The sequence below is a fragment of the Oncorhynchus tshawytscha genome, linkage group LG15, assembly GCF_018296145.1.
Source record: "Oncorhynchus tshawytscha isolate Ot180627B linkage group LG15, Otsh_v2.0, whole genome shotgun sequence".
NCBI lineage: Eukaryota > Metazoa > Chordata > Actinopteri > Salmoniformes > Salmonidae > Oncorhynchus > Oncorhynchus tshawytscha.
Genome location: NC_056443.1, coordinates 3983499 through 4125633, shown reverse-complemented (window position 1 = coordinate 4125633; position 142135 = coordinate 3983499). Strand labels below are relative to the sequence as shown.

The 142135-nt window shown below is 45.6% G+C and overlaps 7 protein-coding genes across 24 annotated transcripts in view; 3 read left to right on the top strand and 4 right to left on the bottom strand.

The window, feature by feature from the left end:
• The first annotated feature begins 20731 nt into the window (after window positions 1–20731).
• Window positions 20732–22249, top strand: LOC112247730 (protein LLP homolog). Its single transcript, XM_024416554.1, has 3 exons — window positions 20732–20833; window positions 21297–21527; window positions 21608–22249. The coding sequence occupies exons 2-3, from the start codon at window positions 21308–21310 to the stop codon at window positions 21775–21777; spliced, it is 390 nt and encodes a 129-aa protein (XP_024272322.1). The 5' UTR covers window positions 20732–20833; window positions 21297–21307; the 3' UTR covers window positions 21778–22249.
• Window positions 22234–28754, bottom strand: LOC112247729 (src substrate cortactin). 2 transcript variants are annotated; one of them, XM_024416551.2, is made up of 16 exons: window positions 28610–28753; window positions 27637–27717; window positions 27364–27437; window positions 26834–26963; window positions 25351–25461; window positions 25191–25245; window positions 24964–25074; window positions 24742–24852; window positions 24513–24623; window positions 24368–24423; window positions 24167–24236; window positions 23899–24047; window positions 23645–23830; window positions 23346–23520; window positions 23185–23253; window positions 22234–23005 (listed from the first exon to the last, which is right to left on the bottom strand). In XM_024416551.2, the coding sequence occupies exons 2-16, from the start codon at window positions 27715–27717 to the stop codon at window positions 22872–22874; spliced, it is 1623 nt and encodes a 540-aa protein (XP_024272319.1). In that variant the 5' UTR covers window positions 28610–28753; the 3' UTR covers window positions 22234–22871. The 2 variants fall into 2 exon arrangements, with proteins under 2 accessions (XP_024272319.1, XP_024272320.1); XM_024416552.2 differs by lacking the exon at window positions 24742–24852 and having other exon boundaries at window positions 28610–28754.
• Window positions 28755–29583: 829 nt separating this feature from the next.
• On the bottom strand, window positions 29584–57343 carry LOC112267823 (golgin subfamily B member 1). Of its 3 annotated transcripts, none has more exons than XM_042297957.1 (22): window positions 57240–57343; window positions 53661–53751; window positions 53024–53203; window positions 52534–52647; window positions 52192–52359; window positions 51949–52071; window positions 51731–51844; window positions 50442–51015; window positions 50248–50324; window positions 46843–46912; window positions 40942–46162; window positions 40398–40821; window positions 39919–40152; window positions 38840–39667; window positions 38510–38682; window positions 38231–38390; window positions 37678–37788; window positions 37172–37306; window positions 36865–36965; window positions 31274–31345; window positions 30874–30964; window positions 29584–30497 (listed from the first exon to the last, which is right to left on the bottom strand). In XM_042297957.1, the coding sequence occupies exons 2-22, from the start codon at window positions 53739–53741 to the stop codon at window positions 30357–30359; spliced, it is 9192 nt and encodes a 3063-aa protein (XP_042153891.1). In that variant the 5' UTR covers window positions 53742–53751; window positions 57240–57343; the 3' UTR covers window positions 29584–30356. The 3 variants fall into 3 exon arrangements, with proteins under 3 accessions (XP_042153891.1, XP_042153890.1, XP_042153889.1); XM_042297956.1 differs by having other exon boundaries at window positions 37672–37788; window positions 57240–57339; XM_042297955.1 differs by having other exon boundaries at window positions 37172–37342; window positions 57240–57339.
• Window positions 57344–61984: 4641 nt separating this feature from the next.
• LOC112267830 (guanylyl cyclase-activating protein 1-like) lies at window positions 61985–65332 on the top strand. Its single transcript, XM_024445980.2, has 4 exons — window positions 61985–62317; window positions 64082–64231; window positions 64325–64418; window positions 64520–65332. The coding sequence occupies exons 1-4, from the start codon at window positions 62120–62122 to the stop codon at window positions 64645–64647; spliced, it is 570 nt and encodes a 189-aa protein (XP_024301748.1). The 5' UTR covers window positions 61985–62119; the 3' UTR covers window positions 64648–65332.
• Window positions 65333–69661: 4329 nt separating this feature from the next.
• On the bottom strand, window positions 69662–79756 carry LOC112267825 (origin recognition complex subunit 5-like). Of its 2 annotated transcripts, XM_024445973.2 has the most exons (14): window positions 79655–79756; window positions 79234–79410; window positions 78269–78547; window positions 78004–78078; window positions 77430–77541; window positions 73699–73829; window positions 73101–73149; window positions 72825–72915; window positions 72569–72624; window positions 72077–72189; window positions 71695–71742; window positions 71494–71604; window positions 70484–70596; window positions 69662–70122 (listed from the first exon to the last, which is right to left on the bottom strand). In XM_024445973.2, the coding sequence occupies exons 2-14, from the start codon at window positions 79345–79347 to the stop codon at window positions 70077–70079; spliced, it is 1338 nt and encodes a 445-aa protein (XP_024301741.2). In that variant the 5' UTR covers window positions 79348–79410; window positions 79655–79756; the 3' UTR covers window positions 69662–70076. The 2 variants fall into 2 exon arrangements, with proteins under 2 accessions (XP_024301741.2, XP_042153888.1); XM_042297954.1 differs by lacking the exon at window positions 79234–79410 and having other exon boundaries at window positions 79655–79733.
• Window positions 79757–82069: 2313 nt separating this feature from the next.
• Window positions 82070–113473, top strand: LOC112267828 (LHFPL tetraspan subfamily member 3 protein-like). Its single transcript, XM_024445976.2, has 4 exons — window positions 82070–83595; window positions 109308–109535; window positions 111227–111267; window positions 111377–113473. Exons 1-3 carry the CDS (start codon window positions 83166–83168, stop codon window positions 111244–111246), a joined length of 678 nt encoding a protein of 225 aa, XP_024301744.1. The 5' UTR covers window positions 82070–83165; the 3' UTR covers window positions 111247–111267; window positions 111377–113473.
• A 7866-nt stretch (window positions 113474–121339) lies between these two features.
• LOC112267824 (lysine methyltransferase 2E (inactive)) overlaps window positions 121340–142135 on the bottom strand; it is a 29365-nt gene continuing 8569 nt past the window's right edge. The window contains exons 2-22 of one of the 14 annotated variants that reach the window (XM_042297940.1): window positions 139587–139771; window positions 135267–135381; window positions 134051–134280; window positions 133675–133829; window positions 132744–132952; window positions 132272–132511; window positions 131985–132115; window positions 131558–131675; window positions 131280–131389; window positions 130843–131110; window positions 129290–129394; window positions 127681–127752; window positions 126996–127169; window positions 126500–126835; window positions 126059–126379; window positions 125636–125804; window positions 125288–125523; window positions 124605–125201; window positions 124160–124499; window positions 124002–124078; window positions 121340–123592 (exon numbers count right to left, since the gene is read on the bottom strand). In XM_042297940.1, the coding sequence (XP_042153874.1) occupies window positions 123449–123592; window positions 124002–124078; window positions 124160–124499; window positions 124605–125201; window positions 125288–125523; window positions 125636–125804; window positions 126059–126379; window positions 126500–126835; window positions 126996–127169; window positions 127681–127752; window positions 129290–129394; window positions 130843–131110; window positions 131280–131389; window positions 131558–131675; window positions 131985–132115; window positions 132272–132511; window positions 132744–132952; window positions 133675–133829; window positions 134051–134280; window positions 135267–135381; window positions 139587–139657 (4218 nt within the window). In that variant the 5' untranslated portion in view covers window positions 139658–139771 and the 3' untranslated portion in view covers window positions 121340–123448. Of the gene's footprint in view, window positions 123611–124001; window positions 124079–124159; window positions 124500–124604; window positions 125202–125287; window positions 125524–125635; window positions 125805–126058; window positions 126380–126499; window positions 126836–126995; window positions 127170–127680; window positions 127753–129289; window positions 129395–130842; window positions 131111–131279; window positions 131390–131557; window positions 131676–131984; window positions 132116–132271; window positions 132512–132743; window positions 132953–133674; window positions 133830–134050; window positions 134281–135266; window positions 135382–136908; window positions 137042–139586; window positions 139772–142135 lie in introns of those variants that run through there. The other 13 variants (XM_042297943.1, XM_042297942.1, XM_042297945.1 and 10 more) reach the window with 13 other exon arrangements.

Sequence of the window (142135 nt, the reverse complement as noted above, 5' to 3'; positions counted from 1 at the left end):
AATTGTAAATGGAAAACGGCGCGTCGGGTCAGAAGTGAGGAAGTGAGGTTTACTCCGTTCAGGCCGAAGGGCAGCCGAAAAGGAGAGGAAGGAAAATACATAAAATTGGAATTAACAATGAACTCTCACTGGAGGGCTTCATTTGCTAAGATCAGATGTAATTTTACAGAATTTCAGAGGACCTCAACAATATTACAAATGTTTTAAACTCCAGTGCTGGGTAAGTATGAAAAAACCATTTTCACAGGTCTATTAAAACCAAGAGGCATTACAGCTGCACACTTCTGCTGTCATGGTAAAATAACCTGTATCTGATTGAAAATCCTATAATTGAATAGAGAATAGCGGAGAGGATGAAGGCTGACTCAAGAGGCACGCATGCACACACTTTTATCATTGAGACATCTATACTCCCACTCAGACTCCCACACAAGCATCCACTCTGCTTCAGATGGAAATTACATACATTTCTACATCCTTGACTACCTGATTGACCTTCAAGAGAGACTTCAACACAAGATGGCATCCACAAAATCCATCATTTCACACTAGTTAGTCAGGCTTAAACCTACAAGACAGATCTGAAAGTATCACCTTCAACGATTTGCAAACAGCAGATTTTTTTTACATTTCATAATGTCTCTGAAATGAAAAGGTATGGTCTTAAACAGTGTCACTGAAATGTGTCTGGCCATTGTGCATTGATGCGATTCCAACACACACACACACACACACACACGGTTGCCTCCCACAATGTATCCAATGCTGTTGCCTAGGGTCCGGTTTACAAGACTATACACACACTTCTCTCATCTTTCTCTCTCTGATACCACCCCCGTGACCAGCGTGAGTCGACGGAATTAAGATACGCGGGTTGGATCGGGGAGGCTGTGTATGAAGAATGATCCTGCCTCCTTACAGAATCTAGAACAGAACAAATGCATCTGGGCTTGTTACAACCTTGTATAAGTGATAGAGGAGCCATACAGTGGTTCCATACCATGTGTTTAACAGAGACATGACTACAGCTCGGTCCGTCATACAGTGAGGGTGTTTCTGCTGAATACATTGGTATAAGAGTAAGATACAGGGGTTGTCAATGCTCCCAATGATAGCGTGGATCCTGTGGTTTTAAGCTGAAATTCTTGCGAAGAATTAACTTCCCAGATGTACATTCATTTACATGGTGTCATCAAGAGAACTAAAAAACACTGTGTTGAGACGTGGGGCGGGAGGAAACAGATGTGAAGGTCACTATGATAGGTCTGAGTGATTCAGAGGACCCTTCCAGGAAGATCCCATATGCTGGGGACTAAGCACTCATTCTCCTCCCACAGTCCATCTGCAAGAAGAGTACTGTCTATAGTTATCAAAACTAACAGAACTATTCAGCACAATCCAATCTTATTCGTCAGCCCAGTAAAAAGGTACCATCTATGCACTGACCAATCCTAGTCAGGTATGGAGAAATACCTTTACTGACGGACTCACTTTTCTCTGGGAATGAGACGCGTAGCTTCCCTGCATCACTCTAGCATTTCAGATTAACAGGCACGTGCGCGCTCACACACTGTGTGTCGCAGAGGAACTGTTGGAGGAACAGGGCCCAACCTGACAGGGCAACTCACAGGGATGGAGTGGAAGGTGGGCGTGGGAGAGAGGACGGTGTGCACAACGTGGCAGAGAACATCAGGCAGCAACTTCAGAAATAATGGGCCAACACCCTCACTTCAGATTAGACAAGCAACCACACACCAACGCTGAATCAGAAGTGAAGGAGAATTCCTTGTTCCAGACACTTCTTCTGTAAGTGGAATAACTGTCAAATTGACACGATTTCTTTGACGTTGAGAAATGGTAAGCAACATTAGGAACATCTCTAGAGAAATGGCAGCTATAGTGCCGCTCCATTGAACAGCAGTATACTAACTAGTACTGCCATTGTACTTTCTTTCCCAGAGAATAACCCTCCCTGAGACTGAAATGTATATATAGGGCCACATGTCACTCAACAACTAAAGTGAAACACACACACCTCACCTCCTTCCCTATAGGCTCCCTAAAGATTGACTGGGCAGGGAGAAGGCGTTTCCTAGCAACTGCTCAGCCGTATCAGTCAGCTGTTTGACAGGGAAGAAGAGAACGCTGGCATAACACTGTGGTGGGTCTGATAAATGGACATGTATAAAGGGATGTGTAGAAGAAACCAGAGGTCAACAAGGACGCTGTGAAACTAGCTCTGTGTACTACAGAGACACAGGTTATGCAGAATAAAGATCGCAGATAGCACTATGATTGAAAGGCATATTGATCCATATCAATAAGTACTTGATGTACATGATGATTTTAAGTTCAGTCTTTTACAGTCTTTTACATACATCACATTGCGCTACATCACAATAAACACAAAGCACCACTGCAAAGCGCACTCTAAATCACCAAGACACAAATTCCTGGGCTTGACACATTTACACTGACATTGAGCACATTGAGATGGGCTAAATACGCCCCTTTAAGTAATAAAGTGCCATGATCAATCACGCATCAGGGCCTTGTCACACCCCTCCTCTCTTCCTCATTCATCACCCAGACTAACTGTACTGTACAAGGCAAGCCTGTATCTGGGATAGTGTTCTAGCCGCCCCGAGAGGGAGACAGCTGGGTCAACCTACTCTACCTGTGGCCCTCCACAAAGAGTTCAGCTGGGAAGCTGCCATGATATAGATATATAGATATATAGATAGATAGATAGACTCTCTCTCTCTCTCTCTCTCTCTCTCTCTCTCTCTCTCTCTCTCTCTCTCTCTCTCTCTCTCTCTCTCTCTCTCTCTCTCTCTCTCTCTCTCTCTCTCTCTCTCTCTCTCTCTCTCTCTCTCTCTCTCTCTCTCTCTCTCTCTCTCTCTCTCTCTCTCTCTCTCTCGAGCATGCATCCTTGCTGAACCCCAGTGTGTCAGGGACATAGTAAAATGGGTCAAGGTTTCCGGAATCTGTCTGCTCAACTCTCCTCAACTCATCTTCTATCTGTCCCTCTCAGGACCGTCACCATGTCCATCCAATGTGAGGGTTGATGCTATACAACTACAGCTCATGGGTATCAATGCTGCTCAAGAGGAGTCTGCATGGAGAAAAGACAAATGAGTAGAATTAGATAAGAAGGCGCTTATAAAATGCCAATTCACAGGATGGATTCTCTAGAGGCGGTTGGTTTCTTAGAGAAAGGTACTGTAGAGAGAGGATAGGATCGGGGACCGCCCCGGCGGGTCATTGTGGATTCTGGGCAGAGTCTAGTGTGGCATCAGCTGGAGTTTTTTGGGTGTGATCCAGGTCTGAAATAACAGGCCCTGTCCTCCACAGGCCCATTAAGGGCAGGAAAAATAGACTCTTCTTCTCAGCAGTGGTTTGGACTGTGAAGAGGCGCAACAGAGGCTGAAGAAATTTGGCTTGTCACCGAAAACACTCATAAACTTTTACAGATGACCAATCGAGAGCATCCTGTCGGGTTGTATCACCGCCTGGTACAGCAACTGCTCCGCCCACCAACCTCTCCAGAGGGTGGTGCGGTCTGCACAACGCATCACCGGGGACAAACTACCTGCTCTCCAGGATACCTACAGCATCCGATGTCACAGGAAGGCTAAAAAGATCATCAAGGACAACAAGCACCCAACAGCCACTGCCTGTTCTCACCCTGCTATCATCCAGAAGGCGAGGTCAGTACAGGTGCATAAAAGCGGGGACCGAGAGACTGAAAAACAGCTTCTATCACAAGACCATCAGACTGTTAAATCAAATCAAATCAAATGTATTTGTCACATGCAGATGTTAATGCAAGTGTAGCGAAATGCTTGTGCTTCTAGTTCCGACCATGCAGTAATATCTAACAAGTAATATAATCTAACAATTTCACAACAACTACCTTATACACACAAGTGTAAAAGAATGAATATGAATATGTACATAAAAATATTGTAAATGAGTGATGGCCGAAAGGCATAGGCAAGATGCAGTAGATGTTATAGAGTCCAGTATATACATATGAGATGAGTAATGTAGGGTATGTAAACATTATATGAACTTTCATTGTTTAAAGTGGCTAGTACTACATTACATCAAGAGGCAAGATGCAGTAGATGGTATAGCGTACAGTATATGCATATGAGATGAGTAATGTAGGGTATAAGAACATTATATAAAGTGGCATTCAATTGTTTAAACAGCCATCACTAACATTGAGTGGCTGCTGCCAACATACTGACTCATCTCTAGCCACTTTAATAATAAAAAAATGGATGTAATAAATGTATCACTAGTCACTTTAAACAATGCTACTTTATATAATGTTTACATACCCTACATTACTAATCTCAAATGAATATACTGTATTCTATACCATCTACTACATCTTGCCTATGCCGTTCGGCCATCGCTCATCCATATATTTATACGTACATATTCTTATTCATTCCTTTACACTTGTGTGTATAAGGTAGTTGTGGTGAAATTGTTAGATTATAATACTTGTTAGATATTACTCCACGGTCGAAACTAGAAGCACAAACATTTCACTACACTTGTATTAACATCTGCGAACCATGTGTATGTGACCAATACAATTTGATTTGATTGGATTGGATTTACCTGTGAAGATCCCGGGCCTCAGCAGGAGAGAGGCAGACAGCTTCAGCCACGGTCGGCGATTCACTTCTCCAGCGCTGGAAGACAGCCCAGTCGGCTGAGGGCTCTGAAGGGGGTGAAGAGAGGCGAGGGAGGGTGGAGACGAGCAGCGATTGCCATCCATCACGGGCATCCCGCTGGGTCAGCAGCAGTACAAATGGAGAGAATAAGAGCACGCATGTAACCGTCTGCTCAGGTACACTTCAATAAAGACGGTAGATTAAACATTCTACTGTGTTTCCAGTTGTGTGGAAGATCTGACTCTCAGAAAGTCCTCAAAACGATCCGTCCTCCATAGAAGACCTGCCCCAAAATATCAGGGAGACTGGACAACAAATGACCTGTCAAAAGGGCCACAAATGCCCCAAAGAGGGTATTGATGGGAAATACAGGGTAGAGAGTATTGAAGACACCCAAATTACAACTGACAATCACCTCTGTGCAAATATTATAAGGATGTTCTTCACAGAGAGAAATCTCAAGTAGGTGTCCTTCAGTTTTGAGGAGAAAGGCCTTCTGTCAGATTTGACTAAATTACTTTCAGTGCAAAGATATTGCCTCTTTATAATCTTGGCCATTCCAGTCTGGATGTGTTCTAAACAGCAGTGAAACCCCACAGACTCTCCAGTGACAAGGCATTTTATTATGGCATTAGAGAGATCTGAACCCCCAGCTTTATAGCATAGTGAAGGATCAATACCATGTAGTGAATTACAGTGAATAGCCACAGACAGAGTGGCGTGTATTCATGAATGCCAAGGGAATCCAAGCTTCCCCAATCAATAGACGAAAAATATATATATCTTTCGTCTCTCTGTTTCATAAATGTCCTTCATTTTGAAAGAGACTGAATGTATCTCCCCGGAGAACGCATCCAATGCCCCTCTGTCTGTATGTGTAGGTCATGTCTGATACTGTCTGGTCCAGAAGAGTGTTTTTTTGTGTGTGTTTTTCTCCCCCCAATTTCGTGGTATCCAATTGGTAGTCTTGTCTCATCGCTGCAACTCCTGTACGGACTCAGGAGAGGCGAAGGTCGAGAACCATGCGTCCTCCGAAACACAACCCAACCTAGCCGCACTGCTTCTTGTCACAATGCACATCCAACCATCGGAGGAAACACCGTACACCTGGCGACCTGGTCAGGATGCACTGAGCCCGGCCTGCCACAGGAGTCACTAGTGCACGATGAGACAAGGATATCCCTGCAGGCCAAACCCTCCCTAACCCGGACAGCGCTGGGCCAATTGTGTGTCGTCCCATGGACCTGCCAGTCGCGGCCGGCTGCGACAGAGCCTGGGCTCGAACCCAGAGTCTCTGGTGGCACAGCTAGCACTCCAATGTTAGACCACTGCGCCACCCGGGAGGCCTGAGTGTGATATTGTTGCCGCCAGTAGCATTGAATGCTATGGAAGCCAGTGAGCATTTGGCCTCCCTTGATGAAAAAATATTAAATAATAATAGCCAATCAGCATGGAGCTAAATTAACTGAATGAGCTCAACTGTGAATGGTCCTGGAGCACCCAAAAAAAAAAGTGTCAAGGGAAGCCAGTTTGGATTTGGCTCCTATCGAATCGCATTGAGAGCTTAGGTTATTGGCAGAAACAACTGTTGCATCTCATTGTGTTGTTGTCCTCTGGTGGCTAGCTAGCTAGCTAAAAGTGTCCATTTCCTAAAATAGCCATGGATGGAGATAGGGATTTGGACTTTTGGTTTTTACTTAATTCTCCATACTGGCCAATAATTATAACGGTGATTCTGATCCATCCATTAATTCATACATTGTTGCCCTAGCCTGAGATGATGGAAGTTCAATATATGTAGCTAGATATAGAAGGCTAATGGTAACTAGGTAATGTTTAATGGGAGTTAGGCTAACGAGCAAGCATTTTAGACAGGTAGCCTGGGACAACAAAAAATAAAAGCATGTACTTACTGTATGACAGAGAGGAGGATGGTAATGGCGTAGGGTTAATCAACATGTTTCTCTACTTGCACGCATGCACGCACACACACACACACACACACACACACATGCACACACACACCCACACAGAAATCAGAACCATGGACAGCCACATCATATTTAACTTACGTTGACTGGACTAAATTGTTTTTGGTGTCTTATAGTTGTCATTGTATTAGACTAAGCATAAGCCTGATTTGATGATGTTGAAATGTTGAAGTTGAAATGGTGCTGGAATACTGCAACTTGCTGTAACTCTCCATGGTTCTAAATCAATAGTTGTTTAGTGTTCCGGAAATGTCAGAAATATTAACTTGCTTGACCATGCCGTAGGTCATGTAACTGTTGGTTAAATTCAATATGCTTTGTGGACTTCACTGGACAGAGGATGATCTCTGGTTTTGTGGTGAAACAAAGGTCTGGTTGAATTTATTCTGTCTGCCACTGTGTCTTCTTATTCTCTCAGCTTTAGGCCTATATAACAATATCTCACCGTGTCAAAGCATATGAACTAATGGGTTATAGAGCAAACAATGCAATTATCACAACACATAGGTTGTAATATGTTTGTTTTTTTCAGGCTGCCCCAGTGACTTTACCCACACACTGCTACTGCAGTGACAAGGCATTTTATTATGGCATTAGAGAGATCTAAACTCCCAGCTTTATACCATAGTGAAGGATCTGAACACCCAGCTTCATACCATAGTGAAGGATCTGAACATCCAGCTTTATACCATAGTGAAGGATCTGAACATCCAGCTTTATAACCATAGTGAAGGATCTGAACACCCAGCTTTATACCATAGTGAAGGATCTGAACACCCAACTTTATAACCATAGTGAAGGATCTGAACACCCAGCTTTATACCATAGTGAAGGATCTGAACATCCAGCTTTATACCATAGTGAAGGATCTGAACTCCCAGCTTCATACCATAGTGAAGGATCTGAACTCCCAGCTTCATACCATAGTGAAGGATCTGAACACCCAGCTTTATAACCATAGTGAAGGATCTGAACACCCAGCTTTATACCATAGTGAAGGATCTGAACTCCCAGCTTCATACCATAGTGAAGGATCTGAACATCCAGCTTCACACCATAGTGAAGGATCTGAACACCCAGCTTTATACCATAGTGAAGGATCTGAACACCCAGCTTTATACCATAGTGAAGGATCTGAACACCCAGCTTTATACCATAGTGAAGGATCAATAACATTACCAGAGGGGGTTTATGTTGCCGCTCTAAGCTGAAGTAGCTTCAGTCATATAGGATATCTGACATCCACACTGCACCACTGATATACTAACAGTAGAACTGTATATCATATCATGTAGGCTTTGGGGTGCAGGGAAAACCCCTCCCTCAATAAGGGATTCCCACTATTGTAAGGATAGCTACAGAATAAATAAAATACGAACGATCTTCTAAAACAAATGAAATAAAAACTCATACAGCACATTGAAAATCCAAAACCATCTTTCATTGTGCCTGTGAAACATGCTGTGAGGAGATCTTCTCCCATGTTGGCTGCCATTGGCCCCAGCTGGGTGGGTGTGGGCAAGAAAAAGCTCCTGGCTTTCCCTCTCTGCCCCCTTTGCCTTCAGCCCCTCCCCTCGTCATGCCCCTCCCCCTGCACAGAGAATCCCACTCAGGATGGCTATCCAGCTGTTGACTTGGCAACTGCACCATGCCCCTCTCCACTGAGGGCATGGGATGATTGCTCACCATGCCTGGCAAAGACAGACCTGCGTGTGTGGTGGTGGTGGTGGTGTGTGTGCGTGCAGTCGCTCTGGGGGACAGGCTGATCACACCATGCACCCAGACCTCTCCGTCTTGCTCTTATATAAGTGTCTGTGTGTAACCAGAGTATCATTAGTAAGGTACAGAACAGGAGACACCTCAAGGGGACAGCAGGGCTCGTCATGTGCTGACAAAGATTATAATGGACAGAGTGGAAACAGCCAATGTTAAATTACTGGGCTATACTGAGCTGCACTGGGTTTGAAGTATCAAGCAGGAAGCCTACTGAGCAGTGGGCCCATTTCTCTCCTGGTAAATTGGCTCCTATTTTAGCATTCCCCCTCCGTCGTTGCCTCTCTCTGAGCACCTGAAATCAATTAGACGAACAAAAACAACACTTAACGCTGCACTGAACCCACCACACCACCAGCAGACTGAGACACTAACATACCAAAATGGAAAATGCCAATGGGATAGAGAGAGATCTTAGTACAGAACAAACATGGTCTAATTCAACATTAAGGCTGTAAAAAAAAAAAAATCCTAAAATACTAGGAGTTATGACTAAGTGGGTTTTGGTATATATTTCGGAGAATAGATGAAATCTTAGCAGCTGGGAACTAGGAATACACATTGTCAAGACATTATTTAAAAAATATATATATTTTGTAATTACAGTTTTACTTCCTCAATTAGCATTGAATGAAAATGTTTTGTTTTTTAATGAGCAACATAATGTGTTGAAATAAAGAGTGCTGCCAAGTGTTTAATGCACGCATACAATCCTAGAAAGAGCCCATTGAGGAACATGACACAGCATGAATAATAAAAGATAAGACTATCATTTTCCTGAAGCGGTTTCTGACCCTATTCCAGGCCTGGGATAAGAGTAATACATCCCTTAGACATATGGAGGTCTCCCAAAAGGGAATTAGGAATAAAGACTATCTCAAGGAGGATTCACAGGTCAAACTAATGGCAAGCAAACAGAACAACAGACCGTCTCGAGATCATTTCAATTTGTCAAGAGAAAAATTGTGAATAAAAAACTCCATTGTAAAGAGTTCAGTTGAGTGGTAGCCTATTATAGGGCTCAGGGACAGCTGTATACAGTTTGAGCTATTGATGTAGGATCTTCATTTGACCAATAGTGTCTTGGCAAAATAATCCTGCAGCAACAGGATTTGAACTTGTAGTCCATAATATTGCTTGATCGTTGCTTTGGCTATTAGCAGGACAAAAGTAGGCTAGATGAAAAGTACAATACTGTTAATATAACCAGATGTTGGTGCGCGTTTTCAGTGATGTTTTGTAAATCACAAAGCTCATCTGCGTTTCTTGCGGTGTAGGAAAATTCTCAGAAACATAAGAGTGATCAAATTAAGATCTACATCTGTACTTTGTTCCTTAAGTGGAAGCTTTTATTCTGTGACAGTGGCGTATATTCATGGATGCCAAGGGAAGCCAGGCTTCCCCCAAAAATGTACAAAACATTTAATTTTAAAACATAAAATAATTTATAACTCTGTGTCTCATAATTTTCCTTCAATTCACAAGAGGCTGAGAATGTATCTCACAGGAGAAATCCTTTGAGGGATGCCTCTCTGTGTCTTTTCTTGTAGACCATCTATCTGATACTGTGTCGTCCAAACAAGTATGACATTGTTGCTGCCCGTAACATTGAATGCAAGGGAAGCCAGTGGGCATTTGGCCTCCCTTGACAAAAAAAAGTACACAAAATTTGCCAATCAGCATTGAGCTAAACTGAGCGAGCTCAACTGTGAATGGTCCTGGCAAAAAAAATTAAAGTGTCAAGGGAAGCCAGCTTCGATTTGGCGTCTCTCCTATCAAATCGCTTTGAGAGCATTAACAGAAACTAGAATTATTCAATCTCATTGTGTTGTTCTCAGGTGTCTACCTAGCTAGCTAGCTAGGTAAAATTGGCCCTTTCCTAAATTAGCCATGGATGGAGATACAGATTTGGACTTTTACTTAATTCTCCATACTGGCCAAGGATTATACCGGCAATTCTGATCCAACCATTAATTCATACATTGTGGCCCTGGCCTGAGAGGATGGAAGTTCAATATAAACAGTAGCGAAATGTAGAAGGCTAATGGTAACTAGCTAACGTTGCCCATGAATGGAAGTTAGGCTAGCGAGCAAGCATTTTATTTAGGTAGCCTGGGACAACAAAAAATAAAAGTGTGTACTGTATGACAGAGTGATAGATTGTTTCGTCAACATGAAAGAGAAGAGGATGGCATTGGTGTTTCTCTACAAGTAAGGTGAGTCAACATGTTTTTCTACTTGCACGAAGGCACACACAAATCAGAACCATGGACCACCACATCACATTTAGCTTACGTTTATTCGACTAAAGACTTTGGGGTATCTTTGAGTTGTCACTGTATTAGACTAAGCATACAGTAGGTGATCTGATAATGTTGAAATGTTGAAGTTGAAATGGTGTTGGAATAGTGGAGGCAGCTCCTGTTTTCTTTGTGACTTGCAGTAACTGTGGTTCTAAATCAATAGTTGTTTAGTAGTACGAAAATGTAAGAAACATTAACTTGTAGGTCATGTTACCGTCTGTTACATGCAGTATGCACTGGGGGGGCTTGGCTTCCGCAGTGATTTTACCCAAGCACCGCTACTGTTCTGTGGAGACCAAATTGATGAGAGGAAACTCATGGACAGGCTGCAGATGAACAACCATTATGAGAAATGAAAACAAGCTAACAATTCAAATGAATGCTATTTGAATGAAATCAGTCTGTTGGACTCTTGGGAAATACTGTATGTAGATTATACATTAACATGTTGACATGTTTAGCATATCTGCAACTGCTGCAGTTGGGACACTGTTAGAATTTCTAATGGGACCGAAATACAGATGTAGGAACTTAATTTAACCTATATTGTCACAGCAAAATATTCCTGCAGCAAAAATATTTGAATGTTTAGTCCATAGTGTTGCTTGATCGTTGGTTAGGCTTTTAGCTGGCCAAAAGTAGGATACATGAAAAGTGCAATACTGTTTTCAGTGAATTATTGTAAATCACATCTGCAGGAAAATTCTCAGCAACAAAAGAGTGATCAAATTAAGATCCTACATCTGAAGGCAGATATATGATAGAAATCAGTGCAAGTGTACAAACTGTGACGTAAATGAGAAGACAGACAATTACACTGGACAAAAATATGAAAGATTTTAATGAGTTACAGTTCTTAAAGGAAATCAGTCAATTGAAATACATTAATTAGGCCCTAATCTACGGACTTCACGACTGGGTATACAGATTTGGATCTGTTGGTCACAGATACCTTAAAATAAAGATATGGGCGTGGATCAGAAAACCAGTCAGTATCTGGGGTGACCACCATTTGCCTCATGCAGTGTGACACATCTCCTTCACATATAGTTGATAAGGCTGTTGATTATGGCCTGTGTTATGTTGTCCCACTCCTCTTCAATGGCTGTGTGAAGTTGCTGGATATTGTCGGGAACTGCAGCACGCTGTTGTACACGACAATCCAGGGCATCCCAAACATGTTCAATGGGTGACATGTCTTGTGAGTCTGCAGGCAATGGAAGAACTAGGACATTTTTAGCTTCCAGTAATTGTTTACAGATCCTTGAGACATGGGGCCGTGCGTTATCATGCTGAAACATGAGGTGATGGGGGCGGATGAATGGCGTGACAATTGGCCTCAGGATCTCATCATGGTATCTCTGTATATCCAAATTGCCATCAATAAAATGCAATTGCGTTAGTTGTCCGTTGCCTGTGTCTGCCCATACCAAAACCCCACCGCCACTATAGAGCACTCTGTTCACAACGTTGATATCAACAAACCACACGCCCTCACAACACGACATACGTTTGCCATCTGCCTGGTACATTTGAAAACGGGATTCATCCGTAAAGAGCACATGTCTCTAGCGTGCCATTGGCCATTGAAAGTGAGCAGTTTCTCACTGAGGTCGGTTACAACGCTGAACTGCAGTCAAGTCAGGACCCTGGTGAGGACAACTACCACGCAGATGAGATTCTCTGAGATGGTTTCTGACAGTTTGTGCAGAAATTCTTTGGTTGTGCAAACCCACAGTTTATCAGCTGTCCGGGTCTCTGGTATCAGACTACCCCCAGGTGAAGAAGCCGGATGTAGAGGTCCTGGGCTGGCGTGGTTACACATGGTCTGTAGATGTGAGGCCGGTTGGACGTACTGCCAAATTCTCTAAAACGATGTTGGAGACAGCTTAGTTGTAACGGTTTTCTTCCGTTGAAGGAGAGGAGGACCAAAATGCAGCCTGTTTAGAGTTCAACATGTTTAATAAAAGACCATACACGTGAACACTACAAAATACCAAAACAACAAATGTGAAAACCAAAACAGTCCTATCTGGTGCAATGACAGAAGACAATCACACACAAAGTACCCACAGAATATGGCTGCCTAAATATGGTTCCCAATCAGAGACAACGATAGACAGCTGCCTCTAATTGAGAACCAATCCAGGCAACCATAGACATACAAACTACCTAGAAAGGAAACAGCCCCATAAACATACAAAACCCCTAGACCAGACAAAACACATAAATCCAACATGTCACACCCTGACCTAACCAAAATAATAAAGAAAACAAAGATAACTAAGGCCAGGGTGTGACATTAGTTTAGAGAAATTAACATTCAAACCTCTGGCAACAGCTTTGGAGAACATTCCTACAGTCAAGAATTCCAATTCCATACTCCCTCAAAACTTGAGACATCTGTGGCATTGTGTTGTGTAACAAGACTGCACATTTTAGAATGGCCTTTTAATGTTCCCAGAATAAGGAACACCTGTGTAATGATCATGCTGTTTAATCAGCTTCTTGATATGCCACACCTGTCAGGTGGATGGATTATCTTGAGGAGAAATGCTCACTAACAGGGATCTAAAACAAATGTGTGGACACAATTTGAGAGAAAAGCTTTTTGTGCGAATGCAACATTTATGGGATCTTTTATTTCAGCTCATGAAACATGGGACCAACACTTCACATGTTGCGTTTATATTTTTGTTCAGTATACATTCATAATGCATTATGAATCTAAATCTTCATGATTTCTTCCATGCCGATTATGACAGCAATGTATATTTAAAATAAATGATTGCGGGCAACGCAATCAGAAGCATAATGAAAATGATGAATTATTGATGTGCTCATTACTCATAATATGCAAATATGCAATAATATGCAATATGCATGCAAGGTGCTCCAATGAAGTCCATTTTCCTTGGGATGAGCATTTTTCTATTGTTTCTTGTCCAGAATTTGATTGATTTATTAATGAGTCTATTTATTGTTTGGCGAGATACAGTAAACCAATTGTATTGTTGCGGGCTTGAAATGTTCAGCTGTACCTGCCACGGTTGGCTTGGCCCATCTGTCTGTGAGCTGCACTGATTCAATTATAGTTTGGCTGTGTGGTCCGTTATCTACTCCTACTAATTTGAGGGAATAAATACACTACCGTTCAAAAGTTAGTGGTCACTTAGAAATGTCCTTGTTTTTGAAAGAAAAGCAAATTTTTTGTCCATTAAAATAACATCAAATTGATCAAAACAAAGTGTAGACATTGTTAATGTGGTAAATGACAATTGTAGCTGGAAACGACTGATTTTTAATGGAATATCTACATAGGCGTACAGAGGCCCATTATCAGCAACCATCACTCCTGTGTTCCAGTCGCCTCTTCACTGTTGAGACTGGTGTTTTGAGGGTACTATTTCATGAAGCTGCCAGTTGAGGACTTGTGAGGCGTCTGCTTCTCAAACTAGACACTCTAATGTACTTGTCTTCTTGCTCAGTTGTGCACCAGGGCCTCCCACTCATCCTTCTATTCTGGTTAGGGCCCGTTTGCGCTGTTCTGTGAAGGAAGTAGTACACAGCGCTGTACGAGATCTTCAGTTTCTTGGCAATTTCTCGCATTGGAATGGCCTTAATTTCTCAGAGCAAGAATAGACGGACTAGTTTCAGAAGAAAGTTCTTTGTTTCTGGCCATTTTGAGCCGGTAATTGAACCCACAAATGCTGTTGCTCCAGATACTCAACTAGTCTAAAGAAGGATCGTTTTATTTCTTCTTTAATCAGAACAACAGTTTTCCGCTGTGCTAACATAATTGCAAAAGGGTTTTCTAATGATCAATTAGCCTTTTAAAATAAAAAACTTGGATTAGCTAACACAACGTGCCATTGGAAAGCAGGAGTGATGGTTGCTGATAATGGGCCTCTGTACACCTATGTAAATATTCCTTTAAACATCTGCCGTTTCCAGCTACAATATTCATTTACAACACGAACAATGTCTAAACTGTATTTCTGATCAATTTGATGTTATTTTAATGGACAAAAATGTGATTTTCTTTCAAAAACAAATTTCTAAGTGACCCCAAACTTTTGAACAGTAGTGTACATTTGAGTGACTCTCAACTAACGTCCAATGAATTAGATATCTTTACGATAGAATCATATGTAACTAAGGCATACCCAATGACCAGAGTGAACCATTTATTATGCAAAAGGTTCAAGAATCATAGGATGAAAGGGGTGTGTGATTCCAGACCTTCAAGATTTGCTCCATTAGTCATTCATTATAATGCTGGTTTAAATGTACTAGATGTGGCACTGAACAACCCAAGCTCTCCCTAACAGTGTCAACGAAACAAGTAGAGTAACAGCCAGCCAGCCTGTTATATGTGAAGTGAGACCTACAAGAACAACAAGGCCACGTGCAAAAGATCCAGGGGAGCAGGAGGACAAGACAGCGAATCACAGCCAATCTCCTTCCAAGTGTGGCTGGTTAATATGTGCTCAGCTCCACAGCAAGGCTCTCTGGGAGCTGCAGCTCAGCTGGCTCTGTAGCAGCCGCAGGCATAGGAACACACAGTCAACACAGTCCAATGGATATACACTACCCCGGCAGGGGGAAAGGACAGGCCCCAAGACTGCTGCTCCGCTACGCTCCGTCTCCCCAGACACCCTGCCTGCAGACCTGACGGTGTGTTTGTGTGTGTCAGGAGTGTGGCTGTGTGTGTGTCAGGAGTGTGGCTGTGTGTGTGTGTGTGTGTGTGTGTGTGTGTGTGTGTGTGTGTGTGTGTGTGTGTGTGTGTGTGTGTGTGTGTGTGTGTGTGTGTGTGTGTGTGTGTGTGTGTGTGTGTGTGTGTCTGCCCCTTGCGGGTCTCTGATTCAAACAGTGGCTCTTATTTTAGTTTCTTCTTGTTTCTCAGTGGGAGTTGTTTCATTGAGCTGCATCTTATGGACTAAGGGAATCAATATCATTATGCTACAGTACAGAGCTACTGATGTAGATAGAGTTCAGATGCTGGAGGGGCCTCTTAGTCACACACAGGGTTTTAAATGTCATTATTTATTGCAAAGTATATAGGCTCCTTATCAAAAGGGACCCATAAAATCAGATTAGTAATGATGTCAACAGCAAATTGTTGGAATACAAAGCTCAAAAAACATTTTTTAAACGTTTAGAATGTGACTAATTTCATTTTGTAAATCATCAAAGACGATTTTCTTAATCCCTTATGGAAATATAAAGCAATTCCACATAAATGTTACATGAAAACTGAGAACTGACTGTGAAAAGAGCCTCAACAATGGAAGAATACAGTGGTGTAAAGTACTTCAGTAAAAATACTTTGGTTTAAAGTACTGCTTAAGTCGTTTTTTGAGGTGTCTGTACTTTACTATTTATATTTTTGACTACTTTTACTTCACTACGTTCCTTAAGAAAATATTGTACTTTTTACTCCATATATTTTCCTTAACACCCAAAGGTACTTGTTACATTTTGAATACTTAGCAGGACAGGAAATAGTCAAATTCACACACTTATCAACCAAACATCCCTGGTCATCCCTACTGCATCTGATCTGGCGGACTCACTAAACACAAATGCTTTATTTGTAAATTATGTCTGGTGCTGGAGTGTTCCCCTGGCTTTCCGTAAATAAAAAAAACTAGAAAATGGTGCCATCTGGTTTTCTTAATATAAGGTATTTGAAATTATTTGTACTTTTACTTTTGATACTTAAGTATATTTTAAACCAAATACTTTTCGACTTTTACTCAGTAGAATTTTACTGGGTGACTTTTGCTTTTAACTTGAGTCATTTTCTACTAAGGTATCTTTACTTTTACTCAAGTATGACAGTTGGGTACTTTTTCTACCACTGGAAGGATTTAACACATATAGCTAAACAGCAAATAAGGAGGTATTTCTTCCCTGCAGAGGTCAAATACCTGTCTGCTCAAGTGGGCTTGGTCCTTGTCTCTTTGTTGCTCTCATTCTGCACCATCCGTCGCCCTGGGAGACGAGGTAGTCTAGGTAAACGCTCACCTCCCTCCCTCCAATTCCACAGTGCCTGGTTCAACAGGTTCACGTTACACATCAAAAGCGGCAGGTATCCTAGCTGTTAAGAGCGTTGGGCAAGTAACCGAAATGTTGCTGGTTCCTATCCCTGAGCTGACTAGGTGAAAAATCTGTCTGTGCCTTTGAGCAAGGCACTTAACCCTAATTGCTCCTGTAAGTCCCTCTGGATGAGAGCCTCTGCTAAAACAAAACATCACAATAATTCATTCTACGGCTACACCAAATGCTCCCTTAGATCAGTCTGGTCATATTCAAATTAGATGCACTACAATCATTATTTTATTGAATACTTTATAATACAAATGTTTCTTACCACTGCAATATAACTTCATGTGAAAATCTGGAATACTTTGAAATCTCAAAGCCCTGTATAAACATTCTATTTCTAATATTGTTGAGTCATTTCACGTCGTATAACCTTGTCAGTGTAATACATCTGTCTTTACAAGTGATGATCCGTATAAACGGTTAGATAAGAAACCAAATGCAAAGTAGCCTATTCAACAACACCTGAATCCAGCAGAGTGAGGCTTTGAGGTGTGCTGCACAGCGAACGAACTGTTCTCAGAAAACAGAAACAGATGGCCTGTCAGTCCTGACCTGAAAGGCAGCTCCCAGTGCCTGGTCACTGATTGCCAATTCATATCTCTCACTATGGATTTGGGGATCGCTCCATCAACGCGTTTTAACTTATGGGAGCCTGTTTTTTGGATGGGTAACTACTGCGTATTGGGATCCACAAGCATATTTGGAAGAAGAGGCCAGTCTGTCAAATGTCCTGGGCTATCGCTCATGCTCACAAGAATTTGCCAAGTAAGATTTTATCTGCTTTTTAAAGAGGCAAATGGCTTTATAACAATGTTTAGGACTTTATAACTATGTTTAGGACTTTATAACTATGTTTATGACTTTATAACTATGTTTAGGACTTTATAACTATGTTTAGGACATTATAACTATGTTTAGGACTTTATAACTATGTTTATGACTTTATAACTATGTTTATGACTTTATAACTATGTTTAGGACTTTATAACTATGTTTAGGACTTTATAACTATGTTTAGGACATTATAACTATGTTTAGGACTTTATAACTATGTTTATGACTTTATAACTATGTTTATGACTTTATAACTATGTTTAGGACTTTATAACTATGTTTAGGACTTTATAACTATGTTTAGGACATTATAACTATGTTTAGGACTTTATAACTATGTTTAGGACTTTATAACTATGTTTAGGACTTTATGACTATGTTGTAGTAGCCAATAGGATAACTTTGATTCCTACTGTTCATCTGAACACAACTAGACCTGAGCACAAATACAACTACTGTTATATTAGTATGTACACCGTAGGCTATTTCATTTAAACTTGTAAGGAATACAACTCTGCTTTTGGGTATCAAATGCAGAATATTTCTATTAACTTGGCAGAAGAGAGTCTATTAGCCTTTTACATTCAGTCACAGACGAGGCTTTCCTTTTTGTCTTCCTTGAAAGGACAGCCCTCATTTACTCTGCCCTCTTAAGACGGTGCCACCTGCTCTCCTGTGTGTGTGTGTGTGTGTGTGTGTGTGTGTGTGTGTGTGTGTGTGTGTGTGTGTGTGTGTGTGTGTGTGTGCGTGTGTGTGCGTGTGTGCGTGTGTGCGTGCGTGCGTGCGTGTGTGTGTGTGTGTGTGTGTGCGCGTGTGTGTGTGTGTGTGTGTGTGTGTGTGTGTGTGTGTGTGTGTGTGTGTTGTTTAGACCCTGCCTCTTTCTGAACATGATGCCCTGGGACTTAATTACTCTTCACAGACACAGACCCATTCTCCACAGTAATAGGGTCCTAATTGGGGGAGTCAAAACACTAATACCACCATCGGTACGGGGACCTCAGCTGGTTGTCAAGGGCGATGTCACCTGGGCCCAGATTCACAAAACCTTCTTAAGAAGAAATGTCTTATTAACTGACCTTTTAACCTTAACTATAGACTAAAGAAGAAAGTTCAATATTAGTTGCTATTCCTCAAAAATGTTATTGGAAATGTTCTTGCGCTATTTCTTATGTTTTTCCTAAAGCAAAAAGTTAAGAAGAGATTCTTGAAAATAAAGCTTTTGGAAATGTTCTTAATTCCAAGATAGCTTGTCTTAAACTCAGGGCTGTGAGAGAATAAACTCATGAAAGCAATTGAACATGTTTAATTCACTCACAAACTTCATCTGAAAGTTTAAGTATTGATTATTTTAAACCCAAGAACATGTTTTAGAACAGTAATCTCTGTACGAAATATGCTAACATGATTGACATTGCTAGCTAGATAGCAAGCTAAATCAGTTGCCTGGAAGAAGATTTGTAAGAAGATATTTGGGAAGTTAGTATGAAAAGCATTGCAGTGTTGCTTTTCTACAAAAAAAAAGATCCAGGCTGTGTCACAACCGGCCGTGACCAGGAATCCCATAAGACAGCACACAATTGGCCCAGTGTCGTCCGGGTTAGGGGAGGGTTTGGCCAGGGGGGCTTTACTTGGCTCATCGCGCTATAGCGACTCTTTGTGGCGGGCCGGGCGCCTGCAGGTTGACTTCAGTCATCAGTTGAATGGTGTTTCCTCTGACACATTGGTGCAGCTGGCTTCTGGGTTAAGCGGTCGGGTGTTAAGAAGCGTGGTTGGCGGGCCATGTTTCGGAGGACGCATGACTCGACCTTTGCCTCTTTGGGGAGTTGCAGCAATGAGACAAGACCGCAATTGGAGCGCAGTTGGATATCACAGAATTGGGGAGAAAAGGGGGTAAAATTAAAACAACAAAAAAGTTGATGTTTTTGCGTAAGAAGTGTTTTGTGAATCTGGGCCCAGGTCAGTATGAGGGATTTCTGTTTTCCCATTTCTTTCCATCTCACAAAAAAATGGGTTTTGACAACCCCCACTGTGGGTGGGTGTAGGCTAGGGTCAGTGCCTGAGTTTGTTTTCTCCCCACCAACTGTTTACTTTGAAGGTGAACCAGGAACCCCAATTTGACCCAAAGCTCCAAATAGGTTTTTGTCCATCCTGGATCTTTTTTTATGGGGATGACAGGACCTTCTCGCCGGGCATGGCTCCTGCTGTGCCAAGCTGCTATTTTAGCTCACAGAAGCTGAGGGGCCAGGCTGAGGAGGGGCTGCACTGAATAGAATGTTCCTCTGGGATGTGAAGAGGAAAGAGGGAGCAGTTGGGGCTGGTTGGCCTCCACTTGAGTGAGCAGGGCGTCGAGGAGGTCAGCTGGAAAAGTGCGGGGCTCAACTCACATCTCCTGGGGAAGAGTGGAGGCCTACTGTATGTAGGGCCATGCCCCGAGTGGGGCTAAAATAGGACCTGCCCTTGGATTTTACACCCCAATCGGTCTCATGGGTTTAGCTTGATGACGTGCAGTCCCAGAAGAAACATTAGTCTTGCAAATTCTCCATTTGAAATAGTACAAAGACATTTCAACCATGCCATACCAACAATAATGTATTTATCCTGAATGGTTGTAGTTCATTCAATTGTTGTGATGGTATAGCATATAATTTCACCTTTACTGTACTCACATACTTTGCTTTTCGTTTGCCCTTTGTTTTTGCAGACAGAGGTTAAAGTGGTTCAACACATTTGTTCTGGAGCAGATGTGAATTTGTGGATAATTGGATGATCATTAATGAGACTTAGGTCGCTTTGGCTTGCAGTATAAAATGAGCTCGCCATCTCCTGGAAGAACTGCGAACTGCACCAGAAAAGCTGACAATACGTATCGATAAATTGAGAATAAAGTGCATCAGGAAGACAGTTCGTCAGTTATCCACCACTGATAATGTTTCAATCTAAATATGTAGGTTATAGGTTTTCGATTAAATAAATACTAGTTCACAGTATGATAGTAAATTAAGAGGACGTAAATTGTCGCAAATGTGTCCAACATAACGACTGTCTGACCTGCTTTACGGTTGTCGAAAATACTAACACGTGTGTGCTGCCTGCTTATCAACTGTACGGAAGATACATCTGCGTCTATGTATGTTGACAGTCTTTTATTAATTACAATACCATCAATAGGAGTAAATTGAGTATACCGAATACTAGTTATTGAAGTATAAAAACATTTAATGGAATAGGCCGATTGATTGTTCTAAAACAATCAATTTTCTTTAGCAGTGTAGCTAGCTATTAGCCAAAAGCTAGCAAACGTGCCTGTTTATGTTGAGTCTTGCACATTTAAAGACAGTAAAATCATGGACAGTTTAACGGCAGTTCATCGTGATTAACTATACAAGAACCTCGATGTATGATTGAGGGGGATTTGGACTATACGTATGTCTTTGCTGGCTTGATGGCATGAGTGTTGTTTATATGAGCCAAGAACTCAGTCATATGTATGGCTAGGCTCTGCAAAGACTGTCACAGAACTAGAGTTAAAGCCAGCCGGGATGTCTTATGCAAGTGGATCTGTGTTTCCATTATGTAACCCTGTCTTTCAGAAAACCTAAAAATGGCCAAAAGTCTGCGAAGCAAATGGAAGCGGAAGATGCGTGCTGTGAAGAGAGCGAAGAACGCCCCTAAGGAACTGGCTCGGCTGAAGCAAGCCTTAGCCCACGGTGGCACAGGAGAGATCTCCATGAATGACATTCAGGACATAGCTACAGTTGTGCCAGCTGGGAAGATAAAGGAGAAGAAAGTGGATGTAGACATGGAGGCAGAGGAAGTCGATGGTGAGATCACACACAGATCAAGCATTCTGTATCGTTTCCTATGTCTTGAGTTTTGACACCTTTTTGTTTTTGCATTGCAGATGGAAAGATGGACATGGACAGCAAGCGCAGTAAGACGACCCAATTGGACGAGCACGGACAGTACCCAACATGGATGAGCCAACGACAAGCTAAGAAACTGAAAGGCAAACGCATAACAAAAAAATCAGGAGGAAAGGCCAACAAAAAAAAGAAGGGCATTGCCTGGTAGCCTGGAGAAAACCAAAGGACTTCTGACTTAGAACCTGTGACACACACATGAGCATTGAATACATGATCTTTCTGGACTTGTGTTGCCTGCCTTGTGTTCAAGTTAAATGGTGATATGAGGCAAAGGATCTATATTGTGCAACCCATTGTCTGTAAGCTCATTTTAATGTATGAAAGGAAACAACAGAGTTGTGTGTTGGGCACAATGGTATAATACTGCATTGGCATACTTCACTTGAATGAAAGCCATGTTTTCTTATTGCTGTGGTATACAGAAGATGGTAGATTCTTTACATTTTACCTTAATAATGCTACTACTTACTACCTGTTGTTGGTAGCTCCATTCTTGTTTGATTTGTTCCTCTTTCTGTAGCCTAGCCCATAGTTACAAAGACATTCATTATACATGCAACAAACTGTCCATATCATATTCTGGCTGTCACAGAGTAAATAAATGTGTTTCTGTACATTAATACATTTTATTGATTACATGCAGTTGATTCTAGAAATGACCTTTTTAACCTGGTGTTTCAAATATTATGCTTTTCCAAAGTATGACAATGTAATTCAAGTTAAGGATTCCATCAATAGCCAAAATACAATTCTCTGTAGTTAATCATTATTGTTTTTAAACAAAACATTCCATAGCTAAATGACTTACATAATCCTTTGAAATGCAAGTGTATGAGAATATTCTGGAACATTTAGCAATCAGTGTTTATAAGGGGAAGGGCTGCATCCCACCCTGAGCAGTATGAAGCACAATGACTATCCATTATATATCATGACTACTGACCGGATATAAATCAATTGACTAGAAAACACATGGGGAGAATCTCAATTGTATACTCCTTGCGTCCTCTCTCCTCACCTCAAAACCCATTGGATGAGAAAGCCAGAGGTCCCTCCCCTCTGACCTCCAATGGGTATTAAGAAAGTGAGGATAGAGGAGTATGCAATTGAGATGCTCCCATGGTACAATCAAACTACACCTGTCCGATAGGATCAATATGCTGATGTCACCCCTGTGAAAAGACCCACAGGTCCTATGGGCTCAGGTATATGTCTGTGTTGAAGACTGTATAGGCACGCTCACTACATCATTTTCACGAATGTAGCAGGGAAAAGTCCAATGCGTCCGTGACAGTGTCCCTTCCACCAGCCTTCGTCCACCATCTCTATGTTGGTGATGACATCATCCGGGTTGAAGGAGATCTCATCATCTGCCTCTTCATGTGTGAGAATAACATTATTTTAGGATTTTGTCTCCGAAAGGGTTTATAGACTTCTGTGTTGAGCAATGTTTAGCATTGATTTCTGTATTCATCCACAATGGAAGAAACAACATCACAGTATGACCTAACGATATGATATCACAACGCAGTCATTGATACAGTAGACTACCTACCTCCCTGGTAGTCATAAATAGCCACTGCTGTCTGACCGCATGTCAGGTCCTCATAGTCATTATCCAAAGCTGTAGAGGGAACACATGGAAGGGTCAGTCTTTGATATGACACAGTAATGGGTTACCCATCCCGTCTACCCCACTGGGTGTGGCACACTGACCTGGAACAGGTTCTGGGAAGAAAGGTATTGGTGAGATATCCTCATACTCTCCCTCATCCTCCTGCTCTGGTTCTTCTGATGGGGTCTGCTCCTGAGGTGGCTCCGCCTCCAGCAGGTCACTTGACCGTGGGGGCAGGCATGGGGGCTGGTCATAGTCTGGCTCCTCCTCTTCCTCCTGAGACCACAGAAAAGGAGTAATTGTGTGAATTTCACCTATTCATTTTATAACGTTGCAGTGAAGAAGAAATGGCCGTTTTTATGTCATCAGTGAGTTGCATTGAATTAAATCAGCTATTTACCACGAGCTCAGGTTCATCTCTTGGTATCTGAGGCACTGCCCTGGCAGTGGGCAGCTGTGGTGGTTGGGGCTTCCTGTTGGTCTCTGGAACAGGTGGAGGTCTCTGCTCTTCAACAGGTGGAGGTCTCTGCTCTTCAACAGGTGGAGGCTGATGCTGCTCTGCTTCCTCCTCCCTGCTGTTCTGTTCCTACAAGAGATACATACCGCTGTGTCAGGGTGTGCAAGTTTATTGGAGTAACATGTTTATTGCAGTACCTGTTGTCTGCGTCGTGCCTCCTCCTGCTCTCTCTTCTCTCTAGCCTGTCTCCTGGCTCTCTCCTCCTCCGCTCGCTTTCTGTTCTCCTCGTCTGATGACCGAGCCAAGTTCTCAAAGCGAGCCTTCAGGTTGCCTGCCCCTGCACTTGCTGCACAGACAGACCGGAAAATCAAAAATGGTATTTTCCTCTTTGAACTTGAGAACTAAATGTTTAGCAAGCAGAACAACTTCAGCCCTTCTATGAGGAACTATAAAGCGCATACTTACATGCCTCCAATGGTATTGTCTTCTCATAGGCAGAGGTAGGGGATTCCATGTCTGTGAAGGCCACTGCACTCTATAGAGCCAATGGGGAACCAGAATTCCAATCAATGAGAAAACGTCATAGTCTGAGTGTGTTTGTACAGGTCAATGTAAAATGCATCAAGAATTACTGTCATCCTGAGTCGAGGGTCACGCAAGACTCACTTTATCCATGCGGTCTGTCTGGACGCCATGGCGTCCCCCAAAGCCCTTGGCATAGTCTGAATGTGGAGATCAAAGGTCAGTTTAATGTGGACATGGTCCTTGACTTTTACAAACACAACTGTGGTTACAACTGTGAGTAACTGACCTTTCTGTGACTCATGCTTCTCGGTCTCTCCCTTGTAGTCGTAACCTAAAGCAGCCTTGTCCACTTTCTCCTTCTCCACCCCGAACTTCCCCCCAAAACCCTTGGAATAGTCTGGTGAGGGAAAGTGAGGGATGAGGTTGTTTCAAATATGAATTAGAGATCTAATATTAATAACTGACCATGAAACGTTTCTACCTACAAACAGACCACAGTACAGTTCCCCTCTAACCTTTCTGAGACTGGTGCTTCTCTGTCTCTCCCTTGTAGTCGTATCCCAAGGCAGCCTTGTCCACTTTCTCCTTCTCCACCCCATACTTCCCTCCAAAACCCTTTGAATAGTCTGGCGAGGGAGATTGTGGGATATGTTTAAAATATGAACTAGAGATCCAATAACTGACCATGAAACGTTTCTACTTAGAAACAACAGCCCACGGTACAGTTCCCCTCTAACCTTTCTGAGACTGGTGTTTCTCGGTCTCTCCCTTGTAGTCGTATCCCAAGGCAGCCTTGTCCACTTTCTCCTTCTCCACCCCATACTTCCCTCCAAAACCCTTTGAATAGTCTGATAGATAAAAGCAGGGTGAGAGGTATGCCAGGAGTAGATGGGTAGGATAACAACATGCAGTCAACTTATTGGAAATCAGAACGTATGTGTATTAGACGTCCTGAAGGCTGTACCTTTCTGAGATGTATGCTGCTCCACCTCACCCTTGTATTCAAAACCCATGGCAGACTACAGGGAGAGAGAAGGAATGTTCATCACCAGGACGATCCCTCATCCTGTTCATCAAATCCTGTGATATCTTTGTATTTGTCAGTAAGAGTATAGTTTCCTCACCTTATCCACACGGTCTTTCTGCACTCCAAATTTCCCCCCGAATCCTCTCTTTGCATCGGTCTGGGATGAGTGCTGCTCCACCTGCGCCACGTAGCCATGCCCCACTGCCCCCTGGGTAATTACACACACATAATACATCAACACAGGAAACGATCTTTGATAAACTGTTGAAGTCCATAAAAATTGCAATAGGTCAGTACACAGAACTGTACTGTCTGACAGCATACGTTTTGGGGTGAGCAGCATTGCACTAGAGGAAGCTTTGTGCTTGGTGTGTTATTTCCATTAGACTGAAGACCTTATGAGCGAAATACACTATATATACAAAAGTATGTGGACACCCCTTCAAATTTGTGGATTTGGCTATTTCAGCCACACCCGTTGCTGCAAGGTGTATAAAATCAAGCACACAACCATGCAATCTCCATAGACAAACATTGGCAGTAGAATGGCCTTACTGAAGAGCTCAGTGACTTTCAACCTGGCCCCGTCATAGGATGCCACCTTTGCAACAAGTCAGTCCGTCAAATTTCTGCCCTGCCAGAGCTGCCCAAGTCAACTGTAAGTGCTGTTAAAGTGAGTGTGGAAACTTCTAGGCGCAACAAGTCTCTGCTGCAAAGTGGTAGGCCACAAAAGCTCACAGAACAGGACCGCAGAGTTCCAAACTACCTAAGGAAGCAACATCAGCACAATAACTTCATCCGGAGCTTCATGAAATGGGTTTCCATGGCCGAGCAGCCGCACACAAGCCTAAGATCCCCATGCGCAATGCCAAGCGTTGGCTGGAGGGGTGTGAAGCTCTCTGCCATTGGACTCTGGAGCAGTGGAAACGCGTTCTCTGGAGTGATGAATCACGCTTCACCATCTGGCAGTCTGATGGACTGGGTTTGGTAGATGCCAGGAGAACGCTACCTTCCCCAATGCATAGTGCCAACTGTAAAGTTTGGTGGAGATGGAATAATGGTCTGGGGCTGTTTTCCCTCCAGCGCCAGTAGAGGGAAACCTTAACACTACAGCATATGACATTCTAGACGATTTTGTGCTTCCAACTTTGTGGCAACAGTTTGGGGAAGGCCCTTTCCTGTTTCAGCATGACAATGCCCCCGTGCACAAAGCGAGGTCCATACAGAAATGGTTTGTTGAGATTGGTGTGGAAGAACTTGACTGGCCTGCATAGAGTCCTGACTTCAACCCCACATTTGGGATGAATTGAAACACCGACTGCGAGCTAAGCCTAATCACCCAACATCAGTGCCCGACCTCACTAATGCTCTTTTGCCTGAACAGAAGCAAGTCCCCACAGCAATGTTCCAACATCTAGTGGAGTCTTCCCAGAAGAGTGGAGGCTGTTATAACAGCAAAGGGGGGACCAACCACATATTAATGCCCATGATTCTGGAATGAGATGTTCGACGAGCAGGTGTCCACATACTTTTGGTCATGTAGTGTATGAACATCACATGATGACATGTTATAACCTAACCTTGTCCATGCGGTCTTTCTCCACTCCGAACTTCCCCCCGTAACCATAAGAGGCCTTGGGAGCCTCCGCTCGCTCCTTCTGCTTCCCCACCTCATGCTCCTGGGACACCTTCTGTCTCAGCTCTGATACACTGGGAAGAAGCAGGGATGACACACACACACACGCAGGGACATACACATATGCAAGCATACACACACACCAGAACTTTGTTGCATAAATGTATTTCCATTTTACATTATCCGCTGACACCGGGACTACATAGTTACACTCGTCTGTGGCTAACCCTTAGATTTACTCAGTCACCAACCCATATTTGGTAAGACTCACTGCTTGACAGCCTACACACTGTTTTCACTTCCTTTTCCTGTTACTACAGAGCTAGAGCAGTAATACACAGTTGAGCTAACCATCCCCCATAGCTCTCCAACAGCATAAAACACCAATCATAATGTGATCGGTCTTTGATGTGTAACTTCTGGTCTGGCCACCTCAGGCTGACCACCCACCCCCAGTTAATGTTCAATGGTTACCTGATGTGTTCTTTTCGACCAGACCCCTCAATGGTCTTGGCCCCCCATCTCTGTTCCTGTTCTGACACATCATTCTGAAACACAGAACCCAAGTCATTCTCATCACCTAACTGTAGTCTGAACACCAAGGTGTCGTTGAGAACAGGACTGAAGCGGTTACGCATCAAGCATAAACAAAACATTAATTCCACTGGGAGAATATATTGATTAGAATGCTTTAGTAAATACACTAGCTCCATAAGGACCCTCGCTCCCTCCACCCCAGTAGCTAACCTCAAAGTCAGGGTCGGTCTCCCAGTCGTCCCCCTCCGCAACCTTTAAGCTCACGTTGTGTCCCACCACTGACTTCCACATCTAGGAAGAGAAACAAAACAGAAGATTTGTACTGTCAGTCTAAGCGTAGTGTCTGTGTAAACACAAGAGGGACCACAGCTTGTTGGTCCCTGGTGTACAAACAAGTTGAGAAACACTGCTTTAGTAAACACTGTATGTACCTTGTGGACAATCACCTGTTCCTGCAAATACAAATAAGCTTCAAGGCATTCAACATTTCCTCTTTGTCAGTGGAAAAACTGACAGCTGACCACAAGTATATAGTCTCATTCTGCTGAGGTCACAAAATAGGAAGTTGAGTTATTTATACAGCACTGAGCTGCAGTGCTCTCATCATAAAATAACACACTATCATCATTAATGAATAGTTTAACAAAACACAAAGTAACCTGATGGAAGTGGGCACAGCTGTCCAGACTGATGTCAATTTAATGTAGGGCAGCTACCTGATTGTATCACACAAATTGCAGTCAGTTACACATTCAAAGTCTGGTAATTGCGGATATATCTAAAGGTTGTACATTTGAGGGACATGCTTTTGGCATTTTGATTAAGTTAAAAAGTAATACAAAATATTTAATTTAAAAAATAACGATGATAAAAGGAACCATCTGGTTTATATTAACTCACCTGTTTGATGCGTGCATTGTCTGAAAGTGCACTTACCCAATATACTAGTAAAACTAAACATAAATTGGCTATAATTTACACAGTAACTTATTTATATCTTCTAAGTAGGCTAGACCTTCCGTTGATTCAACTTTGAAACAATATAACGTAACGTTAGCCAATGATGAGATCAGTACAGAACTAATCTGCAACTTCCTGAAAGACACGTTTAGAATTTCTAATATCACGGTGATAAATACTTCATTCAAATAAAGAAACATTATTTCATGGTAATTACACGTACCTTTGCGATGCCAGACAACTTTCCTTGATGTAATAATGCCACAAATGTATATTTTCACAAGTCTCAACCAGAACGAGGAAAGAGTCGCGCAAACAGTTGATGTAGGAAATAATGCGCGTGGGCGATGACATGCAAGTAGCTACGGGTTTGCTACTGTATCAAAGCTGGACACAACTGTACACAAAACGATAATGTTTGTTAATTAGTAAAAACACACTCTCATTCCGTAATCAACTGCAATAAACATCCATTTGTTTTCCCAATATATTTTAATTAAAAAATAGCCCAAGAGTAACCAACACTGATCATACAGAGATTTGACACTTAAAGGACTAGATTTACTTTGCACCAGTTATTTTCATCAGGTCATAAATCACGTGTCATTTCCAATATTTGTCTGATCTTTTCACCAGTTATGTTCTAACTAGTCCCCTTTGAAATTGACTGGTACACATCTAGTCCTATACTTCTCAGTGGGCTGTGCTGAAAAACACATCGTTATCATCCTCAATCATCATCATGACAATTCACTCTATACAGCACAGTACAAGGTCATTAACAATAGAAGTTAACAGAGGACAAGTGAGTCACAAGATGTGTAGTGGGACAACAGACACCAAGAATACGTTTTTGAGTAGTCATTTTTCCCAGCAGTATTGTGTTCACCCACCATACATTGTAGTAGATTATGCGGTTTGAATGTGTAAGCAATAAATAATGCTAAATTATAGGAATCATAGATTGGATGGACATTATTTGTAGTGCCACAAAAAAAAACACGATTTCATCTGGAATGGACAACATTACACCAGAATGAATGGCAAATGAATCTGACATAAAATCAATAGAATAAAACCCTCATCTGTGCACCAATGGCAGAAATTGGGGAATTGATTGGATAACCCACATCCAGTACATACACACTGCACATACACACTGTACATACGACATACAAATACTACAGGAGTCAAATATGCCAATGACGGTGCTCTCTCTTTAATTACAGAAAAAACGAAGAGGAAAAAGAAAACAAATAGATGTTTGTGGGAATGTAGTCATAGCAGGTTGTACACGTTTCAGTTGGTGTCCACTGTACGTGAGAACATAGGAGAGAGAGAGAGATCTGAACAGATCCACAGATCCTAACCCTCACTCCATCCAGACATGAAGTGATCCTTTATTCTCCTCATTTAAAGGCACCTAAACCACCACTAATATAAAACTGGCTGAAAAACTAAACACCGTGTAAATCTACTGTATAGTGTCATTTCATGTTAGTTCCCCCAGGTACATTTAAAGATGCATAATATCCACGTCCCTTTATAGAAGTCTAACAAACAACAGTTCTGAGGTAGTGCAATACTGCTTCTCATTTCCTCTACAATAACATTTGACTGATCATGTATGCTAACGGTAACATATTAAATATTGATTGCTAACGGTAACATATTAAATATTGAATCAAATCAATGATGGCCGAGGGTGTTTTTGAGTCCCAGTATATAAAAAAACTATTCACTTTGGTTAACAGTCTAAGACACATTATCGTTATTTTTTTGTTGTATCAAAAGTGCATGGTCTGTGTGTGTGTGTGTGTGTGTGTGTGACAAGTCTTCTCCTATTCTACAGTATTGAATGTAACAATAATATGATATCGGTCTTGGAGAGGGGGTGGGTGGGTCTGTGTCACATGTCTGTTATCTCTCCATCTCTCTCCTCTCCCAGTCTCTAAGGGGTGGAGGGGGCCCTAAACGTAACCCCCCAGGCAGAGCAGTAGCAGCACGTGCACGGTGAGCAGGTAGAGGGACACCAGCAGGGGTGTGCGCTGGCGAGAGCAGAAGGACACACGCAGCATTCTCATCAGGCCTGGTCCGTTGCTGCTCCGAATCTGATGGAGGGGGAGAGAGGGTGGGGGGAGAGGGAGAGAGGGTGGGGGGGGAGAGGGAGAGAGGGTGGGGGGGGGAGAGAGGGAGAGAGGGAGGGAGAGAGAGGGAGGGGGAGAGAGAGAGAGAGGGAGAGAGAGAGAGGGAGAGAGAGAGAGGGGGAGGGGGAGAGAGGGGAGGGGGAGAGAGGGAGGGGGAGAGAGGGAGGGGGAGAGAGAAGTATAGACAGTTACAGGAGGCAGTAGTAGTAGTAGTAGTAGTAGTAGTAGTAGTAGTAGTAGTAGGAGGAACAGACCATTCTTACATGACAATGGTGAATGGACATTTCATCTTCAGATATGTATCCTGTGTAAATAATCCAGGGTGTTGGTTGGTACTTACTCGGGTGACAGAGCCTCCTGGTGGCTCAATGAGGACAGATGTCTCAGAGAACTGCCCTTCATGGGCCGACTGCCATTCACCCTGGTTGATCCTATGGCAGGTGAGCGAGGAGAGAGATACTGAGTAAATACTGTCTGACACACACAGGAAAGCACACAGACAAGTTCCAACACAAATATTCCAAATGATGACTTGAGGCCAATAATCCCATTATCAACACTGTACCTCTACAAATCACAGAGCAGAGCATCTCTATAGAGCCTGACAGTCACAGCAGCGAGCTGACATGCTCATTCCTCATTAGAATCACACTGTGTCAGTGAGTGTAGAGCTGTAGGGGAAGGCAGAGGATGACCCCTGTCATGTGACGGGAGACACTAAGCTGTGATAACTCTCTTACAGTTTGAGGCGGTCCTGGGCGGCTATTAGCTGCTCCTCCACAGCCACCCTATACTGCTGCTCCTCATCCAGTCTGACAGGCACAAAGAAAGGACACATTAGCATGTCAGACATGCTTGCGTTATCATGGGCTGGGGCTGTGTGGTGTTGAATGGGTTTGTTGTGTCTGTTCTGTTTGTTATTGTTCATTTTTTTGGCGTGTGTGTTTTGGTCATTGGTAGAGAGAACGTGTGTGTGTACTGTATGCGTGTGTGTTTTGGTCATTGGTAGAGAGAACGTGTGTGTGTACTGTATGCGTGTGTGTTTTGGTCATTGGTAGAGAGAACGTGTGTGTGTGTACTGTATGTGTGTGTGTTTTGGTCATTGGTAGAGAGAACGTGTGTGTGTGTACTGTATGTGTGTGTGTTTTGGTCATTGGTAGAGAGAACGTGTGTGTGTGTGTACTGTATGTGTGTGTGTTTTGGTCATTGGTAGAGAGAACGTGTGTGTGTGTACTGTATGTGTGTGTGTTTTGGTCATTGGTAGAGAGAACGTGTGTGTGTGTACTGTATGCGTGTGTGTTTTGATCATTGGTAGAGAGAACGTGTGTGTGTACTGTATGCGTGTGTGTTTTGGTCATTGGTAGAGAGAACGTGTGTGTGTACTGTATGCGTGTGTGTTTTGGTCATTGGTAGAGAGAACGTGTGTGTGTGTGTACTGTATGCGTGTGTGTTTTGGTCATTGGTAGAGAGAATGTGTGTGTGTGTACTGTATGCGTGTGTGTTTTGGTCATTGGTAGAGAGAACGTGTGTGTGTGTACTGTATGCGTGTGTGTTTTGGTCATTGGTAGAGAGAACGTATGTGTGTGTACTGTATGCGTGTGTGTTTTGGTCATTGGTAGAGAGAACGTGTGTGTGTACTGTATGCGTGTGTGTTTTGGTCATTGGTAGAGAGAACGTGTGTGTGTACTGTATGCGTGTGTGTTTTGGTCATTGGTAGAGAGAACGTGTGTGTGTACTGTATGCGTGTGTGTTTTGGTCATTGGTAGAGAGAATGTGTGTGTGTGTGTACTGTATGCGTGTGTGTTTTGGTCATTGGTAGAGAGAACGTGTGTGTGTGTACTGTATGCGTGTGTGTTTTGGTCATTGGTAGAGAGAACGTGTGTGTGTGTACTGTATGCGTGTGTGTTTTGGTCATTGGTAGAGAGAACGTGTGTGTGTGTACTGTATGCGTGTGTGTTTTGGTCATTGGTAGAGAGAACGTGTGTGTGTACTGTATGCGTGTGTGTTTTGGTCATTGGTAGAGAGAACGTGTGTGTGTACTGTATGTGTGTGTGTTTTGGTCATTGGTAGAGAGAACGTGTGTGTGTACTGTATGTGTGTGTGTTTTGGTCATTGGTAGAGAGAACGTGTGTGTGTACTGTATGTGTGTGTGTTTTGGTCATTGGTAGAGAGAACGTGTGTGTGTACTGTATGTGTGTGTTTTGGTCATTGGTAGAGAGAACGTGTGTGTGTACTGTATGTGTGTGTGTTTTGGTCATTGGTAGAGAGAACGTGTGTGTGTACTGTATGCGTGTGTGTTTTGGTCATTGGTAGAGAGAACGTGTGTGTGTGTGTGTACTGTATGCGTGTGTGTTTTGGTCATTGGTAGAGAGAACGTGTGTGTGTGTACTGTATGCGTGTGTGTTTTGGTCATTGGTAGAGAGAACGTGTGTGTGTACTGTATGCGTGTGTGTTTTGGTCATTGGTAGAGAGAACGTGTGTGTGTACTGTATGCGTGTGTGTTTTGGTCATTGGTAGAGAGAACGTGTGTGTGTACTGTATGCGTGTGTGTTTTGGTCATTGGTAGAGAGAACGTGTGTGTGTACTGTATGTGTGTGTGTTTTGGTCATTGGTAGAGAGAACGTGTGTGTGTGTACTGTATGTGTGTGTGTTTTGGTCATTGGTAGAGAGAACGTGTGTGTGTGTACTGTATGTGTGTGTGTTTTGGTCATTGGTAGAGAGAACGTGTGTGTGTACTGTATGTGTGTGTGTTTTGGTCATTGGTAGAGAGAACGTGTGTGTGTACTGTATGTGTGTGTGTTTTGGTCATTGGTAGAGAGAACGTGTGTGTGTACTGTATGTGTGTGTGTTTTGGTCATTGGTAGAGAGAACGTGTGTGTGTACTGTATGTGTGTGTGTTTTGGTCATTGGTAGAGAGAACGTGTGTGTGTACTGTATGTGTGTGTGTTTTGGTCATTGGTAGAGAGAACGTGTGTGTGTACTGTATGTGTGTGTGTTTTGGTCATTGGTAGAGAGAACGTGTGTGTGTACTGTATGTGTGTGTGTTTTGGTCATTGGTAGAGAGAACGTGTGTGTGTACTGTATGTGTGTGTGTTTTGGTCATTGGTAGAGAGAACGTGTGTGTGTGTGTGTGTGTACTGTATGTGTGTGTGTTTTGGTCATTGGTAGAGAGAACGTGTGTGTGTGTACTGTATGTGTGTGTGTTTTGGTCATTGGTAGAGAGAACGTGTGTGTGTGTACTGTATGTGTGTGTGTTTTGGTCATTGGTAGAGAGAACGTGTGTGTGTACTGTATGTGTGTGTGTTTTGGTCATTGGTAGAGAGAACGTGTGTGTGTACTGTATGTGTGTGTGTTTTGGTCATTGGTAGAGAAAACGTGTGTGTGTGTACTGTATGTGTGTGTGTTTTGGTCATTGGTAGAGAGAACGTGTGTGTGTACTGTATGCGTGTGTGTTTTGGTCATTGGTAGAGAGAACGTGTGTGTGTACTGTATGTGTGTGTGTTTTGGTCATTGGTAGAGAGAATGTGTGTGTGTGTGTACTGTATGTGTGTGTGTTTTGGTCATTGGTAGAGAGAACGTGTGTGTGTGTACTGTATGTGTGTGTGTTTTGGTCATTGGTAGAGAGAACGTGTGTGTGTGTACTGTATGCGTGTGTGTTTTGGTCATTGGTAGAGAGAACGTGTGTGTGTACTGTATGTGTGTGTGTTTTGGTCATTGGTAGAGAACGTGTGTGTGTGTGTACTGTATGCGTGTGTGTTTTGGTCATTGGTAGAGAGAACGTGTGTGTGTACTGTATGTGTGTGTGTTTTGGTCATTGGTAGAGAGAACGTGTGTGTGTGTGTACTGTATGTGTGTGTGTTTTGGTCATTGGTAGAGAGAACGTGTGTGTGTGTACTGTATGTGTGTGTGTTTTGGTCATTGGTAGAGAGAACGTGTGTGTGTACTGTATGTGTGTGTGTTTTGGTCATTGGTAGAGAGAACGTGTGTGTGTGTACTGTATGTGTGTGTGTTTTGGTCATTGGTAGAGAGAATGTGTGTGTGTGTACTGTATGTGTGTGTGTTTTGGTCATTGGTAGAGAGAACGTGTGTGTACTGTATGCGTTGTGTTTTGGTCATTGGTAGAGAGAACGTGTGTGTGTACTGTATGTGTGTGTGTTTTGGTCATTGGTAGAGAGAACGTGTGTGTGTACTGTATGTGTGTGTGTTTTGGTCATTGGTAGAGAGAACGTGTGTGTGTACTGTATGTGTGTGTGTTTTGGTCATTGGTAGAGAGAACGTGTGTGTGTACTGTATGTGTGTGTGTTTTGGTCATTGGTAGAGAGAACGTGTGTGTGTACTGTATGTGTGTGTGTTTTGGTCATTGGTAGAGAGAACGTGTGTGTGTACTGTATGTGTGTGTGTTTTGGTCATTGGTAGAGAGAACGTGTGTGTGTACTGTATGTGTGTGTGTTTTGGTCATTGGTAGAGAGAACGTGTGTGTGTACTGTATGTGTGTGTGTTTTGGTCATTGGTAGAGAGAACGTGTGTGTGTGTGTACTGTATGTGTGTGTGTTTTGGTCATTGGTAGAGAGAACGTGTGTGTGTGTGTACTGTATGTGTGTGTGTTTTGGTCATTGGTAGAGAGAACGTGTGTGTGTGTGTACTGTATGTGTGTGTGTTTTGGTCATTGGTAGAGAGAACGTGTGTGTGTGTGTACTGTGTGTACTGTATGTGTGTGTTTTTGGTCATTGGTAGAGAGAACGTGTGTGTGTGTGTACTGTATGTGTGTGTGTTTTGGTCATTGGTAGAGAGAACGTGTGTGTGTGTGTACTGTATGTGTGTGTGTTTTGGTCATTGGTAGAGAGAACGTGTGTGTGTGTGTACTGTATGTGTGTGTGTTTTGGTCATTGGTAGAGAGAACGTGTGTGTGTACTGTATGCGTGTGTGTTTTGGTCATTGGTAGAGAAACGTGTGTGTGTACTGTATGTGTGTGTGTTTTGGTCATTGGTAGAGAGAACGTGTGTGTGTGTACTGTATGTGTGTGTGTTTTGGTCATTGGTAGAGAGAACGTGTGTGTGTACTGTATGCGTGTGTGTTTTGGTCATTGGTAGAGAGAACGTGTGTGTGTGTACTGTGTGTGTGTACTGTATGCGTGTGTGTTTTGGTCATTGGTAGAGAGAACGTGTGTGTGTACTGTATGTGTGTGTGTTTTGGTCATTGGTAGAGAGAACGTGTGTGTGTGTACTGTATGTGTGTGTGTTTTGGTCATTGGTAGAGAGAACGTGTGTGTGTACTGTATGTGTGTGTGTTTTGGTCATTGGTAGAGAGAACGTGTGTGTGTACTGTATGTGTGTGTGTTTTGGTCATTGGTAGAGAGAACGTGTGTGTGTACTGTATGTGTGTGTGTTTTGGTCATTGGTAGAGAGAACGTGTGTGTGTACTGTATGTGTGTGTGTTTTGGTCATTGGTAGAGAGAACGTGTGTGTGTGTACTGTATGTGTGTGTGTTTTGGTCATTGGTAGAGAGAACGTGTGTGTGTGTACTGTATGTGTGTGTGTTTTGGTCATTGGTAGAGAGAACGTGTGTGTGTACTGTATGTGTGTGTGTTTTGGTCATTGGTAGAGAGAACGTGTGTGTGTACTGTATGTGTGTGTGTTTTGGTCATTGGTAGAGAGAACGTGTGTGTGTGTGTACTGTATGTGTGTGTGTTTTGGTCATTGGTAGAGAGAACGTGTGTGTGTGTACTGTATGTGTGTGTGTTTTGGTCATTGGTAGAGAGAACGTGTGTGTGTACTGTATGTGTGTGTGTTTTGGTCATTGGTAGAGAGAACGTGTGTGTGTACTGTATGTGTGTGTGTTTTGGTCATTGGTAGAGAGAACGTGTGTGTGTGTGTACTGTATGTGTGTGTGTTTTGGTCATTGGTAGAGAGAACGTGTGTGTGTACTGTATGTGTGTGTGTTTTGGTCATTGGTAGAGAGAACGTGTGTGTGTACTGTATGTGTGTGTGTTTTGGTCATTGGTAGAGAGAACGTGTGTGTGTACTGTATGTGTGTGTGTTTTGGTCATTGGTAGAGAGAACGTGTGTGTGTGTACTGTATGTGTGTGTGTTTTGGTCATTGGTAGAGAGAACGTGTGTGTGTGTGTACTGTATGTGTGTGTGTTTTGGTCATTGGTAGAGAGAACGTGTGTGTGTGTGTACTGTATGTGTGTGTGTTTTGGTCATTGGTAGAGAGAACGTGTGTGTGTGTGTGTACTGTATGTGTGTGTGTCTTGGTCATTGGTAGAGAGAACATGTGTGTGTGTACTGTATGCGTTTTTAAAGGGGGGTGTCGTGGGGTTGAAAACTGGTACCTGCGCTGGAGCTCTTCAAAATCCACCCTGAGGCTCTCGCTCTCTGAAGGGCCACTGTGCTGCTGAGGAGCTCCGGGGGCACTGTCCACTTCCCCTGTCCTCTGGGGGCCACAAGAAATAGCCAAAATCACTAAACATTGTAGAAATCACTATAGTGCAGTCCTAAATTGTTCCAGAGATGTCAATGTGTAAATCTAGTTCCTCTGTGCCATAGTGGACACATTATCTTTAAAAACATATGTTCAGTATGTATCAACTAGGGACAGTGAATGAATCAGAGCAGAGTGATATCCAAGGGCATGCTGACCTTGCGCTTGTCTTCATGCAGTTCCTGGAGCTGCCTCTGGAGGGCAGTGCAGCGGCTCTCGGCCTCATCCAGCCTCTGGGAACTGCCTTGGAACTGGGAGGAGAGATGGCGGTTCTCCTCAAACACCTGCGAGAGCTGAGGGGAGGGAGGGACAGCAACGGGCTCAGCAGACTGTACACACACACACACAAAACCAAAAGACAGAAGAATGAAGAAGAAGCAGAGAAGAAAATACGAAAGAAAATGGAAAAGGAGCATGCAAGAGAAATGAAAAGGATAGAGCCAGAGGGGGAGACATTTATGAAATATGTGATCATCTAATCCATAATCATGAAATTAAGTACCTTTCATTCAACCATGTCATTAAGTACTGAAAGTCAGAGAGGGTGATCAGAGGTAGTTGTGAGATAGCGTAGTAGGAAAACAGAATGATTGCAGGTAGGGTTGCTAAGACACGGACAAGAGGCTATGGGTGACAGGAAGGAGGAACAGTCTGGTACCTCTACCTTGTTACTGAGCTGTGTAATCCGCTGCTCTCGCAGCTGAAGATCATTCAGCGGGCCACTCTCTGATTGAAGGACCCCTACTTTAGATGACAGGTCTGCCTCAAGAGGTGCCTGAGCACAAAAAACAACAAACAAGAATACATAAACAGCCATGGAGAAGAGACAACAGAGGTGAACCATAATCACACCATTTAACCGTCTCTTAACTGCACAAATGTATAACTTAAACCTAGATTTGTAGATAACATTGATAAGGATCCACTTTATATTTGTACCACAGTCGTACTTGACACAGCACATTCATCATTTATACTGTATATCCAATTGTGAAGATATCAGTTTTATTACTATGCATACGACCTTCCTTTAATTCGTTGTTATTTTGATTGGTCCAGAAAAAGGTGATTTCACTGCACTTTTTATACCTGCTGTAAACTGTGTACGTGACAAATACAATTTGATTTGGACATGAACAGCAGTCTGCCATCTCACTCATCCCTGGTCCAAGTACAGTCGTTATCAGTTTCAGATTTAGAGGTGTCCTCCTCCTCACCTGTCTCTGGTGGTGTTCCTCGAGTGGTTTGGGCCTGGTGGCGCGGGCCTCCTCCAACATGGCACCGAGCTGGCGCACCTGCTGGTCACGGTCTGAGAGGGTGGCCAGGGTCTGCTGCTTCAGGAGCTCTGCCTGGGCCTGCCAGTCAACCTGCTCCAGCCTAGAGAGAGACATATATACCTATGTAGCCGAGGCATAGATACTCATATTCTTAATCATGTTTAGAGGTATGTTTGGATTTTAAATAACATAAGCAGCTCTTAATGAAGTATGTCTCACCTGAGAATTTCTAGTTCCTGGTTCTCCCTCTGCCTCAGGTTGTCTAGCTCCCTCATCCTGTCCACCATCTCATCAGCCCTCCTCTTCTCCTCCTCTAGCTCCTGGCTGAGTCTAGACAGCTCTCCTCCTCCCAGTCGAGTGAGCTCTGAGTGCTGCCGCTGGAGCTGTTCCAACTACAGGACAGGGAGAAACAAAGCTTGTGTTACTGTGGATACTGGTATATGAAAACACTATATACAGGTAAGTTATGACATCACTACCATTGTGGTTGCGTTAGTAGTGCTTTAATGGAATACTTTGTGCAAAATGGAGATTACTCTGGTTGATTACCAGTCTCTCCCTGTCGTTCTGCAGGGCTGACAGGGCGTTCTTCAGTCCCCACACCTCCGCAGTGGATCCTCCATGGCCCGTGGTGGGTGTCTGCTGGCCCCCTGCCCTGCTCATCTCCTCCAGTCTGAGGCTGAGCTCCTGGGCCTGGCTGAGTGCCTGGTCCCTGCTGCCCTGCAGTGACGCCATGGCCTGGCCGAACGCCTGGTTCTGGGCCCGGAGCTGGCCGGCCACCTCCCTCTCCTCCAGCAGCCTCTGCTCCATGCTCAGCAGGTCTCGGGCCAGCTCAGCCACCCTCTCGGCCGCTGTCTCCGACTCTGTGCGCGTCACCCCTCCCTCCCAACGCAGTTCTTTCAGCTCCTTCTGCCGAGCCTCCTGCACCTCTCTTTCCTTGGCAAGGCTCTCCTCCAGGCTCTCCACCTGGGCCCTGGCAGCCTGCAGCTGCTCCCTCAGCTTCTCTACCTCCGCCCCGGGAGCGTCTCTCACCTGCCTGTTTCCACTATCACCAGCCTGGCTGAGTGTCTCCCTCTCCACCGCCTGAACAAAAGCCTCCCCTCCCTCCAGGCTCTTGATCTTAGCCTCTAGCTCAGCTCTCTCCTTCTCCAGGGTTGCGATGCGCTCCAGCTGGCCGGACAAGAGCTGCTTGTGCTGGGACTCCTTCATGGTGAGGACCTGGGTAAGGTCGTCCCTGTAGCCGTGAAGCTGGGCAGATAGCTTGGCCTTCTCTGCGTGGAGGTCGTCCCTCTGGACCAATAGGGAGCGCAGCTCCTCCTTCAGACTGTTATTCTCCGCAGCAGCCTCCTGGATCAGAGCGTCCTTTTCCATCATCACCTGGGACAACAGACCCATTACGTAGAGGGATGGGTTATACAACTGGGACACGAGGAAGACATTCTACAGTCCTATCACACTAATAATATCCCTCTTATCACTACATACAGTTTCAGCATGTCGATGACATGCGTGTACGTAAACAGACATGGACCATTTACCACCCATTTACATTAAGTGTAGGAGAATCCATTCAGAATCTCTTCTGCCATTTATGCTTCTGTACACATGAGTGTTATCAGTTTCTTTACCTGCAGATGTTTCTCCTCCAGCTGTTTGTACATGCCAAGTACTCTGTCTCTGTCGTCCTGTAAAGAGCCCATGGCCTTGGTGAAGGCGTCCAGCCTGGCTTTGCTGTGGCTGCTCTCCTCCTCTGCCTTCCGCAGCCGGTCCTCCAGACCCCGCACCTCCTCTCTCCTCTCCTCCAGCTCCTTCTCAGCCTCCTGGGCCCTGGCGTCAGCCTCCCTCCTGGCCTCCTCTGCAGCCTGGGGGGGAGAAAGCATGTAAGCAGTCAAGAAGATGCAGGGGTATGGGTTTAAACATTTCCAAGCTCGTACAACAACTTGATAGCTCAATCAAAACGGTAACATCACAATAAATTTGTAGGGAATTTTCACACCCTATTTTGAATAAATGTAGAATTTGACACCCTGTGCATTGAAATGAGCAACTATTCATTGCGATGACAAAACATGTCATAAAGCAGAGATGAAATAAAAGTGATGCGTACCTGTGTCACGGCCTGCTCCTTCTCTCCCAGCAGCTCTACCTCTCTCCTCTCCTTCTCACTCAGCTCTGTCTGCAGACTCTCTGTCAGGGTCTTGGATGAGCGCAGGTCTGTCTCCAGTTGTTCCACGCTCAGGCCCAGCCTCCTCCCCTCTGCTTCCCTCTCCTTCAGCTGGGACCCGACCTCATTGGTCTCTCCCTGCAGCTTCCCAACTGCCTCTTCCAGGGCCTGGGCTCTGTTGCGGAGCCCCTCCGCCTCGCTCTCCAGGGAAGCCAGCTGGGCGCGAGTGTCAGCCAGGGAGGTCTCAGTCTGGGCTAGGGACTTCTGAAGCTCTCCCCTCTCCTGCTCCAGGGCAGCCTGGTTCTCACGGAGCCTCTTCTCTTCCTGCTCCCATTTCAGCTGCCACTGCTCGTCTGCTTTCTGCAGTCTGGACAAAAAACAAGAAAAAAAAACACATTACATAACACAGCATAGTGTATCACAAACCTGGCGGGAAATTGGGGCAATTTAATTAATTAACTTTTTCAGGAACAGTAGCCATTTTTACCTGTCCACTGTAAGCTGTAGCTCTTCTCTCTGTGCGGTCTCTTTCTGCAGCTGTTCAGCCAGATCTCTGGATCGGGTCTCTCCCTCCCGCACCTCTGCCTCCTTCCCCTGGAGGGTGCTGTTGAAGCGACTCTCCCACTGCCGGGTCTCATCCAGCACGCGGTCCCTGTCGTCCTGCAGGGAGGACATACAGCGCGAGAAAGCAGCCAGTCGGGCCAGAGACTCATCAAGGCGGGCCTGCATCTGCTGGGCCTGTCTCTCAGCGGTGTCAGCCAGCTCTTTTGCCTCCCGGGTGGCATTCTCCTCTCTCTCCCTCTCCCGGTAAGACTCCTCCAACCTCAGCTCAATCTGCTTCAGCTCGGCTCCCAGCCTGAACCTCACAGAGTCCAGGCTCTGCTCTGCCTCTGCTTTCAACTCAGCCTCTCTCTGTAGAGCGGTCTGCTCATAGGCTCTCCTTTCAGCTTGGGCCTGGCTGGCCTCTGTCTGGGCCTCAACCAGCTGGGCTTTGCAGCTAGATAGCTCAGCCTCAGTCTTCTTCAAAGCGTCTGTGACTTTGGTCCTCTCCAGATAGGCTTGCCCAAGCTCTTTGTGGATCTCGTTGCTGCCCAGTTGCAAAGCCTTGCCCTCCCTGGCCATCTCGCTGATCCTTTCCTGGTACTGGATGCAATCCTTCTGCATCTGGCGCACCTCCAGCTGCTTCTCTCTCAGCAGCTCCTCCAGCTGCTTTGCCCGGCTCTGGCTGCCCTCTTTCACCCTCTGGGCGGACTTCAGCTGCTGCTCCAGCTCCCTCTGCTTCCCTGACTCGGCCTCTGCCTCTGCCCTCTCTCTCTGGGCCTGCCTCTTGTCCTCCTCCAGCCTGGCTGCCCGGTCCCTCTCACTCTCGGCCAGGGCTTCCAGTTCGGCCCGCTCCCTCTCCAGTCTCTCCACCTCCCGCTGCAGCTCCGCAAGGCGCTCCCGGCTGTCTGCCGCGTCCTGTTGGTAGCCGGCGATGCTGCCATTCAGCTGGGCCAGCTGGTTCATCAGACGCTCCTCTAGGTCGTCCTTCTCTACCTCCAGGCTGCTGTGGAGCCCCTGGAGTTGGGCTTCCCTTTTAGAGCTCTCCTCCATCAGGCTCTGTTCCTTATCTTTACTCTCCTGAAGGAGGTGCTCCAGAGAGGCTAGTCCAGCCTTGAGTTCAGCCTCACTCTCTTGCCACTGTTCCCTCTCTGAATGTAGGGCTGCTTCCATTTCCCTCCGCTTTCCCTCAATTGTGGCCAGTTCACTTTCAGACATGTCCGTCTTCACTGGCTCCTCCCCCTGGGTCTGTTCCTTTTCTTTACTCTCCCGAAGGCGCTGCTCCAGAGAGGCCAGCTCAGCAGTGAGTTCAGCCTCGCGCTCTTGCCTCAGTTCCCGCTCTGACTGTAGGGCTGCCTCCATTTTGCTCAATTTCACATCAATTAGGGCCTGTGTACTTTCAGTTATTTCGTTCTTCCCCGTCTCCTCAAAAGAGTGCATTTCAGGTGCAGCTACCTCAGATTCTATAGCCTGACTATGTGGCTCTATGTCCTGAGGCTGGCTCTTAACTGGCTCTTGGGTAGTTTCAGTCATGACTGTACTAGACTGCTGGGCAACAATAGTTTCCTCCACTACATCATCAGAGATGGGGGTTTTATCTGGAGCTAATCTGTCCCCTTTCTCTAGCTCTTGGGCTAGTTGTTCCCTCACCTCAACAACTTGCTGTTCTAAGGAGTCCCTCTGTGCCGTAGTGGCATTCAAATCAGCTTTCAGAGCCTCAAGCTCTTCTTTGAGTCTTTCAAGTTCTCCTTTGAGTGCCTTGTCCTCCCTTCTTATTCCTTTCTTTTCATCCATCTCTCGGAGTCTCTCATTCTCTTCCTCTAAATCCATGATTTTCTGCTGCTTGGTCTTGGCAAACTTCCTCATCTTGTCTTTGACAGTGTCCACCTCTTTCTGGGCCTCTTCTTTCTGCCGTTCAGCCTCCTGCTTGGCTGCCTCGTGGGTCCTGGCTCTAGCAACAAGCTCCTTCCTCTCCTGCCTAGCAGCTTCCAGCACCCGTCTCACACGCTCTGCCTCATCACTCACGTTCTCATAGGACTTTAGCAGAGTCTCATATTCATCCTTCATCCCATGCACCTTCTCCTCCCATTCTCTGCATGCCCGGGCAGCCTCCTCCTTGGCAGACTCGGCCTCTCTTTTACAGAAGTCTTTCTCTGTCAGCATACCCTCCATGGCCAGCTTGAGGCTCTCGCAGGATCCCCCAAGGCTCTGGTTCTCCACCAAGGTCCGATCGACCTCCTCTATAAGCCTCTCTCTTTCTGCTCTCAGCTTCTCCAGCTCGACTTCTTTAGCATCCATCCTCTGCTGCAGTTCAGTGATGACTTTCTCAGTGGAGGCCAACTCCTCTTTCTGGCTTTTGTTCTCTTTGAGGGCCTCTTTGCGGGAGATAAGGGCGGCCTTGAGCTTCTGCTGAAGCTGCAGGATCTTGGCCTCGCTGGCCTTCTCTTCCTCCTGCCTCTGGGGGACCTCGGCCTCCAGTCTCTGGCTCTTTTCCTTCTCTGCTCTCAGGCCTTCCTGCAGGGAGGCGATCGACTGGTCCTTCTCATACACTGTCTCTTGCATGGACTGGAGGAGAGAGCTTTGCTCACCCAGCTGCTGGCTAAGCTCCATGATCTCATCGTTCTTGTTGCTCAGGAACTGCTTGAAGTCCTCCACCTCTGTCTGCAGGACGGCAATGGTGGACTCAGTGGAGTCTGAGGCGGCTCCCTTGGCCGCAGCCTCCAACTCTGCTTTCACAGCTTCTGCATAGGTCTGAGCCTGGAGACACTTCTCCCTCAGAGCCTCCAACTCCTCATAGACATGTTCAATCTGGCTCTCCTTCTCTCTCAGGGTCTGCAGCTCTTTGCCCAGCGCTAGAAGCTCACTTTCCCTGAGTGACAGGCTAGCCTGGCTCTCCTGCAGTTGGCCCTCCAACTCTGTACAATATGCTTTCTCAGCCTGGACCTCTTCTTTCAGAGCTTGAAATGAGGCCTCAGTGTCAGCTGAAAGTACCTGAGAGGGTTCCTCAGCACTGGGAATGGGTTTATCACCTCGTTGTTGTGCTTCGTTCTCAGGAGCGGCAAAGTCCACCCAGTCTTCCTGGACCCAATCTCCTGCAGCTGGCTTCTCAATCTTCTCCACTGCAGCGTTGGTCTCCAGCTCGGCATGGACTTCCTTCTCTGTGCTCCCCTCTTTCTGTGCCTGCAGTTCCTCGAGCTCTCTCAGTCTAGTCAACAGCCCATCTCGTTCACCAACCTGCTCCTCCAAACGCTCCAACAGCCCATTGTGCTCTTCCTTTTGCTGTTTAAGCTGTTCGCGGTGGTGCCTGTCCTTTTCTTTGGCCATGCGGATGGTGTCTTTGCGAGAGTCCTGGGCCTCCTGGAGTTTCTTTTGCAGTGTTTCGCAATCTGACTCCAGTGAGGCCACCTGGGACTGCAACCCAGTGATTTCAGATGAGGTGTCAGCCTCTGGAGTCTGCTGAGCTCCCTCACTCAGCCTTCTGTTCATTTCAAGTGTCTCTTCCAGAACCTGATCCTGCTGGCTGATTTTCCGTTCCAAAACCTCCATGACCTCTTCTTTGGACCTCAAGGCTTGTCTGAACTCTTCAAGAGTAGTCTCAATTGCCATAACCTCTTGTTTTCTGTCTTTTTCTAAAGCTGGTACACTTGCAGAGGCTTCCTCTGTTGCTTTCCCTACCTGTCCTTTCCTTTGATCTGCCTCTTTCTCAAACTCTGCAACTTTTTTCATCAGCTCTTTGCGCTGCATCAGGGCTGCCTGCAACCTCTTTTTAATGGTGGCCACTTGGGTTGTCAGATCCTCTTTGTCCTTTTGCAAACTAGTGAGCTCATCACTATCCTCTACATGACTCTCCCCTGTCGCTTTCTCCTTTTCTCCAGCTTTCTCAAGCTCAATTATCTGCTCCTTTAGTTTCTTGACTTCAGCACTCATCAGGAACTTCTCCTCACCGGTCTGGAGCAGTTTGGCAGACATGCCATTGCTCAGCTCCATCATCTCCTGCTCTTTCTGGGTGATGCGCAGTTGCAGCTCGTTAATCTCTGTGTCCCTCTCAGACAGTACAGCTTTGGCCATGTCCCTAGCCTGGGAGATGTCCAGTAGGCTGGCCTCCATGTCTTGGAGCTTCTGCTCCAGCTCAGAGGAGGTGATTTCCCCTTCTTCCAGCTGGACACTCAGCATCCTGGCCTGGCACTCCTGCTGAGAGAGAGAGTGCTGAGCCTTGTCCAGGTCTGCCTGCAGGGCCTGGATCTGCTGCTCTTTGGCGCGGCCTTCTGTCTGCAGGCTGGCCAGCTGCTCCTCCAGGAGATGCATCTTCATGCTCTGCCTCTCCAAGTCAGAGGCACTGTGCTGGGCCACCGTGTCCATCTCTGACCTGGCTGACTGGAGCTCTTCCTCATATCTCTGGGCCTGGGACTCTGCCTCATCCTTGGCAACTGCCAGGGACCGAATCTCTTCCTCAAGGCCTTGGGCTCTCGCCTGTGACTCTGAGGCAGCCTCTCTCAGTCTCTGGAGCTCAACCATGAGCTCACTGTACCTGTTCTGCAGCTCATCTGCTAGGGCCTGGGCAAACACCTGTCCAGGGGCAGAGTCAGAGTCAAAGAGGGTCGCCCCCTGCTGGCTGAGGTGCACCTGCACAGTCTCACGGATGATGACTGATGAGGACTCCACCTGGACTGTGGATGTTTCCTGCTCAGAGCTGTTCTCTTCCCAGGATTGCATCTGGAGCTGGCCAAAGCCCTGCAGTATGGGAGGCGACTGCTGACCTTCATCTTGGTTCACAGCCTCTAGGAGGGTCCAGCTGCTGTGGGCCACCTCGGAGTCACTGCTCGTGACCATCTCATCAGAGGAGGCCCCCTTAGATTCTCCGGGAGAGTCAGACTGGGGTTCAATGAGCTCTGGACTGCTCTCGTTATCAGCGGAGACTGACAGGATTGACCTATCCTCTGCCACCAGGGTGGTGTCCTCCTCTCGCGTGTCTTCTAGGAGGTCTGGCAGCACTGTAGGACTGTCGCAGGGGGCCATGGCAGTGTCCTCACTCTGGTCTAGAATCTGATCAGCTCTTACCTTGAATGTATCATTTGAGCCCTGCTCTTCAGCCAGCACAAGACTCTCTCGCAGGGCAGCCAACTCATGGTCTTTCTCCAATAGCTGCCGCTCCAGAGCCAATATTTGGGCTGGGGAAATCAATAAAGATGAAAATTAATAGCCAGCCTAATTATCTCACAATACACAATTAATTGATCATACCTGAATTGCCAAAACAGCTATTTTTTTCATGACTCTGCCTATATATTATAGATTTCCTTTCAGATTTTCGCTTCTAACTGTTAACAATTGAGATTATTATTGACATACTGTCAACATACTGACAATACTGTTGGCATGTCTACTAAACCACCAGTCTTTCAGGTTTAGTTACAGACTGTGTGAAATGGGTAAGGCCTGTAACCGCATCTGCATCACTATGCCGAACTCTGTTGGCAGCGGGGCCTGTGACAGCACAATGTCCAATCCTATGCAAACACATCAATAGAGGGTGTGTGTGCTGCTGGCAGGATGTATGACTGGTCCTGGCGGTTGGCTTTCAGATGTATGACTGGTCCTGGCGGTTGGCTTTCAGATGTATGACTGGTCCTGGCGGTTGGCTTTCAGATGTATGACTGGTCCTGGCGGTTGGCTTCAGATGTATGACTGGTCCTGGCGGTTGGCTTTCAGATGTATGACTGGTCCTGGTGGTTGGCTTTCAGATGTATGACTGGTCCTGGCGGTTGGCTTTCAGATGTATGACTGGTCCTGGTGGTTGGCTTTCAGATTCAGAGAATAAAAACACACATTTTAAAATAGGTCTCCTTACCTTTTTCAGCATCAGTCACTTCTTCCACAGACGGGTCAGTCACACACTGGACCAATGACTCCCTAGCAGCCTAGGAGAGAAAGACAAAGGCCTGAGTTATTTCTGAACACACAGAGGGTGTAAACCTTATGACTTAATAATACATCAATCCCATTGAAGTGGGACTACATTCAAAATGAAGTCAGTTAATAGTTTCACACAGCTGTAATGTTGTTACACAATAGTTACACTGTAGTTATGATGAGCCTGGATGTGAAGGTCAGCCCAGAGCTGCAGTCATAACAGAGGATCAGTGGAGAGGCGATTAGCATTGCCTTGACCCAAACGGCAGGAGGACATTCTGCCTCAGCATTATTAAACCTAACCACAGTCTCTGTCCCTCAGGCTGTCCCCTCTGAGATAGATTGTGGCCGACTGACCTGCCCCAGTAGTCAGGGCAGAAACCAGAGAGACTTCCCCACATGAATAAGCATGTGCGACACTCAATGTGCTGACTGGGCAGTCCTCACAGCACAGTGAAATAACAGCACACCAATAGATCATATTGTATCAGACTGCACACACATACAGCACAAATGTCTACAGAGGGTTTGTCGCTTTCTATTGTGACTCCGCACAGTCAACAAATTCTGTCTGGAAAGGGGATTGTCTAACAATTGGATTGAACATACAGTGCCTTCAGAAAGTATTCACACCCCTTGACTTTTTCCACATTTTGTTGTGTTACAGCCTGAATTTAAAATGGATTAAATTAAGATGTTTTGTCACTGGCCTGAATACAATACCCCACAATGTGAAATTGGAATTATGTTTTTAGTCATTTTTCAAATTATTTAAAAATTAAGAGTTAAAATGTCTTGAGCCAATAAGTATTCAACCCGTTTGTTATGGCAAGCCTAAATAAGTTCAGGAGTAAAAATGTGCTTAACAAGTCACATAATAAGTTGCAGGGACTCTGTGTGCAATAATAGTGGTTAACATGAGCTTTGAATGATTACCTCATCTCTATACCCCACACATACAATTACCCCTCAGTCAAGCATTGAATTTCAAACACAGATTCAATTACAAAGACCAGGAAGCTTTCCAATGCCTTGCAAAGAAGGGAACCTATTGGTAGATGGGTAAACATTTTAAAAGCAGACATTGAATATGCCTTTGAGTATGGTGAAGTTATTCATTACACTTTAGATGGTGTATCAATGCACCCAGTCACTACAAAGATACAGGCATCCTTCCTAACTTAGTTGCCGCAAAGGAAGGAAACCGCTCAGGGATTTCACCATGAGGCCAATGGTGACTTTAAAACAGTTACAGAGTTTAATGGCTGTGATATGAGAAAACTGAGGATGGATCAACAACATTGTAGTTACTCCACAATAATTACCTAATTAACAGAGTGAAAAGAAGGAAGCCTGTACAGAATAAAATTATTCCAAAACATGTCTGTTTGCAACAAGGCACTAAAGTAAAACTGCAATTCACTGTTCATCCTGAATACAAAGTGTTATGTTGTGTTCGATTTGCCCCAAACATATCACTGAGTACCACACTTCATATTTTCAAGCATGGTGGTGGCTGCATCATCTTATGGGTATGCTTGTCATCAGTAAGGACTGGAGAGTTTTTCAGGATAAAAAGAAACATAATAGAGCTAAGCACAGGCAAAATCCTAGAGGAAAACCTGGTTCAGTCTGCTTTCCAAAAGAGACCGATTCCCATTTCAGCAGGACGATAACCTAAAACACAAGGCCAATTATAAACTGGGTGGGTCGAGCCCTGAATGCTGATTGGCTGACAGCCTGGTATATCAGACCGTATAACATGGGTATGACAAAACATTTATTTTTACTGCTCTAATTACGTTGGTAACCAGTTTATAATAGCATTACGGCACCTCGGGGGTTTGTGATATACAGCGTTGCGTCGTGCCTAAGAACAGCCCTTAGCTGTGGTATATTGGTCAAAAACCACACTTCTGGCCTTATTGCTTAAATATACACTGAGTGTACAAAATATTAAGAACACCTGTTCTTTCCATGACATAGACTGAACAGGTGAATCCTGGTGAAAGCTATGATCCCTTATTAATGTCCCTTGTTAAATCCACTTTAAATCAGTGTAGATGAAGGGGAGGAGACAGGTTAAAGAAGGATTTTTAAGCCTTGAGACCAGTGAGACATGGATTGGGTACATCTGCCATTCAGAGGGTAAATGGGTAAAACAATAGATTTAAGTGCCTTTGAATGGGGTATGGTAGTAGGTGCCAGGTGCACCGGTTTGCGTAAAGAACTGCAACACTGCTGGGTTTTTTCTCAACATTTTACCATGTACGCTAAGAATGGTCCACCACCCAAAGGACATCCAGCCAACTTGACACAACTGTGGGAAGCATTGGAATGAACATGGGCCAGCATCCCTGTGGAACGCTTTTGACACCTTGTAGAGTCCATGCCCTGAAGAATTGAGGCTGTTCTGAGAGCAAAAGGGGAGGGAGGGGCCAACTCAATATTAGTAAGGTGTTCTTAATGTTTTGTTCCTAAGTGGCCCAGTTACAGTTGACTTAAATTGTCTTGAAAATGTATGGCTAGACTTGAAAATGGCTGTCTAGCAATAATCAACAACCAACTTGACAGAGCTTGAAGAATAAAAATAAATAAAAGTGAAAATATTGCACAATCCAGATGTGCAAAGCTCTTGGAAACTTACCCACAAAGCCTCACAGCTGTAAACGCTGCCGAAGGTGGTTCTAGCTGTATTGACTCAGTGGTGTGAACACTTATGTAAATGAGATATTTCTGTATCTCATTTTCAATAAATGTAGTAGCACTTCTAAAAACATGTTTTCACTTTGTCATTATGGAGTATTGTGTGTAGATGGGTGAGAGATTTTTTATATTTTTTAAAATACATTTCGAATTCAGGCTCTAATACAACAAAATGTGGGTTATGGGTCAAGGGTTATGAATACTTTCTGTAAATTCACTGTGTGTGAAAACATCTGACATAAATAGATGCCATATATTAACATAATAATTAATAATTAACATAATAACAATCTTGGATCATTGGTCATAGTTTTTTTGGCATTGCATAACTTCTCAAATAACGAGCATTGTAAGACATCCACAGCTTTGCCATTTACACAGATGAAAATGAGCCCACCATTTGGACAAATTACAAAAATACATTAGAGAATCTAGCAATGGGTACAACAGACTGAAGAGTCTGGTAATTTGGGGTTCACAGATAATAAACCATATAAGCTATTTCTCCCAAAGTACATTTTGATGTTTATTTTCAGGTTATTACAGGATTCAAAACAAGCTTACAACATGTGCTACCTTAATTAATTTAGTAGTCGTAACAATACCCTACATTAATTTAGTGTGTCTGACTGCTCACCATTCCAATTTGCTGCTCCAGCTGTTGTATCCTAGCAACTGCCTCTTTGCCTTCTGCGGTGCGCTTATCCAGTTGTTCTGAAAGAAAAAAAAAAAAATTATTAAATACGCTGCAAGCAAGCCACTTGTTAGGGTATCATGAATGCTATACACTTATAAACGGAACTTGCATGATAGTGTATTTGGTTCCCTTACCTTGCAATGTCTCCATGGTGTGGGTGACCTGGGCGCAGCGTTCCTCGCTCTCCCTCTGCTCCACCCTCAGCCTCTCCAGCCGGGCCTCCAGGGCCTGCAGTGTACCCAGGCACTGGGCCGGGTCGGTGGGAACAGGGCTGTCCTCCTTGGCCCCCTCTCCAGCCAGAGAGCGCAGGCCTGTCAACAACTCAGCCAGGGCCTCTCCTGCCCTTTGCCCCTCTCCATACTCCTCTCTTAAGGCAGTAAGCTCCTTCTCCAACCTGGCTACTTCTCTGTTGGTCACTTCCTCCCGCTCTCTAGTGGCACACTCCAGTTTCACTGTCAGCTCCTCCATCTGGGTTGATCTGTCTCTCTCTGAACCCTCCAGGTTGGCTAGCTGGGCTGCTCTGTCCTGCTCGGAGGCCTCAAGGTTGGCTCGGAGGGCCACCAGCTCTGCCTCGGCCTGGCTGGACCACCCAGCCCACTGCTGCCTCTCCTCCTCCCTCTGCCTGCCAGCCTCAGCCAGCTCCTGCTCCCTCTGCCTGCCAGCCTCAGCCAGCTCCTGCTCCATCTGGCGGAACTGAGCTGTGAGGATCTGCAGAGAGAAGGGGGAGAGTTAGAGGTAGAGTGAGGCAGAGAGGGTGAAAGAGAGAGAGAGGCAGAGAGAGAGAGAGAGGCATAGAGGACAAGAGAGGCAGAGAGGACAAGAGGCAGAGAGAGAGAGGCAGAGAGAGAGGCAGAGAGGGCAAGAGAGGCAGAGCGGGAAAGAGAGTGCGAGAGAGAGTGCGAGAGAGAGAGAGAGGCAGAGAGAGAGAGAGGCAGAGAGAGAGAGGCAGAGAGAGAGAGAGGCAGAGAGAGAGAGAGGCAGAGAGACAGAGAGGCAGAGAGACAGAGAGAGAGGCAGAGAGGGCAAGAGAGGCAGAGAGGGAGAGAGAGGCAGAGCGAGAGAGGCAGACAGAGAGAGGCAGAGAGGGAGAATGAAGACAGATGAAGACGAGGACGGTAGGGTCTACAAGAAGGACTGCTCGGCTGTGCGAGTAAAGCAGTGATTTTGCATTTAGATGAGAAATGAGTCTGCCCCTCAGCCCTTATGTAACATGCAACTTGTCAATCACCAAATGTACTTACTCAATCAGTGTCACTCCGCTGTCACACTAGTAACTTGGTGAATAATGTAATACAGTACTCTGTGTCAGTCTCTTCAGATGGGCTCATTTTGCTCATTGTTATTCTATTGTGGGACCTTCATTGAGAAAACACCATTCCCACTATGGTTCTACACTGACCAGCACAGTAGAGCGTGTCTGTACCTGTTTCTGCTGGTCGGCATTGTTCAGCTCCCCCTGCAGCATCTCCAGCACCTGGCAGCGTGACCGCATGGCTTCCTCCTGCTCCTCACAACGCCGCTGGGCTGCACGTAGAGCCTAGCAACACACACACTAAAGGCTTGGGTACAGGCTAAAAAACAGTATATAGGACCTGGCCTGTGTGAGGGGGTGTAGAGTGAGTCAGAGAATGAAGTTTGTACCTGCTGCAGCTCAGCGTCGTTCTGGCTCTGCACTGTGACCCTCAGCAGCTCGTCCTCATGCTTCTGGATCTGCTCCTGGAAACGCACGTCCTTTTCACAGACAACTGCCTGAAGCACACGAACCTAAACGCATGACACATCTCTGCAGTCAGCTGAAGTGCCACCCTTTTTTTTTTTTTTTAAATACAATGCAATCCGGAACATTTTCATTGAAAATGGTTAGAGTAACAACAAAATTGGCACCTGCTCCGTGTGTATGGCTTCCTTTTCACACAGGGCCTCTTCGGACATCTGGAGACGCTCCTCGAGGTTCTTCGCCGAGGTCGAGACCTCACTGAGCTGCTTCCTCAGCTCCTGGAGTTCCTCCTCCACAGCAGGAGCTGAGCTGGTGAAGGAGCTGTCTGGAGAGCTCTTCAGGAAATAGACAAGGATTTCAAAATGTTATTGATGACAAAATAGTCTAGTGTAGACCAAACTGGCTGTAAAGAATCGACAACATTTTAACTGAATACATAACAGCTAAAATACACATCAGAACAATGCTTAATGAACGTAGAGTTATTTGAACTCAGCTAAAGGACTCACTGTTGCTCCCTCCTGCCCCTTGAGGTCAGCAATTTGTTTGTTCAGAGTAGCCATCTTGGCTTTGGCCTGCAGCTTCAGTTTAGTGAAGCGTGCCTCCGCTGTCTCCCTTTCACTCTGTAAACACACCAACAAACACAGCATTGAAACTTGTGTTCCAGCAACAACAGCATCATCTCAGTATACTTCTGACCACAATCATTATTTGACAAGAAGTGCATCAAATATGAATATTTCATGAACCCAACCCACACAGGAGAGTAAAAATCGAAGATATGCATTGAGGGCACATCCATATAAAACCACTGCATTCATGTGTCTCACACACGCATACAAAGTCAAAGCAATACACACAGGCATGTGCGCACGGACACACACGCACACACACGCACACACACACACACACACACACACACACACACACACAGTCAACAAAATACATGCAGGTCCACAAAACCAAAGGAAAACACACCCACCTGTACCCAGGCCTCACCTTGAGCTGCGTTTCGAATGTGGCCAGCTGGCTGTCCTTATCTCTGACCACCTCCTTGAGATGCACCGTCAGCTGCTCCAGATGAGCCAGCCTCTCCAGGGGCTCCTCCTCCACCCCAGGCCCAGACTCCTCAGGGGCCCCGGGGGCATCTCCAGGGGGGAGCTGGGGGACCAACATATCCTGCAACAGAGTCACAGAGAAGAAGAGTGGATACAAATATGGGGACTTGGGAGAACATTAAGGTCTTCAAAGGTGATTCGTTAGAGCAGGGTTTCCCAAACTGGGTCCTGGGGTCCCCCCTGGGTGCACGTTTTGGTTTCTCCCCTTGCACTACACAGCTGATTCAAATAATCAACGCTTGATGATGAGTTGGTTATTTGAATCAGCTGTGTAGTGCTAGAGCAAAAACCAAAACGTGCACCCAGGGGGGACTCCAGAACCGAGTTTGGGGGAACATGTGTTAGAGTGCTGATCAGTTTTGCCTTTTAGATCACAATGGATTTATTATTATGGACAGAGAGGAGCTGATCCTAGTTAAACACTACTGCTCTGAGACAGTTGATAAATATGGGTCCCAGGACAGAAAACATGTGCCATGTTATGTAAGCTTGTGAGGGGTTGAGGGAGTCTCTCTTACATGAGGGGCTCCATCGGGGGGCTCGTCCCCAGACAGCTCCTGCAGGACGTTGGTAAAGCCCTGGGACAGCCGGCTGAACATGTAGCCGAATCTGGTGGTACAAGACAGAGACATTAGGCCTTTATCTGGACAGGTGGGACCTGGGTCATAGTCAGTGGGTTGCAAAAGATCCTACCCAAAAAAGGTCCTTCAAGAGGTCCTACCTAAACTTTCCAAATATATTTTGGGGCTTTCTTATCTTCTGAGTCCATAGATGCCACAACAAAATAAATGATAAGCTTATCAAAAGTTTCTTAAAAAATGTGAATATTCCATGCAGTGTTTCTTCCCATGCAAGATCCCTGATCAAAGTAAACCCATGTCCTAACATGATACTTTCACCTTGGTTTGACATGTTAGATATGAGATTTCTGAGAGATGCCCAAGATTCTAGAGTTTGGAGATCGAGGGTTCTGTCTCAATCAATCACTATTTATAAAGCCCTTTTTACATCAGCAGTTGTCACAAAGTGCTATACAGAAACCGGATCAAAAAATCTCCATGGAGTTATGATGCATTTCCAATGTTAGCACCCCTGTTACGTTATGATTCACATTTCTGTGTATTGAAATTATTTAAGACAAAAACATAGATAAAAATAAAATAATAAATGGAAATAAGTGCAGTGGATGATAACAATTGAGACCAGTGAATCCTGGACAGTCAATCACTGGAGGCCCCTCGGAGGACCATCCTCCTCAGTGAATTTCATAAAAAATGATGACATTTTCAAAAAGTTATTTAAAAAAAAAATCAAACTAGAGGTCGACCGATTAATGGCCGATTAATTAGGGCCGATTTCAAGTTTTCATAACAATAGGAAATCTGTATTTTTTGGCGCCGATTTGCTGATTTTTTGTATATTTTTATACCTTTATTTAACTATGCAAGTCAATTAAGAACAAATTCTTATTTTCAATGATGGCCTAGGAACGGTAGGTTAACGACAGATTTTCACCTTCTCAGCTTGGGGGATCCAATCTTGCAACCTTACAGTTAACTAGTCCAACGCAATAACGACCTGCCTCTCTCTCTCGTTGCACTCCACAAGGAGACTGCCTGTTACGCGAATGCAGTAAGCCAAGGTAAGTTGCTAGCTAGCATTAAACTTATCTTATAAAAAACAATCAATCATAATCACTAGTTAACTACACATGGTTGATGATATTACTAGATATTATCTAGCGTGTCCTGCGTTGCATATAATCTGACTGAGAATACAAGCATACAAGTATCTAAATATCTGACTGAGCGGTGGTAGGCAGAAGCAGGCGCGTAAACATTCATTCAAACAGCACATTCTTTGCGTTTTGCCAGCAGCTCTTCGTTGTGCGTCAAGCATTGCGCTGTGTATGACTTCAAGCCTATCAACTCCCAAGATGAGGCTGGGTGTAACCAAAGTGAAATGGCTGGCTAGTTAGCGCACGCTAATAGCGTTTCAAACGGCACTCGCTCTGAGCCTTCTAGTAGTTGTTCCCCTTGCTCTGCATGGGTAATGCTGCTTCGATGGTGGCTGTTGTCGTTGTGTTGTTGGTTCGAGCCCAGGGAGGAGCGAGGAGAAGGACGGAAGCTATACCGTTACACTGGCAATACTAAAGTGTCTATAAGAACATCCAATAGTCAAAGGTTAATGAAATACAAATGGTATAGAGGGAAATAGTCCTATAATTCCTATAAAAATTACAACCTAAAACTTCTTACCTGGGAATATTGAAGACTCATGTTAAAAGGAACCACCAGCTTTCATATGTTCTCATGTTCTGAGCAAGGAACTAAAATGTTAGCTTTCTTACATAGCACATATTGCACTTTTACTTTCTTCTCCAACACTTTGTTTTTGCATTATTTAAACCAAATTGAACATGTTTCATTATTTACTTGAGGCTAAATTGATTTTATTGATGTATTATATTAAGTTAAATTAAGTGTTCATTCAGTATTGTTGTAATTGTCATTATTACAAATCAATGTTACAAATCGGCCGAATAATCAGTATCGTCTTTTTTTGGGCCTCCAATAATCGGTATCGGTGTTGAAAAATCATAATCGGTTGACCTCTAGATCAAACTATACTAAATATATTCACGTCACCAAATAATTGATGAAAACACACCATTTTGCAATGAAGGTCTACAGTAGCCTCAGCAGCCCTCAGCATGTTAGCACCATAGTGTGGCTGGAGGACAGCTAGCTTCTGTCCTTCTCTGGGTACATTGACTCAATACAAATCCTAAGAGGCTCATGGTTCTCACCCCCTTCCATAGACTTACACAGTAATTATGACAACTTCCGGAGGACGTCCTAGAAACCTATCACAGCATGAACTGACATGTTGTACACGCAATCAAAAGATCAGAGAATGAATCTAGTACTGAAAGCATAAGCTTCAGCTAGCTAGCACTGCAGTGCATAAAATGTGGTGAGTAACGTTAGTTGACTCAAAGAGAGAGAAAGACAGTAGTTGAACGGTTAACAAAATAATTTATTCAAAAAATGAAGGAAAAGTAAGAGAGAGAGTGTTGTATTTTATTTGTGTTACTTTCACTTACTTAGCTAGCAAATGCAGCTAGCTAGTTAAGTGTACTGAAACAGAGAGGGATGCCATGTTAACTAGCTGGCTATCCAACACTGGATTTCTTCCAAGGTAAGCTTTTTATTTTGACTTATTGCCGCCGGTTCATAAACGGAAAGAAACTGGGGGGAAAAGACCTGAATTTGTCCAATAGAAATTCACATTTGCAACTGTCAGCTAGATGCAGGCAAGAGTGTGGAAGGCGGTATTGACTGTGTCACTGTCTGTCACCTTGATTCTCCACCTCATTCATAGGCTAGGTTGTAGCAACATCACAATGGGTACAGGGGAAATTAGAGTATCATGTAGTAGCCTAAACCTATCGATGTTGGCTGGGTGAATGTGAATGAGTCATCCGATATGCTGTAATAGAAATAAGGCCATACTCATTAAAATGTATCATCCTCCCTCATCTTAAATGGCCCCGACCGCCACTGCAGTCAATCATCCTTTGTGCCAATAATATACCTGTGGCAACATACATTTACGGGCATTATTGTTATTGCGACCCAGATAGTTCGTGCAGAGGGCCTCGGGGCTCGAATGTCACCCGAAGAACCGAACACTGCCGAACAATAGGGCCATTCGACTGCGGCTGCGTCACTTCGTTTTGCCCACTACTCCTGAACAGCAGATTATGGGGAGAAATGGATGGCTTACTTTCTGAACATTGTGACAGTGCTGGCTCCAACCATAGTAAGAGTATTTGATGTTTATACATAAATCGGAATTATGATGTATTGGTTGCGCTTGTATAAAAACAGCACAGTAGACAATCTCAGATAGAAAGCGAACGACTTAGCTTTTCAGTGCACGTAGACAAGCAGCTAGCTAGCTTGCTGGCTAACAATGATAACAATATTGTCTAAATATATCGCCGTGCCTTGTTTTATTGGAGCGTGTGGCAGCTGTTCTAAATTGCAACTCTGTGAATGGTGTGCTGGTAGTTGAAAGAACGAGCGACTAACCTGTATGAAAGCTTCTCAGATGTCTGTTTATTCTTTTTATATGATAAATCTCCTCTGCTGTATTTCTGTGCATAGCCACATCACCAAACATCCCGGAAACAAAACTTGCAGAACATCGATTGGCCAGTGGAGGATTGCTCAACAGTAAGGGAGAGTCTGTAAATTCCGACCTTTACCATTTTTATAGAGACCGTCTTAGGGACATGGACATTTCAAAAAACGAAAAATGTGCAACATGCGCCAAAACACTTAAAAAAGAGAAGTTTTTTACAAGATAATGTTTTTGTCTTTTTATACCACGATTAACCTTCTTATCCATTTTCGTTTGGAACCACACTGCTGAATTTATTAGGATGGGGCCGGGTCATGACCCACGGGTCAATCTGATCATCAACAATGGAAGGCAACTTGGACGAAGCCTTCTCCTACTTGCACACTACACCACAGTGTTTCTGACCTTTGTGAGTCGCTCTGTGAACTGGTTCGTGCAGATGCTAAAGTGGACTACACTGTTTGCACGGTACACCGTGTCCGTCTTTGACTCTATCTACAGACACCTGCATTGGTGGCGTAGAAGGGGCGGTGGAGGCGTTGCCAAGCAGATCTGCCCCAGCACTGACACAAAATCAGGGTGACCAGAGTAAACATGCCAAGTCCCTTTAAACCTGAAGAAGTCTCAATTATTCTAAGAGTTTTAACAAACCCTATCACTAACCGGACAGCCTGCTCAAGACATCACATCAGAAGATCTCACTGATCTTTTGGGAAAATGAAGTGCAACAGAGGTGAGAGAGTTGAAGTAGAATGGAAAGAGCACCTAACTGAAGTCATTCAGCTTGAGCATTTCATTTTTAAATTTAATTTATTACTAACAGTCTAGTGTTTTACAGTATATGCATGTATCGGTTGCATGTGTATTCCTTGTACTGTAATGCCAATATGAAAGTTACATGTTTGAATATTCATATCATAAACTACTATAATAATGTTCAAGGAAAGCTTCTCCAAAACCACTAACAGGAGGGGAAGAATCAGGCATTAAACACACTATTGTAACACTTTTCTAAAGGGGATAACATCAATTCAACTACACTACCCACCTATGAACTGTCATTTGTAACATGTATAGGATGTACAGTATAGGGGTCTAACTAAGCAGCTATTTTGTCCCACAGCCAGCTTTTCATGTGACTGTACATAACTGAGAAGCATGTTTCCTGGGCCACCAGACAGGGAATGGGTCTTTCACATTCTAATCTCGGCACCCAGAACCAAATCTACTCAATTACATTCATGTTCAGTCTGTCACAAGACTATTCCCATTCCTGCATTATACTGTGTCAATCAGAAATTCGAACCACTATTGAATTGAACGAATACAGAATTGTCTTTATCTATGCTTATAATGTGTATTCTTTTATTATTGTATTTACTTATTTTATTTGTACAAACTGTGAAAATACTATATGAATGGCAGCATTGTGTTCAAAATCATGCCAACAATAATCCCTAAAGTTGCAAATGTGTTGACTGTTGTCTGGATGTGTGAAGTTGGCTGGATGTCCTTTGGGTGGACCATTTTTACACACATGAAACTGTTGTTAGAGTGAAAAACCCAGCAGCATTGCAGTTCTTGACACAAACCGGTGTGCCTGGCACCTACTACCATACCCCATTCAAAGGCACTTAAATCTTTTGTCTTGCCCATTCACCCTCTGAATGGCACACACACACTCGATGTCTCAAGGCTTAAAAATCCTTCTTGAACCGGTCTCCTCCCCTTCACCTACAGATTGAAGGGGATTTAACAAGTGACATCAATTAGGGATCATAGACTGTCCAGGTGAAAGCTATGTCATGGAAAGAGGTGTCCTTAATGTTTTGTATCCTCAGTGTATATCACAGGTGTCAAACTCATTCCACGGAGGGCTGAGTGTCTGCGGGTTTTCGCTCCTCCCTTGTACTCGAGAGGAATTAAATCAAATCAAATTGTCACACGCACCGAATACAACAGGTGTAAATCTTACAGTGAAATGCTTACTTACAAGCTCTTAACCAACAATGCAGGTAAGAAAAATACAAATAAATAAATAAAGTAACAAATAATTAAAGGGCAGCAGTAAAATAACAATGTGGAGGCTATATAAAGGGGGTACCGGTACAGAGTCAATGGGCAGGGGCACTGGTTAGTCGAGGTAATTGAGGTAATATACGTGGGTAGAGTTATTAAAGTCACTTATGCATACATAATAAGAGAGTAGCAGCAGTGTAAAATAGGGGGGCAATGCAAGTAGTCTGGGTAGCCATTTGATTACATATTCAGTAGTCTTATGGCTTGGGGGTTGAAGCTGTTTAGAAGCCTCTTGGACCTCCGGTACCGCTAGCCGTGCTGTAGCAGAGAGAACAGTCTATGACTAGGGTGGCTGGAGTCTTTGAATTTTTTTAGGGCCTTCCTCTGACACCGCCTGGTATAAAGGTCCTGGCAGGAAGCTTGGCCTCAGTGATGTACTGGGCCGTACGCATTACCCTCTGTAGAGCCTTGCGGTCGGAGGCCGAGCAGTTGCCATATCAGACATTGATGCAACCATGCTCTCGATGGTGCAGCTGTAGAACCTTTTGAGGACCCATGCAAAATCTTTTCAGTCTCCTGAAGGGATTATGTTTTTGTCGTGCCCTCTTCATGACTATCTTGGTGTGCTTAGACCATGTTTGTTTGTTGGTGATGTGGACACCAAGGAACTTGAAGCTCTCAACTTGCTCCACTGAGGTCACCCACTAGTAAGGAACTCCCCTCACCTGGTTGTTTTAGGGCTCTATTGAAAGGAAAAAAACAAACCTGCAGACATGCAGCCCCACATGGGAATGAGTTTGACACCCCTGGTCTAGATAAAGCCTTTAAAGATGGAATACACATTAGGGGAAACGGCACCACTGTCTCTCAAATTTGGCCGTACGTGTCCTCCTCTTCTTGATATGCCACACCTGTCTGGTGGATGGGTTACCTTGGCACGGGAGAAATGTTCACTAACAGGAATGTAAACACATTTCTGCATATCATTTTGGAGAAATAAGCTTTTTGTACGAATGGAAAAATTCTGGGATCTTATTTCAGCTCATGAAACATGGGCTCAACACTTTACATGTTGCGTTTATATTTTTGTTCAGTATAGTAATATCCCAAACGGATATGAAAGTTTCACCATTAAGGATTCCAGCTTTAAGAACCAGTAAAGCAAACTGTTTTGGGGATTTCTGTGAAAGCTACAGCATGTACTCTGTACTGTAGTCTAAGTAAGAAACCTCTAACTGACTGTAGGATGTGCCACAATGTTCTATCTGGGCCTAAGCGCCACAGTTGAAGTACTTTATTGTGCATTATGCTAAATCCACTGCTTGTCTGGCCTCAATGTTCCTGTTGGGCTGCATGAAGAATCAAAGTCTGGCACTGTAATACAGAAAGCATCGTCTTGTAGTCATGATGAAGTTATTCGTGAGTAATGACCTGGGCCTACTTGGTCTATGAATGTGAAGGAATCTAAATAAACCAAACTAAACACAGAACTGTGACATTCTTTACTATTTTCTTCCCTTTCCAGTGAAATGCCACACAGACACATGGTCCTGATTGACGTAGGCTTGCAAATAGGTGAGAACATGAAATGATTCCAGATTGTTAGAGAACTTCTTGTCACCCTAAGAGTTAGTCTGCTGTTGCTGTTTTAAAGAGCTCAGTCTTCAATGAAAACATAATTTCCAGAAACAGTAGCATTTCCTTTACAATTGCTGATCCAGAGAAGCTCATATGTATGACTAATGATGCTGTAGTGCATTCAGTGGTGGAAAAAGTACTCAAGTCATACTTGAGTAAAAGTGAAAGTAAATGCGTTACATCAAATTTCTTCGATTAAGAAAACCAGATGGCACACCAACACTCAGACATCATTTAGAAACAGTATTTGTTTAGTGAGTCTGCCTGATCAGAGGCAGCAGGGATGACAATGCTTTATGGTGATAGGTACGTGAATTGGACCATATTGCTGTCCTGCCTTAACATTTGAAATGTAAAAGTTGTCAAAAATATAAATAGTAAAGTACAGACACCCCACAAAAACTAGTTAAGGTCCAATGCAGCAATTTTTAAAATCTCAATATCAAATCATTTCTGGGTAACAATTAAGTACCTTACTGTGATGGTTTAATTAAAATTGTCAAAGAGCAATTTCTCAAGCAAGAATTTTGCTAGGACTGTCTGGGAGTTGTCTGAGTGGGGAGGGGAAAACTGAATATTAGCTGTTATTGGCCGAGAGGTTTTGAACTCTTTCTTATTGGTCTATTAAATCATTTACAGCTTGGTGATGTCACCAGGCAGGCCAAAACTCCATCCCACTAAAACAGGCTGAAATTTCAGGCAGTCTTTTCAAACAGCTCTTACACTAAAAGTAATATAATTTTCACAGTATTATTCTAAACTCAGTGTCTAAATATGTATAAAAACACAGGAATATCACGTTTTTGACTGCCTGGGCTATTAAATAGTACTTATCAGTTTGGGAAGAGAATACCAAGGTGTTAGTCAGCGTCCCTGTCCCATGGTTGGTGGACAGTGTACAGTCCTCCTTTCCTCCAATGGGACCTTAAGCCTTTTATCAGCTGCTTCACCTGGGTTACAGCCAATTAGAGACAAGGAGAACACAACAGGGTGTGGCCCGTCCGACCTGATACAAAAGCCCCGGCCGGTGCCCACCTCCTCCCCAGATCCCATCGTTGTGTGACTGTGAAGAGCGATACCCTCCGCTTCACAGTAGACCAACAGGGCTCTTAAGTCGACCGCCAACCCCGTCTTTCGACACTTCACAACACAGTCAGTCGCCTGTACAGACATGGGTAACTCTACAGGATCCACCGTGGAAGATCTCCAGGCTGTGGAGAAGCACCTCTGGTATAAGAAGTTCATGACAGAATGTCCTTCGGGTCAGCTCACCCTGCATGAGTTCAAGCAGTTCTTTGGGCTCCGGGGACTGGATGCTGAGGCCAACGCCTACATCGAGCAGATGTTCCGCACGTTCGATATGAACAAGGTAAGACGATGCGGAATTCATTGAACCGAGGCTGCTTGCAAAGGGGATGCTATAGGCTAAAATAGGCGTTACATTTATGTCAAAGTAGGAACGCCTCAGGCACACTCAAAATGGTGAAGGGGACACCTTACCAACAGACGTACGTATAAGGATATGATTGGCTGTATTGTAAATGTATGCACTAATTACAAGTGCACCTAAATATATAGTATTGTCATAATGCCAATACTCAAATAAGACCCCTAGTTCTCCATTTCCAAACACTAAAGTACATTTTAAGTGTACATCTTAAACCAGAAAGTATCTACAGTTAAACATAGGGAATCTCTTGAATCCAAGGGTTTTGTTTAGACTAGTCTTCCAGATGAGTTTGAAGAAGCTAATCATCTCACAAGTACTAAGGCTCAATTTACACAACTATATTTAGTAACCCTGTCACCTTTGATTATAATATTATAATAGGCTGGGATTGGATTCATATGCGATTTAGTATGAGGATTATTTTGAGAGACAAGTTGTCAATATCTCTGTGGTAGGAGTGCGGTCTGAGTTGATCTACTATTCTCTTTAGAAAGACAGCACCAGATTCTGGTATTCTCCAGTACATTCTGGCTGATTTCAGAATAAATTCAATAATTTCAGCATCAGAGACAGCTGATTTTAATTAGTAATAACTTATGTGAAAGTTTAATGATGGAACATGATGCATGTGAACAGTCGGTTACACTGATCAGAATATTGAATGTTCACTTCAAAGAAATTGCTTGAATCTCCCTTTTATCATATTGAAGCCTAAGGAATGTCCAGATCTCAAGAGCTGTGTGCCAGAATAGACCGTTGTCTTTTGAGTTTCCCAATTTCTGTCAGTAGCTAGTAGTTTTATGGGTGTAGCTGGGGATGTTGGTACTATGGTACTATTCCCTGGGGACAGAACTGAGTGACTAACTGCTATTTTCAGATCTTCAGGACAGTGCAGTAAACAGGGCTGGTAATTGTGTTATAAAACGGGATGTTTGAATCCTGTCATACTGCACTTCTTAATCAGAATCCAATCTTAGATTGTGCACGTCAGCTGCGTTTAACCAGGCAGCCCAATTCTGATATTTATTTATTTTCAACTAACTGGTATTTTTTTGACCAATCATAGATCTTTTTCAGAGCTGATCTGATTGGTCAGAGACCAATTAGTGAAAAAAAGATCAGAATTGGGCTGACAGTGTAAACGCAGCCATAGTTAAGTGAGGGAGGGTGTCAGTGTAAAACTAGGGGAGGGCGAATCATTTGGGTTGACCCAGAGGGCATTAATGCTGCCAAGTAATTTTGTGGGATCTTAAATGGGAGCCAGTTTTCTACAGCAGGAAAATAATCCTATATCATCAGGAAATGTGAATTATAATTAATGGACATTTTTTTGAAGGGGTTGATGCGTTTTTCATGAGAGAAAATCAAGTCTGAAATGTCAGTGGAAATTAAACTTCAGACGCCTTTTTAAACCTCAAATACACTACAGATTTAAAAAGTCTTACATTGCAGGAAAGTTAACCTGCAACAGGGTGATCAAATTAAGATCCTACATCTGTAGGTGTTCCCACGGCCTTGGCACAGATCAGTGTGGAGATAATCCCCCAGCGATTATACATAGTTATCATCTCTGATAATGGCTCTTCTAAGCAGAACATGATCACCTACATCTTGAGGAGATGACTGAGATAATCTGAGATGCTAAAAAGAGACGTTCCAACTAACACGCTTTCCTTTTTACAGGATGGCTACATAGACTTCTTGGAGTATGTGGCTGCTCTGAGCCTGGTGATGCGGGGTAAAATGGAACATAAGCTCCGCTGGTACTTTAAGCTGTATGATGTAGACGGCAACGGGTGCATTGATCGAAGTGAGCTGCTAAACATCATAAAGGTATAGAGACCAGTCCAGTAACGCAGTGCTGTACAATGGAATCTGTATCACACAAAGGCATGCAGGCTAACTATTGCCTTTTGTCTTATTCAGGCTATCCGTGCAATCAATGGGAATGAAAACCAGGAAGTTGATGCAGAGGAGTTCACCAACCGGGTGTTTGATAAGATAGATGTCAACGGAGATGGCAAGTGTCCACTTCTTTTTTTGTCAGACTTGTAGGGTTGTGAGTTCTGTCCCTTTCAATTTCAGGTTAAAAACCTCTTAACCTTGTCTTCTACCCATCAGGGGAGCTGTCTTTGGAGGAGTTTGTGGCCGGGGCTCACACTGACGAAGACTTCATGGAAGTGATGATGAAGACCTTGGATCTCACCCACATAGTCGCCATGATCCACAATCGGAGGCACAGTGTTTAGTCTGCAGAAGGGCCACATAGGAACTGAGCCATGAGCCCTCTCAAAAATTCTAGCCCAGATTTGTATAAAGACAATCTTTATCTTAGTAATGCTGAAGGGCCATGCTTTAAATGCATTCTTTGTTGTCGGAATTCACAAGAGGTTGAATGACGATGAAAAATGCCCTTTGCCTGCATACAAATGACTCAGTCACCCATCGCTGGCTGGTTAGTGCCCTTGTGCATGATCTAAATCTCTGAGAGGTCTACATAAGAGAGAAAGATCATCTCTCACACCGTCAGTTGAACCGGAGACCCAACTAGGTCATAACATAAGGAGGGTGAAGGATAAAGAGGGTGGAGGGAGTGGTGGGGTTCTATTGGTGGAAGTTATAATTCATCTACTTTCCTCACAGAACAGTCAGCTCAAATATGACTAGAACCCAAGTTTATTTTGTGCCATGATTAAACAGTCCAGTTCCTCAAGAAACAGGTACTTCCACAAGTTAAGGATCTTCAATTTGATACTTGTCACAAAATGCACTTCGTAAAAAAAAACAAGACCAGCATGTTTTAACATTGCACTGGCCCCAGTTGTTAGGAGATTAAAGTTAGCATTTTTAGGACTTCATAAATTTGAAGGAATATCTTAACAGAACTACATTCTAATGTTTTCCCTACAAGACAGTAAAATGTAAAAAACTAAATTGTGCAAATTTGTTTCTGTGAGTGTGAGACATTATGCATGAATGATCACTGCTCTCGCCTAGTGGGCATTAGAATTAACTTTATATACAGTAGCAGTCAAGTTTGAACACTTACTCTTTCAAGTCTTTTTCTTAATTTTTTACAAACACATATGGAATCATGGAGTAACCCCCAAAAAAGTGTGCAAATCAAAAATATTTGAGATTCTTCAAAGTAGCCACCCTTTGACTTGATGACAGCTATGCACACTCTTGGTATTATTTCAACCAGCTTCATGAGGTAGTCACCTGGAATGCATTTCAACTAACAGATGTGCCTTGATTACTTTATATATTTTTATTTATTTCTTTCCTTCTTAATGCGTTGGAGACAATCACTTGTGTTGTGACAAGGTAGGGGTGGTATATAGAAGATGGTCTTTTACCAAATAGGGCTAAGTCCATATTACGGCAAGAATAGCTCAAATAAGCAAAGAAAAATGACAGTCCATCATTACTATTAAGGTCAGTCAATACGGAAAACTTCAAGAACTTTGAAAGTGTCTTCAAGTGCAGTCGCAAAATCCATCAAGTGCTATGATGAAACTGGCTCTCATGAGGACCGTCACAGGAATGGAAGACCCAGAGTTACCTCTGCTGCAGAGGAACAGTTCATTCGAGTTACTAGCCTCAGAAATTGCAGCCCAAATAAATGCTTCAAAGTTCAAGTAACAGACACATCTCAACATCAACTGTTCAGTGGAGACTGCATGAATCAGCCCTTCATGGTCGAATCGCTGCAAAGAAACAACTACTAAAGGACACCAATAAGAGGAAACTGGCTTGGGCCAAGAAACATAAGCAATGAACATTAGACCAGCAAAAATCTATCACTTTGGTCTGATGAGTCCAAATTTGAGATGTTTGGTTCCAACCACTGTCTTTGTGAGACACAGAGTAGGTAAACCGATGATCTCCGCATGTGTGGTTCCCACCGTGAAGCATGGAAGAGGTGATGTGATGGTGTGGGGGGGGGTGCTTTGCTGGTGACACTGTTGGTAAATTTATTTAGAATTCAAGGCACACTTAACCAGCATAGCTACCACAGCGTTCTGCAGCGATACTCCATCCTATCTGGTTTGCGCTTAGTGGGACTATCATTTGTTATTCAACAGGACAATGACCCAACACACCTCCAGGCTGTGTCAAAAAGGAGAGTGATGCATCAGATGACCTGGCCTCCACAATCACATGACCTCAACTCAATTGAGATGGTTTGGGATGAGTTGGACCAGAGTGAAAGAAAAGCAGCCAACAAGTCCAACAATATTTTCATCACACTCCACAGCTTTAATTGCTCGCTATTGTTTTAGAAATCAAAATGCCTAACAGACATTAGTCTCTGTGGCGTAATGAGAGACAGGGAGGTGAGTCACAAGACAGACCGTGCCAATATGGTTTCCATGACAACCAGGACCCATTTCCATGGTAACACACATCCATAAAGCACTACAAAAAGGTTACACAGTACTTACATGGATCTGAATGAATCTGGAAGTAGGAACACAGACCATGGCAGTCAGCAGCATGTAAAATGTGAACAAATATGCCGGTTGATATATAGAAAACACCCAAACCAAATAAAAAGGAGTTGAGGTCACAGTCAGTCAGGGTGAGGACCAGAAACCACCAAAACTCCCCTTGTGGATCTGACTGTACTGGCTTTACCTCTGCAGACAGGCAGGACAGACTGCATTGTGCTGTGCTGGACAAAGGCCTTTAATCATCACTAAAATACAGCCGCAGCTTGCAGGCACATCCCAAAGCTGGTTCAAGAGGAGGCCATTGTCATCACCATTGTTATGGGATTCACTGGGGCAGGAATGACTAGTGACAAATAAACAAGTACCCAGGAATATGCCACCGGTCAACCCAGAAAGCATTAATAATCTACAACTGCAACAAACACACCACTAACCACATATACTAAATCAATGCACCACTGTTATCAGGAAGGATGTCAACCATCATGGAGAGCTGATCATTTTACATTTTAGTTATTTAGCAGACACTCTTTATCCAGAGCTTCTTACAGTAGCGAGTGCATACATTTTCATACTGGTTCCCCGTGGGAATTGAACCCACAACCCTGGTGTTGCAAGCACAATGCTCAACCAACTGAGCTACACAGGACCAATGAGACTGCTACTACCTAGTGCTTTAGCTCAGAACCCTCCCACATATAGTTTAAAGAGAATCTGAGAGACTAAGTAGTACATGAGCTTTGACCATTATAGAATTTTGGGAAATGATTGTCATGAAAACGGTCATGATATTGTCAGTCATTTTTGTTTAAAAATATTTTGCGCTTTTAATGTATTATACTGAATCTTTGAAAATAGCCATACCTAATGAATACAACACAGTTTTGGTGACAACCCCGTTTCAAAAATGAATGGGTTTGACCGCTTGGAACATTTGGAAAGAAAGTTTCTCCTCTCGACCATGCCGTTCTACTCGTAAAACGATGACCAACTTTACCCTCATGTAAAAATGAAAAATTGCTATTGAGTAAACTTGTCTATATCTACTAAATAAAGTGGAACCACCCCTCCCCCTCCTAAAATGAAGGTTTCAAGAATAATTAACATTTTTGTTCACAGTTATTGCCCATAATTGTCATTTACATGATTATTGTGCCAACCTTATTTCATACTATCAGCACAGCCATTTACGCCAACGGAGCAATTTGACTTCATGGGAACGCAAGATCTAGAATCAAAGAGAAGGAAACCTAGAAATAAACTCAGCAAAAAAAGAAACGTCCTCACTATCAACTGCGTTTATTTTCAGCAAACTTAACATGTGTATATATTTAGTATGAACATAAGATTCAACAACAGACATAAACTGAACAAGTTCCACAGACATGTGACTAACAGAAATGGAACAATGTGTCCCTGAACAAAAAGGGGGGTGGGTCAAAATCAAAAGTAACAGGCAGTATCTGGTGTGGCCACCAGCTGCATTAAGTACTGCAGTGTATCTCCTCCTCATGGACTGCACCAGATTTGCCCGTTCTTGCTGTGAGATGTTACCCCACTCTTCCACCAAGGCACCTGCAAGTTCCCGGACATTTCTGGGGGGGAACGGCCCTAGCCCTCACATCTAACAGATCCCAGACGTGGACAATGGGATTGAGATCCGGGCTCTTCGCTGGCCATGGCAGAACAACGACATTTCTGTCTTTCAGGAAATCACGCACAGAACGAGCAGTATGGCTGCTGGCATTGTCATGTTGGAGGGTCATGTCAGGATGAGCCTGCAGGAAGGGTACCACATGAGGGAGGAAGATGTCTTCCCTGTAACGCACAGCGTTGAGATTGCCTGCAATGACATGCTCAGTCCGATTATGCTGTGATACACCGCCTCAGACCATAACGGACCCTCCACCTCGATCCCGCTCCAGAGTACAGGCCTCAGTGTAACGCTCACTTGACGAGAAACGCGAATCCGACCACCACCCCTGGTGAGACAAAACCGCTACACGTCGAAGAGCACTTTTTGCCAGTCCTGTCTGGTCCAGCGACGGTGGGTGTGCCCATAGGCGACGTTGTTGCCGGTGATGTCTGGTGAGGACCTGCCTTACAAACAGGCCTACAAGCCCTCAGTCCAGCCTCTCTCAGCCTATTGCAGACAGTATGAGCACTGATGGAGTGATTGTGCGTTCCTGGTGTAACTCAAGCAGTTGTTGTTGCCATCCTGTACCTGTCCCGCAGGTGTGATGTTCGAATGTACTGATCCAGTGCAGGTGTTGTTACACATGGTATGCCACTCAGAAGACGATCAGCTGTCTGTCCTGTAGCGCTGTCTTAGGCGTCTCACAGTACGGACATTGCAATTTATTGCCCTGGCCACATCTGCAGTCCTCATGCCTCCTTGCAGCATGCCTAAGGCACGTTCACGCAGATGAGCAGGGGCCCTGGGCATCTTTCTTTTGGTGTTTTTCCAGAGTCAGTAGAAAGGCCTCTTTAGTGTCCTACGTTTTCATAACTGTGACCTTAATTGCCTACTGTCTGTAAGATGTTAGTGTCTTAAAACCGAGCAAGCATGGGAAACAGTGTTTAAACCCTTTACAATGAAGATCTGTGAAGTTATTTGGATTTTTACAAATTATCTTTGAAAGACAGGGTCCTGAAAAAGGGACTTTTTTTGTTGCTGAGTTTATTATATTCCCTCCATTTTGTACCTTAAGAAGTCTGATGAATCCTTCATTCTACCAGGTTCTTATTGTGCGTAGCTGTAGATGTCAGACTATGGAGAGAACAGAATCCTGTCACAATTATGAAACCTTTGTTAACAGGGACATTTTATTTTGAAGTACTGAAAAATAATATTAAAGTCCACCAAAACCCGAAGATATCCAAGGGCTCCTGTTTATCCAGAAAATTATGAATGTTCTCTATTGTTTGTTCACCACAATCAAACAGGTGTAGCTAGGGAATCAATAGGCGCATTCACAATACAGTACATTCACAATGCTGCAGATGCTGGTGTCTGACAGTGGTTCCAGTCAGTCACCAGGGGGCAATAAAGCATAGGCTTAATGATTCCATAGTCCTCTGGTCCTGCACAGTGCACACACAGTGAGGAGTCCAGACAAGAGAAGCATCTCCCACCTTTCTGCTCATGTTTGTCCAATGTCCACCAGTACATTCCATTCCATCAGAGTCTAGCTGAATTCCTCTCCCTTAAACCACCACGGCTAGAGGAAGTCATACAGGTACTTTACCATGTCAAAGCTCACAGTCCTGGAAATTAAGAGCAGCGGTCACAAAAGTCAGCATCTGATATTCTAAACATAGAAATGTCTAGCACTAAAACAGATCTGTGGCGAATACACTAAGGCAGGGCTCTCCAACCCTGTTCCTGGAGAGCTTACCCTCCTGTAGGTTCCCTCCAACTCTGTTCCTGGAGAGCTACCCTCCTGTAGGTTCCCTCCAACCCTGTTCCTGGAGAGCTACCCTCCTGTAGGTTCTCTCCAACCGGTTGGTTGATGAACCGAAAGAGGTCAGTTACAACTGGGGTTGGAGCGAACACCTAATGGAGGGTATGTCTCCAGGAACAGGGTTGGAGAGTCCTGCACTAAAGACAACAGTAACATATACACACCTGGAGATGGTGAGGATGAAGTCCAGAGAGACAGCACATTTGTATTTAGGCGCATCCAGCTGGTCATCGTGGCCCACCTGATTCAACAGCTGAAGGGTCACCAGGGAGGAGATCTGGGGGGGGCTTGTCATCAACCATGTTTCATTTGGCTTTAAACAAATAGGGAATTCAGACTGGAGATCAAATCATTTTAAAATCACTTCACATTAAGCATGTACCACACATCAATTCAAGAGCAGTTCAGGGGTTGAAATAATCTATCCAAGGAGACAGCTGGTGAATTAGAATAAGAATCATCCAAGACTAATACTACCATCACATACATGACTGTTCCAGGAGTTCCACTAAACAACATTGCTACATCATTTTCCATGATCCCAGTTCAGAGTCAGAGCTGATTGAGGACCTTTTCACTGAAGAATGAGTTTGTTTTATACTGAACAAAAATATAAAATGCAACATGTAAAGTGTTGGTCCCATGTTTCATGAGCTGAAATAAAATATCCTAGAAATGTTCAAGAAATCTTTCCAGCCCAGGACCTCCATATCCAGCTTCTTCACCTGCAGGAACGTGTGTGGGGGGGTACTGAGGAGTATTTCTATATGTAATAAAGCACTTTTGTGGGGAAAACTCATTCTGATTGGCCAGGCCTAGGTCACCAGTGGATGGGCCCAGCTCCCTATGCCCTCCCAGGACCACCCATAGCTGCTCCCCTTCCTAGTCATGCGAGATCCATAGATAAGGGCCTAATGAATATATTATATCAACTGTAACTCCGCAAAATATTTGAAAGTTGCATTTATATTTTTGTTCAGTATATATGATTGCGTTTTACTTTTCATGTATTGACTTGTATATTCATGTGTATAGTGATGTGTAGGTTTGATACAGGGCTCATCTGTAAGAGACCTTGATCTCAGCATAACTCCCTGTCAAAATAAAGGTTAAATAAAACAATTGAAATGATCCCTTGGATGGCACTGCAGAAAGCCTGAGTGTCTCAGCTGACCTGACAGAAAACACTGGCGGTGGGGGCCACTCTGCTGTCCACCACACTGTAGAAGATGGCCAGGAGACGGTCCAGAGGGAACGGCTTGGGCCCCAGCAGGTGATTACTGGTCTGAATGGGAGGGAGGTGAATTCACTAGGTAGAACATCTCATTGACTAAACCTAAAGAATAGTACCAGAGCTTTAGCTAAAGACAATCACCTTTTCATGTTTCTTCAAAAAGTTGGTCTTTTTTATTTTGCCATGGTGCTGTTGGGTAAAGGGAGAGAGAGAATCATGTAAATCACCAACTAAAACACACACAAGGGGGGGGATTATGCAAACAATTACATTGATAGAAACTACAATCCATCTGCAATGTTAAAGCTGATCTACCCCCCCCACACACACACACACAAAAAAAGAGAAAAGGAAAAAAAGAAATATGAGTAGGAATAGTAGCAGGCAAATAGAGTTGGTGAATAGCAGGTGGCATTGATGTTTAACAACTGACTCCTATTCCAATGATGACTTGACAGTCATGTGTCTAGCTTTTGAGATGGTGAGGTGAATGAGGTTCAGGTGCTGAGGAGAGAACAGGTACCTTGAGGAAGAAGCGTTTGTCAGTGCGAGCAGGGTTGTAGGAGGCCAGGTATGCAGCTATCAGCAGGAACTTGGAGTAGTAAGGCAACTCCACATGGGCATGAGCAGACAGACCTGAGAATGGCAGAGGAAGCTCTCAATGTCTTTACCTGGGAAACATGTACAACATCTACAGACGGCTTGTGGATAGGAGATGAGAGAAACATCTGCTGTTGTTTCCACTGTCTGGGTATCTAGTACCAATGAGTCTGGAGTGGACCCTCCATTCAGGGATAAACATAGGGGTAGTTTAGAGGGTAGTCCACTCCCCTGAACTCCCTCTCAGGCTGGGGACAAGCAGCAACACAAACAAGGGGATAGCTGTGGTCTGGGAGTGTGTGAACTGGTCCTGGTCACTAGATTCTAACTAGGTTATTTCCACCGGTTTCGTTCTCAGTGCATGCGTGCATATGTATCTGTGTGTATCGGTGTGTCCACACTTCTCCTTGCCTACCTCTCACGACTCCTGCCTCCTTCTCCTCCATCTGCAGCTGTTGCTCCCACTGCACACTGAGCAGAACAAAAACATGACGAAGTCAGGGGACACATCACTATTACAGAGCCAGCAGCACTGAGCCGCTGTTGTGTAATAAAAGCCGGCAAACGGAATTAAGGCCGTCTGTCGTCAGTCCATGAGAGAAGGTCGGTCACGGAAGCTAAATCAATGGGAGTCGAACATCTTTGGCTGAGGCAGATGTACACAGACAGACCTGGACACCTCTCGCAGGTACACCGTCTGCATGGCCTTCTTCAGGTGAGGCTCGATGTTCCTCCACAGCTTGTGAGTGTCACTCTCTTTCACTGAGGGCAGAGAAAATAAAGGTTGAAATTTAAACATTGATAATCTGAGAGACAAGCTAGAGAGAGGATGACATGAAAGGAATCCATCATCAAATTAAAGTACAGATAGAGAGACTAAGGGGAGACAGCAAAGTAATTGAAATATTGATGTAGTTATTACTGTTCTAGAAATATGAATATATTACCTTTGCCTTGCTCCAAAGGTTCAACGAATTTAGAGAAATGGAGGGCAGCCTGTTTGAAAGGAGAATTAAAAATATGAAAGGACAACAAGTACAGACTATGACAATGTAAACAACATGTCTGCGTTGGATCATTATTACAATTCTGCAGATCAAAGAAAACCCCAATCCTTAGAAGTAGTAACTCAAGTGGACTAAATAAAATAGTGATGGATAGCCTGGAAACAAACTCATACTGAATCCTCAAAGGGTAGCATGGAGAGTGTGTCCGTACATATTCAGAGCAAACTGTTGCCCAATCTGAAATTAACCCCTTGCACCAACCTATTGACATTTCTTTAAGCCCCCAGAATACATCTTAAAGGACTGGATAAGTGTGTATGCCATACATTCTCTTCAAACTTACATGGGGGCATCAAGATACATCTAGAGAGAGGTGCAAGAGCTAGTTCTTTGTCAGAGTGTGTCATGACAGCGTGTTAACAGCTATGTGAGAGTTGAGAGTTACTTTGAATATGTCTGTGTCCTTACTGAGTGTGGTCTGAATGTGTGAGTATGTGTCTGTGAGAGTTCAGTGTTACTATGAGTATGCATAACTGACCAGGTGTCTGAGCTCTCTGAGGTCCCTGCAGACAGAGTAGAAGACACCCAGTAGGATGTTGATGAAGGCAGAGTAGAGCTCTGGGGAGTAGGATGGGTGGCTATCCTCAGACAGGATCTGCTGCAGCTCCCCTGCACAGGAACAACACACACACAGTCAACGCCTGCCTCAAATGAAGACACACAAAGACTCTCTCACACGACTGTAGTCAATTTATGTACAGGAACTCAGACATTCTTTCAAACATTGATTAAAGCCTAAGTGTTCATTTTCTTGATGTTCTCTCACGTATGCCTTTGTTTGTTGTGTTCTGTCAAAATCAAATCAAACTTTATTTGTCACATGCACCGAATACAACAAGTGTAGACCTTACCGTGAAATGCTTACTTACAAGCCCTTAACCAACAGTACAGTTCAAGAAGAGTTAAGAAAATATTTACCAAATAAACTAAAGTAAAAAATAAAATCAATAAATACTTTTTATTAACACAATAACAAGGCTATATACAGAGGGTACGCGTAACGAGTCAGTGTGCAGGGGTAGAAGCTTTTAAGGAGCCTTTTGGTCCAAGACTTGGCGCTCCGGTACCGCTTGCCGTGTGGTAGCAGAGAGAACAGTCTATGGGTGACTGGAGTCTGACAATTTGATGGGCCTTTCTTTGACACCGCCTAGTATATAGGTCCTGGATGGCAGGAGGCTTGGCCCCGGTGATGTAATGGGCCATACGCGCTACCCTCTGTAGTGCCTTACAGTCAGATGCCGAGCAGTTGCCATACCAAGCGGTGATACAACCGGTCAGGATGCTCTCAATGGTGCAGATGTAGAACTTTTTGAGGATCTGGGGACCCATGTCAAATCTTTTCAGTCTCCTGAGAGGGAAAAGGTTTTGTCGTGCCCTCTTCACGACTGTCTTGGTGTGTTTGGACCATGATAGTTTGTTGGTGATGTGGACACCAAGGAACTTGAAACTCTCGACCTGCTCCACTACAGCCCCGTTGATGTTAATGGGGGCCTGTTCGGCCCACATTTTCCTGTAGTCCACGATCAACTCCTTTGTCTTGCTCACTGCCAGTTCTCTGACCTCCTCCCTATAGGATGTCTCATTGTTGTCGGTGATCAGGCCTACCACTGTTGTGTAGTCTGCAAAATTAATGATAGTGTTGGAGTCGTGTTTGGCCACGCAGTCGTGGGTGAACAGGGAGTACAGAAGGGACTAAGGACACACCCGAGGGGCCCCAGTGTTGAGGATCAGCGTGGCAGACGTGAAGTTTCCTTCCCTTACCACCTGCGGTTGGCCCGTCAGAAAGTCCAGGATCCAGTTGAAGAGGGAGGTGTTCAGTCCCAGTGTCCTTAGCTTAGCGATGAGCTTCATGGGCACTATGGTGTTGAACGCTGAGCTGTACTCAATGAACAGCATTCTCACATAGGTGTTCCTTTTGTACAGCTGGGAAAGGGCAGTGTGGAGTGCGATTGAGATTGCGTCATCTGTGGATCTGTTAGGGCGGTATGCAAATTAGAGTGGGTCCTAGGATACCCGGGAGGATGCTGTTGATGTGAGCCATGACCAGCCTATCAAAGCACTTCATGGCTACCGACATGAGTGCTATGGGGCGGTAATCATTTAGGCAGGTTACCTTCGCTTCCTTGGGCACAGGGACTATGGTGGTCTGCTTGAAACATGTAGGTATTACAGATTCAGCCAGGGAGAGGTTAAAAATGTCAGTGAAGACACTTGCCAGTTGGTCTGCGCATGCTCGGAGTACACGTCCTGGTAATCCATCTGGCCCTGGGGCTTTTTGAATGTTGACCTGTTTAAAGCTCTTGCTTACATCGGTGACCGAGTGAGTTGTCACACAGTCATCCAGAACAGCTGGTGCTCTTGTGCATGCTTCAGTTTTGCTTGCCTCAAAGCGAGCATAAAAGGCATTTAGCTCGTCTGGTAGGCTCGCGTCACTGGGCAGCTCACGTCTGGGTTTCCCTTTGTCGTCTGTAATAATTTTCAAGCCCTGCCACATCCAACGAGCGTCAGAGCCAGTGTAGTAGGATTCAATCTTAATCCTGTATTGACGCTTAACCTGCTTGATGGTTAGTCTGAGGGCATAGAGGGATTTCTTATAAACGTCAGGATTATTGTCCCGCTCCTTGAAAGCAGCAGCTCTAGCCTTTAGCTCGATGCGGATGTTGCCTGTAATCCATGGTTACTGGTTGGGATATGTACGTTCGGTCCCTGTGGAGACGACGTTGTCGATGCCCTTATTGATGAAGCCGATGACTGAGGTGGTATACTCCTCAATGCCAATGGATGAATCCCAGAACATATTCCAGTCTGTGCTAGCAAAACAGTCCTGTAGCGTAGCATCCTCGTCATCTGACCACTTCCGTATTGAGCGAGTCACTGGTACTTCCTGCTTTAGGTTTAGCTTGTAAGCAGGAATCAGGAGGATAGAATTATGGTCAGATTTGCCAAATGGAGGGCGGGAGAGAGCTTTGTATGCATCTCTGTGTGTAGAGTAAAGGTGGTCTAGAGTCCGTCCGTCCCCCCCTGGTTGCACATGTGACATGCGGGTAAAAATGTGGTAAAACTGACTTAAGTTTGCCTGCATTAAAGTCCCCGGCCACTAGGAGCGCTGTTTCTAGATGAGCATTTTCTTGTTTGCTTATGGCCTTATAGAGTTGGTTGAGTGCGGTCTTAGTGCCAGCATCGGTCTGTGGTGGTAAACAGACATCTACAAATAATATAGATGAGAACTCTTGGTAGATAGTGTGGTCTATAGAGTACTTTATGATAAGCTATCTCAGGCGAACAATACCTTGAGACTTCTTTAATATTAAACATTGCGCACCAGCTGATATCGACAAATAAACACACAACCCCACCCCTCGTCTTACCAGACGTACGTAGCATCTCGGTTCTGCCGGTGCATGGAAAATCCTGCCAGTTCTATGTTATCCGTGTCGTCATTCAGCCACAACTCGGTGAAGCATAAGATATTACAGTTCTTAATTGCTGGTAGGACAATCAAAAATCGTAGGTCATCAATTTTATTTTCCAATGATTGCATGTTAGCAAGTAGAACGGAAGGCAGTGGGAGTTAACTCACTCGCCTACGGATTCTCAGAAGGCAGCCTGATCTGTGTCCTCTTTTCCTCAGTATTTTCTTCACACAAATGACGGGGATTTGAGCCTGTTCCCAGGAGAGCAGTATATCCTTCGGACTCGTTAAAGGAAAAAGCTTCTTCCAGTTCGTGGTTAGTAATCGCTGTTCTGATGTCTAGAAGTTATTTTCAGTCATAAGAGATGGTAGCAGCAACTTTATGTACAAAATAAGTTGAAAATAAGTTACAAATAATGCAAAGAAAAACTAACAAAATAGCACAATTGGTCAGGAGCATGTAAAACATCAGCCATCCTCTTCGGTGCCATCTTAGTCACAGTCATTTCTCAAGTGTTGGTGCAAAACCACATGTACAAAGAGTTCTCACTAATCACATGAGGTTGGTGGCACCTTAATTGGGGAGAACAGGCTCGTGGTAATAACTGGAGCGGAATCAGTGGCATGGAATCAAATACATCACACACATGTTTTCCAGGTGTTTGATGCCATTCCATTTGCACCGTTCCAGCCATTATTATGAGCCGTCCTCCCCTCAGCAGCCTCCACTGCCACTAATCCATCTGTACCTAATTCAATGCTAAAGGCCATAGATGCTTATCTGTTGACAGCTGTACCTTTACTGTAGTCAGGGAAGTGGAGCAGCAGTGGTTCAAAACAGCCAGTGTTGGGTCGGAACTTATCCCACACGATCTCACTGAGCAGGATCACCGTCACATTGTCCTCGACCTGCCAGGGAAACAGTGTCCGTTACGTAGAGGTACAGGATCAGATCACATTGTGGATTCACAAAGAATACAACTATGTTTGTGTTCAACATTTAGTAGTCAACTACACCTTTACAGTACCACTACAATATCAATGCAAGGGGACAAGTTTTTAAAACACTTCTACCAAGATAAAGACAGGCGGCATTCAGCTTTAAAAACTAAACGAAAACTAAACTAAACATTCTGGTCGTCTATCTGCACTTTTGAGGTTCAGAATTAATATGCAAAGAATGATTATCAAGAATGATTGTCATTCTTCCTCATCTCTGCCTTTCAAAGCACTTATTCAAGTGCCTCCTTGAAACATTCAATTCAAGGTTATCAATCAAAAAGGGACCCTTCTGCGCTAGTTCACCATCCATCACTCAGTCTGTCTGCAACTTAATGAAGTAGAATGCTCAACAGGTGACATGACTCTTACCAGTTCCTGAAGGCGCAAGAAGGCAGGGAGGAGATTGGCTTCCATATCTCTAAGGAGCTCAGCCCGGTCCAGCACCTACCCAGATACACACAGCAGAGGTCACTGTAACTGTTTCATCATACATTATAAACCACAAATTATGCTTTATAACAATTCACGTTATACTTCATCAGAAAGAGAACCTGCAATGTAGCTGAGGATGCAATTGTAAAAAGAAGTGGATTATCAAGCAGGAATATCACAGGTGAGGATGATTTTTACTCACAATGTATCGTGTCTGCTTGGCTGAGGCCTGGACACACAGTTGTTTGTAGACTCGTACGAAGTCTGACAGGGAGGGACTGCGGGACAGTAGGGAGGCAGAGTCGGAGCCAAAGAGGGAGAGGAGAACCTGCTCAAACAGCAGTCCTACAGAGACACATTCCACACAGCTCACTGTGGCATAGGGAAGCTCCAGTTCCTTCAGCAAGGTGTGTATCACATGGCTTTTTCCTGTGGCACGATGACCATAAATGAAAATGGAAGGGTAGCTGCATTGCTCTGGCTGTAGGCACAAAAAGTATACCATGTATTAAAGTGTCAATACAATGATTCACATATTTGGGCTAGAATTTTTTTGGAACATATTATGTAATTGTGGCGGTGGGTGCTGTTTAAGATGAAGGAGGACAATCATTTTTTATTTTATTATCATAGCCTTATTTCTATTACAGTAGCCTTATTTCTATTACAGCATATTGGATGACTGTCATTCATATTCCATTTACCCAGTTCAATGTAACATTGATTTAGACTACTACATGATACTTGAATTTTCAACAGAATCATCTAAATGAATACACCCCTGATCACACGTAAACCCAGTTCACTTTCATAGCAGCCACGTTGTATTCCTTCTTGCATATACGCGCAAAAAAAAACTTTCCAAACCATATCATAACCGCTACACACAGCCTACAACTTTGTTACCATATGAGCTAAAGTAATGTCATTGTCAACATAGCTAATTGAATTAACACATTAATAAACCCGCTACAATCATGCAGTACAGTGTTAAGCAGTTTAGCAGTTAAACCGACAGGCCCCGATGGCAATACATTTGTAAAACCAAAAGCTTAACTTGACTTGGAAGAGTTCCAGTGTTAGATAGTCATAGCCAGCTAACTAACCTTTATTAAACTGTTTACGGTAATGCGCTTGATGTTACAATGTTTCAAATCAGACACAGACCTCGCCCATCAACGCCAGCAGCATGCTCGCCTGGACATCTCTGCAAGGCAACCTCTCCATCACGCGCTGCAACTTTTCATCCTCATACCCTAGGTGCTGAAGTTGTGCTGCCATAGTTTAGGCTACTTTTAGACACACACCAAACCATAAAGTGTATGACTTACAAAGTAGTTTGGCCTATAACAGAAATAAAGAGACAGTTACAGAACAAGGTAACGTTAACTCTTTTCAAACTAGCAGTGCATTGTGCAAATTGTCTGTCCTTGCTTCCCTTCCTCTGCAGCAGTGCTAACTAGCTAGCTAACTCAACTGACAACAACAGTGTAGCTCTCGTGGAAACTCAAGGGTAATGTTAAGTTGTCGAAAGTTCATATTTTGTTACTGCAAATTTTGTTACTGCAAGCATACTGAATAATGTTACCTGGTTGAAGTTCATGCAGTGAAATTACCAACATCCCTGTAAACATGTCAAGAGTTTCCCGCGTCTCCAAATGCCACGTCACAATTTCCTGTCTCTTTACAAGCCAATCACCGCCAGGTTAAAGCAGTTGACTCTGGGAGTTGTAGTTGTCTATTTGCAACGTAATGCCACTATCACCAAATGCTGTCACCCCTATTTGCAATGTTTTGGATGTATGAAATCGAGTGATTTAATTGAGGACATTTTGTTTCATTGCAAAAATGTTCAAACACCGGCTTCTCGGGCATTAGCACTTAAATAAACTACCAGTTTACTGAATACCATTGGTGTTTAATATGAGGGTTTTAGCATTAAATATCTTTTATATTTTTTACACACTTATTTGACTGCTTTGTTGTAAATGTTTTGACGCCAAACTGGTTGAAGTTGTGAAATAAGTCAACACTTGGAAGAGTTAATTGAAAATAAATGCCACTCATCAGCCTAATTGGGCTATTTGTTTTTGAACATATGGTCTATCCACTAGAAGCCCCACAATATGGACCATATAAAAAATGAATACTATATATGAATACATTTTTTAAATTGTTATTCAAGTATAGGCCTACATTTCCAGTTACCATAGATTTCCATAGACTACCTGTTGCCATAGATTACCGAAGACGTAAGTAACGTTGGTCAATTACCCGTAGTTTTGCAACCCTGTAGATCTGTATCGGCGGCTTGATGGAAGCTGGTAGGCTACTCCTGGCTAAGTGAGGTCAGTGGCAATCATTACCCCCGCCTGCACCACTCTCTCAAAAGAACAGAGCTTCCATACTAACCAAACTACCGATGATTTTACTTGACAGCTTTACTATTTTGTGTAGTTGGTTTTTGTTTGAGATGGTTAATTCATTGAACCATTTTTTTTTATTGACCTGATATTTCTCCTCATTAAACACTTTTTGGTAGATCGCTATGTAGACAATCAACATCAGTCTACCCTACTCAAATTATATTTATTTCAATGAAGGTCTTATCTAAATGTTTATGCTGAAACAATGTATTATACAGTGGATGCTTCAACCCCAAAACAACATCAGAACCCTTACTTATGATATAGCGTTTACAGCGGGACACTACCGGCTAGTTAGTAGATGACGTGGGACAACATTGTCTCATTAGAAATGCATTAATGTCCCACTTCACCTGGCACTTATTGTGAAATCATCTATCCGACTTTGTAGAGGCTTAGGCCTATATACTGTATAAAACACGCTCAGTTTTCACCATGTCGTGACAAAAACCTTATACTAGACTCACCCCATGCCCTATGAATATTGATTTGGGGAGATTCCAAGCTCTTGGTAAAAATCTAACTAAAATTAGTCTGCACACCTTTTAATTGATCCTGGAACACCTCTATTATTCCCCAAATGCTGTCCCTTTTCATGAATTCGTTAAAAAAAAAATCATAAATGTTTCTATTCTGTCTTTCTTACATGTCATGGTCCTTTCTTTCTATCCTTCCCGTCACCCTTGTTATTTCCCTCTAAGTCCTTCCACCATCATCCTATGCTGTTTTATGTGATACATAGCCTCTAGAATTTATTTTGAGATGTTATGAACAACTACAGCAACATATGTGTATGTATTTTTAGAATATCGAATGAATTAAATTACATTTAAATTGATTAAAGGTTTAATTTGAGCATTTTTGTAGCTGAAAAAAAGGTCCATATGCCACTATTCAAACACCATTCGTTGGAATTGGGACAGTACTATACATTTGCTTTTCGAGAAATACATGTTAATATGGTTATTATATATTTTTTTTAAACTGACAATAACTTCCTTTTAATACCAAAAGTTAGATTGCTGAATTATAATTGACAGAATGACAGACATCATTCTAGCGCAAGGTTTCATAGTTTTCATGATTTCAACGGGTCACCCATCTAAGAAACCTGAACACACACTTTGCTCAGAGTCTGTGTGAATGGTCACCTTGTCTTCTTTTACAGCTATGAAGTTTGTAATTTCTATTATTTATTTTTTTTCACATTGAGAATGATTCAATTTGTCTTACGCCATTCATAAACTAATAGGTATGCTACTGTAAATATAAAGTTATTTTCTCAGCTGAACAATAATTGTAACCACAAGCCTAAATAATGAACATAAAATGTTTTCATGCCTGTGTGCACGTTGTTTGTTTTTCTTGGTATGCCTATAGGCTACCTCGCCGTGCCGTGGGGAGAAATATGCCACATGCAGCTTTGAGAAGGCTAATCCTGAAGAAGAATAGACTGCACTGAGAGAAGGTACTGGCAGAGCAGTCAAAGCCACTTCAGAATCATCAAATGATCAACAAGAAGAACATCAAGTCAACCTAACCACTGAGCACTGTGCATACTGTTGCCCGCTGCATAGCACACACAGTTGGAGACTTGGAGTAGGCTATCAAACAGATGATGCCTTTATAGTGATTACCCAGCCATTGCAGTCATGATTAAGTTTAGCCAATTAGCCTATATCACGACTTCGTGATAAAATGCCATGTCGCAGGGCTGAGTTTTATAGCCTGCCTTTGATGTTGATGTGCACTTGCTCACTGTGCGCTAAACACCAGAGCGTCTTGATGTGCGACAGAAACCATCCTATTTCGGTGGACACAGATCAACACCGAGAGAGAGAGAGAGAAAGCTGAAACTTCAATATTCTGCCTCGAAGGTCAGAGCCAACCTAGACTAAATCAAATAGGAGTGTTGCTTTTTAGATTTAACGATTTTATTTCAGATGTCTCCCATTCCATCATTGCACTGGGACATGAGAGAGTGGGATTAGGGGATAGGCTGTATTGCGCATGGTGCTTTATCAGAGGGGCTTTGATAGGCCTATCGGTTGTGACAGTCGGACTGCGCCTGCCTGGAATACAGGTGTTCTTTGGTCAAATATGGACGCAGAGCACATCATGCACAGTGAGCAGATTGTCAACACTCGCGACTTCATCATCTCAGTTAAATGCACCTCCGACATCTCGGGGAAATCGGCATTCGGTGGAAGATGAGGTTGTAGCCTTGACCACTACGGTAGTGGCCACGTCTGTGAATGGGGATCTCTCGGTGGATTGTAGCATTTTTCATTGATTATTCATCTCTGTGCGCCCTCAATCGAATGCAGTTCTGACCGTAGGATGCTTGTTTAGCCTACTATGGCCGTTTCGAATTAACACCCGGTGATTATTACATGTTGTTATCTCAGTGATCATTCATTCAGAAGATTCCTCCTCAGTAGTATTCGTAATATCTCTCGGATACCCAGCCTACCATTCAATAAAGATAAGGAAAACGGTGGCGGACCCAAGCACAGTGCAAGCTGCAAGGCTTTAGTAGGCTGAACACTCGCCCAGAGGGGAGCAGTTTAGTCGGGGAGATCATGTCACATTGACGCGGCCGGGATGTGCTTTGTGCTTGATTAAAGCTCTGTGTGTGAACTGTTCGTAAATGTAAAAACCTTTAGAGATTGAATGATGGTACCTGGGGCTCCTACAACCATGCTTCCCGCTTCCGAGGCTGCCAAAATCTACCAGACCAACTACGTGAGGAACTCCCGCGCTATCGGGGTTCTGTGGGCCATCTTCACCATCCTCTTCGCTATAGTCAACGTGGTGTGCTTTATCCAGCCCTACTGGATCGGAGACGGGATGGACACGCCGCAGGCCGGTTACTTCGGCCTCTTCCACTACTGCATCGGAAACGGGCTGTCCCGGGACCTGACGTGCCAGGGCAGCTTCATGGAGTTCAGCACGATCCCTTCCGGCGCCTTCAAAGCCGCGTCCGTCTTCATCGGGATGTCCATGGCGCTGGTCATCGGATGCATCGGCTGCTTCACCCTCTTCTTCTTCTGCAGCACTGGCACGGTCTACAAGATCTGCGGCTGGATACAGCTGGCTGCGGGTAAGTCCCCCCCCCCGTCTGCATATTGATTCCTTGAAGGGTGAAGGAGTTCCGAACTTCAGCAGTTCTACAACCAGAGAGAGATCTCTGTATTCCAGCTGTTCAATCAGCCAGGAAGGGGAAATAAACAATGTGTTAAAGCTAGAATCCTTAGTTGCTACATCCATTCTTGGACTTGTAAATTATAGGCTGCCAATTGATTCTTGATGAATATAACTGATACATGCCTCATGAGTTTAGTTCAAATGTTGTGCCCCATCAGAACCCTAAATATAAACTTGTTTTACTCCAATGTTGATAAACAACGTAAATGTAAACAAACACTGTATAGCCTAAAAACATGGTTAAAACTATGCTTTCAATATCATTGGTGGTTAGTCCTTGCATCTATAGCTCTGTCTGTGAATTTTAGAGTGGTTACATTTCTCCAGCCCAATCCCTTAGATTTTTTTTGCAAAACGGGCTGGGATGCTCTTTACTATTGTTTAAATTACGGATTCTAGCTTTAAGTGTGGTTGATAGTGTTATACTTGACGTCAGTTTTATAAGACGTGCATGATCAATGTCGGGGGGTTAAGTAGGTGGGTTAAGCAAATATATTTCTATAAAATGAGCAAAAGCTCCTTGCAGATGACAGCCATGTTTGTTTATCTGTCTTAAATCACCATACACTGTCACACTATCTTTAACACATCTATTAATGGAGCAAAGACAACTACACAAAATACAGCCAGACACGCGAACGACACCGGCCAAGTTGCATGTAAAAAAACCTTGCAAAAATAAATGTACACACGCACGTGTCAAGCGCAAACGTGGTTCTATTTCAGATGCTGCAGGTGCTGCAAGTCCCCTCCTTATTGTATATCAGGAAGATACAAACCCACACAGATGCTTGAAAAACACACGATAAGAGATGAATTAAAGATATCTAAACACCAACTAGGTTTCCCTTTTTATCTGTAGATGAGTCCTTGGAGTAGAGAAACATGTATGACTCCAGGTCAACATTCTACAAACACCCATCTTAAAGGAGGACCATATGAATGTTAGGTAAAATAACAACCCAATGTTAATCTCCCAGCTAAATATCCATTAACATTTCATGTGTTTCGAACCCACCCAAAATTAATATAATTGATGCACAGTTGATTTGAGTTTTAACCTGCATGTCATGATTGCATCTTGTCAGATAGACAAAATCCCAGTGGCATGCGGACGCACTCCAGTGGTGTAGTCTGCATGTAATGCTCTCTCATACATCAGAATTTACCCAAGCTTGTAAACAAGCATCACAGTGAAAGTTACTTTAGAGAATTTAAGCTGGTAAAGAATGCACACAGACTCCAGGTTGTGGCTTTAAAGCGGGTGCATACAATCATCGAGTGATCCATCAAAGGCAAAGATCCTTCAACTCATCTCTGTAAAAAGTAACACAAACCACTGATTTAAAAAAACATAATGAATGGGTGTTAATGCTGCTTGACAGATGTTGGTCTGAGACCCACAACACCATCCGTCTGTACAGCTGCAGGAGCCTCGCTGTATATTCATGTTGAACACAAACACCAGCATGGAGATTATCCGGAGGATTCCACAGCATTCTCGTCCCAGACTGAGTTCAAACGGAAGCCTTGCCCAATGAACACAGCCAGGGTGTTTATATCAGCACCTTGTTTTTCCACATGAAAGAAAGACACTGCTTATCCCTCAATGGTGACCGCTTGGTTGGTATCCACAAAATGATTCTCAGGGTAGGAGTGCTGATCTAGGATCGGTTCTGCATTTTAGATCATCATGAGTATGATTATATGGACAGATCCTAGATCAGCAGGCCTACTCTGAGATGTTCTGGATACGGTCTTCATAATACGGTACAGATCTGATCATGTTCAGACTATACAGGGGGGTGATCAACAAACTGACTAACACGGCCTGTATGATGCCAAAAAACACACTACTAAACATATTGTAAATATTTACGTAATTTAAATTAAGATAATTATTTTTGATGATCTCTGCCTAGTTATGGGGCCTTTTCACCACTGAGATTCTCCAAAAATACAGGTGACAAATATGTTTTATCAACTCAACAGTCCATGCCATGTTGAGGTCACTGTGAAATGGGCTATTAAGACGTTCCTGGGGAGTAGTAAATGGAAATATATTGTACTTTTATTTTCTCATTGCAGCCAGAGATCCCAGGCATGATTGTCAAATCCTTCTAGGCTCAGTGTAGTCAGACTTCTATCCAGGACCAACTGGCTGTTGTGAGTGTCTGCCAAAGACGGCTCATAGCGAAGATGCACCTCTCCTTAAAAGCAGAGGAGAGGATGAACGTCTGATGAGAACAATCTACCTGTAGGCATTTGAACAGCAACGCCAGAAGGAAATGTACTTGAAACCAACTGACATGTTCCCGCCACAGCAATACAATACCCAAAGAAGTCTGTCTCCTTACTACTATTAACACTCTTGAATAATCTGCTTAACTGGCCCACTGCACACAGCACTTCTCAGGTAGACATGCCCAGTCTGCACTCAGCCCAGTCTGCACTCAGCCCAGTAGCTGCCTGCAAACTGGAGCAGCTGGACCATCCGCCCTGCCTCCCTCCATCCTCCCTCTCTCCCCCCTTGCGTCGCCTTGACCACCCTGATCACTGCGGACCAATTAACTCCCAAACTAAGACTGACAGGAAGCCCCCTCCATGACAACCACAGTGCATGGTCGGTCGATGATAATCACACTCATCCTGTGACAACTTCCACCAAATGCCAGGCGCTTCTCCACTCTAGTGGAGGATGTGATGGATGGGTCGGCTCTGGCAGCATGACAATGCCTGCCTGTCTGGCTCTAGTGAGGAAGCAGATTGGTGCTCGGCTCGCCATCCTGGATGGAAACAAGAACTCCGCTGACCATCCCTATCTCCCACCCTCACCAAGGCAAATGCCTGAACACGCAGGAAGGTGATTATCATTCATGTATTCGGCAGGGGCTCCTTGCTCAGTTTGGATATGGCTTCCACAAGCAAACAAAGGAGCCAGGGGGGCTCTTGAGTGCGTTATGGAAGCATTTCAATGACCTGTTTCCTGGCTCTGTTTGGACCACTAAGCTGCCCGTATGGGTAAGTGGCCGCACATTGCTGCACTCAGTACTGGTCCAATGGGTGCCCAGAGACGGAAGCTGGCATTAGCATCAAACATTAAAAGGCCCATTTCGTTGCTAGTGGTTTATTGATCCAGAGGTTTCTGTGCAGAACAAAACAGCACAAAGCTTCACTAATGGGAGACATATGCTGTCACCGTCTGGCTCCTCTGCTGCTTACAGGCAGTACTGTCTGTTGGTCTATTTATTCAGGTGTGTGTGAGTGTTTGAGTGTGTGTGTGCTACTCTTTACCGTGTCTTTAATTTATCATAGGTGTCTGTCACAATCCCTCAGTCTGGGGATTGGGCCAACTCGTGCCTATGCATGAAAATGCATGATTTGGCATTTAAATACACACAGTCTGTTCAGCACTCATACAGTACTGTGGCTGTTGGGGATCTTTGCACAGTGTGGCTCTCCATTTCTCACACTTCTTTAAAATGGAGGCAAGTGAGAGACATCACATGGTGCCTTGTTGGGGGAAAGAGAGGAGGTGGATAAGAGATGTCAACTAAGGGAGGGGATGAAGACCAGCAGGGAGGAAAAGATAAAAGCACATTAAATAAAATGGAAAGTGATGGTCACAAAGAAGGTTTTGGAGAAAAAAAACAGAGACAAGAAGAGTTAAAATATTGATGCTGAAAAGTACTATCAAGAGATGAGGTCAGGAAGAAAGCCATGCCATTAGAAGTTCAAGCTCGGGCCCAGCCTTTCTGAACCGAATATGACCAGCCATAAATGAGAGCTTAGCCTCCCTCTCCGCTCACAACTTTACAAGGTTGTGCACTAAAGCCAGTGGGCAGTTGCTGTGTGTGTCATAATACCACTAAAGTCAATACAATAGATAATGACATCAACCAGCTCTTATCCTTCCTGTCAGTGATAACGTGATGGACTGGCTGGCTGGGCCTGAGATGATTCAGGAGATGATGTAACATGACCAAACGGGAGTCCCAGTTACTCTCTCTCTCTCTCTCACACACACACACACACACACACACACACACACACACACACACACACACACACACACACACACACACACACACACACACACACACACACACACACATTAGTCAGAGTTTTAGAGGACAGCAGAAGTAGTGTGGTGGGACATCAGGAGGAGTTGTGAATGGGGCTGATGAAAGCCGGCCCACTACTCCAGCTCTTTGGAAGCCCATTGAGTCTCCCACAGCATACTCCACAGATCAGACTCTCCCACAGCATACTCCACAGATCAGAGACTCTCCCACAGCATACTCCACAGATCAGAGACTCTCCCACAGCATACTCCACAGATCAGACTCTCCCACAGCATACTCCACAGATCAGAGACTCTCCCACAGCATACTCCACAGATCAGACTCTCCCACAGCATACTCCACAGATCAGAGACTCTCCCACAGCATACTCCATAGACACAGACACAGATCAGAGACTCCCCACAGCATACAGACTCTCCCACAGATCAGAGACTCTCCCACAGCATACTCCACAGATCAGACTCTCCCACAGCATACTCCACAGATCAGAGACTCTCCCACAGCATACTCCACAGATCAGAGACTCTCCCACAGCATACTCCATAGATCAGACACTCTCCCACAGCATACTCCACAGATCAGACACTCTCCCACAGCATACTCCACAGATCATCCCCCACAGTATACTCCACAGATCAGAGACTCCCCCACAGCATACTCCACATATCAGAGACTCCCCCACAGCATACTCCACAGATCAGAGACTCTCCCACAGCATACTCCACAGGTCAGACACTCTCCCACAGCATACTCCACAGATCAGACACTCTCCCACAGCATACTCCACAGATCTCCAGAGAGGGAGAGAGACTGACCGTAGGGCCCACCCCTCTATCCCTCTCCTCTTTAACTCATCCCTCTCTCCGTTCCATCCCCAATCTGCAAAGCACCTGTCCAGGCCCTGCTGTCAGCCACGCACACACACACCATCCTTTTAGAGTGTAATGTTATGTACAATGGGCCAATGGACCTTTAAGCCTCCAATGCAGTCATCAGGAAGTTAGATGGTGCGCCTGCCAGGCATGAAATGTGTGATTTCTCAAACCCACCTCCCAAATGATCAGCATAGCATGCCTCTTAATAGAACTGTCAGCTGGTAAATAAATCAGAAAGCAGACGTTGTACGTCAGGAGGTGTGAAGGCGTCAGAGCAGGAGGTGTTTTATGTATCTTCCTGTGGATTAGAGGTGGCAGATACAGTGCCAAGTTTAGGATGTCATTCTGACACATCCTGTACCTGCCAATGACCCATAAGATGGGTTTGTGCTAAGAGGAGAGAATGACTGTAGATGCCATTATTGGGTTTTGCTTCAATAACATTTCATTACTAGATCTGATGGTTTATATGCAGTCCTATTATTCAGATGCGGGAAATTGTTTTAAAGATGTTGTGATCTCATCGTATTGGTGCACACCATGACTTTGATAAAATAGCTCGTCAATTTTTCATGAGTTTGATTGGCAGCTGTGATGGAGGACTTGCTAGGCCTGTTAGAAATAGAGTGAGAGTGACATCTCTGATTGAAGAGTTGCATGGTCTTTTGGGACTAAACTGTGACTGACTTATGATTAGATCTAAGAGGGTGATGATAAGAAGGTGACAAGAGACAAATGTACAGCAGAAGAGAGGTTTGAAAGACAGCTGATTCCAGAGAGAGACATCTAAAATAGCATGACAATGCAAATCCCTAAAGAACAGTTAGTCCTCTGGGAGGACAATATAGCCTCATTCAAAATGGGTTCTAACACTCAACTATCTTATGATCAATTTCCTGCCAATCGAATTTGCTTGGTATGGAGTGCAAGCATCAGCCATACTGCCAGGGAAAATTCAGAGCAATGCTAAATATATTTGATGGAGGCCTATCTGTGAATACACTGTTCCTCTCTGGAGTCAAATTCAAGCTTTCATAACCACAGGCACTCTGACTCTACTGCATCATTAAACCAACTTCCAGTAATATAGAGGCATTTAAATGCTCTACGAGTTATTAAAGTGGGTTCCTGCGCATCAGTGGATTTTCATTGTAGACCGGCACAGTTGAACCACAAATTGAACTTTGTAATTTTTCAGGTGAAGGCTTTCCCCGGTACATGTCGCGCTTCCTAAAAAGCTGTGTCTTTCTGGACCTTTTCTCCCGGGGTGTCAGCCTCGGTGCCACAGTGGGTTCGGGGGTAAACTCACTGTGTTTGCCCTGGTTCCGTGGCACCGGCCGGCTAGTGTTAGTGGGGGGGGGTGTTAATAATGGGATTAGGACTGGTCGACTGACTGAGACGCTGGTACAGCTCACAGGAGAGATAACTGGTACAGCTCTGCTGTTGGTGATGCAGGCTCAGTAACAGATAATCATGCAAATCATAAAGAACCACAGGGGACCAGGCACTAAGGGACACGGGGGGGTTGAGGGAAGAAAGTTGGAAACTCCAAGTCAGACACTCACAGTATGGGTAAAAGAGTAGAGAGACAAGGGCTCTCTAGTGCTACTGTACCAGTCAAAAGTTTGGACACACTTACTCATTCAAGGGTTTTACTTGATTTTTTACTATTTTCTACATTGTAGAATAATTGTGAAGAAATCAAAACTATGAAATAACACATATGGAATCATGTAGTAACCAAAAAAGTGTTAAACAAATCAAAATATATTTTAGATTTTAGATTCTTCAAAGTAGCCACCCTTTGCCTTGATGACAGCTTTGCACACTCTTGGCATTCGCTCAACCAGCTTCACCTGGAATGCTTTTCCAACAGTCTTGAAGGAGTTCCCACATATGCTGAGCAATTGTTGGTTGCTTTTCCTTCACTCTGTGGTCCAACTCATCCCAAACCATCTCAATTGGGTTGAGGTCAGGTTATTGTGGAGGCCAGGTCATCTGATGCAGCACTCCATCACTCTCCTTCTGGGTCAAATTGCCCATACACAGCCTGGAGGTGTGTTGGGTCATTGTCCTTTGGATAAACAAATGATAGTCCCACTGTGTGCAAATCAGATGGGATGCCGTATCGCTGCAGAATGCTGTGGTAGCCATGCTGGTTAAGTGTGCCTTGAATTCTAAATAAATCACAGTGTCACCAGAAAAGCACCGTCACACCTCCTCCTCTATTCCATGCTTCACGGTGGGAGCCACACATGCGGAGATCATCCGTTAACCTACTCTGCGTCTCAAAAAGACACGGCGGTTGGAACCAAAAATTGCAACTTTGGCCTCATCAGACCAAAGGACAGATTTCCACCGGTCGAATGTCCATTGCTCATGTTTCTTGGCCCAAGCAAGTCCTTTGTACAGTTGATGTTCAGATGTGTATGTTACTTTAACTCCGTGAAGCATATATTTTGGCTGCAATTTCTGAGGCTGGTAACTCTAATGAACTGTTCCTCTGCAGCAGAGGTAACTCTGGGTCTTCCATTTCTGTGGCGGTCCTCATGAGAGCCAGTTTCATCATAGCGCTTGATGGTTTTTGCGACTGCACTTGAAGAAACTTTCGAAATTCTTGAAATGTTCCGTATTGACTGACCTTCATGTCTTAATAGTAATGATGGTCTGTAGTTGCTCTTTGGTTATTTGAGCTGTTCTTGCCATAATATAGCTTGGTCTTTTACCAAATAGGGCAATCTTCTGTATACCAATCCTACTTTCTCACAACACAACGGATTGGCTCAAACGCATTAAGAAGGAAAGAAATTCCACAAATTAACTTTTAACAAGGCACATCTGTTAATTGAAATGCATTCCAGGTGACTACCTCATGAAGCTGGTTGAGAGAATGCCAAAAGCGTGCAAAGCTTTCATCAATGCAAAGCGTGGCTACTTTGAAGAATCTCAAATATCAAATATATTTTGATTTGTTTAACACCTTTTTGTCTACTGTGTGTGTAGGTGTGTGCAGCTGTATGCAGCATTGTCTGTGTATTCCTACACATTTGACAGTTATCCTTCAGGAGTTATGTGTGTGCAGTATTTGCCAGCACTACCTGGGTAATCTTGGGTAGAAGGAGCAATCTACAAATGCTCTACTCTGCAAATGTTCTACTCTGCAATAGAGATCTTGCTCAGTCTGCTACAGTGCAGATGTAGGCTATTAATTTGAGCCAGCATGCTACAGCAGGAAAATAATCCTGCAGCAACAGGAAATTGGAATTATTATGTGTATTATAATTAATGGACATTTTTGTAGGAGTTGATACATTTTTCATAGGTACAAATCTAAAATGGAAATTACAAACTTCAGAAGGCTTTTAATAAACCTCAAATTACATTTCCTGCATTTCAGTTAAGTTCTCCTGCAACAGGGTGATCAAATTAATATCCTACATATGTATCATCTGTCCCCAAGGGAGTGTCACTAAATAGCTAGGCTACCCACCACTGCACAAGGGATCAGTGAGCATAAGCTTCTCCCAAGAAGAGAAAATACTGCCTGTCTCTCACTTTCTCTCTCCATTCTCTCTCTCTGATACAACTCAGCTATCACTGATCATAGTGAGAGAAGCTGACTTATTTAAAGCAGATGGGTTTATGCCACATGTAAAACGTAATTTTAGGTCACTTGTAGAAGTAGCTATCATCAACTGCAGTAGTGTGTCAAAAATAAGTTGACCCGATTGACTTGTAATTTTTATGTTTGTCCTACTGCAGCTAGTCAAACAGTATATGCTGAAATAAACCTTTAATACAACTGTCATGATGTGCCCTGGGGGGAGGATCCAAGCCCCCCTTCAATTTAATTCAAGGGGCTTTATTGGCATTTGAAACATATGTTAACATTGCCAAAGCAAGTGAAGTAGATAATAAACAAAAGTGAAATAAACAATAAAAATGAACAGTAAACATTACACTCACAGAAGATACAAAAGAATAAAGATATTATAAATATCATATTATGTATATATACAGTGTTGTAACGATGTGCAAATGGTTAAAGTACAAAAGGGAAAATACATTTAAAATACATTTACAATGGTGTTTGTTCTTCACTGGTTGCCCTTTTCTTGTGGCAACAGGTCGCAAATCTAGCTGCTGTGATGGCACACTGTGGTATTTCACCCAGTAGATATGGGAGTTTATCAAAATCGGGTTTGTTTTCAAATTCTTTGTGGATCTGTGTAATTTGAGGAAAATATGTGTCTCTAATATGGTCATACATTTGGCAGGAGGTTAGGAAGTGCAGCTCAGTTTCCACCTAATTTTGTGGGCAGTGTGTACATAGCCTGTCTTCTCTTGAGAGCCAGGTCTGCCTACGGCGGCCTTTCTCAATAGCAAGGCTATGCTCACTGAGTCTGTACATAGTCAAAGCTTTCCTTAAGTTTGGGTCAGTAACAGTGGTCAGGTATTCTGCCACTGTGTACTCTCTGTTAAGGGCCAAATAGCATTCTAGTTTGCTCTGTTTTTTTGTTAATTACTTGACACATTGGAAATAATTATCTTTTTGTTTTCTCATGATTTGGTTGGGTCTAATTGTGTTGCTGTCCTGGGGCTCTGTGGGGTCTGTTTGTGTTTGTGAACAGAGCCCCAGGACCAGCTTGCTTAGGGGACTCTTCTCCAGGTTAATCTCTCTGAAGGTGATGGCTTTGTTATGGAAAGTTTGGGAATCGCTTCCTTTTAGGTGGTTTGTAGAATTTAACGGCTATTTTCTGGATTTGGATAATTAGCAGGTATCTGCCTAATTCTGCTCTGCATGCATTATTTGGTGTTTTACGTTGTACACGGGGGATATTTTTTCAGAATTCTGCATGCAGAGTCTCCATTTGGTGTTTGTCCCATTTTGTGAATTATTGGTTGGTGAGCAGACCCCAGACCTCACAACCATAAAGGGCAATGACTGATTAAACTGATTAAAGTATTTTTTGCCAGATCCTAATTGGTATGTCGAAGTTTATGTTCCTTTTGATGGCATAGAATGCCCTTCTTGCCTTGTCTCTCAGATCGTTCACAGCTTTGTGGAAGTTACCTGTGGCGCTGATGTTTAGGACAAGTTATGTATTGTTTTTTTGTGTGCTCTAGGGCAATGGTGTGTAGACGGAATTTGTGCTTGTGGTCCTGGCGACTGGACCTTTTTGGAACACCATTATTTTGGTCTTACTGAGATTTACTGTTAGGGCCCAGGTCTGGCAGAATCTGTGCAGAAGATCTTGGTGCTGCTTTAGGCCCTCCTTGGTTGGAGACAGAAGCACCAGATCATCAGCAAACAGTAGACATTTGACTTCAGATTCTAGTAGAGTGAGGCCGGGTGCTGCAGACTTTTCTAGTGCCCTCGCCAATTTGTTGATATATATGTTGAAGAGGGTGGGGCATAAGCTGCATCCCTGTCTCACCCCACGGCCCTGTGGGAAGAAATGTGTGTGTTTGCCTATTTTAACCGCACACTTGTTGTTTGTGTACATGGATTTTATTATGTTGTATGTTTTTCCCCCAACACCACTTTCTATCAATTTGTATAGCAGAACCTTATGTCAAATTGAGTCAAAGGCTTTTTTTTTTTAAATCAACAAAGCATGAGATGAATTTGCCTTTGTTTTGGTTTGTTTGTTTGTCAAATAGGGTGTGCAGGGTGAATACGTGGTCTGTCGTACAATAATTGAGTAAAAAGCCAATTTTACATTTGCCCAGTACATTGTTTTCACTTAGGAAATGAATGTACGAGTCTGCAGGTAATGACAATGCAGAGGATTTCCCCAAGGTTGCTGTTGACGCCTATCCCAGTTAAGAATTTGTTCTTAACTGACTTGCCTAGTTAAATAAAGGTTAAAAAAAAAAAAATTTAAATAATAATTGGGGTGAAATTTGTCTCCACTTTTGTGGATTGGGGTGATCAGTCCTTGGTTCCAAATATTGGGGAAGATGCCAGAGCTAAGCATCATGTTAAAGAGTTTTATAGCCAATTGGAATTTGTTGTCTGTATATTTGATAATTTCATTGAGGATACCATCAACACCACAGGCCTTTTTTGGGTTGGAGAGTTTTTAGTTCATTCAAGGTAGTTGGAGAATCCAGTGGGTTCTGGTAGTCTTTAATAGTTGATTCTAAGATTTGTATTTGATCAATGTTTTTGCTGTTTATTATTTGTTATATAGCCAAAACGATTGTCCTCCATACAGCATCTCACCACCAGACATTCTGCTCTCAACCTGTTAAATAAAAACACTGTTTGATCCATCAGTCCAGACAGTGTTGTTGTAGTCTAAGTAGTGATAGGCCATAGATGTATTGACCCCCATGTCTCCTCCAGTCTCTATGTCCCAGCCAGCGTTCAGAGGAGTTGGCTTTATAGATTTCCAAACTGTGTTTATCTTCTAGATCACCAGAGCCAAGCAAAGGAGACAGGCGTTTGATTTATCCCCCTCTTCCAGAGAGAGGAAGGGAAGAGGGAGGGAGGGAGGGACAAGGGCATGGTGAACCATTAAAAAAGCAGCGAGGCGGCAGCAGCAGCATCGTGTGTGTGTGTGATGTTGGTGTGTCTGAGTTTGCTTTGTTAAGAGACTGTCGCACAGTTCCTGTTTCTGTCATCAGTCTCTCCAACCGGGTGGTTATGACACCTGGCTTTCATTGTTGGGTTCTGTTGTTGGGTGATTAATTGGGAATGAATGAGATGCAGCGAGGGTAAGACTACTTGGCCCAGTTACTCAGGTCTAGAAAACAACAACGCCACCTGTAAACTGCTCATCTTTAAGAGACTGTGTGCTTGATATCTGACTGTGTGTGGGCAGTGGTGACTCGTCTCGTACTGGCCAAAGTTTTCAGAGACCTTTAACTTATTTATTCATTACTTCTCAGTCCTCGCCTGTGGCATCCATTTTAAGTTTCCACGCCAATCAAAGGAGGACATAGGGCAAATCCTTTGATGTGCTGGACCTGGGCAGCCATCCACTGTGTTGGAGCGTGTACGCCTCATCCTACTCATCCGGTCTCTCTCTTCCTCCCCTGATGTGCTGGACCTGGGCATCCATCCACTGTGTTGGAGCGTGTACGCCTCATCCTACTCATCTGGTCTCTCTCTTCCTCCCCTGATGTGCTGGACCTGGGCATCCATCCACTGTGTTGGAGCGTGTACGCCTCATCCTACTCATCTGGTCTCTCTCTTCCTCCCCTGATGTGCTGGACCTGGGCAGCCATCCACTGTGTTGGAGCGTGTACGCCTCATCCTACTCATCCGGTCTCTCTCTTCCTCCCCTGCTCCTCCTGACCCATGGCTAATCAATCAGTCATTGTTTTGACCACCTCTTCAAACCGTAAACCAAAACCCAAGCCCTGAGGACAATCTCATTCTCCATGTTATCCATGGCCGCCTCATCATCTCTCCGCACCTCGACACTCATCATTTTAATCTGCTCATCAATCAATGCATCATAATGGATTGGGTTTTCCTGGGCTTGGCTGGCATATTGCCGTGCCTCCAGCATGTATTACCCTAGCGATCACCAAGTTTCTCCCCGTCTGGGAGAAGCAGCCTGTGAAGATGTAGGTGGTCAGCTGACCCCAGAGTTGAAGGGAAACATGACAGCCTATTGCTAGCCAGCCACAGAGACCGGGACCTGGCATAGGGGTCTAATAAACGACCAGCAGGGATGGTTTTCCTGGAGCACCCTGTCATTGTTAAGTAAGCACTAACACCGCTTGGGGAATTACCCCTGAACAGTAATTACTGTGAAGGAAGGCAAGTGCAGCCATGTGAATGGGAAATTAACCACTGGGCAAAAACTGGTTGAATCAATGTTGTTACCATGTCATTTCAATTTATAAAAATCATTGGGGTGACGTTGAATCAATGTGGAAAACTGATTGGATTTGCAAAAAGTCATCAATGTATGGGCATTTCATATTTTTTTCAACCAACTTTGAACCTAGAACCAATGAGGTGGTGACATTTTTTGATTTCACGTTAAATATACGTTAGTTTATAACTCAAACCAAGTGTGTGAAATGTATGTGAAATGGGACCAGTGTGTATATTTAAAGGGAATGGATCTCTGTAAGACAAGCCATTTTTATTAATTGGTGCAATATCTAAAGGACTAGTAGTACCGAGCTGAGCTGGTTTTAAGGAACAATGTTCCCGCTGTGAAAGAAACAGCTAATGATGTTGACAGAGTGTTTCTTTCAAAGAGACCCTGGCCAAGACCGTGGTAAAAAAAACTTGTACAAATGAGGTCTGTGTTGTAAGGCTTCTGCACTCGCGGAGCAGCACAACATCAGAGGTTGTTATCTGAAAAATTTAGCGCAGTATATTGGTCTCCGGGAACGTGTGGTTGATACTCCAGGGAGTCTGGATGATGACACGTTCTGTGTGCATTGCTGCACTTGTGACTTATTATACAATCTCCCCTGGGTTCAAACACCATACTTCTCTTTAATGAGATACTTTCATGAGATCGTCTATGTTACAGCTTCTGGTTTAGCATTGTAGTTAAGTTATTTTTGTATTGCGGTGTTGATCTAGCTGTAACCCAGTACGTTTACATGGACCTGTTTATGAGGGTTACGGCTCGGAGGATGCGTAGCTGAGAGAGAGATGCACTGTTTCACCGTTGTTCGCTGCCAGCTCTGTAGTCAATATTCTTTCCGAGCTTGGCTCGCTCACTCCCCTGGGTTGCCATAGAAACGGCACACTACTCGCTCGCTTCCTGCCTCTCCCTATCGTGTTGCTGTGAGATGGGCAGGAACTCTCGGACACGGCGGGCGGAGACTGGTGTAGTGGTCAAAGAGGTTCCTGCTGGGAAGGCACCGCTAGAGTTAAAAGGTGTGTCTCCATGGCAACCAGCTGGATATCGACCAGTCTGCCCTTTAAGCCGTTCCCTGCTGCCCTCGCCCCATGGGCACTAGTTGGCATCAAAGCCTTCCCTCTGATACAGCTCTGCCATTCATCACTGCTCACCAAGCTCCTGCTGATCACTCTTGTTGATCATCATGACATAAGATCAGAGTGGGCAGAGAGAGACATGATGTGTCTGGCCCCCTACACAGACAATGAAACGACTGACATTCCATCATTTAGCTTGGAAACTAGATTCAACCACTCACATCTCTCACTCTGTAGACATTTTCAGCTTTATAAACAACTTTTAAATTCCACAATTATTTCAGTATTCCACTCTGTGACACACTGCTTCCAGATTCTCACTATTGTCCCATTCAACAGTCTCTTCCCACTTCAGTTGAATGTTATTTTCATGATTACAGCACAACAGAGACGGTTGCATAAAGTAACTGTGCAAGATCACTCCCTGTATCCCCTCCTCTCTCAGTCCATCATTAGTCAGCTTGGTACTTCCAAACTGATCTCCAAGCAGTAGAGAGAGGATCACATCACATGTACCCTTCCGTCAGCCCAGATCAGAGGAATATTAAAACAATCCCATCAGCCAACTTCAAACGGAGCCGGGTGGGGAAAAAGAAACGAGGACATCTAGAATATTCACCTGAACTGCCTTAGCCATCTTCCACTTCCAGAACTCTGTCACCACATCTGAGGAACTTGGGAAAGAAAGGAAGGATCCACGCTGAATAGTGATGAAGTTCTTCTAATCTAATGGGGAGATGATGAGGATATACTAGGGCCCGTCTCTTTCTGTTCAAGTAATTGATGAGACACCTGGGTTGATTGGTGCAATGTAGAACTAACCCTGTGGGGGAATTATCTTGGAGGCTTGCAGCTCTCCATCAGAGTGGAGGAAATTGCTTTTCTATTGCTGCTCATTCAGCACAGTCAGTAAGCAGTTCCCAGTCTGTAGCTGGGTCCCTTCCAAAAAGCCTTGTTACTTTATGATACTATACTACTACTACTCAGCTTATACTACTACTAATTCCCTCTCATGGAAGCGCATCAAAACATTATTAGGTCGATTTTTTATTTTCTTCTACTCACATGATTACACAGTGTGTCAACAATTGTTGTTTTCCCTGTGAGGCTGCATTTCTTGTCACTGTGGCTCCTCGTTGGCAGGCGCTCGATACTCGGCGGGTCTGCCGCCGGTAGTTAATTGTAACACCTGTTCCCAATCACCTCTTCTGCTCTTCCGCCCTAGAGGTTCATGGGAGACAGTGTCCTCTGTGCAATGTGTCAGGCTACTGTAATACTACAGCTCTTTATGAGTATGATAAAGGGCTTGTCATATCTGAGTGAGGGGTTGAGCGTGAGTGTCCGTGACTCTTTAGAGGGATTGAGGCATATGGCAGGGTTGGGTTTACTCATGAGATGCGATGAAAGAGTGACCGATCGAGAGAGAGAATGAGGGAATTAAAGAGAGGAAGGGGAAAATGAGAGAGAGAGCTGGCTGTGACTCATGTTGTCCTCTGTCACAGCGTCAGGAGTGTGTGACTCTCTCGGCTACCTGAGAGAGTCAGGAAGAGGTGACGCAAGAGGTTTTAGTCCGCCCAAAATCTGTCCATGAAAATAAGGAATTTTTGTACGGAGATCAATGAGTGTCAACGAAAAATGTTATTGCTGATTTGCTGTGTGTGGCTTATTTGATCGAATAGAAGTTTCGTAATGGTTAAGTTGTTATGAAAGCACTGATATAAGTGGACGCACATGGCATTTCTGCAACTTTATATCAGAGCCTGTTGTCATAGAGATAGAGGACTCATCATGGATATAACCCGTTTAGCATGGACATTGCCATTGAGGGCTTCCACCATTTTATAGTAGTCATCTGGGTGGGGATTCCTATGCGTTGGGAGCAATCAGCCAATGAAGAAGAAGAAAATGGAATCCTTTAAAATGGAGCCCTGTAACAATGTGCTCTGAGAGTCAGATAGCAAGTGGCCACCGTCAGTGGGCTTTCATAGAGAGATTTAAACCAGAGGAGGTCCGTCAGTGGGCTTTCATAGAGAGATTTAAACCAGAGGAGGTCCGTCAGTGGGCTTTCATAGAGAGATTTAAACCAGAGGAGGTCCGTCAGTGGGCTTTCATAGAGAGATTTAAACCAGAGGAGGTCCGTCAGTGGGCTTTCATAGAGAGATTTAAACCAGAGGAGGTCCGTCAGTGGGCTTTCATAGAGAGATTTAAACCAGAGGAGGTCCGTCAGTGGGCTTTCATAGAGAGATTTAAACCAGAGGAGGTCCGTCAGTGGGCTTTCATAGAGAGATTTAAACCAGAGGAGGTCCGTCAGTGGGCTTTCATAGAGAGATTTAAACCAGAGGAGGTCCGTCAGTGGGCTTTCATAGAGAGATTTAAACCAGAGGAGGTCCGTCAGTGGGCTTTCATAGAGAGATTTAAACCAGAGGAGGTCCGTCAGTGGGCTTTCATAGAGAGATTTAAACCAGAGGAGGTCTGTCAGTGGGCTTTCATAGAGGGATTTAAAACCAGGAAAACAATATTTATGCCTGAGGATTATCATAATGATTAATGTAGTGATGAAAAGACAGACGTTGGGTTGAATGGGTCATTTTGTTGTTGCATTTTACAATAAACTACACTATGCTGCCTTGGGAGACAGTAATGACATGAGTTTAGCTTTTTTCTGAACTTTTTAAAATATAAATGAAGAAATGGAAGATATCAGTCCTGCAAATACAAGAGCATGGTCCTGCATGGCCTAGTGGATACAGCAACATCAGGATGGTGGGTTAGATTCCCGCTGGGGCCACCCATACAGCAACATCAGGATGGTGGGTTAGATTCCCGCTGGGGCCACCCATACAGCAACATCAGGATGGTGGGTTAGATTCCCGCTGGGGCCAAACCAGACAGCAACATCAGGATGGTGGGTTTAAAACCTGGAAAACCCATACATGCAACATCAGGATGGTGGGTTAGATTAATGTGGTGATGAAAACATCAGGATGGTGGGTTAGATTCACGCTGGGGCCACACATACAGAAAAACATCAGGATTGTGGGTTAGATTCCCACTGGGGCCACACATACAGAAAAACATCAGGATGGTGGGTTAGATTCCCAAATGGGGCCACCCATACAGAAAAACATCAGGATTGGGGGTTAGATTCCCGCTGGGGCCACCCATACAGCAACATCAGGATGGTGGGTTAGATTCCCACTGGGGCCACCCATACAGAAAAACATCAGGATGGTGGGTTAGATTCACGCTGGGGCCACACATACAGAAAAACATCAGGATTGTGGGTTAGATTCCCACTGGGGCCACACATACAGAAAAACATCAGGATGGTGGGTTAGATTCCCACTGGGGCCACCCATACAGAAAAACATCAGGATGGTGGGTTAGATTCCCACTGGGGCCACCCATACAGAAAAACATCAGGATGGTGGGTTAGATTCCCGCTGGGGCCACCCATACAGAAAAACATCAGGATTGTGGGTTAGATTCCCGCTGGGGCCACCCATACAGAAAAACATCAGGATTGTGGGTTAGATTCCCGCTGGGGCCACCCATACAGAAAAACATCAGGATGGTGGGTTAGATTCCCGCTGGGGCCACCCATACAGAAAAACATCAGGATTGTGGGTTAGATTCACGCTGGGGCCACCCATACGGAAAAAAGGTTTATGCACACAACTGTGAACCGCTTTGGGTAAAATCATCTGCTAAAGGGCATATACTATAACGCTCTGCATTTTCTATGACGGAATCAAAAAACATCTGAAAACAAAATGATCTGAAATATTCTTCATGAGGAGTCACAACAGTGTACCCTTGTACATTTGGTAAGAATAAGGCATGTTGAAACTTGTGTTTCGGTCGACTGTTTATTTCCCCCCCCCCTGGCTATTATGAATAGCTAATAATAGTATAACTGCTGTGATCTTGCCTGGGCCTGGGGCTGGTACAGACGTGGGCGGCTTGCTGCAGAATGATTGGGTTATTCATTTGATCCTCAATCACTTTTACGGCACACTGTCCTCCAGGGACCATCCATAAACCCCTCTGCTTTAGGAATGGAGAACAGAAGCAGATTTCTCTGCTGTGAATAGGATAAGACTTTTTCCCAGACAGGGTAGAAAAGACACAAAGGTCAAAGTAATGAATTGCAGAACAAATGCAACATATCTATTGGTTGAATTAAGAACCACCATTGCTGCTCAATTAAGGACAGGATGGAGTAGTCTTGCTTGTTGAACACTTCCTTTCCTCTCTTTATGTGTCAGATGGTGTCACGATCGTCGTATTGAAGAGACCAAAGTGCAGCGCAGTGTGAATACATTCTTTTAATGTTAGACGAATGAACACGAAGATCACTAAACAAACAAACAAACAAACTAATAAGCCGACCGTGACCGCTATCAATACTGTGTGCAAACATGCAACATCACATAGACAATAACCCACGAACCACAATACAAAACAGGCTACCTAAATATGGTTCCCAATCAGAGACAACGACAAACACCTGCCACTGATTGAGAACCATATCAGGCCAAAACACATAGAAACAGACTAACTAGACATGCAACATAGAATGCCCACTCATATCACAACTTGACTAAACAAAACATAGAAACAAACAACGCAAATAATGGTCAGAGTGTGACAGATGGGACGCATTGGGATTCTAACCCTGTATCCTCCCGATGGTACTTCCATTCAGCAAGCCATCCCTCTATCCCTCTATCTTCTCCCCCATCCACACTCCCTCTATGTATTCCCACCTTCCTCCTCTCCTCTCTCCCTAGGAAAGAAAACAACAGGCACCTCATATAACTCTTACTCTGTTCAGACACTCGTTGTATAAACTAATAGTGCGTGTTCCTGACATGATGCTCTTTGCCTCTCTGTCTGCCTGCTCCACCTGTGCACAGTAGAGAAGCAACACCTACAATTGATGTCATTCTGCGCCTGAGCCATAGAGACAGAGTGCTCAGCTCTTTCCCTCTCTCCTTCTGTCCCTCTCTCTTTCTAATCTCATTCCTTTGCCTTTATCTCTCCTCTTCTCCTTCCCTGTCTGCTTCCTTCTAATCCTTGTCGGCCCCAATGACAAGTGAAACAAGTTGTTGTGGAGGGAGAGAGAAAAAGAAGCATGCCAATGCTATAGTCTGCCTGAGTGTGTTGGATGCATACAGAGATGAGGGGGAAGAATGCACTCTAATCCAAACCACAGAGCAGCTCATGTAAGCCAGTTGGGTGAATGCAGCAGGTCTCCAATGGGGGTTTCAGCACCTCTTGATTGGACAGCTCCCTGCTAGCATTACAATTCAACGGTCTAAAATGAATCTCTTTGGCTGTAATCGCATTGACTGCTCTGTTTGTACAGTCAATGCGCGGTGCTGTAATTGGCTGTGCGTGTGCGTGCACATGGGTGTTTGCATTTGTGCTTTTGATGAGCTAATGAGCCTGGCCATATGCAGAAGACGGCACAGCATCCATGTCACACAGCCTGCATCCCCACATTACCCTCAGCCTTTAACACACTGAGCCTGTGACCAGCAGCACTATGGGACGATTGAGGGGAAAGGTGTGAGAGGATTCGCACAGGAGAGGAGAGAGCCCAATTTTCATCTATCTGTCTCTGCCCCAATTTACACTCTCTATATATGCATTTGGCATGGTTCACCTTCGCACTGAAAGAAAACCTGCACGCACAAACACAGCCTCAATCACAACCAACCAGCCAGCCTCAATCACAACCAACCAGCCAGCCTCAATCACAACCAACCAGCCAGCCTCAATCACAACCAACCAGCCAGCCTCATCACAACCAACCAGCCAGCCTCATTCACAACCAACCTCAATCAAGACATTAAGCAGCCGTGGAGTGAAAGGGCAGAGAACTGGGGCTGTAATCTGTCTGTCTGTGTTGAGGAGAAGCAGCAACAGTTGGCGGGAGGATGGAGACGAGGAGTGAGAGGACTGAAAGTTCCCGACTCTGACTCCACTCCCCGAGTTTTGCTCCCATGTTTCATGAGCTCAAATAAAAGATCCCTGAAATGTTCCATATGCACAAAAAGCTAATTTCTCTCATGTTGTGCACACATTTGTTAACATTTGTTAACATTTCTCCTTTGTCAAGATAATCCATCCACCTGACAGGTGTGGCATATCAAGAAGCTGATTAAACAGCATGGTCATTACACAGGTGCACACAATGTCATAGATGTTTTGAGTGAGCATGCAATTGGCATGCTGACTGCAGGAATGTCCATCAGAGCAGTTTCCAGAGAATTTAATGTTAATTTCTCTACCATAAGCCGCCTCTAACATCGTTTTTGAGAATTTGGCAGTACGTCCAACCGGCCTCACAACCGCAGACCACGTGTATGGCGACGTGTGGACGAGAGGTTTGCTGATGTCAACGTTGTGAACAGAGTGCCCCATGGTGGCGTCAGTGGCTCATTAATTGTCATTGGCTCATTAATTGACTTATTCAATGTTTGCCTGAGACTTAAACTTTAGGCTCCTTGTCCATTTCAGATGTAGGATCTTAACCCATATTGTCACAGTAAAATAATCCTGCAACAACAGGATTTGAACATTTGATGTTGCCTGTTCGTTGGTTAGGCTATTAGCGGGTCAAAAGTAGGATACATGAAAAGTACAATACTGTTAATATAACCGTGTGTTAGTGTGGCTTTTCAGGGACTTTTGTAAATCACGAGGCTCATCTGCATTTCCTGTGTTGCAGGAAAATTGATAACAAAAGTGATCAAATTAAGATCCTACATCTGTAGGTTCCCATGCTCTCTCCTCACTCTGCATCTCCCTGGTTCACTGCAAGAGGAAGGGAACGGGTAAATTATGTTTTTATTGTTAATGATGAGTTCAGAGTTAGAATGACTGCCCTCCTCTCAGTCTGGACCCAAGCTATAAGACCACCTCAGGACCGTATTGTGTCATTTATGAAAAGGTCTGGAAGTGAGAGGACCATAGTCAAATGCAGAGCATCCAATCCAACGCTCTCTCACACACAGCACATATAAACAAGATCAACGTTAAAAACGAGAGAAACTCATCGGTGTCCCATCCTCTGATCCGAGAACAGTGATTAGCAATGTGGATGATCAGTGCCGGAGTCTGACGCAGCGCTAACGCTCCCGGCTAGGACGATCTGTTCACAATGATTCAGAAATAGAGAGGCATAGGTGATCATATCTCAATGTATTTAATTGAAATTATTATGTTTTTGTCAAATGCCATTGGTTTGGGCTACTTACGGTCAATTTGCAGAGTACAAATGATTTTAAATTGTGTTCCGGCCCCCTGACCATCCGCTCAAGAAAAAATTGTCCCGTGGCTGAATGTAATTGGGGACCTCTAGTGTAGAGGTGGGATTAGATTATAGCTATTACATGTTTTAACATCAGTGTGCATTATTACAGACCAATTAGCACCGTTTGTATCATTACCACAATTCTGATCCATTTCATCATGTCCTGTTTAACTCCAGATTAACAGGAAACCACATGTCCTGTTTAACTCCAGACTAACAGGAAACCACATGTCCTGTTTAACTCCAGACTAACAGGAAACCACATGTCCTGTTTAACTCCAGACTAACAGGAAACCACATGTTAGGAGAGAACAGAAACACAGTGGGGAAACACTGCACCGCCCACAACCGCAGAGCTCTCCAGAGGGTAGTGAGGTCTGCACAATGCATCACCGGGGGCAAACTACCTGCCCTCCAGGACACCTACAGCACCCGATGTCACAGGAAGGTCAAAAAGATCATCAAGGACAACAACCACCCGAGCCACTGCCTGTTCACCCCGGTTCCAACCTGAAGGCGAGGTTAGTACAGGTGCATCAAAGCTGGGACCGAGATATTGAAAAACAACTTCTATCTCAAGGCCATCAGATTGTTAAACAGCCACCACCAGCACAGAGGGGCGGCTGCCTCCCTACAGACTTGATATCACTGGCCACTTTAATAAATGGAACACTAGTTACTTTAATAATGCCACTAAGAATGTTTACATATCTCGCATTACTCATCTCATATGTACATACTGTATCCTTCACTATCTATTCTTTACCATCTATTGCATCTTAGCCGATTTCACTGCTCATCCATATATTTTTAACTTATATACTCTCATCCCATTCCATTACTCAATTGTGTGTATTAGGTTTTGTTGTGGAATTGTTGCTATTACCTGTTAGATATTGCTGCACTGTTAGATCTAGAAGCATAAGCATTTCGCTACACTCGCAATGACATCTGCTAACCATGTGTATGTGGCCAGTAAAATTTGATTTGATTTGTGTTTCTTTCTCACTTTCTCCAGTTCCTCTCTGCCCCTTTCAATTCGAAGGGCTTTATTGGCATGGGAAACATATGTTAACATTGCCAAAACAGGTGAAATAGATCATAAAAAATGAACAGTAAATATTACAGTCACAAAAGTTTCAAAGGAATAGACACATTTCAAATATCATGTTATGTCTATATACAGTGTTGTAACGATGTGCAAAAATAAAAGTACAACGTGGAAAATAAATAAACATAAATATGGTTTGTATTTACAATGGTGTGTTTTTTTCCACTGGTTGCTCTTTTCTTGTGGCAACAGGTCACCAATATTCCTGCTGTGATGCTCTATCATTTCCTGAGGTTCTGTGAGTGAATGAGAAGGAGGGAGGAAGTAAAGAGAGAGAGAGGGATGGAGAGAAAGAGAGGGCTGCTCTTTGATTTCCTGAGATTGTGTCTTAAGTAGATAGATTTATCTCTCTGTACTCTCTCGCTGACTCTTTAGCTTAGCCTCTGACAGCAATGTCCACGACTGTTAACACACACAGATGCCTCTACCACGGACTCTGCTGCTGTGACTGTGTGGGACTGCTAGATATCCTCTGACAATACTTTTATTGATCTGTTACCACAGCCTGCACTGACGTCTCCGTGTTATTGTCACACACTCTGAACAAGTGAATTGAATTGAAGACAGTCCCAGTGTCTCTGGCTGGAGTGGGTGTGCGTACTGTTTGTGTCCATGGGGAGCTGCAGTGATCACTCTTGACAGTGGTCAGGAGGTTAGGAGAGGGAATCAATCAGCTAGTGAACAGAGGAGAGGAGAGATTACAGGAGTAGGGGAACAGGAGAGACTACAGGGGGAGGATGAGAGGAGGGACTACAGAAGGGGTGGAGGAGAGGAGCGACTACAGAAGGGGAGGAGGAGAGACTACAGGGGGAGGAGGGACTACATGGGGAGGATGAGAGGAGGGACTACAGAAGGGGTGGAGGAGAGGAGAGACTACAGGAGGGGAGGAGGAGAGACTACAGGGTGAGGAGGGACTACAGAAGGGGTGGATGAGAGGGGACTACAGTAGGGGTGGAGGAGAGGTGGGACTACAGAAGGGGTGGAGGAGAGGAGGGACTACAGAAGGGGTGGAGGAGAGGAGGGACTACAGAAGGGGTGGAGGAGAGGAGGGACTACAGAAGGGGTGGAGGAGAGGAGGGACTACAGAAGGGGTGGAGGAGAGGAGGGACTACAGAAGGGGAGGAGGAGAGGAGAGACTACAGAAGGGGAGGAGGAGAGGAGGGACTACAAGAGGGGTGGAGGGGAGGAGGAACTACAGAAGGGGTGGAGGGGAGGAGGGACTACAGAAGGGGTGGAGGAGAGGAGGGACTACAGAAGGGGTGGAGGAGAGGAGGGACTACAGAAGGGGTGGAGGAGAGGAGGGACTACAGTAGGGGTGGAGGAGAGGAGGGACTACAGGAGGAGAGGAGGGACTACAGAAGGGGTGGAGGAGAGGAGGGACTACAGTAGGGGTGGAGGAGAGGAGGGACTAGAGAAGGGGTGGAGGAGAGGAGGGACTAGAGAAGGGGTGGAGGAGAGGAGGGACTAGAGAAGGGGTGGAGGAGAGGAGGGACTACAGTAGGGGTGGAGGAGAGACTACAGGGGGAAGGGAGGAGGAGAGACTGCAGAAGGAGGGATGGAGGAGAGACTACAGGGGGAGGGATGGAGGAGAGACTACAGGGGGAGGGGAGGAGGAAAGACTACAGGGGGAGGGGAGGAGGAGAGACTACAGTGGGAGGGATGGAGGAGAGACTACAGGGGGAGGGGAGGAGGAAAGACTACAGGGGAGCGGAGGAGGAGAGACAACAGTGGGAGGGATGGAGGAGAGGCTACATGGGGAGGGATGGAGGAGAGACTACAGGGGGAGGGATGGATGGAGGAGAGACTACAGGGGGAGGAGGGGGGAGGAGAGACTACAGGGGGAGGGATGGATAGAGGAGAGACTACAGGGGAGGGATGGATAGAGGAGAGACTACAGGGGGAGGGGGACTACAGGGAGGGACTACAGGGGGAGGGATGGATGGAGGAGAGACTACAGGGGGAGAAGGGGGAGGAGAGACTACAGGGGGAGGAGGGGGAGGAGAGACTACAGGGGGAGGGGGACAACAGGGGGAGGGATGGATGGAGGAGAGACTACAGGGGGAGGATGGGGAGGAGAGACTATAGGGGGAGAGAGACTACAGGGGGAGGAGGGGGGAGAGACTACAGGGGGGAGGGGGAGGAGAGACTACAGACTAGGGATGTATGGAGGAGGGGGGGGGGTGACTTTACAGGGGGAGGGATGTATGGAGGAGAGACTTTCTCAGGGGGAGGATGGGGAGGAGAGACTACAGGGGGAGGAGGGGGAGGAGAGACTACAGGGGGTCTCTCCAGGGTGATGAGTTTAGAATACTGCATAGATATGGTATTGGTTAAGCTAACACTAGCTCTCTGTCTCTCTCTCCCTCCACCTTTCTGTGTTTCTCCTGTACTCTCTCTTTTCTGTAATCTCCCCCTTTCTCCCACTTCTTCCTTTCTCCCTCCATCCCCCCTCCCTGTCTCTCCATCCCCCCCCCTCCCTCCCTCCCCCTGTCTCTCCATCCCCCATCCATCCCTCCCTCCCTCTGTCTCTCTGTCTCTCCCCATCCCCCTCCCTCCCTCCCTCCCTCCCTGCCTCCCTCCCTCCCTCCCTCCCCCTCTGTCTCTCCATCCCTCCCTCCCTCTGTCTCTCCATCCTTCCCTCCCTCTGTCTCTCCATCCCCCATCCCTCCCTCCCTCCCTCTGTCTCTCCATCCCCCCATCCTCCATCCCTCCCTCCCTGTCTCTCCATCCCCCATCCCTCTCTCCCTCTGTCTCTCCATCCCTCTCTCCCTGTCTCTCCATCCCTCCCTCCCTCCCTCTGTCTCTCCATCCCCCATCCCTCCCTCCCCCTGTCTCTCCATCCCCCATCCATCCCTCCCTCCCTCTGTCTCTCCATCTCCCCTCCCTCTGTCTCTCCATCTCCCATCCCTCTCTCCCTCCCTCCCTCTGTCTCTCCATCTCCCCCTCCCTCTGTCTCTCCATCCCCCATCCCTCTCCCTCCCTCCTCTGTCTCTCCATCCCTCTCTCCCCCCTCTGTCTCTCCATCCCCCCCCCTGTCTCTCCATCCATCCCTCCCTCCCTCTGTCTCTCCATCCCCCCATCCATCCCTCCCTCCCTCTGTCTCTCCCCTCCCCCATCCATCCCTCCCCATCCCCATCCCTCTCTCCATCCCTCCCTCCCTCTCTCCATCCCCCATCCCCCTCCTCTCTCCCATCCCTCCCTCCCTCTCTCCCTCCCCCCCCTCCCTCTGTCTCTCCATCCCCCCCATCCCTCTCTCTCTCCCCATCCCTCCCTCCCCCTCCCTCCTATCCCAGGTACGTGCCTGATTCTGGGCTGTATGATCTACCCAGACGGCTGGGACAGTGACGAGGTGAAGAGGATGTGTGGGGAGCAGACAGACAAGTACACCCTGGGAGCGTGCTCCGTGCGCTGGGCCTACATCCTGGCTATCATGGGCATCATGGACGCCCTGATACTCTCCTTCCTGGCCTTCGTCCTGGGAAACCGTCAGGATGGGCTGATGGCTGATGAACTGCTGGATAGTAAGGACAACACTTAATCTAAAATCAGTTTGGGATTTTAGGTCATTATGAATAAGATTACATGGACAGGGGGGACCTGATTCTAGATCAGTACTCCTACCCTGAGATACTTTGTGAATACGAGCTGTGGACTTTCCTCATGTGAGCATGCCATACAGAGGCTGTCTCAAAAAGTGATATGTGTGATAGTTCAAGTCTGTGTAAGGTCATAGTGCAATGCTCTTCAATCCTGCTCCTGGTGACCACAGGGTGTCTACCTGTCTCTGAAGGGTAGCACCATACTGATGTGTTAGTGCAGTGCTGGACCAAACACCTGCACACCCTTTGGCTTTCCGGGACCAGGAGTGAAGAACACTGTTGCACAGAATAACAGAACCTCTGTAACCCCCTCTCCTCCAGACCCTTCCACATCTCCCATATCTTGGGGTTTAATGTATTTAGGCTAATAAATAAACACTTCTCATCAACCCCCTCCTCCAAAGCCCATAGCATGGGGTGGGTGTGTATCAAATGTAACAACTGTACCCTGCTGTCAAAACCCCACACCCCACATGGTAGATATTCATATTCTGTCCCTTTTTATGCAAATGTTTTCAGCATAATTTCACACACCCGAGCCACCACCAATTAACATATTTTAACTGCTTCTCACATAACACCTGCCTACTGTTATTACCGATGGGATTGGGAATTGGTGAGTCAGAGAGAGAGAGAGAAAGTGTGAGAATGGGAGAGAAAGATAAGAAAAAAGATGGCAGAGTCAAAGAGAATGGCTAAAACGACAAGAAGGGGGGAAGGAAAAGAAAAAAAGAGAGAGATGAAAATAAATGGAAAGGAGAGGGAGATGTAGAAAATAAGATGGAATAAAAAGGGAGAGAATTTACAGAGTCCTGAATTACTAATGGCTGTTTACACAGCTTGGCTATCAGCCTGTCTAAATGAATATCAGCCTGTCTAAATGAATATCAGCCTGTCTGAATGAATATCAGCCTGTCTGAATGAATATCAGCCTGTCTGAATGAATATCAGCCTGTCTGAATGAATATCAGCCTGTCTGAATGAATATCAGCCTGTCTAAATGAATATCAGCCTGTCTAAATGAATATCAGCCTGTCTAAATGAATATCAGCCTGTCTAAATGAATATCAGCCTGTCTAAATGAATATCAGCCTGTCTAAATGAATATCAGCCTGTCTAAATGAATCACATGAGCTGATCGGCTAGGGCTGCCTGTTGGCGCAGGAGAACGCCATGGAACAGAGGGAGGATGCCGTTATCAGCTATGGGACAGGAGGAGAGAGAGAGTCTCAATTGGGCACACATTCAAATTAAGTCTAGTAGGCTCTGCTTCCAAAATCCGAGACACCCTCAATTATCAATGTTATAGGGTTTCAAGATGTCTGACTTCACATGATCAGCTATAAGATGAGAGAGAGAGTGACCGAGTCTCATTTTGGCAAAGTGATTAATTGTTCTGTTGCAGTAACATATGGTTCAGTCCAATGATTAACTATGTTTATAAAGGAGGTCTCTGAGCCATTTAGATAAGGATGTCATTACCTTACCACTGATTGGTGACTTTTCCTCACTACTGCCACCCACTGGCGTGTCTCTGGTACTACAAGTACAGAAGCTCTAGTGGTATTCACAGTGACATTACCAATGCTAACCTCTCCTTTCTGTCCTCACAGAGACTGGTAATTCCATATAGACAGCCAAATACTGTACAAAGGTGGGTGTGCTTTTTTGTGAATTGTGAATTATCTGATGTACTTTCATGGGATCAATATCCATATGCTTGTGTTGCCATTGGTACATCTAATTGTGCTCTTTATTCACAGGTGTCGGTGCCCATCAGAGGTAAAGATAATGTAACACAACGTTCCAGCTTCATACCTGTCACTCTGGAGGTGGAAAGGAGAGCTACTGCTGTTGGAAAGAACAGAACGAGAAAAAGACGAATTAATGAAAGGAGGAGACATCCACTCCAAGAGAACCCACTTAGTAAAGACCAACCCCTACAGCCCTTTCTCACCCAGACATGACCTTGAGAGCAACAACAGATGGAAGACTTCATATTGTTTTATGAAATCCGTGACTGAGTAGACACAGTAGGCCGATTGCTTTATGGGCGGCAGATAGCCTAGTGGTTAGAGCATTGGGTCAGTAACCGAAAGGTCGCTGGTTTGAATACCTGAGCCGACAAGGTGAAAAAAAGTCTGCCGTTGTGACCCCTGAGTAAGGCACTTAACCCTGATTTGCTCCAGAGGTGCTGTACTACTATGACTGACCCTGTAAAACAACACATTTCACTGCACCTATCCAGTGTATGTGACAAAAAAACATATTAGGAAACATATGAGAAAAGTTTTGTTTGTGAAAAAGACCTTGAGATTCTGTCCCACCATTCAAGGCCCTAGCATAGAAAAACACAAATTAACCCAGCGTTTCCCAAACTCAACCCTGGGGATCCCAAGGGGTGCACATTTTGGTTCTTGCCCTAGCATTTGACCCAACTAATTAAAATAATTAACTAATCACCAAGCTTTGAAAACTTGAATCAGCTGTGTAGTGCTTGGGAAGAAAAAAAAAGCATGCACCCCTTGGGATCCCCAGGACCGAGTTTGGGAAACGGTCAACTAACTCATGACCACACATGACCGCTAGGCTACAGCATTGGATTGTTCAGACGTCTGATCAAACAGAGCTGTCGTCTTTATTGTGTCAAACTCACCTCTGGACCACGTGTACCTGAACTGTGGATTCCTTCTTGACTTGTGTTCCACTCTTTGCTCTTCATTGGGCTCATCATTGTAAGTTTACAGTGGGTGAGCATGGTCCATGAGAACTGTAAGCACTGTCTGGCTTGCTGAGCCACCTTACTGGACTCTGTGGTGGAAGGGTCAGCGGTACCTGGGAACCTTTGGACGTCCCTACACAAAACCCTAACCTTTACCCTTACCTTAACCTTTTTAAATAGAATCTTCAACTGGGTGACATCAGAATTGGCCCGTCCCAAGGATCACATTTAGACGTGTCCGTACTGGAAGACAACGGCTGAACAGAGAGCGATGCTCCACCACTGACACCACATTAAATGTGACCAAGTTGTAGGTAAAGAAGAAATCTTGTAGCTGTAATGAATGACTGTTGTGATAGAATCAGCGAGGTAGAGATCAGAGCCATGTAGGACTAGAGGTCAAGAGCAGGCTGCCAATCATTGTGTCCTCGGCAACCCTGGAGAAAACCATGCTGAAGAACCATGTATTAAGTAGAAGAAAAGGCCTATTAACAAATACAAATAGCTGTTCTACGTGTTGGAATATTATTTTGTCTCGACTACGATATTTACAATCGATGCAGTATGTTAAAGCTATTGATTCACTTCAGATGTGTGTGCCATACAATGTATACAGACAGTATTGTAGAGTATTGCCATTTTACTATGGGAAGAAGTGTTTCCATAAAGTGTGGCTCAGTGTCTTGAATTGTATTATCTGGGAATATAACCTTAGAATCTATCTGCAACTTTATCACTAGTAGCAATGTGTCGTTAACAGAAAGTCATTCTTGCTCTCTATCCAGCACATTTTATCAATGAATAAAAATACAATTTCTTGAAGGTCAAAATATGGACGTTATGGCCGTATAAAGGGACAGAACTGGTTGAAAAGATCAGTAGCCTCCAGAGCCCATGTAAACTCAAGTCACGTAGTTTACCACTGTCACACAAACAGGGCTGCAACACAACTTTCTAACTATTATTTCAGCAGTCTACTGCCAGCAGCATAGCACCCTGCATCCCACTGCTGGTTTGCCCCTGAAGCAAAGCACGGTTGGTCCCGGTCAGTCCCTTGATGGAAGACCAGATGCTGCTGGAAACGGTGTTGGAGGGCCAATAGGAGGCACTCTTTCATCTGGTCTAAGGAGATCCTAATGCCCCAGGGCAGTGAAGGGGACATTGCCCTGCATAGGGTGCTGTCTTTCAGATGGGAAGTTAAATGGGTGTCCTAACTCTCTGTGGTCATTAAAAATCCCATGGCATTTATTGTAAGAGTAGGGGGTTAAATTCCCAACCTGGCCACCTAATCATCCTCCTAATTGGCCTATATCACTTTCCAGCTGGTGAGTGTAGTGCTTTATAAATCCACTCTCATTATGTTGTAAATGTGCCTCGTGTTCTTATAGGGCTTCTGGGCTGAAACAAGCTCAACTTAACATGCGAACCACAGGAAGCTGCTGTGGGGGCGGCTCATAATAATGTCCGGAACGGAGTCAATGGAATGGCATATCATTCCACTGACTCCGCACCAGCCATTACCATGCGCCAGTCCTCCCCAATTAAGGTGCCACCAACCTCCTGTGATGTGAACATATTCAATCAGTGCAAACCCCACTTACCTTATTTTACTGTCCAGTCCAACCCCCACCTACCTTATTACACTGGCTAGTCCAAACCCCACCTACCTTATTATACCGGCTAGTCCAAACCCCACCTACCTTATTATACCGGCTAGTCCAAACCCCACCTACCTTATTATACCGGCTAGTCCAAACCCCACCTACCTTATTATACCGGCTAGTCCAAACCCCACCTACCTTATCATACCGGCTAGTCCAAACCCCACCTACCTTATCATACCGGCTAGTCCAAACCCCACCTACCTTATTATACCGGCTAGTCCAAACCCCACCTACCTTATTATACCGGCTAGTCCAAACCCCACCTACCTTATTATACCGGCTAGTCCAAACCCCACCTACCTTATTGTACCGGCTAGTCCAAACCCCACCTACCTTATTGTACCGGCTAGTCCAACCCCCACCTACCTTATTGTACCGGCTAGTCCAACCCCCACCTACCTTATTGTACCGGCTAGTCCAACCCCCACCTACCTTATTGTACCGGCTAGTCCAACCCCCACCTACCTTATTGTACCGGCTAGTCCAACCCCACCTACCTTATTGTACCGGCTAGTCCAAACCCCACCTACCTTATTATACCGGCTAGTCCAAACCCCACCTACCTTATTATACCGGCTAGTCCAAACCCCACCTACCTTATTATACCGGCTAGTCCAAACCCCACCTACCTTATTATACCGGCTCCAAACCCCACCTACCTTATTATACCGGCTAGTCCAAACCCCACCTACCTTATTATACCGGCTAGTCCAAACCCCACCTACCTTATTATACCGGCTAGTCCAAACCCCACCTACCTTATTATACCGGCTAGTCCAAACCCCACCTACCTTATTATACCGCTAGTCCAAACCCCACCTACCTTATTATACCGGCTAGTCCAAACCCCACCTACCTTATTATACCGGCTAGTCCAAACCCCACCTACCTTATCATACCGGCTAGTCCAAACCCCACCTACCTTATTATACCGGCTAGTCCAAACCCCACCTACCTTATCATACCGGCTAGTCCAAACCCCACCTACCTTATCATACCGGCTAGTCCAAACCCCACCTACCTTATTATACCGGCTAGTCCAAACCCCACCTACCTTATTATACCGGCTAGTCCAAACCCCACCTACCTTATTATACCGGCTAGTCCAAACCCCACCTACTTTATTATACCGCTAGTCCAAACCCCACCTACCTTATCATACCTCCAAACCCCACCTATTATCATACCGGCTAGTCCAAACCCCACCTACCTTATTATACCAGCTAGTCCAAACCCCACCTACCTTATTATACCGGCTAGTCCAAACCCCACCTACCTTATTATACCGGCTAGTCCAAACCCCACCTACCTTATTGTACCGGCTAGTCCAAACCCCACCTACCTTATTGTACCGGCTAGTCCAACCCCCACCTACCTTATTGTACCGGCTATCCAACCCCCACCTACCTTATTGTACCGGCTAGTCCAACCCCCACCTACCTTATTGTACCGGCTAGTCCAACCCCCACCTACCTTATTGTACCGGCTAGTCCAACCCCCACCTACCTTATTGTACCGGCTAAAACCCCACCTACCTTATTATACCGGCTAGTCCAAACCCCACCTACCTTATTATACCGGCTAGTCCAAACCCCACCTACCTTATTATACCGGCTCCAAACCCCACCTACCTTATTATACCGGCTAGTCCAAACCCCACCTACCTTATTATACCGGCTAGTCCAAACCCCACCTACCTTATTATACCGGCTAGTCCAAACCCCACCTACCTTATTATACCGGCTAGTCCAAACCCCACCTACCTTATTATACCGGCTAGTCCAAACCCCACCTACCTTATTATACCGGCTAGTCCAAACCCCACCTACCTTATTATACCGGCTAGTCCAAACCCCACCTACCTTATCATACCGGCTAGTCCAAACCCCACCTACCTTATTATACCGGCTAGTCCAAACCCCACCTACCTTATTATACCGGCTAGTCCAAACCCCACCTACCTTATTATTACCGGCTAGTCCAAACCCCACCTACCTTATTATACCGGCTAGTCCAATACCCACCTACCTTATTATACCGGCTAGTCCAAACCCCACCTACCTTATTATACCGGCTAGTCCAAACCCCACCTACCTTATTATACCGGCTAGTCCAATACCCACCTACCTTATTATACCGGCTAGTCCGAAACCCCACCTACCTTATTATACTGGCTAGTCCGAAACCCCACCTACCTTATTATACTGGTTGTCTGGTCAGCGAGCAGTGACAGGATCCTGGCGGTTTCCAAGTGTAGCTGGAGGAGTTGACTGCATGACAAAGTGTATTTACGGGTTAACACTGGGGTGCACAGTTCAAACATCTCTGCACACATCCCGTACATATCCGATAACAGACCACTTCTGTGTGCAGACATTTACAGACATGTATATGTAAATTGGAGATTTACGGGACAATGTTAGACCCGTAAATGTGCCTTTTCACGCACTGTGAGTGTGTATGAAAGCCTGGGAGGTGAGGAACCAGGGAAAGGGGTTTGTCCCAACCATTTCCATGAACATAAAAACATTACCCTAAGAATACAACAGTTTTTAGAGAGCCAAAACAGGGGGGTAAATAAACTTTAAAAACAAACTCACTGCATTTGTTTCTTTTATGGTGTTTCTTTCAAATGTAATGACATTGTGTTACAATCAAAGACAGAACAAGCAACACAAGAAAGGCACTTCAAAATATAGTCGTGTGTTGTGTTGTAAAGCTTTGTCCCCATGCACGATGGGGACAGGAGAGCACCTGTAACCATGAAGAGGCTGCTAAATCATTGATGTCAGAGATTACATGAAATTAATCACAATACAGTCACATCAGCACCACATTATTACATAAACACACATTATGTATATGTACATTAAGAAATGATCAAACGGAAGAGACTGGAACAATTTCATCTAATATTAAACAAAATATTTGCAGGGATCTTTTTTTCTGTGATTCATGTGATGTTAATGCAAAGTGCAGTATTTTAAACTTAACAGAATCAAGGTCCATGCTGAGTATTTGTCAGGATACCATTATCTTTGGTAACATCTACACACTTCTGCAATGTCAAAACATCATCCTCAGTCTGTGTGATTGACAGGGGAGATAATCAGAGGAGCAGAGTTTTCATCCCCAAAATTAGCACAAGGTCCTAAGTATGGATATAGTTTCTTAGCGAAGGTGCAGCCAGTGAAAGAGTAGATGTGAGACCTGGCCTCCACATCATAAAAAGAGACCTGACCCTCCTCATAATCCACAAACACCCCCACCTTCTGGGGCTTTTCTCTCAGGGGGAGGAGGACAGGTGTGGAGGTACAGGCTAGGTACTTACACCTTTCCCTCATTGCCACAGTCCAGTAACCATCCTTAGGGCTCAGTGTGATATTTCCCTTCCTGTTGATGGACTCTCTGGCCACTCCTAAATCCCACTTAGTCTTTCCCTTAACAGTCACCTCATAGTAAGATCTTCCTGAGGAGATGCCTTTATTTCCAAGGACACAGGGACAGGTGGTAAACCTCTTTGGGTTGTCAAGGAGATCTGGTTGTTTCTGTTGATATCTCACTTCTTTCCCACTTGTCGACAGGATGATATAGGGGTTTGCCGTATCAGGGTCCAGTCACATCCACTGCATAGCGCTGCGCCCTCTTCAATTTGACTTTATCCATCTCTTTATTCAGTGTCTCCTCCAGTTGGGACACAACTCTCCTCCCAGTCCCCACATACAGATCACTGTGAACACTGATCTTAGACCAGTCCTTGGTGGGTGGAAGGGTGCAAAGAGATAGAAAGCTCTGTAGGAGGTGGAGGTGGTCCTCAGTGTGTGAGAGCTGCTCCAGCTTAGTGCTTCTCCTCTGTAGCTCAGTGATTTCCTGCTCCAGCTCTTTAATGAGCCCTTCAGCCTGCCTCTCTGCGGCTTTCCGCTTCTCCTCAATCACCTCAATGAGCTCAGCCTGACTTCTCTCAATGGAGCGAACCAGAGCAGTGAAGACCTGCACACTGTCTAATATCTTTCTCTCTGCAACTCTCTTGCTGAGCTCTACAGAGTGTTTGATCTCCTTAACCTTTCTAGATCTTGTATGCAACATCTGCTGTACTACTGCCATTATCTTCCCCAGTTCAGCCATCTTCTCTCCATACTCTTCCTCTAGAGGGACTGTGTTGTGAGTCTTGTGTTTTTCCAGTCTATAAAAAAGTGGTCAGGTGAAGCAGATCCTAAACTACAGGACTGTTTTGCTAGCACAGACTGGAATATGTTCCGGGATTCCTCCGATGGCATTGAGGAGTACACCACATCAGTCACTGGATTTATCAATAAGTGCATTGAGGATCTCGTCCCCACAGTGACTGTAGGTACATACCACAACCAGAAGCCATGGATTACAGGCAACATTCACACTGAGCTAAAGGGTAGAGCTGCCGCTTTCAAGGTGAGGTACTCTAACCCGGAAGCTTATAAGAAATCCTGCTATGCCCTGCGACGAACCATCAAACAGGCAAAGCGTCAATACAGGGCTAAGATTGAGTCGTACTACACCGGCTCTGACGCTCGTCTTATGTGGCAGGGCTTGCAAACTATTACAGGCTACAAAGGGAAGCACAGCCGCAAGCTGCCCAGTGACACGAGCCTACCAGACGAGCTAAATTGCTTATATGCTCGCTTTGAGGCAAGCAACACTGAGGCATGCATGAGAGCATCAGCTGTTCCGGACAACTGTGTGATCACGCTCTCTGTTGCCGACGTGAGTAAGACCTTTAAACAGGTCAACATTCACAAGGCTGCGGGGCCAGACGGATTACCAGGACATGTGCTCTGGGCATGTGCTGACCAACTGGCAGGTGTCTTTCACTGACATTTTCAACATGTCCCTGATTGAGTCTGTAATACCAACATGTTTCAAGCAGACCACCATAGTCACTGTGCCCAAGAACACAAAGGCAACCTGCCTAAATGACTACAGACCCGTAGCACTCACGTCCGTAACCATTAAGTGCTTTGAAAGGCTGGTAATGGCTCACAACACCATTATCCCAGAAACCCTAGACCCACTCCAATTTGCATACCGCCCAAACAGATCCACAGATGATGCAATCTCTATTGCACTCCACACTGCCCTTTCCCACCTGGACAAAAGGAACACTTATGTGAGAATGTTATTCATTGACTACAGCTCAGCGTTCAACACCATAGCACCCTCAAAGCTCATCACTAAGCTAAGGATCCTGGGACTAAACACCTCCCTCCAACTGGATCCTGGACTTCCTGACAGGCCACCCCCAGGTGGTGAGGGTAGGTAGCAACACATCTGCCATGCTGATCCTCAATACTGGAGCCCCTCCGGGGTGCATGCTCAGTCCCCTCCTGTACTCCGTTCACCCACGACTGCATGGCCAGGCACGACTCCAACATCATTAAGTTTGCAGACGACAACAGTGGTAGGCCTGATCACCGACAACGACGAGACAGCCTATAGGGAGGTCAGAGACCTGGCCGGGTGGTGCCAGAATGACAGCGTATCCCTCAATGTAACCAAGAATAAGGAGATGATTATGGACTACAGGAAAAGGAGGACCGAACACACCCCCATTCTCACCGACGGGGCTGTAGTGGAGCAGGTTGAGAGCTTCTAGTTCCAACAAACTAGAATGGCCCAAACACACCAAGACAGTCGTGAAGAGGGCACGACAAAGCCTATTCCCCCTCAGGAAACCAAAAAGATTTGGCATGGGTCCTGAGATCCTCAAAAGGTTATACAGCTGCAACATCGAGAGCATCCTGACTGGTTTGCATCAGTACAGCAATTGCTCGGCCTCCGACCGCAAGTCACTACAGAGGGTAGTGCGTAGGGCCCAGTACATCACTAAGCTGAGTGCCATCCAGGACCTCTACACCAGGCGGTGTCAGAGGAAGGCCCTAAAAATTGTCAAAGACCCCAGCCATAGACTGCTCTCTACTACCGCATGGCAAGCGGTACCGGAGTGCCAAGTCTAGGACAAAAAGGCTTCTCAACAGTTTTTACCCCCAAGCTATAAGACTCCCGAACAGGTAATCAAATGGCTATTTGCATTGTGTGCCCCCTCCCAACCCCTCTTTTACACTGCTGCTATTCTGTTTATCATATATGCAGTCACTAACTATACATTCATGTACATACTACCTCAATTGGGCCGACCAACATTGGCTAACCGGGCTATCTGCATTGTGTCCCGCTACCCACCACTCGCCAACCCCTTTTACGCTACTGCTACTCTGTTTATCATATATGCATAGTCACTTTAACCATATCTACATGTACATACTACCTCAATCAGCCTGACTAACCGGTGCCTGTATGTAGCCTCGCTACTTTTATAGCCTCGCTACTGTTATTTTTCACTGCTGTTTTTATATCTTTACCTACCTATTGTTCACCTAATACCTTTTTTGGTACTGTTGGTTAGAGCCTGTAAGTAAAGCCTTTCACTGTAAGGTCTACACCTGTTGTATTAGGCGCACATGACAAATAAACTTTGATTTGAAACACGTTTCTCTCGACCACATGTCCCTGAACTGCGGAATCTCTCCACTTGTGAACATGGGAGAGACACTCGAAAACCAGGAGTGGTGTGTTGTGAAGCTCATTTGTGCTGGTTAGTCATGCATAACGGGGACAGGAGAGCACTTGTAACCATGAAGGGCCTGCTTAATCATTGATGTTCATCAAGACCGGAGTGTCCACATTGGTGTGCACACAGCACAACTCAAAGAGAGGGTTGTCGCAACATCTGCTTACCAGTGATAAACTACCACTAACCAACATGCACAAGAGAGGCAGGCGCTCATTAGATGCAGTTAATGTTGTTCTCCTGATGGAACTGTCTACAATCTGTTGTGATAAGATAGCAGGCAACCACTAAAAAAATATTAATTAATGGGCATATCTGTTGCTGGCATGATGGTACACATTCCTTACACCTGAAAGGTAATCCACTCTAAAGGAATTCTCAGGAGACATGCTGAAGATGGTTCAGGTCTCCATGGTTCCATGATATGGTGAAGTTGTCTGACAGCATCCAACCACGACTTTTCACAGGAGTTTTATTTGGAGGCGACAGGCAGCTTGCTGGTGGCCTGTCAGGTAGGTTAGTGCTATCCGGGGTTCCTTGGGACATCCCTACCCTAAACATAACCCTTACCTTGACCATTTTCAACGGTAACTTCTATGGAGTAGGGACGTCCCAAGGGTCCCGGATAACAAGGACCACGTCAGGTAGGAGGCATCCGTCAAACCGTTTGAAAGTGATGCCAACATATCAGAGTTCCTTCTACCAGACAGACAGAACATACAGACAACACCACCAGTGGTATAAAACTGTCATTACAGTGATTTATTATAATGAACCATGAAAATAGCCAACCAGTGCAGTGTTTGAGTCTCTCTCCTCTGCACAAACATACACTCACACGCACACACAAATAATAAAAAAGACTACACTGAATAGTCCAGAGTGGAAGAACAAAAGAAAAAAGTGCTACGGTCACAGAAACATTAATCTTTGCCAAGAAGAGCGCTCGTATTTACAACCATATTCCAAAATGGGATGGGAGCCAATTGTACAAGCATAGGAAAGAAAAGAAGCAAATATATACAACCTGTTTCCGGAGAAAGCTGGAGTAACCACCTATACATTAAATTACAATTTCTACAAATAACCATTGATATTCAAAAATAAACCGCTAACGTCCTACCTACGGGTGAGACCTCACTCTGGCTACCACAGAGGACTACTGCACTCGTTTCACACCATCACTTCCCTTTCTCCCACACAGGACAGACAGACACACATACACATACAGTCCATACACCTCCTCACACACACACACACACACACACACACACGAGTGCAGTCTCCTGGGGCAGTGAAGCGGGCTCCCAGAACAGCATTTTCTGAATCACTGCAGCGGTGCACAGATATTTGTTAAACAGTGGAATAAAAATAATAATTCTGTATTTTTTATCTTTACAAAAAGCTTTCTGTTTGCTATAATGAGCCACTAGATAAAACAAATAAACAGTGTAGAAGAGCAGACAATAGACAAAGAGAAGTAGAAGTGAAAGGCGGACTAACTGACGAAGGGGGGTTGAGGCTGGAATGTACATTGATACAGAAAGTGCGGGACCTTACAATAGAAGTCCAAAACAGACAGAGACGGTCAGACGGTCAGGCACTCTCTCCGTCACAGGAGGGAAATTCAAAAGAAAACGGAGGGAGGGATGTTGGAGAGAGAAAGAGTGGGATGAGCACCGGGGGAATCGTCCATCTTCATTTCAAACACAAAGTCTCTTAATAAGATTGTTTCACGGTCCTTGTTTTCAGTTTGTCCTTTAAAAAGCACCCCTTTATCCCACGTTCTCCTGTTTTTCCATTGGCCATGTGTTCAGGTACATAGAAAATATTTACAGCTTTTGTTGCTTGTTGTGTTCCGCGGTCTGTCGGTCTGTCGTCAAGCTCCTCTCAGAGTGAGTTCACAGGGGCTGGCAGGGCCAAGGGGGAGGCCTGCATGGAGGCGGTCAGTGCCACCCCGAGCCCAGGTACCCAGCGTTGTGAAAGGGGGCGGGGGACGCAGGGGCCCCACGTGTTCCGCTGGGCATCTGAGTGGCGGTGGGCACGGCCTGGGCCGGCTGAGTTTGCTGCTGGGGAGGGGGAGGAGGAGGGGGGCAGTCCAGTCTGCTGGTGGGGCGGGGGTAGGTGGAGGGGGCACCGAGGGGTTAGCGGTGCCGCCGGTGTGCATCAGCGGGGTTGGAAAGCCCCCAAGTTCTGAAAGTGGTGAGGGGCCTGCACTTGCATGGGGACACCGGTGGAGGAGGCAGGAGGAGGGGGTGGGGGTGGAGGAAGAGGCAGGCCCTGGTTGAGTGACAGGAGGGTGCTGGCACTGGGCTGCTGCAGCTGGTGGGTCTGGCCCTGTGGGGGAGGGGGCGGAGGAGGAGGGAGGGAGGACTGGGGGCTGTGGTCAGGAGGAGCTGGTGCTGCTGGACAGGAGGAGGCTGCAGGTTAACGTGTAGCAGGGCCGGGCCGGGCCCAGGGTGTTGTGGTGGGGGAGGGGGAGGAGGAGGGGGAGTGGTAGAGCTCTGGTAATGCAGGGTGTGGGGAGGAAGAGTCTGCAGGAGGGGCTGGGCTCCTGGGGGAAATGTGGACGTCACAGAAGGCTTGAACCCAGGGAAGGATCCCACGGTGGAGGCTGACTGGCTGGGGAAGTATGCCGCTGAGGATGGAGGTGCTGGTGGAGGAGGGGGAGGTGGAGCGGACTGTGGGCTGTACTGGGAGAAGAGGGGCAGCCCTGGTTGAGCCTGTGGCTGGGACTGAGGAGGAGCAAAGAGGAAGGCCCTCTGGCTGCGGTAAGGGGAGCCCTGAGCCTGGGGGTTGGGGGAGTGGAGGAGTGAGGGGGCAGCAGGGTGTAGCTTGGTGGGGGTCAGGGGGCTGTCTTGGGTACGGCAGGCTTGCTGGGCTGCTGTGGGGCGGCCTGGGAGGGGGTCCGAGGCCGGCTGTCACTCTCCTCCTCCTTCACTGGGCAACTGCCAGACTGGGACGGGCTGCTGGGGCCAGGAGAACACGGCTAGGGAGGAGAGAGAGACTGAGCGAGGGAACGGGTAAGTCATGAACAATAACAGCCTACATCAGGGGTAGGCAACTACATTCAGCTGCGGGAGGATCTTTGTTGGAACGAATGGTCGGTGGGCACACTGCAAACTGACTACAAAAAGAGATTGTATTTGAAAATAACAAATCATGTCATACCTTGATTACATTGAGACACCATCATGTCTTATTCTTTGTGGGAATACTTGGAAACAGATTTCCTGAATTTTACAGACCGAAAACTAAAATCAAAACTTTGACGGTTTTGGCTCATGGGCCACCTGTTGCCGACCCCTGACCTACACTATAGGCTGTGTGATGGCTGTGTTTGGCAGCAGCATGTACTTCACACTACTGTTTGAGCCAGAAAGCAGAATGTGTCTTACCGTGTGGGTTGGGGTCCTCTGCAGGCTAGGAGATGAACCATCTCTGACTGGGGCCTCACTGCCCTCGGTCTCTCCATCTGAAACAAGCACACATTATTACAATTAAACTACCATCAGTAAAGAAGTTATGTCCAAGTGGTGTGTGTGTGTGTGTGTACCTTTGTCCTTGCTGTGGTCACTAAGCGACAGGGCTCTGTGGTAGCCACGCTCTCTTGCCTGCTCCACCGAGGTGGACGAGGTCCACTGTCCCTCTCCCCCCTCACTCTCCCCCTCGACAGGGTGCTCTGTGTCCTCGCTGGGCTGGGGGGTATTTGGCTCAGGCGGGTCCACTGCAGCAGGGGCCACTGGAGCTTGGGCCGGAGGCTCTTGGGTGGTCTCCATGGGCAGAGGGAACATCTCCACCAGGGTAGGTGTTGTCGAGACAGGCGAGCCGCATTCCATTTTGGAGCCGCTGCGCCGCGCCTCACGCTGACGTTTCCTGTACTCCAGCAAAGACACCTGGGAAAACACATGACATCACACAAAAACAGACATACCTTTATCAGTCCAGGAACCTTAAAATAGCTTGAATGGGCAGGCTGAATAGAGAATATAGCAACTCACCTTTTTCTTCTGTGGTGGATTCTGTCCTGACCCTCCCTCTCCGGTGCTGTCTCCACTTAGTGAACGAGAGAAGGCCAGTGTTCCCCCCTCCTCAGGGCAGGGGTAGAAGAGAGACCCTGCAGCCTCTGTGAAGGGTCCTGCTGCCAAGGGTACTGGTACAGTCACAACACCAGCCACAGCCACCGCCTCAGGCCTGAAGGCCAAGATGGGCTCCAGGGTGTGTGAGGGGGTAAGGTCCCTCAGGTTAGAGTTGATGGGGGAGAAGGACAGACCCCCTGGCCCTGACAGACCCACTCTCTCTGGACTCTTCATCCAGGGGGAGAGGAGGGAGGAAGAGGCTGGGTCTGTGGGGGAGGCCTCGCTGCTGCCCTCAGCCCCGGTCTCTGGCCCCTCCTCTCCCCCACAGTCCTGGGACTCGGCGGTGGGGGGCTGGGGGCTCAGGGGGGCGCTGATCTTGGCCTCGTGGGGGGGCAACACCTCCAGACTGGGAGCCCTGACCGCTACACAGGGGGAGGAGAGCAGCGAAGGTGGCCGCTCAGCCTCTTGGGGGCTGGGTCTGCGACTGCCCTCTGGTGAGCTGTCCAGGGAAGACTCGCTCTGTGGACACAGGAACAGAGATATTAACACATCGTTCACTTCCCTCTATGAGTGTGTGTGTGTTTGTAGGTGAGTGTGTCTCTTACTTCCTGCGGGGCACTGAGTGTGTGTGTAGGAGTGCTTGGTAGAGCTTCGGGGCTCGGCTCCTCCATACGGGTGACGCGGGGTGGCGTGGCCAGCAGCAGGGGTGTACCCGGCGTCTCTGATAGGTCGGCCCGGGTTGGCGTGGCGCAGGGAGAGCCGTAGGGGGTGGAGCTCTCTGACATGCAGGCGTCCAGTGGACACAGACCCAGGCGTCGCTTCTTCAGAGGAGTGGGCAACTCTGTATGACACATACACAGAGAGGAAGGGTTACTCACATGCAAAAAACAGACACTTGCATACATGACTTATGTTCCTTCTAAGTGATGAGAAACACATTCCTGAGTCCTCACCAGAGTCCTCACCTGGCAAGGTGCAGCTTCCATTGTAGGGGAGTGGGCTGTCAGAGTCCCCGTTGATAGGAGGGCTGAGAGGGCCCTCGCTAGGCATGACCAGGGTGGGCCGGCCGCTGCTGGGTGGAGGGGTGGTAGTCTCCTCCTCTAGAGCCTGCTTCAGCCAGCGCTGTGGGGAGAAGACAGGGAGGGAGAGGACTTAGACACGTCAACCACAAATACAAATCATGTTCACTAATCTCCAAGGCAGCTACATCTTAGAAAACCTAAGTCTCTGTTACTGACAATAATACTGTCCCTCTGCTGGTAACACTGTCAGTCTGTCCCTCTGCTGGTAACACTGTCAGTCTGCCTTTCTACCCTGCAGCTATACCTCACAGCTAACACTCTCTCCATTCCCCTGTGAGGTGGTGAACAACATACCTTCTTGCAGGAGCCTGAGGTGGGCGGCGTGTCGGGCAGCTCGCGGGAACGCCGGCGTCCGGTGGGCACCCCAGGGGTGGTGGGGCTGCGGTTGGCCAGGAAGGGCGAGGAGAAGCGGACGTAGTGTTTGGGCGTGCTATAGACGTGCGGGCCGGGGCCCATGCCGGGCAGGGCGTTGAGCTGGGTGGCCAGCACCTCCGGGTCGCTGCTGATCCTCAGGGGCCTCTCCGGGATCGGCTCTGGGGTCCGCAATGACCGCTCCTGCTTGTCGACGCACCACTCACTCACTAAGTGCTGTAGAGAGACAGAGAGAGAAGCACACTGCATTTGACTATAGTATTGAGTAACATTTCACTAGAAGGAATAGAACATTCCTATAAGTCTAAATAGAATAGTGACTAGTCGTGTTTAGGGGTGAGCACTGAGCAGTGGCTAGGATACCTTTTTAGTTTTGGGGTACTTCTGCCCGGAGCGGTTTCTGTCAGGGGCCGGGGAGCCACTGTAAGGGGGGCTGGTGTCGGGGGCATGGGAGGAGAGGGCCTCTGGCTCGGGGTCCCTGGAGGCCTCTACGTCTGGCCCGTCATTGGCCAGGGGGTCCAGGAGTTCCCCAGGCGAGCCGGGAGGTATGTCAGAGCAGGTGCTGATGGTTCGCGCTCGCCGCCGCTGCTGCCCAATGTGGGTGCGGCTCCGCGAGAAGCTCTTCCTCTGCTTGCTGCCTCGCAGCTTGGCCGGCGTGGGCTTGTTGAGACCCGGCTCCTCCTTCACCTCTAGCAGGGGCTGGGAGAGACAGGTTTAGGAAAGAGTACAGTAGCATAGTTTTGGATGGGTTTATAGTCACCTTCAGTTAACCCTTCAGATTATTGACAACATCCTCTTTTAATACTAACGACCTGGTGAGTGCAGGCATAAAGAACTTGTTGAGGCAACTATCACTTACCGTCATGATACCAGGAGACTGCATGTCGGCCTCGGGGGTGGCAGGGGGCTCCTCCTTGATGCCCCCCTCTGACTTGGTGCCGATCTTCTCCAGGGCCTGCTCCCGCCTCTTCTCCCTCTTCTCCATGCGGGCAAAGGCCTGCAGGATGGCCTCCATCTTCCTCTCTTCACGGGTCTGTAGAGGAGAAGAGGACAGAGCAGTAAGCGTTAGTCCACGTGGCCTAGTCTCCTGAACCCACTGGGCCTAGAGGGGGAGGGACACGTTATCGCAACACAGGACAGGCAAGAGGCAGTCTGGCTGGCTAGCTGGCAGAGAAAACACAGCGGCGGCGCAGAATGACAGAAAAAGGACCACCGCTTCCTCTTCCAGTGGAGGAAAAACCAATGGAGATAGAACAAGTAAACACCCTGTTGATGTGAGACCAAACTAACTGGAAGTGGGAACGTAACATTAACCCTTACCAAACCATTCAGGGTGTATAGAACACCACGGCTGCCTCCAGACTAGTTTGACCACCCCCAGTATCAGAGACACACTGGGGTTTGCCACAGGGCCGGTCAGTGGAGAGAAGATGGAGGTGGTGGGGGGGTTAGTATGTTTGTCAGTCAGTGGGGTCCCCTATGAGGTGGAGGGGCAGGCAGGCAGGCAGGGGGGGGTATGTTTGGGGTTGGTGGGTCAGGTTTACCTCCGGTTTACTCAGTCCCAGACAGCTGGAGGCCCCCACGCCTTGCAGATGGGACTCCTCCGCTGGGCTGGCCTGAATGGTTTACAGAGAGACAGCCTGGTTTAGAAGACAAGAGGCCCGGTCCCCCCCAATAACACACATAGAACATACACACACCACCACGGTTCCCCACTCTAGGGGCTTCAGTGTGTCGCAGACCCTCAGGGATCCTCAGACAGGTAGGGGTGTGGAGAGGTGACCTGGGCACTACAAGGTTATGAAAGGGGGGAGAGAAGAGGGGGGCAGATAGGGAGAATTGCTGCCTTATGCCTGTAGACGTGTGTCCAGTCAGGGCTTCTTCACCTTGTCTACTTACACCAGCATATCCAGTAGCAACACAACCCACCACCACTGGAACTCCACTTGTTCACCAGTGTCATAAACCACATACTGAACCCACGACACAAGGAAAGAAAACGAAGACAATAGCAACCAACCCAATCACCAACTTTCACCAAGGTTGATGACAAGCAACTACATACCATCTGCAACACCCAAAACCAAACCTTAGTGCAACTAACATTTTAACTGTGTGTTCCATGCCGTGTCTGTATCCCTGGAACCAAACTGGATCTTTAACATGAGTGTGGGAGACATACCATGCCTAACACACACAGACATCCCCCAGTGTTAAGAGCCCATGCAGACAGGGCATTGTTGTGGATGACTGGTTGGGGTTGAACACCATAAAATACACCAGACCAGAGGTCGACAGTTACGTCAGAGGACGACAGTGAATCCAGAAGCTCTTTCTTCCATAGTTTTGGGAGGTTACTCCTCCTGGACCAGCTTGCATCTTCCCTTGGAGGGAGGCAGGCTATTGGATGTCCAAAAGTCAATAAGGCCCTGGCAACAGAGAAGCCCCCCACCTTCTCTCTCCATTGGCCAGAACGATGAGTCAGCGCTTTACACGTTGGGCCTAGTCGTGTGAAAGGGAGCTGACGGCAGGGTAATTTCCAGAGTGTGTGTGTCTATATATATGAAAGAGGGAGCGCATGCCAGCGTGTGTGTGAGCCCATCTCTCTGGGTCACAGAGCTCTTTAGCAGGGGAGAGGGGAGTAATTGGCCATTTCAAAACAGTTGGCCAATTTTGTACGTGAGGGTCATACTCAGACACACAGGGAGAGTTCCAGTACTTACATGTGATGAGCCCCAGCCTCTTGTTTACTCAGCTAATGAGAGGGGAGGAGGGGTAGGGGGGCCTGTGGCTCTGGAGGGCCCGGAATGGTGCAGTGTGTGATCGTTTAGCAAATTAACTCTTAAATAAATGAGGAAAATAACCCATGTATAATGATGACCAAAACACAGAGCCTCAGTGTTTGAGGGCTCTGTCAGAGGAAGTGAGTGAGCGACAGAGAGCAGGGGGGGCCGCGGGCTAGGCTACACAGCAACAGAATGAGGCAGAGATAGCAGCAGAAGCAGGGAGGTGTGTGTGGGGGGGAGAACCACCACCACACAAACAGTGACCCATACCAGCAAGGATGAGCTTTTTCCTATGGGTGAGAGAGGGGGGGGGTTATGGGCTGCATACAGCAGGGCGCGCGCTGCAGCCCTGGCTCACAGAACTTACCATCTTCCTCTTTCTCTCTGCAATGGTCTCCTCTGACTCCATCTCTACTTCACTGCTAACGGAGTTATCAGGTTGGTCTTCTACACCCTCTAACTCTGTAGGATCCTGTTAGAGGGGGAGAGGTGCTTTATCATGGCACTGACCAACCACAGGCAGTCTGGCTACAGACTAGAGTAGTGAGGTGGTAGGTGTGGGGGGAGGGTAGTCTGGGGGGAGAGTGACAGTTGGGGGCACTGACTGGGGACGTGGTGGGTTTGTCGGTGTACAAACTTGCTCAGAGCTTGTATTCGGTCCTAGGCAGTCAGAATAATAGCAAAACGCAATCGTACCCCGTTTCAAAGAAGAGCGAAAGACCAGGTTCACTTCTGTAGTACCTTGTGGTACATTGTTTTGAGCCCACTCCCAACAACTACCCTGTCATATGTCAAGTTGTGGCTCTTGTGGTCACACAAAGGTCTGTTAGCGCACAATGACAGATGTGGACAGCTTCCAAATTCAGCGTGTTAATTTCATGATTTGTGCTTGTTGTTCCGATAGAGATGCCTCGCACTTCATCTCTGACGTCAGACCCTCTCTTCACCGTTCCTCATTCTAGACCAGGCCTGGGCAACTCCAGTCCTCTGGGGCCTGATTGGAGTCACACTCTTTACCCCATCCCTAGCAAACACACCTGATTTAAAATAATTCCATTCTAAACTGAAGATCATGATTGGGTGATTATTGGAGTCAGGTGTGTTAGCTGGGGAAAGTGTGACACCAATCAGTCCCCCGAGGACTGGAGTTTCCCAGGCCTGTTGTAGACCATACATCAGTCTAACAAGTCTCCATAAACAATGCTTCTGTGTGCTTCCCTCAGATCAGTCCTTAAAAATCACTCGTCGTGGGAACTACCAGTCCCTACCACAGAAGCAACATGTTTACCGATAAGACCTATGGCCTGGGTCGGGGTTATTGGACAACACAACAAAATGTTTTGCAATGGAATAGGAAAACAGACATTTCTTACTGGACAGGTTCAGATTGTACCTCTCAGTTTCACTATCTACTGAACACAAGGTTGGGGACCACCCCAGAGACAGAGGGCTTTCTCTCTGTGTATAACACTGAGTACAGGGATGCCTAGTGGTGCGTTCAGGAGCTCCTGCAGCAGAGAGGACACAGCGTGATAGCATGTCTCATCTGCCACTAGAGGGCTAGATGCCAGACAGCTCTGAGCAGCGATACACGGCATGGTGAGAGAGATGGCTGGGTGCAGGAGTGGGCTTTGGGCCAGGGAGAACCAAGATGGATGATAGAGGAATACAAGTAGTCTACGAATGGATAACACAAATAAAACAGAAATGCAGCAAATATAACAGAAACATTTAAAAATGGCTACACGCATGGACATTGGACGCTAACTAAATATGATAACAAAGGTCTTCAAGAGGAAAGCCAACTTATAGGCTCCTATGGGGCAATCTTGAACAGAGAGACAGTGATGGGGACCAGGGGGGGAGAGTGTGTGATGGAGACATGGATTGAGGTGAGTTGTGCTGCCAGGGAAATTTTACCTGGTTGTTGGAAATAGAGAGGCGGAGGGGTGATAGCTTCCTCTGCTTGCCGTCGGCCCCCAGGCCCTTGGTCCTGCCGTCACAGTCCAGGGTCATGTTCTGATTCTGGCCCAGGTCCAGGTGGTCCCCTCGCTGCATCATGGGCTCCTTGTCCTTGCGGCCCCGCCGGCGGCTGCTGGCCTCCAGGTTCTCTGTGGGCTCCAGGTTGTACTTCAGCACCGGGCACTCTGGGTTCCCCCTCACACATGCACAGTCCACCTTGTATTTACTACAGAGAGGGTAGAGAGAGAAAGAGAGAGAGAGGGGGTGGGAGAAGCGGGGATAAGAAAAAAGGTAAAATCGGCCCCAATTAAAATCGGTCGATATATATATATGCATGTATGTATGTATGTATGTATGTGTGTGTGGTACTAGGTGATCAATTCCACCCTGCTTACCAGCAGCCATAGTCATAGTCGAAGCCTATGGTGATCTCGGTGCCTTTGCTGATGGACCTCAAAGAGTAAATGTACAAATGGAGCATACCATCCTCTATTACATGACGCACCTGTGAGAGACAGAGAGAGAAGAGAGAGGTGGAGAAAAGGGGAGGGAGAGAGAGAGGCACCCATTGAAACTCATGAGGTTACATTAAGTTGAAGTTAGTGGCTCTGGGAGGTGTGGTCAGGGTTTAGAGCCGTAGGTTTTGTATCGTGGTCTACGATTGGCCACTCACCTCAGAGTTGGGGGTGCAGGAGCGTCGGATGAAGCGAGCCTCGTTGCCAAAGCTGCGGGCATCCACACACATCTCCAGCCCGTCAAACTTTGAGTAGAACAACACAAAGGGGTACGGCCTGGGGGGGAAGAAAGAAAGACAGAAAAAGATGAATGAAATGCCGTGCTGGGCAGACACTTAGTAACAGATTGGGGATGTCCATATGGTGACCAGGGGAAGACAGCCAGGAGCTCAACAAGAGCTGAGAAAGAAGGTGAGGGACTTCACTGCCAAGGAAGGACCACAACAAACACACCCCTCCTATCAATCTCTCCCTCTACCTCTCAAATGCCTCAGACAAACAACTATGGAAAGGAGTAGAATTCCACTTTTAAATTTGAGCTGAGGATTCTACTTGAGCTCAGGTTTCCACCAGATGGGTCCTCACCTCTTGAAGAAGCATCCATTGGCCTCAAACTGCTGTCGCAGCATGAACTTGCCCCTGTACTCTATGATGAGGGAGTCTGGAGCCAAATCCCTCACTGCCTTCAGGATCTTCTTGTTCTTCTGAACCTGGCTCTGAAGAGGGGAGAGACAACAGAACATGAGGACAAAGGCTGGCTGGCTGACACTTATATTTGCAGAGGCAATGTGTGTATACAAACTGTGTGTATGCTGCCTGCTCAGGCACTTTGAGGACACATGTTTGTAGGTCACTGTGTCGGTTCCAGCTACCTCCACGGGCGGTTTGAAGGTAGCTGTGTGTGTGTTGTAGGCCAGGGTCTTGCCGTCGCCGGCCTCCTTGACGCGGAGCAGGATCTGGACGTCCTCGCTGTACTGGTTGCTGCCGGCATCCTCGTAGGCCTCCATCCAAGCCTTCATCTTGTTCTCCCACAGAGACGGGTGCTCCCCGGGCTCCATTTCTGGAGCGCCACCCTTCACTCTGGAGGACTTCCTGGAGCCCTCACGGAACGCCTGTTAGACAACAGACTCCGGTAAGCAGACAGCATAAAACAACAAGGTTTACCACCCGTTTAAGCGAGGCTACATAGTGCATAACAAATCGACAGATTTCTGTTCAAATAAACATGCCAACTCATTTTGGGGTGAGTTGCTCCAAATACATGTAAAGCTCAGAGGTACAGTTGGGGTCAAGATAAGAAACTATTGAGTGTCAATAGGATTGAATGGAAGTTTGAACACAGACCTTCTTGGCTCGGGCCGAGGTGGCGACAGGCTCCTTGTCTCCGCTCCTCTTGCGTTTCTTGTCGGCCTGCTTGTTGCCCGCCAGGCGGCCGGTGGTGAGTGTGATGCTGGTGGGTGTGTGCTGGAAGGCCGTGTACAACTCCAGCGGCACCTCGTCCCCACTCTCTGTGGCACTGGTGTCCCCGTCTGCAGAGATACATACCGGTATGCCTTAATAAAGCATTGGTAATAAAGGTTTATTTGGGCATCTTGTACAGCAGGGTCCAACCAAAGCAACGTTTTCCTGGTTCTAACCTATTTAGACAAATTATTTCTCAAAGGTAAAAACAAGATTTTCCATAGCAATCTGCCATTCTAAATGTCTGCATTGTTGTATTACTCGATGTGCCCAGCAGGTGTCAGCGTTCAGCTGAATCAGAGATGTGGTCCTGGGACCCCCTGGGTGCACATTTTAGTTCTTGCTCAGCACTACACAGCTGATTCAAATAACCAACTCAGCATCAAGCTTTGATTATTTGAATTAGCTGTGTAGTGCTAGGGCAAAAAACATGTACAAATTACCTTGACTAACATGTACCCCTGCACATTGACACGGCACCCCCTTTATATAGCCTCGTTATTGTTATTTTGTGTTACTTTTATTACATTTATTTAGTAAATATTTTCTTGACTCTTTCTTGAACTGTATTGTTGGTTAAGTGCTTGTAAGTAAGCATTTCACATTAAGGTCGACACCGGTTGTATTCGGCACATGACAAATAAAATGTGATTTGATTTGTGGCCTGGATCTCTCCAGACCCACAAGGGGAAGAGGCTGCAGTAGTGAGCAGAGCAGCCTGACTTACACAGCCTTTATTACACTGCCATCTGATCTGAGAGCTGTTTACTCGAGCGCACTGGGAGGGACTGGAAAAGGTAGGTATATATCTCACCATCTCTCCACTCACCGGACATGTTCTCCCTCTTGCGGGTCTGCAGCACGATGGCCCGGTCTCTGTCCAGGATGCGCGGCTGGCAGCGCTCACACAGATACGTCTCAGGAATGTGCTGCCTGTCGATCCCCATGCAGTCTATGTGCTGCCACACACTGAGAGAGAAGAGAGAGGAGAGGGCAGAGAGTCAGTAACAGCAGCCATTCACAATGCAACAGGGGATCTAGAGAGGGGTCACTAATCCCAAAGAAAAGTTGAGATGAGACATGGACACTGTTTGAAGGCTAAAATGTTCATAAATCACTGCTAGGACAGTATGGACTCTGGTCTAAGTCACTGTGACCTGATAAAGGAGAGGGTCTATCCCAGTTCCTACCTGCACTTGTCGCAGCAGATCATGTAGCCATCGTCGTGGGTGAAGCCACAGATGCAGCGGGTGATGTCGGCCCCGTAGCTGCCGTCCTCCGAGGTGCTGAGTGTGGTGCCCCTGGAAGCCTCGTCCTGCAGGCCCCCCGGCACAAACAGCCCCTCGCCTGGCCGGATCAGCATGGAGGGGGGAGGGGAGGCCGGGGGAGTGGGCGGGGGGCGCGCCCCATAGTTGTGGTCCTGGGGAGGAGGAGATAAAGGTCTTGAAGGTGACACAAACAAGCCACAAAAATAAAAGAGTCGCACACTATATATAAACTCCCAGTAAATCACCAACTTTTCAGCATCACTGTGACTTCTTCAGGTTGACACATACAACAATAGAATGTCAAACATTGAAATTCTAATTCTAATAAGTGCAAACGGCCACTTATTTCTAATATGAATTGTTCAATTGTCTTGAATTGGAATTTCCTTTTCGTTATTCACTAAGCTAAGAAGGCATTGTGATTGACCCTAACCCATATCCACAGTCTCCTCCCCCAGGTGAGTGAACTAGCCTGTATGAGGAGTATTATAGTGAAAGGTAGTGTCCGTGTACTGTATTATGCTGTACGGTAGTGTCCTGTATTATAGTGAACTGTACGGTAGTGTCGTGTAGTGTAGTAGTGTAGAACTGTGTACGGTAGTGTCGGAGAACTGCATTATAGAGGCCGTGTCCTGTATTATAGTATACGGTAGTGTCAGTGTCCTGTATTATAGTGTACGGAAGTGTACTGTATTATAGTGTATGGTATTGTATTATAGTGTACGGTAGTGTACCGTATTATAGTGTACAGTAGGGTCAGTGTCCTGTATTATACTGTACGGCAGTGTACTGTATTATAGTGTCCTGTATTACAGTGCACGTTAGTGTCAGTGTCCTGTATTACAGTGTACTGTAGTGTCCTGTATTACAGTGCACGGTAGTGTCAGTGTCCTGTATTGCAGTGCACGGTAGTGTCAGTGTCCTGTATTGCAGTGCACGGTGGTGTCAGTGTCCTGTATTGCAGTGCACGGTAGTGTCAGTGTCCTGTATTGCAGTGCACGGTGGTGTCAGTGTCCTGTATTGCAGTGCACGGTAGTGTCAGTGTCCTGTATTGCAGTGCACGGTGGTGTCAGTGTCCTGTATTGCAGTGCATTATAGTGGTGTACTGCAGTTTAGCGTTGAAGTGGAGTGTACTCACGGCGTAGGGCAGCCCAATGTAACTGTGGGAGTGATGAGAGCTAATGCTGTAGATCTGGTGCGGGTAGCTGGACTTCTCCACCACCACAGGGCTGGCCTCTACTGATTCAGGTCTGCTGGACAGAGAGAGAAACAGTTAGGAGGGGGATCCCATTCACAACGTAACAGAGAAGAGAGATCAGTGTGTTGTAAATAGAAGAGGTGCAGAAACAGTAAGGGGGATTCCATTTACAACAGTAAGAGAGAAAGCAGAGAGCAAAAAAAAAAATGAAAGCTAGACATGAGAGGGAGAGAAACAGGAGGGAGATGAGTGTAGCGTTAAACGACAAGTAGAGTGAGAAAAGGGGTAGAATAGGAGAAAGAGCAGAGAGAACCTCCTCATAAGCAGTGAGTGTACTGTTGTGCTTCATTGATTCTCCTCTTCCACTGGCTTAATGAGGAGTGTTTATTTGGGAGGGCTTTAGGGGAGCTGACAGTGGTTGTGACAGAGTGGAAGTGGCATGTGTGTCCCCTGCCCTCTTCATATCACCTTTGCTAACTGGACAGAGCAAATTGCAGGGATAATAACTAAATGAGGGGCCTAATCTCTCCACAATATTTAAACCTGAGCCCCATTTCTGGAGGACACACACTACTGGAGGCTAACACACAACATTGACACACGCAGAAACAATAACAGGCATTCACTTCCGTGAGCTCATTTATCAAACCAGTAAATCCACTTTTATTCTATGACATTGCAGTGGCACAGAGAAAGCCTGTTGAACATGGGAGTATGGTTAAATAGGCTACTTCTAACTGGCATTGAAGGAGGGGAGAGGGGTTCAAAAACAAGGGAAGTGGGATTGGCAAATGGACAAGAGAGGATATGAAGGAAGGTGTGATGGGAGGAGTGGCACTGTCAGGAGAGAAGAAAAGAAAGACCAGTGACAGCCTAGGCAGTTGAGACTCCAAGCTGATGTCATGACAAATCAGAAGGCTAGCTGAAGTTCCAACAACTAATACAGCAACTCCTACACACAGACAGCCTGTTGGTCAAATCCTCCCCTTCTCATGCAGGATAGTCCAGACAACTGCTACAAGGTCAAAGAGAGGGAGAGGAGAGATGCCCCCAGGTGTATCTGAGGCTGGCTTTGCACATTCACACACATTTCAGAAGCAAAATGAAACCTTGACATGAGGCCAACTGCCCTGCCAAAAAGTTTGGCTAACAATGCAGAGTACAAGAGAAAAGCCCACTAGACAAACTGGACAGCTTCAAAGGTACCGTGTTATAACATATATGTGTGGTCTGATGGTGTAGTAGAATCCCTGAGGGGATGCTATGGCTATATGGCTCAAACAGGCTATGTAGCATATTTGGACATCGAGTACAAGGAACAGTTGACACACAAACCCTGAATAATAAAGAGAATATGTGAAACCACACACACTGCCCCGCAGAAAAAACTTCCAGACAGTAACTGGAATACATGACAAGCCAGTAGCAGCACAGTAGGGTAGCAAAACTAGGCTACTCAAACGAATGGACGTGCCACGTGTCAGCATGTTAAAGTACAAACACACCTCTCCAATGCTCCAACCCTCCCTCTCCTTCTCTCTAGACACCCCGTCCCTCCTAGGGTAAAGCAGCAGTACAGTACCTGGTGGAGTCAGTCTTTCACCCCTAGTCTCCCCGCGTGCTGCACACCATGACCTCTCAATGCTCGCTGTGCAGCACTTCCTTAAACATGGTATTGGCGCTCAAGCACCAGGAGCTTTGTGTCAAACTGAAAACATACGTGCATGTAAAAAGGTCTAGGGGCGGGCCCCAGGGAAGGTGTGTGTACATAACTTGCTGAAACACACACACACACACACACACACACACACACACACACACACACACACAGAGAGAGATCACTACTCTTTCCAGGGCAGAGAAGTATCCCAACCCAAATCCAAAGAAACTTTAAAGTAGGCCACTGAAAACAGTGTGAATGATTTACCAGAGTCAAATCTATACTTCATAATCAGGGATTTGCAGTGATGCAGCATGCATCATTCAGTGGTGAGAGAACATTCTCATTCATGTATTAAAATGAAATCAGTGATCGTATGATGAGTCATTAAAATGGTCTTTCTTGTGTTTTCATGGGATAGTTCCTCTGGTGAGAGGGGGGGTGATAGAAAAAGGAGAAGAGAACAGACATGTGATGAGCGAGTTTGTTTGACGGATGGTGAGGGGCCATGTTTGGTCTCAGTGTGAGTGGCCAAAGGGACTGAGACTGACTGCATCAATCATATCTGTCTCATAGGAAGTCGGGGACGAAGGCACAGAGACAGAGTAGATGATGCTATAGTCAATCAAACACACACAAAAATCACACACACGTCTAGGGGGAAGCTATGAGATGTGAGACACCGGGAGACTCAGAGAGCAGAGAGAGACAACATAGATGGAACGGAGGTTTCAATTAAACAGACAGCTAGGCATGTGCTAATCATAGCTCAAGAGAGAGCTTAATATGGAGCAAGAGATCACACACACAGAGAGATAGGGCACTTCTGCACAGGCAGAGGCAACGCCTTCACACCAAAGTGTTTCCACTCACTGCCATGGCGACGCACTGTAGCCGTCAGCGAGTGCACGCAAACTGTGCCCCGTGTGTCGCTGGGTAGCTAGAATAACACACACGGCAGACGCGCACAGCAAGTCACGACACACACACAGTCTGCAGCCACTGCGCATCCCCCTGCTCGTCACAACGCTGCATCTTTCAGAGGGAGGTGGAGAGAGAGTGACTGCTCCTCTGGGAGTAGTATTGCTGTTCCTAGGGTTAGCAAGTTAGCACACTAATGCTAACCTCAGCCCTGTGTTGAGAACACGAGGGCCTCGAAGAGTACCAAGTACCGATCTGTGACTTGTTTTATCAGTAGGGTGGAAGGAAGAGGGCTAGATGAGAACTGCCCTGGTCTGTGGGTACGCTGGCGGTCGGTAGTCTCGTGTGTGTGTGTGTTTTACAGACAGCCAGCTAAACTCTGTGCTCCCACATATTGGAGGCCCAAATTCAAGCTTGCATCAGACTTGGTAGGGGGTAGGTCGCCGCAGGGCAGAGAGAGAAGGATAGAGAGAGAGGGCTTAAAACCCGCCCCTGTGAACAGAAGGGCTCTGGGCTGAGACACAGCCCTATAAAAAGCTGACTGGAAGGGGGAGGAAAGAGGTGAGCGCGACGGGAACCATTTAAGACGCCTTAACCGCAAGAGGGCCACCTGCCATTCAGCCCGGTGACCATGGCAATGGCCCCTGCGCATTGCGGAAGGGAGACATTGGGGGAGGTTGCCATGGCAACCAGCTGTGGCCAACTGCAACAGCTCTTAAGGCTGGGGGAGAGTGACACGGACCCATTTAAAGAGACAAGCCCTCTAAAAGGAGACCTTTCTATTCTTCAACCACAGGAGCACAGAGGAGGTTTCTCTTATTTGTCTGTAATACTTTGCCAGTATCCCCGAGGAGGGTATAGGGAATACTGTGAGGAGGGTGGTATGATGTTGCTGCCATGGCGCCAGGCTCCACTTCCCTAACAAGGTGCACAGCATACAGACAAGGATCAGGTGCATCATTTTTCAGAGTAAAATTCTCCCTCCACCTGGTGGTGTCATTCTAAAATCATGACATTAGCTACACTGACATTGTATTACACAGAAGCAACTCAGAAATAGAAATTGAACAGTGAGGGTGTGTGATGCTAGATAGTCAAATACAACATATGCTGTGCTTATAAGTGACAAGCTCTTCTGCCTCATATCTTCTCTACAAAGTGTGTTTTGTCATATGGAACTTGGATGGTCTGGTCAGATTAACAGCTAGGACATTGAGAATGTTTATGGGAAGTGATGGTGTGAGACGGTGAGTGCTATGTATGTGATCAATGGCAGTGATTGACCAGGTCTGTCCCTTACAGCAGACAGCAGGGCTATGGAGCCCCTCAGCAGGGCTAGAGCAGAGACAATGCAGCACAGAGACACAGAGAGTAGATACACAGAGACAGAGAGATACACACAGAAACAGAGATACACAGAGACAGAAAGGGCTTAAGGCCGTAAGGGGGAGATATGGTCGACAGACAGATGACAGGCCCAATTAAAGTGAATGAGGAAGCGGGGGAGAAAGGATGAAATAAAAAGAGAGAGTGTGTGAGAAAGAGATGGGAGGGGGGGATGACAGCAGCAGACAATGGAGGAGAGTCAGAGAATGAGTGAAAAAGAGAATAGAGAGTAAGAGAAGGGTGAGATGAATCATGATATGGTGGGTTGGGCCTGAAGACGTTGGTATACTCACTCTGAGCCTGCAGCCATTTCCAGGTATGAGGTGTCTGCTGTGTCCACCCCTACAGGGATCACTATGCTCATGACGTTCTTTGCTGATCAATTCTTGTCCTACTGAGTCCAGAGCATGGGAGTCCAAAACACTGAGGCATGCCAGCCACAGCACTCATTGCAGACATCTAAGTGCATCCACAAGGCCTGCCAACACACAGAGGGAGAGAGAAAGACAAGGGAGTTAGCATGGTGACAGTCACCTATCTGAAACTAGATCAGACAGACTGAAAACTGGGGTATTTCCAGGAATCACCATGATTCATAAATTCAGCTGTGTGAGATGTAGGTACTTGCTATCTGCTAGTAACATGGAAAATGAACAGCATGATAGGAATTTCCCTAGCAAAGCTCTCAAAGAGAACCCTCGCCCACCTCACTGGCTACCTGAGACATTCATGGATGCAAGGGGGTAGAGGAGCAATATACACAGACTGCCAGGAATGCAGGATGCTGCTGTGGCAGTGTTCCACCACAAGGGGGTGTGAGAGAACACAGAGCTCTGACTGGCAGCCATTAATGTAGGGGAAAGAAAAACGCAACACTGAGAGGCCATCTTTTCACCAAGCTTTATTGTTCTATTGAGCAGAACAGCACGCACACACTCTCGCTCTCTCAAACACACAATCCTTTAACGCTGTAATTAGAGCTGTCACAAGCCCCTGGCTGTCTGGATGTGAAAGCCAGTGTTAAATAGGCATCTTGTCTCACTTTCCCCCTCTCACACGGTTTGTTCAGCATTGCAGGTGGACAGGCGATGCATAGAAAGACTAAGTCAATAATTAACTCCATTAGGTGTCAGACAGACTGCAGCCTCTCTCGGATGAAGAGAGAAGTAGGACGAGGGACTAAATGGTTGGTTGACAGACAGAGGTAGCCACTCCCGCCAAGAGGCAATAACAATGCTATGTACATAGATTAAATAGACCTGTCCCAATTAGCCTATACACAAACGGTGGGTGCTAATGTACAGGCTATTATAGCTTATAGCCTACGTAATGCAATGCATGTGTCCAGACAGGGGCATATGCGCTGGCCCTGATACTGAGAGCACAGCGTTGTTGATAAGTGGGATTAGTGGAAGGGACACATGCCTAGACAAAATAGGATGGAGTTCACACCTCTGTGTGTGCGTGCACCAGCCCTATAGCAAAGAGGGCTCATCTCAGACACACTGCTATACAAATCTGGACATTTCAGGTTTACTAGACCACTGAAACATTTTTACAATCTCTTTAAACAGCAGGGCCCATATCACAACACAGCTTTGTGTGGCTCAAATAACAATAGAAACCAATTGTTGGTAGAACATTTCCCAGTAACAGGGCTCTTAGCCAGACCACTGAAATGACATAAAACCCCTTTGTGGTATCTCAAAGGCTCACTATGTTTTGGTGTAGTAAAAATCCCTTCCTTCGGAAACAGGCCATCTGTTTCCAAGAGTTTTGCTGTGATCGTCTCTGCCTCTGTCTAAGAGAATCCTGCTGTCACTGCTCAGGAATGCACATACACACAGCTCACAACCCCAACCCCCCCGCACAGACAGATAAACCAAACCCCCTCCCCTTCTAGACCCTTGCACACATTCCTTTGCTGGGAGGCACCCAGGGGCGCAAGCACACACACACTGCACCGGGGGCCAGACACATTCAAGACACACAAAAGGGGGGGTTGGAAAAAAGGCTAACGAGGACAGTACAGCATTCCTGACTAAATCTGAGTGCTGTGACTGCCTCCGACGCTCCTCCCACTTCCTTTAGCGGAGCCGTCTGTCACACGGGACCAACATGCCAAAAAAAGCAGAGGAAAAAGACAAATGCTCCCTCCAACTCGCTCCTTCTGCCCTCCCTTGCTGTGCCCCATCCACCCCACCCCCGCCGGATCTCTCTCCTCCCTGCACTTCCTAAATAAACCTCAGAGCATGGAAGGGAAGGGGAGTGCCGCAGACAGTGCTCCTAATTACAAAGAGGCTGAGAGAGAGAGAGAGAGAGAGAGCGGCTGTGAGACAGGCTGAGCGAGAGGCTGAGAGAAATATCCAAAGTAAGCATTAGCAATATGTACATTGTTACATCATGCCAATAATGCAAATTGAATTGAGAGAGAGAGAAAGGCTGCGAGAGAGAATGGTGAAGCGGAAAGGGGTGCGAGTACAAGAGGGAGACAAAGCAAAACATTATAAATGGCAGAACACTAGCTCGTCAAGCGAGGAGGAAAGCTGCAGCTCTCGTCCCCCACTCCCCCTTGCGTTCTGTCTGAAGTTCTCTCATCACGGATCTCACAGCGCTGCAGGGAGCCTTCCAAATGATCCATCTACCCTCTGTTTGGGAGAGGGGTGGGGGAGGCGCCCAAACTCCTGTATGGGCACTAGGGTTCCTCTAGCACAGGCACAGCAGCCTTCTGAGACTGTGTGAGAGTAGAGCAGAGACGAGAGCTGAGCCGACTCAACCCCCTCTTCTCATTTGCCCTCCTCCCTTTCCCAATCTCCCCTCCCTCACTAAGGCCACAGTCACG

Coding starts and splice junctions, on each gene's coding strand:
- LOC112247730 (XM_024416554.1), top strand. CDS start 21,308: ATGGCCAAAAGTCTGCGAAGCAAATGGAAGCGGAAGATGCGTGCTGTG. Junction 21,528..21,607: donor GGAGGCAGAGGAAGTCGATG/GTGAGATCACAC, acceptor TTTGCATTGCAG/ATGGAAAGATGGACATGGAC.
- LOC112247729 (XM_024416551.2), bottom strand. CDS start 27,717: ATGTGGAAGTCAGTGGTGGGACACAACGTGAGCTTAAAGGTTGCGGAG. Junction 25,246..25,350: donor AGAAAGACCGTGTGGATAAG/GTGAGGAAACTA, acceptor CTCTCCCTGTAG/TCTGCCATGGGTTTTGAATA. Junction 23,831..23,898: donor AGGCACGACGCAGACAACAG/GTACTGCAATAA, acceptor TATCTCTTGTAG/GAACAGAACAGCAGGGAGGA.
- LOC112267823 (XM_042297955.1), bottom strand. CDS start 53,741: ATGTTCAGCCGGCTGTCCCAGGGCTTTACCAACGTCCTGCAGGAGCTG. Junction 46,913..50,247: donor TGGAGCAGCAAATTGGAATG/GTGAGCAGTCAG, acceptor TTTCTCTCCTAG/GCTGCTAGGGAGTCATTGGT. Junction 38,391..38,509: donor CAGGAACTAGAAATTCTCAG/GTGAGACATACT, acceptor GTCTCTCTCTAG/GCTGGAGCAGGTTGACTGGC.
- LOC112267830 (XM_024445980.2), top strand. CDS start 62,120: ATGGGTAACTCTACAGGATCCACCGTGGAAGATCTCCAGGCTGTGGAG. Junction 62,318..64,081: donor GCACGTTCGATATGAACAAG/GTAAGACGATGC, acceptor TCCTTTTTACAG/GATGGCTACATAGACTTCTT. Junction 64,419..64,519: donor GATAGATGTCAACGGAGATG/GCAAGTGTCCAC, acceptor TCTACCCATCAG/GGGAGCTGTCTTTGGAGGAG.
- LOC112267825 (XM_024445973.2), bottom strand. CDS start 79,347: ATGGCAGCACAACTTCAGCACCTAGGGTATGAGGATGAAAAGTTGCAG. Junction 72,190..72,568: donor GGAGGCAGGAGTCGTGAGAG/GTAGGCAAGGAG, acceptor TGCCATTCTCAG/GTCTGTCTGCTCATGCCCAT. Junction 70,123..70,483: donor TTCATCCTCACCATCTCCAG/GTGTGTATATGT, acceptor CTTAATTTCCAG/GACTGTGAGCTTTGACATGG.
- LOC112267828 (XM_024445976.2), top strand. CDS start 83,166: ATGATGGTACCTGGGGCTCCTACAACCATGCTTCCCGCTTCCGAGGCT. Junction 83,596..109,307: donor CTGGATACAGCTGGCTGCGG/GTAAGTCCCCCC, acceptor CTCCTATCCCAG/GTACGTGCCTGATTCTGGGC. Junction 109,536..111,226: donor GGCTGATGAACTGCTGGATA/GTAAGGACAACA, acceptor CTGTCCTCACAG/AGACTGGTAATTCCATATAG.